The sequence below is a fragment of the Camelus bactrianus genome, chromosome 18, assembly GCF_048773025.1.
Source record: "Camelus bactrianus isolate YW-2024 breed Bactrian camel chromosome 18, ASM4877302v1, whole genome shotgun sequence".
NCBI classification, from domain to species: Eukaryota; Metazoa; Chordata; class Mammalia; order Artiodactyla; family Camelidae; genus Camelus; species Camelus bactrianus.
The window spans coordinates 27,501,218-27,636,030 of record NC_133556.1 but is presented as its reverse complement, the minus strand read 5'-3'; the positions used below and the strand labels follow the sequence as shown (position 1 = coordinate 27,636,030).

Genomic DNA, 134,813 nt, shown 5'->3' with positions numbered 1-134,813 from the left:
GGGAAAGAAATGAAGTTGAAACTGGAGTTTTGTTTTTAGAAACATAGGGCTGCCCAGAGCTAAAAAAGCAGCATCTGGTTTAAAAGGACTGTGGTCCACCTTCTATTTACCTTCCAGCCATCACAGACACACGGCCCTCAGGTTTTTCTGAACCCCAGGAGCCAACAGTGTCACCTTTTGAGCCGATACTCTTATGGATGATATTAATCACAGTCCCCAGCACACCATGAGTTGTGCTTGTTACCACATTTGGCATGCTAGGAAACAGGACCTCACAGCTCTTAAATGCTGAGAGCAGGTTCCAGTGAGGTCCCGCTGACACCTCTGTGCAGCAGTCCCTCTGGTGGCCCCCTCTATGCTCTGGCCCCTCTGGCCCCACTGGCCCCACTCCGCATCTACTTTCCTGGGCTCCACTGACTCAAGCTTGGGAATCACTGGTCCAGATGAAAGTTCCTGTCCCCACACTCTGAAGTGGGCCATGGGAGACACTAAAGGCTCCACAAGGTGCAGAGGACCCAGCTTGAACATCTGCCCTGGCTCTTATCAGCCATGCGATCCTGGACAAATCACTTTACCTGTTGGAGTCTGTTTCCCCATTATCCCCAGGATAAGAACAATGTCACCCTCATGGTTTTTGCAGAGGATTCCATGAGCAAAGGCACATAGACATTTTTAGCACAACACTTGGGTATAGTAGTTGCTCACTAAATGGTACACGTCGTCCACAGTTACTAAATACCGTAGGTATTAAGGGAGGGGTCTTGAAGACCTCCACCCAGAGATGGACCCTGTGCTTCAGGAGAACGCAGGGACACACCCGACGGCGTTGGCGTTCACGCTGGGCTAGAAAATCTCAGGCCTCTGTGGGGAGGGGGCCATCTCAGGGCCCTGAGCGCCTCCTGCCACCCTCCCCCGGCCCATAGGTGTTCTCCATCGCCGTCTTCGGGCCCATAATCAACGAGGGCTACGTGAACGCCGACAGCGGCCCGGAGCTGCGCTGTGTCTTCAACGGGAACGCGGGAGCCTGCCGCTTCGGCGTCGTGCTAGGCCTGGGGGCCTTCCTCGCCTGCGCCGCCTTCCTGCTGCTGGACCTGCGTTTCCAGCAGATCAGCAGCGTCCGCGACCGTCGCCGCGCAGTGCTGCTCGACCTGGGCTTCTCAGGTGGGCGGGACCGGACCAGGAGGGGCGGGCCTGGGGGGCGGGGTGGGGCCACAGGGAGGGTGTTGTGTTCTCAGCCCAGTGTGGCTGGGACCCGTCCGGTCCCGGCGGGGCGGGGCCTCCGTTCGGCGGATACTTCTTTCCCGCGTAGCTGGGCGGGGTCCTTCTTGAGCCCCCCCCCCCCCCCCGTGACCCTCTGGTTCCTCCGCAGGGCTCTGGTCCTTCCTGTGGTTCGTGGGCTTCTGTTTCCTCACCAACCAGTGGCAGCACACGGCGTCCGGGCCGGGCACGACGCAGGCAGGAGACGCGGCGCGGGCCGCCATCGCCTTCAGCTTCTTCTCCATCCTCAGCTGGGTGAGTGTGGTCGGCGGGCCGCAGGCGGCGGGGCCTGGGGCCGGGGCAGGGTCGGCTCTAGCTGACCCTGGACTCCCCTTTAGGTGGCGCTTACTGTGAAGGCCCTGCAGCGGTTCCGCCTGGGCACCGACATGTCGCTCTTTGCCACCGAACAGCTGAGCACTGGGGCAGGCCAGGCGTACCCAGGCTACCCGGTTGGCAGCGGCGTAGAGGGCACTGAGACCTACCAGAGCCCGCCTTTCACCGAGACCCTGGACACCAGCCCCAAAGGGTACCAGGTGCCTGCCTACTAGTGGTGGGCAGGCCCAGACCAAGGCGCAAAGGCAGCCCCACCAGCTCAGAGCCCAAGGCCTCCTGGACCTCTCTCGGGTCCTCCTAGCCCAGCAGCAGGGTGTGGCCAGTGTGAGCCATCTGGGGCCAAGAGAGGGTAGCCTCCAGGGTGCTTAGGCTATCCCCTACAAGCTCCTCCCATCCCCTTAGTCCACAGTCCAGGGCCTGACGTCCTGAGGAGGGCATAGCACAGCCCTAGGCACAGCCTCCAGTGGACCAGCCTAGGCAGGGGGCCATGCCTTTCAGGAGCCAGCCAGCCTGGGGCTTACCTGTCCACCCTGGGCTCAGGGGTGCAGCTGCCCTCCATAGCCAGGTGCAGGGGCTGCCCCAGACTGAGGGTGACTAGAGGAAGGGACACTGCCCCCACTCCGTGGCCTGGTAAGCATGGCCACTGTTCCCCGTCCCGTGTCCCTGTGGTTAATGATGGTCCTTGCTCTCTCCTGGTGGGTCACCCTGGAGGGCCACGTGCTCTGTCTGGAGCCTCCCTCCATTTCCTCTCACACAGGCGCACTAGACTATGCTGGCCTTGTTGATGTCGTGGTTGTGGTTAAGTCTTCAGGTTTCACCTTGTAGTTCCCCACAAGCAGCCCCTCTGTCTGTGGCCCCTGCTCCAGCCCTTACCTGCCTTGGCCCAGGCCCCTACTGGGGTGTGGGCAGCCCTACCCAGGAAAGCACAACATGGCTGTAGGCCTGGGCACCAGCCCTCTCCCAGCCCTTTGATAAGACCTTGCCCGTGGGAGGCTTAAGACACTTGGGTGCCTGGCAAGACACACCCCTCATGAGGAGAGAGGCCAAGAGGCTCCACCTGCCTACCACGCCCTGGAGACGGCCATTCCGTGCAAACCCCTGTACCTTGGCTTCCTGGACTAGTCCCTCAACTCCCCACTCTGCACCCCATTTTAAGGCCCAGCCTGAGGTTGCAGGTCCCTCTGCATAGCTGAGTACTCATGCATTGCTCAAAGCTGGCTTTTCACATTAAGTCAATACCAAATGCGGTTGCCACATTTCATTCTTTACAGACAGACGCCTCCCTCTGGAGTTGCAGTTGAGTGACAACCCTGTACATTGTAGCATAGACCAATTATGTGTGGATATTTAAGTGAACATGTTTACAATTTTTGTATATATGACACTTTTCCTCTCTCTTCTGAAAGAACAATCCGTGATTGTGTATTTTCAGTGTCCCATGTTCCAACTGCAACTTCTTTACAATAAAGACTGTAAATGAGTTTATCGTGGCCCAGACACTCTTGGAATCATTTCTACTCCGGCCCTTCCAGTGCCAGAGGTTGGAACCTGAGGGGCACCAGGGCCCAGAATCCAGAAGGGCAGGGAGGTGGCTAGGCTGACACTCATATTGGAGAGTGCTGGTAAAAGTGGTCATGATTTCTTCAAATGTCCCCTTCTCATTACTTTCTGCTCCTGGGACCGCCATCAGGTGTACCACACAGAGTCCAGAGCCACATTCCACGGTTAACTCCTTTTTGGAGATTACCCCAGCTTGGTCTTGTTTACTTTTGAACCATCTATTGGAATTTTTATCTTTTTCATTTCTAAAACTTACTGGTTAGCAACCTCCTGGATGAACGAAGCAGATAAGCACCATCTCTGGAGCTGGAATGCTGGTTTGGCGACATTCAAACTTGGTCTTTGGGGGCGAGTCTCTCAACTTGCCTGTGCCTCTGGTTTCTCTTCTGTAAAACAAAGATAACGGTAGTTCCTATCACACACGGTGGGGTGAGGGTTAGCATTAACACATGTAGAGCTCAGAGCAGTGCTTGTCACACAGCAAGCTTTACTTCCGTGTTGCCTGGTATTATGAATTGTGCTTCTTTAAGAACAGGTATTTTCAATATTGTTAATGAGAGAGCCTATTTTTCAGGTTACTCTTCTGAGAGCCTTCTTGTGTGTGGTGGGGAATGCAGGTGGCCATGGAGAGTGAAGATGGTGAAGGCTTTCCTCTCCTGGTGGGCCCTGGGCCTGGCCATCACCCAGGGACTCACTCCAGCCCAGCCATAGGCAGGCAGGTAGCATCATCCAGGTCCTTGACTTCAGACAGTGCCAATGCAGCCATGTGGCCCCTCTGCGGGCCACTGGCCAGGTCCCCTTCTTCACCATGGGCACTCCTTCTTCCTTTAAAAAAGAATTTAGATGGGGCTATGTTTAGACCTTTTCTTCCACTATTTACATGTATGGCAGAAAGGAGAGATTTCAGTGCGTGTCTGGTCCCCTTCCAAAATACTAGATCCAAATAATTAAGTACAAATTATTTTCTTTCAGTATTTCAGATATGCCCTGCACTGTTTCTAAATTGTTCTTGTTGGAGTTTATCTTTAGTAGCCCTTTCACTGGTCTATGGCTGTATCCTTGAGTCTGTGACTCTCACGTTCTGAATGGGTGGTTTTACTGGGTATACAGTATAGGTCGAGCAGGGCTGTGTCATCTCCTGGAAGGCTTGGGCAGTGCTGGACCTCCAGGACCCCAGCCCACAGTTGGCTGCTGCTTCCTGTGAGTAAAGCCTGGCTGCCCAGCTCACCCCACATCTTCCCTGCCCCCGCGCTCACTGGTGACCACCTGAGCTGTGGCATCTGATGACTCTGAGTCCCCCTGGCTGTGGGGTGACCCCGGGAGGCAGAGAAGCTCAGAACACTAGCTCTGCATTATTGCAAAATAAATTTATTTGAAGATAAATTGTCTTATAAAAGGTCAGAGGCAATTTGAGATCCCAGATTCAGCTCGTCTCGTAAAAAGATTCAACTTCAAGTAGCACGATTTCGTGTCTGCTTTTAATCCTGAACATTCTTGAATCATGAAACATTCAACTGTTTACACAACACACTCAACATCTGACTCCACCACCAGTGGACCCACAGCTTCTGGCTCAGGGACCATGATGCTACAGCCCTCAGGCTCAGGAGGTCCCAAATCAGGCCACCGTGGCCACTCACTCTGACACCACAGACAGGTCCCGGCGTCCTGGCCCTTCCCAAAGCATGAGAATAACCCAGACCGGCCTGCTGCTAAGGCAGGGGCCTTCCCCAGTTCCCAGGAGAAAACCAGATGGACTCCTGCGTGATGGTGTGCTGACAGGGTGGGGTAGGCCTTCCTGGTGACCCCTGGGGGGCTGGTCAGCTGCGGGACCTGAACAGGTGGCCTCACCTGGCTGCTTGGCAGCCCAGGGGGAGAAGGAAGGAGAAAGGAGGCTCATGAGTATGGCAACTTCTGCCCACACTGGCGGGAGCTACGTGAGGATCCTGGCAATGGCTTGCAGGGAGGGGAAGTCATCATCCCGGGCGGCGTGCAGCGCCTGGTGGCTCCTGACATCACCGTGCGCGAGCACCTGCTGGCAGGTGGGGCACACGCAGCAGTCCAGGCCCGTCTGCCGGGTGCTGGCCTGCCACGCATTCTTCTTGTTCTTCTTGGCCTTGGTGCCGGGAGGCCTCTCTTGGCCTCGGAAGTCCGTGTGCGCAGACAGCAGCTCCTGCTGCTTGGCCGTGTCGGGCAGGAGCACCAGCAGCTCATTGAAGATCTTCTGGAAGTTCTCCCCGAGCAGGTCCCGGCAGCTCTTGTAATACTGGGCTGCGGAAATCACACCCTGCCACCCAGAGCAGACCAGTCACACCTGGCCCAGGCCTGGGCCCCAGGTGGCTGGGCTGGCCCCCCACAACCCCGCCTGCCTAACCTGTCTAAATTCCCCAGAGTGGCTCTTGAATTTGTTGAAGCGGGCCTCATCGCTCTGCAGGAAGTCCTTGATAGACTGGATGAGCTGCAGGTTCCTCTCCCGGAAGTTCTCAGGGACCAGGTAGGCCCGTGGCATGGATGTCAGCCTAGGTCTGGGGTCAGGAGATGGGGAGGAGGTGGAGGCTTCAGCCTTTGGGGTGGCCCAAGGTGAAAGCACTCCCCTAGGGGCACCAGGCCAGGCGGCCCACCCTCACTCACGCTTTTGTGGTGGTGGTAGTGCTGGGGACGCAGGCTGGGTGGGGGCTGGGCAGAAGGCCGGAGAAGCCAGGGGGCGGCTTGCTGATGGGGGGCACGAGACCTGGCGGAGGCGGGGGTGGAGTGCCCTTCAGAAGCACCACAGTGTTGAAGCCTATGGCAGGGTGAGCACAGGAAGATCCCAGGATGTGACTCTCACCAGCCAGGCACAGCCAGGCCTTGGCACATAAACTGTGCTCCCTCATGGCAAATCCTGTCTAAGTTAACTCACTTAAACCCATCTCAAGAGGATGCTAAGATTGCCCTGATTTATGGGGAGGAAAAGGATGCAGAGAAGTCAAGTGGTGAACCGAGATCACATCACTTACAGACGCGGAGCCTGGCTTCTAAGGCAGCTGGAAACTACTGCAGAAGCTTACCTCTTCCTTCCTGCACCTGCACCTGCACCACAGAACCTCTAGCTGTGCTCCTCGTGGGCCTGGAGGGCTCCAGCCTGACTCTGCTACTCTGACCTCTTCCCAGATGCCGAAAAGCAAGCCTGAGGCAGGTACACATACCTGGGGGCGGGGGCATCCTGGGCGGGCAGGGGCCGCCGAGCGCTGGGAAGTCTTCCTGGGGTGTGGGGCAAGGGAGGGGCCCCTGGGGCCTTGGAAGCCCAGGGGGTTCCTTGGGAGTGCTCCGAGCTGGGACCGGCCCCTCTGTGTGTCCATTGACGACGACACCAACTGGCCCCTCAGCCCTGCCAGTGGGGGCTGTGGGGGCCTGCTCAGCCCCAGGGGACCCGTCTTTGTCAGAGGGCAGCGGCGGGGGGGATGCGGCACCTGGCTTCTCAGAGCCCACTTTCTTCTTTTTGCCAACCTTGGTGAAGGTCTGGGTGGAGGCCAGTGCCAGCAGGGAGGAGACGGTGACTGTTGTGGGCACGCTCCGCAGCTCCTGGGCAGTGAGGCCAGTGCGGCCATCCTCCTCCTCCTCCACCGGGGGCGGCCCACCCTTTTTGCCACCCTTGCCCCCCTTCCCAGCCTTCCTGGAGGGCTGGCTGCTCCCACCAGCAGACTGGGCCCCAGTGGTGGGATGTGCCACTTTCTTGCTGCCACTGCTGTTCCAGGCAGAGATGAGGCTGGTGGGGGCAGCGGTGGGCTTGGAAGCAGAGGACACCAGGGCAGGGAAGTCGTCCTCCTGGAAGGTGCTCCTACCCCTGCTGGGAACCGCATACGCCAGCGGCAGCCCCACGGGGCCCAGGGCTGCTGCAGTGGAGGAGGAGGAGGAAGCAGAGGCACAGAGACTGGGAAAGTCTTCATCCTTGAGCTTCGAAGTTGGGGGTGGGAGAGTGCTGAGCCGAGGAACGGGAGAAGGTTCAGTGGCTTGCTGGTCCCTGGCCTGCCCCACACTCACCCTCTATAGGAGTCCGGCACCCTCACCCCGGTTTGTGCACACGTGTACCTTGGAAGTGCGGTCCCTGCAGCCAAGCCGGTTGCTGGGAAGGCCTCTTGGCTCACAGGACCGTTTGTCGAGGATTCTTTGGGGCCTGCGAGACACAAAAGAACCCTATGTCAGACGGATCAATGTTGAAGGCAAGATCAGGCCCCGCAGAGTGACCAGAGAGCATGTGGGTTCTTGTCCACTTTCTGGGTGGGGACCCTGCCAGTCTGGGCACCACGCTCGGCAAGAGGCTGCCTCAGGCCTCTCAGGCCAGAGCAGAGACACCTGCAAGGAAGGCCCACTCACCTGGGCCTTCGCCCTGAGTCCGGGGCGGACGCCGGGGGCCCCGGGGCTCCTCAGGCCCCCGCACCACTGCCTCCTCCTTTCTGGGCCTGGTGCCCTCCACCTGGTCCTCGCTCCTGCGTGTCTCCTGCTGCTGCTGCTGCTGCTGCTGCTGCTGCTGCTGCTGCTGCTGCTGCTGCTGCTGCTGCTGCTGTGCAGCCACTGAGGCTCGGATGGCAGCTGCCACTTCTCGGTCCTCTTCTTCCCTGGGATGGAGAGATCTTCAGGCTGGGCAAGGCCCAGGACTATAGCAGTGTGCAGGGGGAGGGACTGGGGAGGGGCCGGAGGCCAGGGTAACGGGGCTGGCCCACCTACGCCGGCCAGGAGAGGGCGCTGGGGAGGCAGCAGAACATGTGCCTGCCAGCCTGAGGCTCCAGCTCCCCAGACAGCACCTGGACCCAGTTCTCTGGGGCAGCATCTGGAGTCCACAGATGCCCTGATCCAGCCTGGCCAACCCCAGCCTGAGTGTGCTTGTGTGCCCGGGCTTCAAGGCATAACTGCCCTGAACCCCCAAGTTGAGAGCCCCACCCCACAGGTTCCTCGTGTCTCTGGCTGAAAGTAGGAAAAAGAGGAGGAAATGTGCTCACTGAGGACACTGAGCAGGCCCTGTTGCCATGCTGGGGACACCAGAGACCAAAAGGCTGAAGTCCCCTGACCCCAGTGCCTGTTCCCAGCCCAGATGCCGGCTGCTGCCACCGCCTCAGGGGTGGTGCCAGGAGAACTTCAGTGGCACGTGAATCCTCCCACCTCTTGTACCTCCAGCTTCCTCGACGACTCTGCTGGGCTCCACGGCCGCTGGCCCGGCCTGCGCGACCCTGGCGGTTGTACCTGTCCAACTCCTCGTAGTCCTCGCCACTGACGACCCCTGCAACCAGCACACAGCCTGTCATGGGCCCGGGCAAGACCACAGCCAGTGCTCCAGCTTGGACAGCAGAAGCCTTCCCGCCCCCTACAGCACATGAGCCCTGGGGGATGGGCTCAGACACCTCTTGGGGTCCACAACAGCCCCAGACCTCTATGGCCTGGGCACCAGGTCAGAGCAAGAATGGTGCTGCGAGAAGGGCCTGGCCCTACCAACCCCACACTCCCAGGAGGAATGCCCACACAGCAGGTGCTCAATAATCCTGACCCAGGGACGAGTCCCAGGGACCCCAGAGCAGCAGATCCAAGACACCGCGGGAGCCAGCTGGAGTGAAGAGCTCCCTGTCCCAATGTGCTCAGGTGTTCAGAGCTCCTCAATGGGCTAGCAGATGCAGGTTCAACAGGTGTGTCCCTTGTCCCCGTCGATATGTGAGGGGTCGGATCAGGACCTGGGTCTGAGGCCTCCAGAGCAGGGCTCCGCAAGGTGAGCACTGCCTCAGGGGCCAGGTGGGAGCTGTGGGAGCTCCACTCGGCAGAGGAGAGGTCTGCTCACCCTCATTCCGGCGTGAGTGCCGCGGCGCGTAGCTGAACTGCAGGTCGATCTGGCGGTTCTGGCGGGCCTCAGCACGGCTCCGGCTGTGGCAGGCTGTCCTGTGGGCCTTAAGGTCGATCTCGGTGCGGAACGCGTGGGTGAACTGCTCGGTGCTGCAACGGCCCTCTTCACACAGGAAGTGCTTCTCTCGGAAATGCTCGCGCAGATATGCGTAGTCACTGCCGGGGATGGGCTGTCAGTCGGGGCCAGGCACCGTGGCCAACGGCCTGCGCCCAGCCTGCCCAAGTGTCCAGGGCCTTGTGCTACCGCACCCACCTGTAGTAGTCCTGGGCCCCATCAGAGTCACAGAAGTGGCAGAAGTAGTGGTCGCGCCGCAGGTGCTTGAGCAGCTCATCATTGTCCAGGTAGCGCTCGTCACAGAACTTACAGAGCGGGTGGCCGCGGTGCGACGTGTCATCAGGGTCCCCTTGCATGCGGTGCCGAGCCAGGTCCTTGCGCGAGTACCACTTGCGCTCATAGGTAAAGATCTGCAGGGAGTGGGGAAGGGCTGGGGATGGGGTGGGGGCTCCCCAGCCCCCTACCTCTCCCCACAGCCCAACACCACCAAAGGATCCTGGTGGCATCAGCTCTGTCACAGGGCCCACAACACCAGCAGCCTGGAGGCCCCACGTAGTTACTAGGAGGCTGCCCTGCCTGGGCTGTGCAGCCTGATTGCTCACCACCCCAGGGCTCTGTGAGGCAGGAGAGCTGGGTGGGTGCTGCGAAGCCCTGGGGATCTGGCCTGGCCAGGGCCAGGGGCAGCAACAAGCCCCTCACAGCTGTTTGCTGAGCACCCCTACGCCAGCCTCTGCAGGGCCTGGACACCATCCATCTCAGCCAGGGACTCCCTAAATGTCCCAAAGCCCCAGGCAGCTGCTGTGGAGGCAGGGTGGGGCTCACCTTGAGGTGTTTGAGGCACAGCTTGCAGCAAAACAGCTCGTGCTGCTTCCGCATGTGCTGCTCCAGGTCCCCAAAGAGGCCAAAAGGTGGCAGCTCAGGGCATCGCGGGCACTCGTGCTGCAACAGCTGCCTAGGGAGACACCAAGAGCCACCAGGACCCGAGGGCACTCAGCAATGTTATCCAGAGTGAGCACTAGACCCTCCCCATGGTCCACTGCTCCAAGGCCCTGGAGACACTCTCGGAGTGGGAGCCAGAAGACAGGCACTCGGCTCCCCATGCACCTTGGAGCTCTGACCACTGAGTCAGATGGGGCTTGGGCCAGTGCCTGAGCTGAACAAGGCCATGTGATGGGGGTGGGACCATGATGCAGGAGACTGACCTCTGTGTCAGATGAACATTATAACTGAGCCCACACAGGAGCCTGGGGTCAAAAGCCCAGGTTCTAGCTGAGCCAGGGGGCTGCCCTCTCACCTGGAAGATGAGGACCGGCCCCAAGACAACTGTACCACTTTACGGGGTTTTCCCACCATAGGCTAAGAGCCTGACTTGCAAGAGCTCTTGTGCACCTCCAAGAGCCCTCAGGAAGCAGGTGCTGGGTGCTACACCAGGAGGGCTTTCCCTGAATTCACCCCTTGCCCCTCATCTCTACCACCACCCCGGGAGGGGGGCGTGAGCACCCCCAGTTACAGGATAGGAGACCAATGATGGGAATTTAGCTACCTGACCCTGATGTCTGTGCCACAGAAAGTGCCCCCACCCACCTGAGTGTTGTGAGGAGCACAGGAGGTGATGGGGATGTGCCCGTCCCCACCACAAAGCGCCCTGCAGACTCTCGGAATCCCAGGCCGAGGGTTCCTCTCTCACCTGTATAAGGCAAACACTTTCCCGTCAGCAAAGTAGATGTCATACTTCTTCTCATGCTGCAGCTGGTGGATGGGGATTGTAGCAAAGGCAGGAAGCTTCCTCCCAAAGACCACCTGGAACCGAAAGTACAAGGGCATGGTGAGCGGGGCCCGGGATGTCCACTGGAGGGCGCCATCAAGCAGAAAAGAACGGGAGGCGGACACGCCCCCTCTGCTCACCCGCAGCCCAGCCACCTAGGGTTGCCAAGACAGAGAAGCAATGCCTGGCCTCGCCGCCAGGGGGCAGCCGACTCCCCACTCATCCACAACAAAACTGGCACCTGCCAGAAAGAGGCTGCCCCAGGGGCAGTGACAGGGACCAGACAGCGGGGCAAACCAAACCTTAATCACATGGGTGTCAAGCACAGGATGACTTGCACTGGAAGAAAGGAGAGACACAATCCAGGAAGCAGCTAAGGAAACAATGCTGCCAGGCCAGGACCCATCAGTTGCCCATGCCTGGCCACCCTCCATCCACTCACGATACTTCCATAACACCACAGGAGAGGAACTCTCCCGCAGCACTCGGTCATGGCCCCTGGCCATTCTGGGCGGGCTGCCTGCCTGTTAACTTGGCTGTCTGGGGGCGCCAAAGGGATGAACTGGTGAGCTGAATGCAGAAACGTCCACACCCTGGTTGCTTCTCTGGGGTCTCCAGCCCTCTCAGGTAAAGCCTGCTCTGCGCCTCCAGAGACTGTGGCAATGGACGAGGACTAGACCCCTGTCCCAGAGACCCCAGCCTGGCCCCCAGGCCTTTTTATAGGCTCAGGCCTCCCCTCTGAGCCAACAAGGGCACTGCTCCCTCCAGGACTCCCTCATCCTCCAGCACCCCCTTTCTCTCTGTCCCACACTCCCTCACTTGGATCAAGACGACAGTCCTGTCTCCTCTCCGTGCCCCTTTCGGATCCACCACTGTCCCCCCAGCCTAAAGCAGGGCACTCATCTCAGCTCAGAGTCCTCACCAGCACACCCAGGGGACATCCTCACCTTGGCAAAGGCCACATCAAGGACACCCCTGTTATGTTTAGGCCCAGCCAAGGAGGCTGTCTGGGACTACAACTGGCCGTGAACTTGGGAAAGCGTAAGACTGGCTGGAGAGAGTGGGTAGTCACACTGTCTCCAGCAGCAGGGTGGTTAAAACTGGCTCCCTGGGGGCCTGGGGGAGGAGACGGGGAGCTCAGCTTCCACTTCTGAGGACATGCTGTGGGGGATGGTGGTAGAAAACAGGCTGACCACCAAGCCTTCCCCAGATTCTGCCCCCAAAGGAGCCCAAGGGAAGTGTCATGGTCCAGCCACACCCATTCTGGGGGCCACAGTGAGGTAGGGGTGGAGGAATGAACCCCCAACAGGCCTTTCTTCCCCTTGTCGCCATGCCTGGTAAAGCCAGGCAGCATAAACATGGCCACCGACCCCTGCCCCCTGCCCCACACTGAGCACACCTCATCCCAGCTGCACTCCTGTGACCTGTCTTCAAAGGGGAGTCTTGGCTCTGCCTCCAAAGGGTCAGCCTCCACACACTCTGCCCTGGCTTTCTCTGCAGGCCCTGAATGAACATGGGGAGGGTCCCTGGGCCTCGCACTGGCCTCTTGTCATGGGATCTGCCCTCCAAGAGCAAGCCTACACCCAGCCCTGCCTTCTGACCACTCCTAAGGGGGCTTTTCCAGCAGAAACCCCAGTTCCTGTCCAGAGATAGGTGCCTGCAGGTGCAGGGCCATGAACCACTCAGGATGCTGCTGGAGGAGCACAGAGCATAAGGAACTAAGCACTGAGACTCAGACTAACAGCCCTAGAGGGAACCCATAAAGCTGCCAAAAAGCATCCCAGCCCAACAGACTCAGCAAAGGAACAACTTCCCCAGAGGAAACCCATGCCAGAAGGCTCCCCCCACCCCCATCACCACCTCCCCTGCTCCCCAGCTCTGGCACCCTCCTTTCAGGGGTCAGCTCTGATCCACCACAGGCAGTGTCTCCCTGGGCTGTGGGTACCCTCGCCGTGGACTGAGCGACAATCAGCTTGGGCAGGGCGTCTGTCCCTCCTGAGCGGTCTAGTGGGACAGCCCTGGCTAGGCACACCTGAGACAGGTCAGAAAGGGGAAACTGGATTGGCTTGGGAAAGGGCTGGAACCACAGAAGAGGCTTGGGAAAGGAAAGAAGCCGTGGGCATGCAAGCTCAAAGCTGTGTGTGTTTTAGAAGGAGGGTGAGCAGGTTAGGAGCCAGGGGGCACGGAATGGGGAAATGCCAACTGCACCCACCCCTGGACAGGCTCTGGGACCAGGACTGGACCCCTCAGGCCTGCACCAGAGGCCAGGTCCAGCAACTAGCAGACGATGGATGGTACTGCAGCCTGGTGTGGCCAGTGTCCCCTGCCCCTAGCAGAGAGTGAGGTGAGTGGCAAGACTGAGTGGCTGGACAAGAATGAGGGCGTGGTGGCCTGGCCAGGGATGGGCAGGAACCCACCAGTGATCCAACCAGTGTGGCTTGAGACCCACCCACCCTGGTGATCATCCTGACGGGAGGAGATCATAGGTCCAAGGACAGAGGTACAGACCAGGCCTAGATACTTGGGCAGTCTGGGTGGACCCCAAGATGGCCAGGCCGTGAGGCCACCCCAAGAGCCCCCTCAGACTCCCCCTGCCTAGGGGTTTCTGCCTGGGGCCCTGCTGCTCCCCATTCCCAGTATGCAGTGAGCACTCAGTGAGAATGAGTGGATGAGAGGACAGGGGTGTTAGCAATGACCAGTGCTGAGAGTGAGCTGGATGGTGAGGGTGGGCCTGGGGGAGAGGAGGGAATACAGAGTGAGCCCCCAGAGACAGCACTACCTAGAACACAGGTACAAGAAGAGCCAGAGGGGGATGAAGCAGGGGTAATCTTAGAGGAAGAGGGCCAGGACCAGGGTGGTGGGGAGGGAGCACGGACAATAGAAAAGCATGACCTGAGTCAGCAGGTCCCGCCTCCTGACCTGCCTTCAGCCTCCTTTCCTACTTTCTATGAAACAGGGCACTGGGGCTGCACTAGGTGGCCTGCAGTTCCCCTCCTAAGACAGACACATCCCACTTTGTATAGCAGCCCCATCAAGCCTCTTTGGCATCACCAGGGGTCCAGACAAGGTGGAATGCTTTCAGAGGAAAGTGGCCTGTGTAAAAGGTACAACCAGGGAAGAGAGGACAGGAACCTGGGACTTGACATCAGTTTCAACCAAAGTGCCCTCAAGACCAATGCTACCACTGCCCATCAGGTGGGAGCCGCCTTGGCCTCTGCCTTGAGCACATGCCGAGCAATTTAACTGATCTGGCTCCTCGCCTGACCAGCAGTTGCAAGGCTGCCCCCCGGGCCGGCATAGGGAGGCACTAGATCAAGATGTAGGAATTAACCAGCAGACGAAGCTGGCCTGTCCCTGGCATCCTGGCATACTTTCCTTCCAATTTTCACAAAGACTTAGTCCCATAAAGGAGGCAGAGCAGAGGCAGGCTTCAGGGGCCAGGGGTCACTGTGGGATTCCCAAGGGGGCATGGGACACAGGACGTATTCAGAGGACAGTGCAGGGCTCAACAAGGGAACAAGAGGGACAGGGGGTGCTGCAAGTTCAAGAGTGGGAGGGAAGCAGGATGAATGGGGAGGAGCATCATCTCCGCAAACTTCCCAGTACACCCTCCTGCTGTCTAGCAATTCAGGGCAGGCCCAAGAGGAAGGTCAGGCTCGGCCAGGGCACCTGATGCCAAACCACATCCCAGCTGGAGCCAGCTGACAGTTCATGTCAACACCCCCTTGCCACAGAGCACTTGGAGGGTGTGGGACCCACAAGGAATGAGAGAGGCCAGATGCTAGCTAGAGGAGCCATATATAGATGTCTGCTCACTTCCTGAGTGAGACCTGCAGCACCCAGGGCCAGGGACTCCACAGCGCCTGCCTGCCTGTCTGCCTTCCTGTAAGGAAACTACAGGTATGCTGGGAAACCTGGCTGTTCATTACATCATGTCATGAAAGACTAGCTGACAAGGCAGGCTCTGGCAAAGCTGGGAGGTGCCTTCTGACTAAATCACAGATCCAAGGTTTCCCCGACTGCTCCGGCACCTCTGCTCTCTCCCAGATCCGCATCCCTCTCTGTACTCCCCATGATAGACTGACAGCATCTCCAAGTGTCTTTCCAATAGTGAACAGAATAGGTAACCACAGAGTAGTCATGGGATTACAGCATTTCCTAGGCTCTTTTAACATAAATCTGTAACAACAACAAAAGTGAAGAAACAAAGTCGTTTCTGCATCACTTCTAGGAAGAAACTCAAGATTCCCTGGTAGATGTAACCAGCTCAAGCTTTCCATTAACAAACCAGGGGAATTTCACAACTCTAGAAGCAAACAGATCTCAAAGCACAGCAAACCAAGGAAGCTCCAGCTAGGCGTTCCCAGCCAGCAGCTGGCATTGCGGGGAGTGAGGAAAAGCTCCCTGTTGCCCTCTGACCTCACTAGGGCTCATAGGAGTCTGGAGAGTCAGACACTGCCCCCATCCCCCAACTCTGGAGTTAAGCCCCCAGCTGGGACTGGCAAGGAAAACTTCGTAACACTTTTATCCCCACCCACCAAGCAACCAGAGGAGACCTCAGTGGTTCTGCCTTCCCTTCTGGTGGGCAGGTCAGAGTGCCACCATCACTTAATAGATGAAAAGGGCAATCTCAGAAGGAGTTTGCTCAGCGTAACCCAGGGAGGTCCAGAAATAACAGCTGGGCTGGAAAAGCTCGCTTGACCCTCTAATTCCAAGACAGACCGCGTCTGAGGGTGCCCACTTGCCCCGTTGCCTCCACCGGAATGAAGACCCCTGAGGAATAAACTCCCAAAGACGAGCAGGTCGAGGGGTTCCTGCTCTGATCGTACCCCTTCTGTGGCCCAGCAGGAATTCCCGGGGAGCAGGAGGAAAGTCCGCGGGCTCTGTCCCCAAAGGGATCGCTACCTCTTCAAATTAGATCGGCCATCTCATGCCTCCTGGCCCCAGACGCCCCAGAGTCGGCCCTGCGGTCGGGACCCCGCCCCAAGTGGTCCCGCCATGCCTCTCTTTTGGAAGCCGGCGCCACCAGGCCTGCGGCCGGACACCAGGAAGGTAAAGTCCCCTTCCGGCCGCTGGGTTCCCTGCCGCCCCGACTGGTCGCGCCCGCGCCCCGGCGCCCCGATGCGCGGCCCCGCCGGCGAGGCTCACCTGGCGCAGCTCCTCGCGGCACACCGCGCAGTAGCGTTGCTCACAGAGCACCCGCATCTTGGTGGAGCAGCGGCAGCACACTGGGTGGTCGCAGCGGCCCAGCGCCGTGGCCTCCAGGTCCCCGCAGCACAGCACGCAGCTCCCGCCGCCCCTCTCCGGCACCGCCGCCGCCGCCTCCTGGACCACGCGCCGCCCCTCGGGGCCCGCCGTCGCCACCGCCGCCATGGTGCCGGCTCCGGCCCCTTCCTGGCCGGCGCGGCGCGGCGCGGCGCGGCGCGGCCTGGCTCCCGGCGGGCCCGCCCCTTCCGGGTGACGTCACTGCCCCGCCCAGCAACGGCCCCGCCCGGCGGAAGTGCGCGTGCGACTTCCGCCCCAGTGAGGAGCCGGCTAGAGCGGCGCCACAGGCACTGGGCGCTCTAGCCAGAGCGGAATGCTTGGAGAGCTGCTGCTGGCCGGCCGCTAGGCGGTGTGTGTCGGGTTCCCATTTTCTCGGTCCTTTGTCTCCTGCCAGCCTACCCTCCCATAACAGCGAATGTTTTAGTGTAAGTATTGCCCTAGTACTCCATAAGTGTGCTCCGTGAGTACTGTGGCGTACGTACACTATATACTTACAGTATGGAGGTTCCTTAAGAAACTACAAATAGACTTAACCATATGATCCAGCAGTCCCTTTCCTGGGTATATATCCAGAGGGAACTCTGATTCGAAAAGATACATGCACCCCAATGTTCATAGCAGCACTATTTACAATAGCCAAGACATGGAAACCTGAATGTCCTTCGACAGACGAGCGGATAAAGCAGTTGTGGTATCTATCTGTTCAGCCATAAAAAAGAATAAAATAATGCCATTTGCAGCAACATGGGTGGACCTGGAGATCATCATTCTAAGTGAAATAAGCCAGAAAGAGAAAGAAAAATACCATATGATATCACTTATATGTGGAATATTTGAAAAAACACGAACTCACTCAGAAAACAGAAACAGACAGACATAAAAAACAAACTTATGGTTACCAGGAAGGAAAGAAGGTGGGAAGGGATAAACTGGGAGTTCAAGATTTGCAGATACAAACTACTATATATAAAGTAGATAAACTACAAGTTTATACTGTATAGCACAGGCAATTATTATCTTGTAGTAACCTAAAATGTAAAAATATGAAAAGGAATATGTGTATGTATACATACGACTGAAACATTATGCTGTACACCAGAAATTGACACAACATTGTAAACTAACTATACTTCAATAAAACAAGTAAAAACAACAACAAAAAAGAATCCTTAGAAATTAAAAACATAACAAAAGTTCAAGAGCAAAATGGAAGACAAAGTTGAAGAAAACTCTCAGCAGGCAGAACAAAAAGACAAGGTAGAAAACAGAGACAATAAGGGGGAAGGGTATAGCTCAAGTGTTAGAGCGCATGCTCAGCATGTAAGAGGTCCTGGGTCAAATCCCCAGTACCTCCTCCAAGCAGAAACAAATGAATAAACCTAATTAAAAAAACAAAACAAAAAACAGAGAAAATAAGAAGATGGAAGTTGGGATCCAGAAGGCACAATATCTAATTAATATAAATTTCAGAGAGAACAGAGGAAATGGAGAGGTGCAAGTTGTCAGAGCCAATAAGGCAATATATGCCAGATCTGAAGGACATGAGTCTCCATATTGAAAGGGCCCAATCAAGGGAAAGAGACAGCATCAGTGAGAGAGATCATCATGGAGTACCTGTGTATTGCAGATAAAACAAAGGGCCTGAAATCTTCAGGGGAAGGGAGTAAGGAGGGAGAAGAACCTGTAAGAAGGACTGAAAATCAGACTTACAATCCTAGAACACTGGAAGCTAGAAGTTCTCTCAACTTTCTGGGGGAATATGATTTCCATCACAAATTCTATACCCAGAAAAACTTTCCATCCAGCATAAAGTCAGCAACATAAAAAGGACAAATTATTTAGCTTATGTGTTCCCATTCAAATGATGCTTGTGCAGAGGCTTGGAGAGTGGATGTCCTAGAAAATGGATGTCCAGATTGGAGCAAGAGGCCACTGGCTTCCAGAGGGAGATCTCCAGGGTAAATATAGAACTGATTGTGGGTGATCTCCTTGTGTGCTTAAGAACCAGGAAAAGTTATTGCAAGGAGCTTGGAAAATTTAGGGTAAAATAACAAAACAAGAATATAGAAAAACAAGCAAAGAAAAATAATAAGACAGCTATCAATGAGAAAGGAAATGTAATCATAGTACACTACTTGGCTCAGCAGAGGACACTACATGGTCATAATAATAGAAACACTTGTGAAGGAAAAGCCCAGCTGGGCTAACGAGCTAAGTCACAAATCTAAGTGTGATAAGTGTCGGTTTACTGATCTAAGTTCTGCTGGGCTAACTCATAAATCTGAAGTTTAGTGTCAGTTTACTGGGCTAACAAGCTAACTCGTAAATCCAAGCTCAACAAGTGTCAGTAACGTGATCTGTTCCAAATTGATAAGCTCCAGTATACTGATTCCTTGCTTTTTGTTGTTTGAACCTTATTGGCTAATAGCCCCATACTTGTAATTAACCCTATAAAACCTCATGTGCACGTCTTGGAGGTGCTCAGAGCTTCGGAGCAGAAGCCCCTCTGAGCCCGCCGGCGTAATAAATCTGAGTACTCCAACCCTCCGAGTGGTACTTGTTTCTTGGCTGGCCTGTCATTTCCGTAACACGCTGACCAGTGACTTAACCAAAAATTATGATAAATTCATATTAGGAGGATGGAGAGATGAGAAATGAGGTGACTGGGTTGGGGGAGAGCCAAAGCTTCATCTAAATTAGGAGGAAGCTGTTTGATGGTGTCTTAAAAAACATAAATTTAGGGGGGAGGATATAGCTCAAGTGGTAGAGTGCATGCCTAACAAGCAAGAGGTCCTGGGTTCAATCCTCAGTATCTCTTCTAAAAATAAATCAGCAAATGAACCTAATTCCCCCCTCCCCAATTTTTTTTAAAAGATAAATTTTAGAATGGTGTTTTATAATCTGAGTCAGCAGTTCTCAATGGGGGGTGATTTTGCCCCCAAGGAGACGTGTGGTAAAGTCTTGAGATGTTTTTGGTTGGTTGTTACAGTTGGGTGGGAGTGTTAATGGCATTTACTGGTGCATTAGTTTCCTATTGCTGCTGTAAAAAATTACCACAAACACAGTGGCTTCAAGCAACATACATTTATTATCTCACAGTTCTGGAATTCAGAAGTTCAAGATGGGTCTCAGTGGGATAAAATCAGTGTGCAGGTGGGCTGCGTTCCTCCTGGAGGCTCTAGAGGAGAATCCATTTCCTAGGCTTTTCCATCTTCTAGAGGTGCCTGTGTTCCATGGCTCACCACCATTCCTCCCATCTACAAAGTGCGTCACTCCACCCTCTGTTTCCATTGTCACCTCTCCTTCTCTGATTCTGCCTCCCTCCTCCATGCTTAAGAACCCTTGAGATTACATTAGGTCCACCTGGATAATTCAGGATGATTTGCTTATGTTAAATTCAGCCAACTAGCATTCTTCATTTCCTCTGCAACTGTAATTCCCCCTTACTATGTAAAGTAAATATTCACAGGTTCCAGGGATTAGAATGTAGATATCTTTGGGGAGGGGCTATTTTTCTGCCCACACAAATGACTAGAGGCCAAGCATGCTGCTCAATACCCTACAGTGCCCAGGACAGCCTCACAAATGCCAACCGTACTTAGGTTGAGAAACGCTGATCTAAGGTCATACATGAGTTATGCTGGGGGCTTCTGGTTAGGAGGGGGCAAAGGGAGCCCCCTGGGGAGCTGCAATGTTTTCTATCTTGATCTGGGCTGTGGGAACGTAGGCGGATGCATATGTAACGAATTGTTAAGAAAAGCACATTTACTCAAAGTGTGTGATACCTCCTTAAAAAGACCACCAAATTTTATAGTAGTAGTTAAGTTTATTATTTCAAAATAGGGAGGCAAATACTAGGAGAAATATCTGAAGGAGTTGGAAGCAGTTGCCCCTGGAGGGCAGAATGTGAAAGGCTGGAACAGAGATAGCTTTATTTTTTCCCTTATACTAGCATTTGATTTATAATGTCTATGACCTTGATTAAAAAAATAATTTTAAAATGACAAAATGGGGAGATTTTCTCAATCACTGTGTCATTTGGATGAGGTTCCTGTTGATGACCAGGCTCTGTACCTGGGGTGGGGGCTGTGAGTATGAAGCTGAGGTGGTTCTGATCCCTGGAGGTCTTGGTCCAGTGTCACCAAGAATGGTGTACAGATAGTCAGAGCCATGATTCCTAGGAGGGGCTGTGTGTAGATGAAAGGAGAGGTGAGTCCCAGAAAGAAGAATCACCTCTCATGGACTGTTAGGGTCACTGCCTCTGCTGGCAGTGGACCTTTGACTCCAGACTACTGGTTAGTGGATACTTTTGTCCCTGTGCTCAGGGCTGGGTGGGGCACAGAGCCCCTTTTCCTCCGCACTCCAAATGGGAGGCCCCAGGGACCATCAAGCTATTCTGTGCTTTGCTCCCTTCCCCAGTCCTGGGCCCCCTCCCCACATGCCTTCTGCACACCAGACAGGCAACCACCCTCCTCTGTCCCAATGTGGCCTTCATCCTTCACCTGCACCCTGACAGTTTCACTCCCTCTGGTCCATAGTCATAAACAAGCTGGAGGGATCACTGGTATTTCAACTTCAGATACTGAACATGTCCTTATGCAGAGCACTTTTTTCTCTGCTTAACACTGTATTTTCAGATTTGTTCACGCTGCTAATGGTAGTTCTTTTCAATTTTCTAACTGCCACAGAAATCTCCATTATACCATAGACCACAATTGATCAGTTTTTGTATCAATGACGTTCTCCCTGCAGAAGCTCCACGCCCAGGCTAGCAGTCCCCTGCCTCCTCTTAGCAGGGAGGGGGTGGCAGCACCAGGGGAACCCTGGCAGCCTGCATCGTGCCGAACCACCCACCCACCACACACTCCAGGAGGTTCTCAAAGCCAAGGGGCCCCAGAGGAGCATGGTAGGGGGAGGCGGGGGGGGGGGTCAGCTTTCAGCACAGCCTGCTGGTCCCGAGGGTTCTCCAGGCCCCTCCAGGTGCGCAGGCGGCTTCCCTCCACTCTGCTGGGTCCCTGCACCATCACTCCTCCATCAAAGGGTTTTCACTGACAGCTAGGAGACTAGGCAGCCACTGGAACAGCAACAGCCATAGATGGTAGCTACACCATTACTGAGCACTTACTGTGTGCCAGGCACAGTGTCAAGATCCAGCCTGGATTTTTTTAATGCTCATACTGGGCTCCAGAGCACATTTCTCATTGGTTCTGCAAGGCTGTGGAGAGGGCTGCTGCTGCTTCCAAGCCTCCCCCGGGGAGTGGGGTTCACCAGACCCTATTATGCCCCTCATGCCTCAGAAGCAGGTGCCATCCTCTGCACCCCACAGCCCCTCTGCACCTCTCCTGACATGGACATGTAAGAGGAAGCACAGGCCCAGACTGTGTTCCCCATTCCCCCAGAATCACCCCTCTTTTTTGACAAAGAAATGGGCAGAGGGGAAGGGGAGGTTTTCATTGAGAACTACAGCTGGGGTCCCCAAACTGGAACTCTCAGGCTGGGGGTGGGGAGGCTAGGTGGGACTCCAGTCATCCCACTGCTTAACCCAAAAGGTGATCTGGAACAAATTAGTTTCCCCCATGCCTTAGTTCGCTCATTGGTAGATGGAATCAATAATTCTCCCACCTTGTGGCAGTGTTTGGAGGTCAAAATAAGATATTTCAGGATCCTTGGTGTCTGAGATCTACAAGCTGCCCCACAAATTATATGGTTGCTGGGGGGTGGGGTTAGGTCAGCTTATTTTGAGGGCTGCATCCTCCCTGGTCTGGGGTCCAAGCAAGAATGGGTCAGGCCCTGCTCTTTGGGATGGGGCTATTAAGCCCAGGCAGGCCCAGAGGGATACTCTGGGGGACTATTCAGACAAGGGCCATTTAAGTAGGATTCTGAAGGATGAGTAGGAGTTTGCCAAGTGGAGAAGGAAGGGAAGTACATTCTGTGTCCCAGGCACAGAAGCTGAGAGGTGGGCAAACTCCTGGGTCATTGGGTACAGCAAATGAATTGAGAGTGGCCCTAGAAAGTGGTTTTCAGGGGACCATGACCAGAGAGGAGGCTGGAGGTCTGCAGGGCCTTATTCTGCCCAGGCTAGGGCTGGGGGCATGAGGGGCTGACTCTATTCTGGAAGCCTTCGGGAACCACTAACTGTCTCAAGGAGGGTTTGATGTGGCCAAACTTGCAGTTGCTAGCATCCATCTAGCTGCAGCTGGGGAATGGATTGGTAGGGAGAAGCTAGGCCTGTGGGGAAGATTTGAGTGCTGTGTTAGGTGAGGAAGAGGAACAGCCCTCAGGGGAGGAGATACACAGAGGGGTCTTAAATTGTGTGGGAGTTGGGGTGGGGGCACCAGTGAGCTCTCCTGTCTTTCGGCCCTATGGTTCTGCCAGCCTCCCTGTCTTTGCTCTGCTTGGGGCCCACTTCAAGAGCCTAGCTAAGGGGGCATCCTGTCCCTCCATCCCTGTGCCTGGCAGTTCCTTCCTCTCCTCCTTGAAGGGAGGAGGCAGAGGAGGGCTGAGAGAGGGGAGCAAGGGAGCTCCCAGTAGAGCATCAAGATGAGTTCTAGCTAAAGGCCCACTCAGCGAGGATGCTGGGCTCCTCTTCTCCCTCCATCTCTACCACCCTTGGGGAGCCCCGCGGGTATTGCGGGGGCGAGGAGGGGCGGGGCCACCGAGCATTTAATAGTTGGACCCGCCGGGACCAACACCTAGCCTGCAGCCTCCAGCGCTCTGGCCTCCCGACGCTGAGCGCCTGGATCCCGCCAAGCCAGTTCCAGGTCCGCCCCACCGGGCGGCTCTCGACGTGAGCACCCTGGCGCGGGGAACGGGGGTGCGGGGCCCGGGGCGGGGGGCCACTGCGAGCCTCTTGCTACTCGCATTGCTGTTGCTGCTGCTGCTTCCGCTGCCCGTGGGCGCCTGGTACAAGCACGTGGCGAGTCCCCGCTACCACACCGTGGGCCGCGCTGCGGGCCTGCTCATGGGGCTGCGCCGCTCGCCCTACATGTGGCGGCGCGCGCTGCGGCCCGCTGCCGGACCCCTTGCCTGGGACACTTTAGGCCCGGGCGTGTCCCCCCAGGGGCCATCTGCCAGAAACACCCTCTCCCCGGGGCCCGCCGCCCGCGATGCTCTGCTGCTTCCCTCCGGGGTTCAGAAACTGTGGGAGGTGCGTCGCAGAAGCTCCGGCGCTGGGCTCCCGGTCAGTGCCCCTCGCCGTTCGCAAGCCCCGGCGTCTGCACCCCAACGGGAGCCGTGGCTGGGCTCCTATTTCTGGACCTCCGCAGAGCAGGCCAGGTACGCGGGGAGAGGAAAGGGGCGGGGATAGCAGCGAGCGAAGGGATCTTGAAAGATCTGAGCCCAGGACGCATGTCCCCGTTCCCACAGGGCACCCTGCGAACTTTCCATCCCTGACTTCAAGCCGAGGAAGGCTTTCCTGACGCAGTCTCTACTCTTCCAGTGTGGGGGGTCGGGAGGCGGGAGCGTAGTGGAAGGCGCACAACCCTCTCCCCACGGTCCTGCTCTATTCTTTCTAGAGCTCTCGGAGAGTCTCCCGATCAGCCACAGTCTGCGCAGGGAACTGCCTTCGCCGGCCCCCGCCTCACCCCAGGGCCGTCCTGATCTCAGCCCCTGCCCGCGCCCACGTGCCTGACCCAGGCAGAGTCTCTTCGGCCTCCAGTCCCGCCGTCTGGTCAATAAAACCCGCCTGGTTCTCGCTCCCCCGCGTGTGACCCTTTTCCTCCGCGATGTGTACTTTGTCATCTAGCTTCCGGGAGCAAACAGCCGCGCCCACGTCCTAGCAAATGTCAGGAGCCCTATGGCTGGCCAGAAGCGCTCCCCCCAACCCAGCCGAGATCTGTATGTCCTCGCCGGACAGAAGGGGAGACAGAGGTAGAGACACTGCTTGGGCCTGTGTCCCCTCTCCCTTTTCTGCCAGTGCTGCACCTCCTATTAGGGGGTGGGATCATCAGTCTAGGTCCCAGGGTCCGACAGGAGGAGAGGGGTATTCCACGGAGAGGGGAGGGCAAGTCACACCCTGGGTCCGGCTGCCATTCACCAAGGTGTGCAGGAAGAGGAAAGCAGGAGCTCATACCCTACTAGTGGGGCTGGAACTCCCACCCAGCCTCCCAGGAGTCCTACAGGGTGCCCCTCACTACGCCCCCTGGCCAGCCTGGGGAGAATGTCCTCCCCAAGGAGGGGAACCGCAAGAGCTGGCAGCCCATCCAGCCTTTCTCCCATCTCCCAGCACTCATTTCAAACCTGGATCTCCTTGGAATTCCTCCCTCCCCTCAGCCAAAGCCTTCCTGAGAAAGTGGGACCCATCTAGTCCCCTTCTTCACTGCCATGCTCCCTTCCTAGTGAGGAAGGGGCCCCTCCACCTGATACGCTCTTGCCTCCTGAGGGACCCCTCCACCACTTATTCCCTTCTGCATTTCCAGTTATTGTCTCCAGTCCCCCATGTCAATGTGCTATGTCATCTTGAATAGCAAGGATCTCCCTCCACCTGGGACCCCTTCCTGCCCCGCCCCACTTCACCTTTCTGCTCCCCCTTCAACCCTCTTCAGTATGGGCTTGGACTCCCACAACTGTCCTCAATGTCCAAGTGCCTGGTCACTGTGCCCTGATGCTGTTTGCCCTTGGAGTCTTTCCTTGGCCATGTGGCAAGACTGCCCTTGGGGCACCCAGCAAGGACAGGAAAAGGGGTGGCCCCAGGTCTGTCTAGCTCCTGGCTTTGGGATGCCCTTGTGGAACCAGCTCCCACAGGACCTCCCTTGGCCTCTGGAAACACCCTCTGGAGGCCTCTCCCCACTGGCAATTTCCTCTCATCTCCTGGGTGCACCTTTCTCCCCACATGGTCCCCTAATGTGGGCAGTCTTTTTGATGTCACCATTCCAATTCTTAGGTATCCTAGAATTAATTTACCCTCCAGGACCTGCACTGGGTCAACCACTCTTTCCCCCACTTCTCCGATGCTCCTGCCCCTGCTCCTCACCAAACCTGGCCTTTCAAAACACGATGTCCTGACCTTGTCACCCCCCAGTGCACAACACCTGAAGGGCTCCCATCTCCCATGCAATGAAATCCATGCTCTAGGGCTGGGCCTCTGTTCCCCAGCCTCATTGCTCCCTCACCTTCCCCACACAGCCTGGAGAAACTCTGGGCAGATTCCAGAACAGCCCCATGGTCCACCCTGCCTGAGGACTCCAGCCCCAGGCTGGGTTAAATGCATCTCCTGGGGGCTGCCCCAGCTCTGGACCTCCCTTTGCCAGGGTATCAGATCCCTGTTTCTGTGGGTCTCGCCGATATTTCTCCATTGCTCGCCAGGCTGGCGGCAAGTGGCCTGCCAATGTTTGGTCACAAGTGATGGAATACTTGGTGAGAGGCTAGATTTCATATTGCCTGAAGATATCCCAGTGCAGAGGTTGGTGGCAGATCCAAGGTGAGACAGCTGAGCCGATTCGGGGCTCGGGAGAGACCTGGCTTCTCTGCCTACCACCCCTATGGCACCCCTATGCTTCTGCATCTCTAGCAGCCGGAGGGCGCGGACCTCGACCCAATCCCCCATCCCGCAGGGCTGGACAAGTCAGAGCCAGAAGGGCGGGGCGTGGGGCCACTCCCCGGGCAATGGAATCCCACTAAGAGCCGGCAGGTGGCGCTACAAGCCGCTCTCCCAGGCTACACTCGCACCCTGCGCCTCCGGCGATGGGAGGGGCTGGGGCGGACAGTGGGCGTGGCCATCTCGGGGTGGGCGGGGCAGGCCTCCAGTGAGTTCTCCCTTCGCGGGTGTCCTGCGCTTCCGTAACTGTTTCGTCCTCGCCAATTCTCTCTCCCTCTTGTCTCTCGTCTCGTTTTCCCCTCTCTTCCCATCGTGCTGGTCCCGTCTGCTCCAATCTGGGGCTCTGACAGACAAGAGAAAGTCTGAAGGAAGGGGTCGTGAGCGAGGCCTGGTCATCTCGCGGGGCCCTTAATGCCCATTAGGGAGGCGGCGCCGGCCCAGGAAGCTCTAGGCCACTACCCGAGCGTCAGATTAATGGCATCACAACCCCCCCCCAGATGGGCCCCCAGCCCTCCCTCTGGTAGTGACAAGACCTCTGCCCACAGCTACACCCCAGGCGCAGGCTCTGCCCCACCGCTGGGGGCACTGCTGCAGGGAGGTAGGTTCAAAGGAAAGCCCCTTCCCTGAAACCCGAGCACAGGGCAACCCTACTCCAGGTGAACCCAGGGTGGAGAAGGACTGGGAGGTCTGACATACCTACTCTGCTTCTGTCAGGTGTAGCAAGATGGCAGGAGTAGGGTGAGAAAGTGAGCATGAGGGAGTCACCCAGACCTCTGATCCCCTAAGACCTGAGAGCCTTCCCGCCTGCTGCTGGCCTCACCACACCTCCCCTAGTCCACTCCCCAGCGACCCGAACAGTTTACAACCCAAACACCTTTCAGCACACACTTCCAGGCCATTGCCCATGCTGCTCCTTTCACTTTGCTGCCTTACCTGTCTCCTCTCACACCTCCATCACAGTGGGGCTGAAGGAAGAGGCCTGGGAGACTGCCCATAGGGCTGCTCGGTCACCTTTCCTAATCCGTTACTCTCTCACTCATTCCTTCTCCCCCTTTGGAATTGTTACCTGCAGGTCTCACTCACCCCTGAACTGCTGCCTTTATACTGTAGCTGCTACTCACTTCCTTTGCTGTTCATCCCCTTTGTTATTCAGATGTTGTCTTTGTTACTTTCTTACCTTTCTTGGGACTTCCTCGGCTCCTCTTTTGCTTGGGGGCCTACTTTGTTATTCTGGGATGCCATGTTTCTGGCCCCTGGCTGCGACCACATCTCTTGGTTATTACCCCCCCCCCCATGTTCTGTTCCCATCCATTTTCATTCTTAGGGTGAGTCCTGGGCTGCAGAATGCTGATCTGAGAGCACTTGTTTTACAGAAGGAGGAGGTCTCAGAGCCTCCTGACCAAGGAACCAGGGATCCCTACCTTTCCTACCCCTTGGTCTCCCATCCAGCCACCTCCCTTGACTCTGATATGGCCTTAAAGCTATAGCCTGGCAGGTCCTAGGTGGTCCTGGTGACCCCTAAGCCCCACCTGGGGTGGTATATGGTGGACCCCACTGTCCACATCCATCCTCATAGCCTCCCGGGGCAGCAGTACCAGGTTTGGTCCAGTAAGGGCAGTCATAGGGCAGAGAGTCAAGCCTCTGGACAGACAAATGGAGGTGGCTAGCCAGGCAGGAGCTTATGGCAGCATCAGCCAGGAACTCAGAGGTAGGGTAGGGGAGCAGCCATGCAGCCTCAGCCTAAGTGGATTTTAGGGGGAGAAGTTGGGGTGTGGATACCCAAGGGGCTGCGGCCCAGGAGGCTGCCTAGAGGCAGGTCCTGTGCTTGGGCGGGGCTAGGAGCCCAGGCAAGGGCACTGGAGAGGAGAGAAGGAGCAGTAAGAACTGAGCTGAGCGTGCTTCTCCCCTCATGGGGAACTGTCTGGTCTGGCTGTGCCTGACCCCTGGGAACCAGGTATGTGCAGGGGGTTGAGCAGGGTTGGGGAGGGGCAGGCTGAAGGTGAGCCTGCAGCTCAGCCAGCTTCCTGTATGTGTAACTGAAAAAGCTGAAGAGTGTGGACTTGGAATCTCACCACCTTGGGTCCAAGTGGAACTGGGGAATCTTGTATGGCTTTCTTTCCTCTCCAGATCTCAGTCTCCTGATCTGTAAAATGGCCCGAGACCCCTAGGGTTATTCCAGGTCAAATGTCCTCAGAGAGGCACACAAAGCATACATTCTATTGGTTGGGGGGAAGGGGCACATACACTGGTGGAGGTAGACATAGGGCTGGGGCAGAGGAGGGGAGACTCAAAGGGGCCTGCTCAAGGGAACAGTTCCTGTGAATGCTGACCACGGGCCAGTGCTCAGAGGCCCAAGTTGTTAGCACTTCTCACCCCAGGTCAGGAGGAGGGTAGAAAGACCCCTTCCAGCCAGACAAGCTCCCCCAACCCTCTGCAGTAACCCATGAGGCTGGGATGGACAGGGACAGGAGTAAGGGTCCCTGGCAAAAGGGAGGGGATGGTAGTTGGAAATGTTCAATGGACACACGCAGCACAGATAGACATAAACACTTCTGGGGAGGGCCAGGAATTCACTTAGTCGCCAGCCTACAGGATATAGGGCGGGGCTTCTGCCTTATCAATTTCAAACTCCTCTTTTTGCCTCCTGGACCATCCTGGGACTCTGTGCTGAATCAGGGCAGCTCTGGGTGCAGGAGGGATCCTGACACGGAAATGGGGAATGGGAGGGTGGGGGAGGAGAGGGGCTTCTCATGGAGCTTGGGCAGAGCTGTGGCCCTTGTTCTTACCCTCTCGCCTCCATATGGGGGTCCCTCAGCTAACTCTCCCACCCCTTCCCACCTCAAGAGCCTACCTTAGTAGAGGTGTGGAGCATACTGTAGGTGATCAATAAATGTTCCTGGCATAGGAAGCAAGGTTCTGGCGCTAAGGAGGTTGCCCAGCACAGCCATAGGAGGCTGTGGGGGCGAGACAGAGGGGTCTTGGTGATTCGGGGGTCTCCTGGCCCTGGAGTCTCCCTGCTGGCCTCTCTGGATTGGCGGAGCGCCTTTGCAGGGGCATGGCCAGGGTGGCTTGGACCCGAGGCGGGGGTGGCAGGGAGGAGGGGGCGGGGAAGGGGCGGGCGCGGGGGCGGCGCCGCAGCCCTAGCCGTAGCTGGAGCCGGAGCCCGAGCCCGAGGCGACGGGAGCCGAGCCGGAGCCGCCGAGACTGCCGCCGGGTGCCCAGCGCCACCGCTAAGTCTGCGCCGCCCCCGCGCCCCTGCCTGCCGGCGGCGGGCGTGATCGCCGTGGCCAGCCCGTGGCCGGCCGGTGGGCAGCCGGCGCCATGGCCGCACCGGAGCCGCTGCGGCCGCGCCTGTGCCGCCTGGTGCGCGGCGAGCAGGGGTACGGCTTCCACCTGCATGGCGAGAAGGGCCGCCGCGGGCAGTTCATCCGGCGCGTGGAGCCCGGGTCCCCGGCCGAGGCGGCCGCACTGCGCGCCGGAGACCGGCTGGTCGAGGTCAACGGCGTCAACGTGGAGGGCGAGACGCACCACCAGGTGGGTGCCTGCGCTCCGCCCTCGCCCCGCTGCCCCGCCGCCCCGCCGCGTCCCCCACCCCATCTCCGGAGCGCGTCCCTGCCCGTAGCGCGCCGAAGGTGCCAGTGACCACCTGGGGCTCCGTGCTGTCTGTGCCCAGGCCTCAGCTCCCTTCTCGGGGCCAGGAGGGGATCGCACAAGGGCCTGCGTGGGCTGCCGTGGAGAGGTGGGAGACGTGGCCACGGAGGCACCGGCAGCCGACCTCCTTCCTAGCCTTCCCCACCCGGGTGGGTCCTGCAGCGCGGATGGGGAAAGAGATCCTGGCAAGGAGGGGCCCGCACTGCGGCTCTTCTGGGTTCTCGGCCCTAGCTCTTTAGTCTTGTTCCGACCTCAGTGCATTGTGTGGAGGAGTTGGCACCTCGGGGGTCTCCATTTGTGTGGGAACCCCGGGTGCTTTTCTGTCAGTGTGTACACTTGTGGATGTGTGCACAACTGGGTATATGTGTGAATATGCAGGTCCCTCTGAGGGTCATGCATGTGTGTACCTGAGGGGGGGTGTCACAGTAAGGGCACACCTGTGTGTGCCTGCATCAATTGAGTGAGCATGTGTGTGTACTGGACTGTGTGCACGTGAGTTTACAGATCTGCACCCCTAGATGTATGTGTGGGGACAGGTCTGTGTGCCTGGAAGTGTGTGTGAGCTGGGCTGTGTGTGTGTGTGTGTGTACATACCCTCCTTGTTGTGGCTGCGTGTATATGTGGCCAGGCCTGTGTGTCTGCCTACCTGGTTATGGGTAGTTGCCAGTGTGTCTGCAGGCCGATATACTAGTGTGTGTCCTGTCTGATGGTGTCTGTGTCCTGGGGGACGTTGCCGCTGGTGGCAGCATGATCCTCTCCTGGGAGGCTGCTGGGCAGCCTGGCAGGGGTCACTGGCCACAGCCCATTGGCCTCCTGCAGCTGTAGATAAAGACTAGGGGGAGGTTCTCTGCAGGTTCTGACCCCTGACCCCCTGACGGGGGTATCCATCTCCTACTGAGACTCACCTGGCTCAGGTCCAGTCTTCCTCCACCTATTCGGCTCACGGTCTTCTGTGTTCCCCCAGCACCTGAGAGTGTGTGGCTAGTCCTGGGACCTAGGGATTAGTAAATCGGTTCTTGGCTGGGCTGGGAGCTGAACTCCTCTTCTACCCCTAGAGCTTTTGTATATCCATCTGTCTAGCATCCTTTCTTTTACTCAGTGTCAGCTGGGTAAGGCAGTTTGCTGAAGGATGGTGGATGTCAGGGCCAGAGAGTTTGGCTTGATAGGCCGTGGGGAGGGCCTGGCAGACCTAGTACCTGGCCTCTGTGTAGCAGCCAGTGCCATCATTAACCCAAGGGTGATGCTTACCCCAGGCCTCCTGGAGTGCTAATCTCTAAGAACTTAAGACACGGGACCATGTGACACCTTCCCACTATCCTGGGAGAGAGGAGGTTCAGTTACAGCTCCCATTTTACAGATGAGGAAACTGAAGCTTGGAGATACCAAATGACTCATCTAGGTCTCACAGTCAGGAAGCATCAGGGCGCTGGGGTCCTCCTGTGACTCTATGGGTCATGGGGAGAAGGAGGTACAGAGGAGGGCTGGGGCAAACATGGGTCTGGTTCAAACTCTCCTATTTGTTGACAACATCTACTGAGAAACTGGTGGGGGTCCTGTCTGCCCTCCCCCAGGGCTCCGGTAGGGGTTGAGGTATTGCCCTTCCTACTGCAATGCCCAGTGGGCACTGCTCCTTCCCCTGCGGGCACACACTGGCATGTATGCTCCATGGCCACACACATGCTCTTGATACTTCACAGACACCTGCAAACCACACCTCTCCCTCAGGTGGATCTGCCCCTCCCTACCTCTGCCTGCTGGGTCTCGATTCGGCTTATTGGGTGTTTTGTGGGTACCTGAGTAGGTGTTTTGCCTCAGGAACCCAGATGTTCTCTCTGCAGGTCCAGCAACAATAGGTCCAAGATCATGGTCTGAAAGAGAGCAGAAGGCCTAGAGGCAGAGATTTAGATTTCCACGTTTCACCACCAGAAAAGACAGAAGTAGGCACAGACACACTGCGACTGGGACTCAGGGAGACACCTCTCTCCCTCAAACCCAGATGGAGACAGACCTTGATACAGAAAGATGCACACAGCAGACACTGTCTTTGTCACTTCCCACCCCTCCTGGAGAAGACCCTGGGCTGAGCCGAGGCCCTGCAAGTCCCTGGCAGCCCTTGCAGCCTGAGCCCTGGTGTCAGGAGCCCCAGGAGAAGAGGGAGGGAGCTGCCAGAGCCTGGGGGTGGGGGGTGGAGCCGGCGGGCCTCTCGGTCCAGCCGCCCACCCCTGTCCCTGCCTGCCACCCTGGGCCAGCCCTGGGTGGTACCACTGTGATGTGCTGCCCGGAGTGCTGGCTGTGACCTGCTCCCACCACCTACCTGTCCCAGGTGGTGCAGAGGATCAAGGCTGTGGAGGGGCAGACTCGGCTGCTGGTGGTGGACAAGGAGACAGATGAGGAGCTCCGCCGGCGGCAGCTGACCTGCACTGAGGAGATGGCTCAGCGAGGGTTGCCGCCTGCTCATGACCCCTGGGAGCCAAAGCTGGACTGGCCCCGTGCAGGCAGCCTCAGCTCTGAGGTTGGCCAGAAGGTATGGCGGGCTCTGCCCACAGGGACCACCCTGGCCTCTCCTAGAACCACCTTCCCTGCCTCTTGATGGCATTCTCCGCCTCTGGTCCCTTCCGGAAGTATCTGTCTCCAACTCTTCTGCGTCTCTGGGCCCCTTCTCTGCCCCTGGTTACTACCCTCTTGGCCACTTGGAGCCACTCTTTCTGCCCTCAGCCTGTGTTCTAAACCAGGTGGGGTCAGGGCAGCCTTGCTCTGGTCCCTGGCCCCCAACTCCAGCCGTCTTCCCCAGAATGCTCATCAGAGCCACTTGTCCAAGGAGGGGTCACTCTGACAAGCCTCCCGCTCCCTGGCCTAGGGGCTGAGGAACCCAGGGAGGGGCTGCTGGGAGGTCCTGGGACTGAGTGTGCTCAGCTCAGTGCCTGTGTTGGGCGTCTGTCTGCTTGTGGCTCCATCCCTGTCTGTTTGTCTGAGGAGCCTGCTTGTGCTGTGAAGACCTCAGAGGGTGATGGCCCTCCTCCATGGGGGCAGCTGAGGAGACTCTCTAAGCTGGGTACTCAGCTCGGGGTCTGTAAGGACTGGGGCGCCTCCCCCTTCTCGCTACCCCACCCTCCCCTCTTCCCCTTCCAGTCAGGAAGAGCTAGGAAAGAAGGACAGGATGGGGAGCCTTGCCCTACCTCTTTCTAAATAGCAGGGCCTCGGGGGGGTGCCCCTCCCTGGGCAGCACCTGGAGGCCAGGCACAGGAGCCTGGGGCTTTTTGTTCTGCTGTCCTGGAAGCCCCTTGTTACTGTCTCTCATGCTCCCTCTACCCTTTTTTTTTCCCCTAAAGAGAAAAATCTGTTAAAAGGGGATTCAAGAGCAGGGGTTCCCAGATCCCACTTTGAGAACCAGTGGCCTAGGGCTGGTGGAGGTGTGAGATCTGAAGTTTCTGGATGTGCAGGGGACCCTGACATCTGCCTTGTGCCTTTCTTAAATGTCACCTTTGCGCTAGCTGGTTGTGCCTGTGACCCGGATGCTGCAGGGCCTGGGGCTTTTCCTAGGGGAGACCGCCTTCCCAGTGGGAAGGCAGCCCCAGGCACAGGCCTGAGCGTGAACCCCTGCAACCCTTTTTGTTCCCTGTGGCTTGAGGGCAGGTGTAGGGGTGGTGAGGGCCACAGTGCCAAGTCCCGGAGGCTGGAATTTGTCCCAGGAGCCACTGACAGCCAGAGTAGGGGGTGTTCGGGTCAGATCTGTGTTCTCAGGGGAGCCCTGGGACCGTGTGCTGGTTGACTGCTGTCGCCAACCTGAGGGCTGGGGCTCCCCTCCTTCCCAGGGCATCTCATCCCCAGGAGGAAGTGCCCCCTCCCCCTCGGCATTTGTCCATTGATTTAGACACAAATGGCTGAGTTCACCTTCCTGTGGAAAAATCTGCCCTTGGGCCTTATCTGGAGGGTGGGGAGGCACCTTGTCCTTGGGTGGGACCTTCCCCCTCCACTATTTCAGGCTCTGGGGACTGCAGGAAGCCCTAGGAGGGGTCTTCCTCTGGGTGTATTTTTAGAGGAACAAAGTGAGACCTGTCCGGTCCCTCTGTGGTTGGGGCTGGCCTGGGGACAGGGACCCCAGAAGGTCAGGGGAGTCTCTGAGGACAGGGTCTCTCTCTTCCCTCCAGGCCAGAGACCCAGTATTTAATTGGTTGAGCTCAGAGCACTGGAAGGACAAATGGGCCTCTGCTGACCTCTACAAACCAAGCTTAACTTTCACCCACCATGGGCTGCCAGGGAGCCTGGGAGGATGATGCTTAAATGCAGGGCTGTGCCCTTATGGGCCTCCAAGGCAGCAGGACTGGAGAACTGAGGTGGGGTGTGTGTGGTTTGCTTTGGTGTAGGATGAAGGGGACCACCCTTGGTGCCCTAGGGGAGGGACAGGCTAAGGTGGGAGTCGGCCCTATGGGCCCCCTTTCAGCCTAAGTTTCCTCTGTCCTGGGCAGGGATAGGGGAGGTGGCACAGAGAAGGACACTGATATCGCTGGGCCCTCCCTTCGGGGGGCTGGTCAGGGCCTCGTCAGTGGTGACTCAGCCCCGGGCCAGACTGGGCTGGGGTGGCTGCAGCTGCAGTGCAGCTGATCCTGACAGTGATGATAGGGGACCACCCCCAAACGGAGACAGGGCAGCTAGCGGTGCCAGGGCTGTGGGGGTATGATAGGTGCTGAGCCCTCCTGTCCCTCATGCCCAGCCCGTCCCTCCACCTACAGTTCTGGAGGCCTTCGGGGGCAGAGAGATAGTGAGGTGCCAGAGTCCTGCAGAGGGTGGCTGCCTACTATAGGTTCCTATGTCTGCAAGAGGGCTTTGGGGCTCCCTGGTTCCTGCTCCCCGTCCCCCCATGAACTGCACCAGGACTGTCTTATGTTTCAGGGCTAGAGTCACCTCCTTGTCTCCCCAGCCCTGGGTCCTGGGAGTAGGGCAGGGCCTCCCAGCAGTTTCCTTCCTTACTTTCTTGGGACGGAAACCCAGCTGGTGGGGGGTGCCTGGCTGGAGCCTGAGCAGGGAGGGGGGCTCCCCAAAGTGACTCAGCCCCGTGCCCCCACCCATCCCTGGGGAACCTGTGCCACAGTTGGAGGCAGATAAATGGGGTGGCAGCCTGAGCAGGCCATTGAGCTCAGGCCACTCCAGCTGGACGCTCACTGCCTGCCACTGCTGTCCCGCCTCCCATGGCCCGCTCTGGGAAGGCTACACCACCCACCCTGGCCTCAGGAGGCCCTCCACGGAGCCCATCCCGGGGGCTTGTGCAGGTCAGGTGGGGTGAGGATGGGGTGGGACGTGAGGACCCCAGCAGCCAGCTTAGCCTGTGTCCCCCAGGGTTGGGAGAAGGGACTCTGGGGACCCTGGTGACCATGGTATGAGCAGGCTGGACCCTGAGCAACAATGGGGGCCTTTCTCTGCCAGGGCTGGTGAGTCACCATCTGGGGGGGCACAGCCCGGCTTGGGGGTACTCTCATGCTAGCCTCTTTGTCTGATCACAGGCATGGCTGGGAGATTCAGGCTTGTCTAGCTCTGGGACCGCCAGGATGGGAACTGGGGCTTGGGAGCCTGTGGGAGCCCGAGGGCCCAGCTGGGAGGCGGCAGGAAGTGCTCTGAGCTAGGGCAGGAGCCAGGAATGTGAGCAATGCGGGGCCAAGCCTGCGCCCCCTCCTGATCCACTGCTCTCTCCGCCTCCCCACTGGTCCTCCCTGCTGGGTCTCCACGCAGCCAGGCTCCCCCAATTCCCATTGCAGCCCCTCAACCTGAGGGTCTAGGGCCTAGTTTGGCACTCCTTGGACCCTGACCGTAAGAGAGGGATTTAGGCCAGATATTAGGAGAAACCTCTTGGCCATGCTGGATTGAGGCAGGGAGACGGCCACTATGGTCTCAAACCGGATGTGATTTCATTCAGCCTGGCCTCATGGCCCCGGATGCCCCCCCAGTCCTGCTTCCCGTTTGGGGGCCTTGAGAGACCCCTCCCTGGAACCATTGTGGAGGGCGTGGGAAGAGGCCACGGGGCCCGCCGCAGAGGGACGTCCTTTCATGCAATAGGTCACTGTGCACGTCTGTTTGCAAGCGTATGTTTGGATGTCTGGTCTCTGCGACCCTGTGATTTGCCTCTGCCACTTGGGCCCATGGCCACATGCGAGGTGTGGTCCTGTAGCACCTCCACGTTCCATGCATGGCCCTAGCCCTGGCTCTGCTCCATCTGGCCCAGCTTGGGACCTGTGCTCTGACAGCCCAAACCTGAGAGGCACCTCCTGGGGAGGTGTGGGCCCACCACAGAGCTGCATACCTGTACTTCCAGGTATGTCTCAGGGAGGGGATGAGTCTGTAAGTGAGGTCCTGGAGAACTTGGGGGTCTCACAACCCCCAGTTCAGCCCACATTGCCTGGCCACGCCGCTGGGGGCTGGAGGAGCAGCAGCCTGGTCCCCAGAGTTCCTGTGGTTTCAGGGCAGATGGTGGCCTGCAGTGGGGGTCCGACGGGGCAGGCTTTGAGGGTCAGGGAAGGAGTCCTGGAGAAGGGACACAGGCTAAACCAGAAGGTGTTCCCCATAGGTAGGAAGGCCCAGAGACCAGGGCAAGTTACCACCCTGTGAAGAAAGACATGCTTAGTTCCGCAGCCAGGCGGCCTCAGTCGGATTTGGGATTTGGAAGGAGCTCAGAGGCCTGGAAGCTGGCCCTCCCTCAGTACCACCCCCGGTCTGGCCCAGGGTCTGTCCATCACCACACACAGGGAGGTGGAAGGAAAGGAAGGGGCCCTGGTGAGCACCCCCACCTCGCTTAGTCTCACCTACATGCGCACTTGAGCCCCGAGTGTCCAGGAAACCTGAGCTGCTGGCCACCCGCTCACTCCGGCCACCGCCATGTTGAGTTGAGCACCAGCGGCTGCTGGCCACTCAGCACTGTGGTCACTGCCTCAGGCCCCAGCTGGGTGGGGGTACTGGGGTCTGGCCCCTGCCTGCACGGCTCCCCACACCCCACAGCCCAGAGCCCTACTGCAGGATGCCAGAGGTAAGGGAGGCAGGGGCTTGGGGTGTGGATGGGGGCACCCTCAGGGCACCCTGGGCCTGCTGGGTGGGCAGAGAAGGTGGGAGGGCAGGCCCCATCCTCGGCCCTCTCACTCTCTCCCTCCCTGGGCTCCAGCTCAGGCATCTCTGGGCTCTGTGGTGGTGAGGGCAGCTCCAGTTTGCTCTGGAATGTGAAAGCAAACACAAACACGGCTAGCCACACTGCCACCAGCCCTATGGAGACCTCTGGGAGAGAAAACAAAACTGCCAGGTCCAACCCGGCCAGTCCCACGCTGTGAGGGGGGGTCGGCGGGGAGCAGGTGGGGCCCAAGGGGACAGCCGTCCTGGAACACTAGCTCATCTCACCTGGTCTCTCCTAGGACCCTGGTCTGTGCTCACCCCTATCCTTGAGCCCACTGATTCTCCCAGCACCCCCATAAGGCCCTTGATCCCATTGCTAGTGATTTTGGGGTTTGGAAACTGAGACTTTGTCCAAGATCCTGAAGCTGGATCGGTCACAGGCAGCCTCAGGGGTCCCCTGGGGCATGGGTGTGCAGCAGCAGTGTTGATCTCTGCCATCTGGGGTTGCTGAGGGGGTGGGTGAGGGCATGATGCCAAGTGTGGGGTTGGGGCTCCCTCCTGCCACCTTTGTGGCTGTGTCCACACACTGGACAGGAGGCCTCAGGGGTGGGGTCAGTGCCTCTAAGGGTGGGAGGTCAGGGCTGGAGCCTCACCCGCATCCCCTGTGCCTGCAGGATGTCAATGGGCCCCTGAGGGAGCTGCGCCCGAGACTCTGCCACCTGCGAAAAGGTCCCCAGGGCTACGGGTTTAACTTGCACAGTGACAAGTCCCGGCCTGGACAGTACATCCGCTCTGTGGACCCAGGTTCACCTGCCGCTCACTCTGGCCTCCGTGCCCAGGACCGACTCATCGAGGTACCTGCTGCCGGGACTTGGGGTGCCGGGTACCCCATGTGTGAGTGTCTGTGTCTGTGTCCTTTCTGTATGTGTCTTCACCCATGCCCTTCCGTGTGTGTGTGTGTGTGTGTGTGTCTGGGCCCTGGGTCCTCACTGGGTGGGGGAGATGCCGGGAACCTGAGCTGTCGCTCCTCTTGCTGCTGTAGCTGGTGACAGTATTGATGAATATTTGATGCCTCCCCTGGCTGGGTGGCTTGGGGGGCTGGCTGGAGCCTGCCCTCAGGCAGCACTGACCCTATGCTGGTGGCGGCAGGTGAATGGGCAGAATGTGGAGGGGCTGCGCCATGCAGAGGTGGTGGCCATCATCAAGGCACGGGAGGACGAGGCCCGGCTGTTGGTGGTGGACCCCGAATCGGATGAGTACTTCAAGAGGCTGCGGGTCACACCCACCGAGGAACATGTAGAAGGTGGGCTGCTGCCCTAGGGGCCAGGGCTGGGGTGCAGCATTGGGGGGCTGGGTGGCCACTGACACACTGTCCCCACAGGTCCATTGCCATCACCAGTCACCAACGGGACCAGCTCCTCCCAGGTGAGAGGGTGGGAGTGGACAGGGTGGACCCAGGTGGGCCCCTCTGGGGGATCCCCAGGCTTGACAGAGTCCCTCCCAAGATCTCTGTCCTTGTGTAGGTACAGTGGCCCTGTCACTCCCAGCTTTAGTGCCCCGTGCATCCTGGGTCCTGGGTTAGCTACACCCCAGCCCCGTAGGACAATATAGTGGAGGCTCAGTGGCCACTGCCAAACCAAGGAGGAAATGCAGCTCTGGTGTATGCATGTGTGTATGTGTGCATGCGTGTGTGCGTGTAAGCCTGTGTGTGCACCAGCAGCTCCTAGGCGGGGCCCCTAAAGCCATGCCTTACCGTTGGTTTCCCAGCTCAATGGTGGCTCAGCATGCTCGTCCCGAAGCGATCTGCCTGGCTTAGACAAGGACACTGAGGTAGCGGGTGCCTGTCCACCTCCACTGCTATGTTCACACATTGGGGGGCCTGAGGCCCTGGGAGCGGGTGTCTGGAACTGACAGCCTGTGAGGCCACCAACTCTAGGAAGCCCTCCTGGGCCTGCTGCCCCAGCCCTACCAGGTGGCCTCTGGTGTGAGCTCTCTGGGAAGGGTCACCTGTCCAAGGGCTTGGGTCCAGGGCTCACTCTGGCCACCTGCCTACCGTGTCCGCCCCTAGGACAGCAGCACCTGGAAACACGACCCTTTTCAGGAGAGTGGCCTCCACCTGAGCCCCACGGCGGCTGAGGCCAAGGAGAAGGCGAGAGCCACTAGGGTCAACAAGCGGGCACCGCAGATGGACTGGAACCGGAAGCGAGAGATCTTTAGCAACTTCTGAGCCCCTCCCTGCCTGTCCCCCGGCTGGGCCTCCTCCCTGCACGGACCTTGGGCCTTGCCCCTTGGGCCCCGTCCACAGCTCCCCAAGCCTCAGTGGACAGGAGGGGGGCATCCTCACCCCCTAAGCTATGGTGGTCCCACCACCACCCAGGAACCCGTGCCCTAGCGAGCCCTGATCCTGCCTCCTCCCTGCTGGGTGCTGGGGGAGCATGGCAGCAAGATGAGGACAGGGAGCCCCTAAGATGTGAGAGACACCCAGAGAGAAAGTGATTAGAGAAGAGAGAGGGAGAGGCAGTGGTGATCGTGGGGCCGGGCCCTTGCTGTTCTGCCTGGGCCTGCTGACTTAAAGGAATTTGTGTTACTGCTTTTTTTCCAAAAAGAGCTCTAGCTCCACACATGTTTCCACTTATACCAGAGCCCCCGCCTCCACCACCCTCAGGACATGCTCTCTAAATAACTGCAATAAAACAAACCTTTCTCTGCAAACCGTTTCCTCCCCACCCCCTCAGCAGCAGCCATCGCAAGTGGAAGTCAGTCCCAGGGACTTCCAGGGACAGAGCTGGGGGGCTCCCAGGCTGTGTTCATGCCGGCTTTGGGTGAGGCTGGGGTTGCCAGTTCATGTGGCTGTAGGAACTGCCCCTCTGCTCCATCCCTGCCCTCCCTGGGGTGGGGATGTCTGGGGTTCAGGGCCTGGGCTCTTTGACGGGCCTGAGGATGGAGGCCCTGTGCCCCTGAAGAGGGCAGCCTCTGGACAGGCCCTTTGTCCCTGAACAGCAGCCTCAGGTCTTCGAGGTGTGACTCTGAGGGCCTGTCCCCAGGAAGGACCTCAGGCTCTGGGCTTGGCCCCCGCTGGGAGCCCTCCTTGAGGAAACCCCACCAACTCTGCCTTCCCCCCTGCCCAGAACCTGACCAACTGACCGACATCGCTGTCTGCCCTGTAAGCCATAGCGCATGCGCGCCCTAGGAATAAAGTCTTTCCTTGGAGCCTTGGCTGTCTCTGTCCTTGCTGAACCTTCAGTTTGCGCGGAGATAAGAGTGTCATGGTCCAAGCAGGGGCGTGCAGCCGAGCAGCTCCCCAAGTCTCAGCTGCTGGAAACTGAGTCCCATTCCTAAGCCTCCCCTCCCCAAATCCGTCTGCCTGGCAGCCAAGCCCAGGCCCCTCTTAGTTCCTGCTCCTTTTTTATCCCCCTCTCCTCCCCAGCCTACTTGGGATCCCCATGCCTAAGAAACCTTACCCCCTCTCACCCGCATCTCCCTGTGAAGCCTTCTGGGCCCCTGACACCCACAGCAGGTACACACAGGTCGCGCCTTCGGCCCTGTGGTGCCCTGCCTAGGCCTGCTAGTGTTCCTTTGAGGCCAGGTGGCTCTGTAAACACTGGGGGTGGGGCCTCCTGGCAGAGGCTGGGCTCTCAGGGTGCACAAGTTCAGGAGGGGGCTGTGTTTCCAGGTCCCCAGCCAGATGCTGAGGGAGGCAGCCCAGGCTTCCAGTATCCCCAGCGGCTTCTGACAGCTGGCTGCAGCTGGCTCCCACGATCCAGCCCCCCAGCCCTCCCAGGCTCCTGCTCCCCCGCCTCCCCTCGAGCTCACAGCACAGATTGTCACGTCTCCATCCCGGCCTCCCAGGCGGCCCCATTCCAGACACACGTAAGCACAGGCACACAGCTCATGCATGTGCTTCCCAGCCTGCCCCCATCCCCTAGGGGTAGAAGTCAGCCAGACCTTAACTGCAAACAACCCCCAAGCTTTATTATAAACAGGCTGTGGCTCCCCAGCAAAGGCACAGAACAGATAGTAGCCAAAGTGGCGCCCAGGCAGAGGCCCCATGGCCCTCAGAGTCCCTGTGCAGCCGGGCACAGGGCCCGGTTGAGGCAGGCCTGGCAGCGCGGGTGGATGGGCAGGCAAGTCTGCTGGCCGAAGCCCACCAGCAATCCGTTGATCTCACTCCACAGCTCCCTGTAGGGGTTGAAGCAGTTAGTGCAGAGGAGAAGCTGGGAGGGAGGAGAGCTGGTCCTGCCCCCACCCCACCCCACCCCACCCCACCCAACCTGGGCAGCCACTCCTCCAGTGCAGTACGGGTCGCCTCTGGGGACTTCGTTGCCTTCTTGGTCCACTTGAGGCGGTTGGCGATTCTGTGCACATGTGTGTCCACTGCTGCTAAGAGACAGGGCAGGGTGACCACGGGGCAGGCTTACCAGCCCAGGCTGCCCCATCCCTTCTCCTGGCTCTGAGGGCAGGTTGGTGTGGGGCTGAGGCTGGGGCCTGAGTCTCCCTGGCTTCCTTCCCCTCCCCACCCAAGACTTGGGACTTCTACCTGGGGTGCAGGCAGCAGTGCCTCCTGGCCCCTAAGAGGCACTGGCCGTCAGTGCCAGGCTGGATAGCAACAGCTTGGCCCAGTGGGCTGGCAGGAAGTCACTGCCCGCAGAGGCAGCATCTGCCACTGCACCATCAAGGACAAAGCGGGGAGCGAGGCCAGGCCAGCTGTAGCTGTTGTCCACCTGGGCCACAACCTCTTTTCCCCTTAGCCGGCCACCCCAGGGCTTGGCCTGGGCACTGCCCACCGAGGCCTCCTTCCCCCAGCCAGATGCAGTCCCTGCCTCCTCCTCCTATCGTGTTTGCTAGCGGCCCAGGAAAAGGCTCAGGCTCTCCCCAGAGAGTGACGACAGGCACCCTAGGGGCACAGGGAGAACGTGTACATGGAGGTCACACCTTTGGGTCACCAAGCCTCAGTTTCTTTCTCTGTAACATGGAGATGACTATACTCCTTAAGTTACCCAGAGGCCCAGGCGAGGGCCACACCACACTGTGTGAGCCTCCTGTGGGCCGGGCCTGGTGGGCTCTGCACACCGTGCAGCAACTGAGCAACTGCTTCCCCTGCTTTTTGGTCCAGCTCGGAGAGGGCAAGTGTCTTGCCTAGGGTCACCCAGCTGGGAGGGCAGCGCTGGGATCGGCTGTGTACCCTTGGCACTGGCTTTCTAATCAAGGGGGCTTCTCTCAGCAAAGCCCCTGGGATGTGGGGCCCACCCTCCTTAGGATATCCCTGTGGGTGACCTGGCCTTTAGACAACCAGAAAGGGCAACATTCTGACACTCTTGCCTGCTGTGTCCAGTCATGGACAGGGGGCCCTTCCCCCACAGACCTGCCAGACCACTCCTGGTCACGGGCACCCGAGGACAGCCACCCAGATAAGCTCAAGTATCTCCTGAGAGGCAGCAAGAGCCCAGTGTGGGAGGCTCTACTCTGGCCCCGCCTAGCCAGGCTCCTGCAATTCAGAGCTTCTGGACTGCAATCTCACCTGGTGGCTAAAGCCCTCCTCTTCCCATGGGTGGTGCTGGGAAGGGGTCCCCAGTGGGCAGGCTTCACAAGCCATGGAAGCACTAGGGGGACTCCCACTACCTCTCCTGGCTCCTCTGCACAAGTGCCTAAAAAGCACCAGGCTGGGGGGCACACAGCTGGGCCTGTGGCTGTGTAGCCTCAGAAGCCCCGACTCTCTGGGCAAAGACCTGAGGAAGCAGTCCCATTCTGACCTAGGGGTCTCTTTCTGCTCGTAGGACCTCAAATGCCAACATGTGACACCCAAACCCAGGAAAGGGATTCTAGAAAAGGCCTCCCTCCAGTGCCTTACTCTTTCTCCCTGGGTCCCCCTGTCTTCACTGAACCTCCCCAATCTGCCCATGCTCATTCCAGAGCCTTGTGCTCTGACCCTGTCTCCCACCTCATGGCTTTGCAAATGTTGCTCCTTCTGCCTGGAATGCACTTCCTCCTCTTAGCCTGGTTAGCCTTGTCTCACTTTTCAGCTCTTGGCTGAATTATCATTCATCTCCTTAAGAAGTCTTTCCAGATGCCCCAGACCAGGCTGGCTCCCATGGTGCCCTGCACACCCTGGTCAGTGTTTCTACCCCATGGTAAAGAGTTATTGGATGTCTCCCTCGTGCAGCACAGATCTGACTCTGTCTAGGGCCTCTTACAGAGCCCAGCATGCAGTAGGTGCTCAGCAAACAGGAGCTCCTCCTGTTAGCACCCATCTCTAGGCAGGTCAGGCCTCGCTCCAGGCAGGGAACACCTTTCTGACCCTTTGGGCTGAGTTGTAAATGAGACCTGAGTTGGGGTCACAGGTCACAAGGGTGCAGAGAACCTTGACAGCAGCCAACAAGCCTGGAGCCAGCCACTCCCTCTTCGTAGGTGCACGCCACTCACCAATGCCTGACACGGTGCCCCAGGCCACAGCCATGGCCAAGTGTGCCATCTTGGGCCCGACGCCTGGCAGTGCCACCAGCTCTGCCACGGAGGCTGGGATGTCCCCGCCATAACGCTGCTGCAGAATAGCACTGGTCTGCTTGATGTACTTCACTTTGTTCTGAAAGATTGGGGTGGGGGTATAGTCTGACCTGGGAGGACGAGGCCCGAAAAAGACCCACAGGTGCCCAGAGCTGCCTGTCACCTGTTCAGGACACACTCAGAGGCACCTGCTTGCCCCGTCCCCCCAGTAGGCTGGAGAAAGCCAAAGGCAGCAGGGAGCCCAAGGGAGGCCCAGTGCAGGCCTAGAACCCTGCCTCCCACCAGCCCCAGCCAGGCCAGTGACATGTGTGTGGTGTCTGGCTTGGGCCTCCCTGCCCCATCATTCCCCCCAGAGTCTGGACAGGCTAAGCAGGAACAGTCACACCAGAAGCTGGGCTCAACAGCACCTGGGCTTTCAGGAAGGAAGGCTGGAGCCTGGGGCTCCCCCACCAGCTGCCAGGCCAGCCGGGCGGTTCCCATCCTGTGCCTGAGTGGACAGAGCTATTTAAAACCCATCTGACAAACTGCAGCCCACGCCAGTGCCAAGGGGAAGCAGCCCCACCCACCCAGCAGCCTTCAACAGACCCGCCCACTCACCACCCTGTACTCTGTGGCCTGCTGGGGCTCCAGAGGGAAGGGGGTGTGCACTCTAGGGAGGCTCAGAGTAAACAGAAGGGTAGGCGGGTAGGCAGCCTTAGCAAGGAAGGGAAGGGCCAGGCGGCTGGGCAGGGAGGTGAAGGAAGGAAGGGATGGGCTGCAAACAGGAAAGGCTAAGGAGCCCTGGGGCCTGGACTTAAGGCCCCATGGCCCAGCCCCCTGTGGGCTGGTCAGAGCTGTGGGACAGGAAAGGGGTAGGGGAGGTGGGGCAGGGCTCCAGTAGGCACTCACATCCAGGCTCCCATGGCCAGAGATACCCAACCAGGGCTCCCACCCACACAGCTCACTCAGCCTCCTGACATTTTTCTCAGGCCAGTGGCACCCGTAGCCCCGCTCACCCTCCAGAAGCCCACAGGATAGATGAGCGTGCCCAGTGTGCTATCATCTGTCTGCAGGATGCTGTCCACCGTCAGGCCCTGGGCCCGCAGCCGCTGCATGGCGCCCGCTGTCACCTGGTCTTTAGTCTGGCTGGAGAGCATCAGTGAGAGCAGCACCTGGTACCTCTGCACCTGCTTGCACAGTGACAGGCACAGGGGTGGAGGCGGGTCCTGGGTGCTTACTGTGGGCCAAGCCCCAGCCAAGCCCTTTACTCATCTCCACTTGTTCCACCTTGGGGAACATATAGGACATCAGCCCTCTACCCACCCCGGCCAGTGAGGTGTGTGTGGGGTCTGGCTTGGGCCTGTTTTTCCACTTAAACACAGGAGAAATAACAGCCCCTGCCTCGAAAGATCACTATGAGGCTTAAAGAATTATGGTGCTTAGAATCATACCTGGCAGGATGTCAGTTCTCAGCAGCCATTGGCTGCTATCATTATCCTTATCATTTCGGGAAGGATGCTCCTGGCCACTTTACAGACAAGCAAACTGAGACCCTAGTCATTGGTAGTAGAGTTGGGATTAGAATTAGGTCGGTCTAAGGACCAGGGTCTGCACCAGTGAAGTGTAAGGAACCCTCCTCTCTCTCAGCAAACATTACTGAACACCCCTGATGCACCAGCACTGCTGGCAGAAGGCAGGGCACAAGGCCCCATGTCACAAGTATCCCTGAGCTGCTGAGTGGCCACAGTGAAGCAGGTGATGCTGCTCAGGGCTCCACACCCCAGCTGTGAGTCCTCTCAGGGTGCTGTCTGCAGAGGAAGGTGCCAGTCAAGAGCTGCCAGGTGTCAGCCTGTCCCCTGCTAGAGGCCTGAGAGGAAGCAAGTGTCTTGTGCAGAAGGGGGTCGCCCGACAGATGGGTCCCTGCCTACCTTTGGGGGTGCGCTAAGGTCATAGCAGTGCTCAGCCCCCAGCTGGTCCACAGGTGCGTCCTTCCCACTCCTCATGGTTCGGATGTTCTCCAGCTGCTGCTGCCAGTCCCGAGGCTCCCAGCCTGGTGCCTGGAGATGCTCGGCCCCCTCTCCTGTCTCACCTTCTGAGGCCTCGTAGGCCACGTTCAGTCTTTGTGTCTTCCGCTGACGTTTCACAGAGCTGTGGCTTTTCCTTCCTTCTGCAAAAAGTGCCACTCAGTCCCTTCAGTGGGGGCTACAGGTGAGGATAAGGTGTGGGTGCTGCCCTGCCTGCTATCTCAACCTCCATCATTCATTCAACAACCATGCATTATCTACTACAGCCGGGGGTGCTCTGTGATCTGTAGCATGCACCTGGTCCAGGTCAGCCTTCTTTTGCCACTGCCTGTCTGACCAATCTGATTTGGCACCTGAGGACTCTAGTATCAGCCTCCGCCACGGTGTCCCCAATCTAGTCTCCACACTGTGTCAGAGAGAATGTTTTAAAACCTGAATTGGATTTTGTCACTGCCTTAAGATTTCTCATTGGTTCTTCTGTACTCACGATGAACTCCAAACTCTGTGCTGGCATCAAAGCTCCTGTCTACCTGGCTGGCATCATCATGTGCCTGTACCCCAACCCTAGTTCCTCCTGCCCTATATCTGTTCCAGTGTGTCTTATTGGGACTACCTCTGGGATCCTTGGGTGTCTGTGGGAATCTTCCTTTGGCCAATCTTGCAGACATCCAGGCAGGACAAGCAGCAGGGGCTCTGTCATTCTGCCCACCACTAAGTGCCATGATTGGTACAAGGTGGGGTCTTAAGGAGGACACATGTAAGTCCGGAACAAGGATATAAACACAATGAAAGCCATGCCCTTTTCCGTTTTCTCTCAGAGGCACCCTCTAGCAGGTGGAGAAAACTTCTGGCTGGGGGTGTTCTCGGCACTGGGCCGCGGAGCTAGAACGAGCTATGAGGACAGGGCCGGTTTGCCTCGCAGCCAGCCTGGCACAAGTGCAGGGCATGCTACTGGGAAGGGGAGAACTTTCTTGAAATGGACGAGGGTGGGGGAGATGGGAACGCTCGGAACCCAGTCCCTGCGAACAGGGCGCACGGTGGGAACTCATGGCCCCACGTGGGGTCTGGGAACTCGCCCGCGGCTGCCAGGTGCCAGCCAGCACGGCATGGAGCCCTCTGGGAAGGCCCGGGACCCCAGCCCCAAGTCCCTTGCAGGCCTCCTCCCCCTTCTCTCCTCCGGGGCCCTGGCCCAGGCGCGGCGCTACCTGCAGCCGCCTCTACGCTCCGGAGGGGCGCGCCCTCTTCCCCACCCCGCCGCAGTCCAGCTCCGGGTCCCCGGCTACGGCTGCGGGTCACCATCCTCGCGCCCACGGCGTTCATCCCGGACTCCTGAGGACTACACATCCCGGCGACGCCCGCGGCCCCGTCACGTTACTCGACATCCGCCCAGCCTTTCCGCGGGAGATCCACCCAGAACTACGACTCCCAGCAAGCCCTACGCCAGCCCCCGGCGCCCTCCCGCTGCCGGAAGCGTGGGGGCGCGCTTCCGGCGGCGGCTTGGGGCCGGGGGTGTGCTCGGTTCTCCGCTCCGGGACGGCCCGGCGCGTGGCAGGCGCGGTCAGTGGTGAGTGGCTCGCGGTGTTCCGACCGCTGGCGCCTGCTCCGACCGCGGGGTGGCCGGCCCCGACAGGGCCGCAGGGGAGGCGGCCTCTCCGGGCCTGCTTCGCGCTAAGGCGGCGGGGGCGGACCCCGCAGTGTCCGCGCCCACTGCAGCCTAACCCTGGAGCTCCAAGCTTTCTTTGATTTTAAGTCATGTCTGGTGCGAGGGAGTCCCTGCTTCCGGCATCCCCTGATAGTCCTCCACAGGGGGAGATGGCAAACGTCAGGGCTCCTTGGACCCCACGGCGGCCGCCCCCGTCCCCAGTTCCCCTCCCTCACTCCATGCATTGAGTCAGGCGGTGCGGGTGTGCGGCCTGGCATTTCCCAAGTTTATTTCTGGGCGAGACCTCCGGGTTGCGGTTAAGTTCTCCCAGGGGCTGTGGGAGGAAAGTACGTGCCCACTAGAGACCTAGGGTTCCCTGACTGTTGTGGGTCTGCACCGGGGCAGGTGGGTGGAGCTGTTCCTGAGATCTCTATGCCTGATTCTCGGCACAGAGGAGTCCTCTGGTGTGTCCCTGCCCAGCATGGCCAAGCCAACAAGCAAAGATTCAGGCTTCAAGGAGAAATTCAGGATTCTGTTGGGACTGGGAACTCCAAGGCCAAATCCCAGGTCTGCAGAGGGCAAGCAGACGGAGTTTATCATCACTGCGGAAATCCTGAGAGTGAGTGAGCAATCTGTCTTCTCTGTCAGTTTAGTAGGAGGTGCAAGGACGGCTGAGTTTCGTCTGTCACCAGGTTCTGTGAGAGAGGGTTGCTGGTGACCATCTGTGGAGCTGCTGTCCCTGGTACAATGGTGACGTACATCTGTTTCTGCTGGAGATTCAGGAAGTCAGGATCTTGGTGACTTGGTCCAGCATGCTTGAGTTAGTATTCAGATATTGATGCAAGAAAATCTGTTTTACTAGATGTGACCTGAACGCCATGGTCTCCACAGGTGATTAGGGTTATGGCCAGATGTTTACTGGTAATTTACGAGTTCCTAGGAGAAGTAAGTCTTCACTTTTTTTGTCTCTGTTGGAATCCCCCTACCACATGCCTGCTCAATGCTTTGCCCATAAATGATGTTGAATTTTTGCACCTGTATAGTTTCCCATTCAGAAATGACCAAAATGTTCATCAGCTGAAGTTATAAATACAATGTGATACATCCCTATGATGGAGTATTTTTTGGCAAAAGAAGGAATGAAATATTGATACATGGAATAGAATGGATGGACCTTGAAAACATTGTGCTAAGTGAAAGAAGCCAATCACAGAGGCCCACATAACATATGACTCCATTTATACGAAATGTCTAGAATAAGCAAATCCATAGAGATAGAGTACGTTAGCATTTCCCAGGGCCTACGGGGGAGGAGGGCATGGGGGAGTGACTGCTAATGGGTATGGAACTTCCTTTTGAGGTGATGAAAATGTTCTGAAATTAATGAACCTGGTTGCAAACACTATGAATATACTAAAAACTGGATTATACAGTTTAAAGTTGTTAAAATGGTGAATTTTATGTTAATGTGAATTATATATCAATTTTTTAAAATGCAGTAATGAAAAAAGAGTCCCCTGTTCTCAATCCACTATGGTGGAGTAGTAAATTCTGGTGATTCCTGATTTCAGAATGCTGTGCTGTGGGTCTCCAGTGTGGGAAATGCAGGAGAGTTCTTAGAGTGCTCTGTGGTTGGCAGGTGAGATCTGTTGCCTGAGCACTGGCTCCTTTTCCTTTTTCCATCTCTCTCCAGGAACTGAGTGTTGAATGTGGCCTCAGCAATCGCATCCGGGTGATAGGGCAGATCTGTGAAGTTGCCAAAACGAAGAAATTTGAAGAGGTAGGTCTGTCTCAGTTGGGTGACTGGGGAGAGTCATAGGAGCTGTTTTAAAGCCTGATTTGGCTCTTTCTAGGAGCAGGGTTGACAGCTAACTTTGCTAATGAACTGATACACACCATTTCAGGGAAATTTAATTATCATCTGAGTGACAGGGAAGCTTCCGGAAATACCCTGAGGACAACCCTGTGTGTGTGTGTGGGGGGCAATCGCATGTGGAGGTGGAGAGCAGAGGGATTAGGCTCTTCTAGCAGATCCAGAAAAAATTTCGTAGTCGCTTACAGAAAGTCTCACTCGTCCTCTCACGTTACAGATTCACAGGGAGGGAAAATAGAGGAATATCAGGAAAGAGTGTGGTTTCACAGAGAAAATTCAAAGCACACCAGTCTCTGTCTTTTTGGAAGGGATGTTTGGTTGTGGTATTAAGCAGCCTCACAGACTTTGGTATGTTTATTTTTGCCAGAGACTTCCAGGCCCTCTCCTGATGTCCTATGGACAGAGGAGGAAGTAGCCTTAGAGTTACTCAAGGACTCTGCTCCAGCCTTGCCCCATTTTTTTTGTGTGAGTGATGCTGGAGGAGATAGGGACCTCACACCCAGCAGATACACATCTGCTGAGGGGGAGAGTGACCACTGCATCCTCCGCAGGTCATCTGAAACATGCAGGCTGCACATTACCAAGGATAAATGTAAGAACAGGCATTTACGTTGGTAAAGTCTGTATAAGTACGGAAAGGGGAGCTGTGGCTGAGCTGCTGTCATGTGAATAAACAGGTTTAAAAGGCTGGGAGAGTCCACGGCCTCAGTGTCTCTGTGTTATTGTGGCTTAGGTTGCATCAGTAGGAGTATGGTGGATGGGAGGGACAAAGGAGGTGAAGTTTCAGTGTGTCCTGAGTTGGTCAGAATATTGGTCAAACAACATCTAAAAGACAGTTTAGTCCCCTTCTTAAGAGGAGTGAGCCCAGGAAAGGGTGAGTGGTCAGAAAACCCTGGCTGAAGGGATTTAGGGATGGTTAACATGGAGAATAAAGTGACGCAAGAGAGAGTGATTCTGGGTAGCTGTGGGGAACAGGACCCAACTTCTCCATGGGCTGCGTGGGCTTAGTTAGGAGGCAGATTCCAGAAGCCAGCACAGAGTTCTTAGCAGGCCAAGCCAGACAGCAGAGTAGGGGTGTGGTACTGAGTGGCCCAAGGCTGGTTTGTTGACCCAGAGGGGAACCAGAGCATAGGACTTCTTGGTCAGGCTTCAGGCCCAGAGACTGCTGTGGCTCTTCTGGTTCTGAGACTCTTCCCATGGGGTCTGAGCAAGCCCTAACAGGGGCTCCCTGTTGGTTCTCTGAAGGCAGCCAGGACAGCCTTACTGGCCTACTGTTCTCCTTCCTCCCTTCAACCTATGCCCTGCTGAAGGTTAAAGGGATCTGTGAGGGTTTGAAGTCACTTGGTGCTGTTCCCCTTGTCAGGCTCATGGTCACTGTGGGCTGTGACAGGTATATGAAATGTGGGCTTTAGAGGAGCAAATTCTAGGTCAAATGACCACGTTGTTCTGCTCTATCCTTTGCCCGTGGTACTGTCTCTTGGGTTGAGGGGCCAGCAAACCAGTCACTGTCCCCTTTTTGCCGGGCAGCATGCAGTGGAAGCACTCTGGAAGGCCGTCTCGGACTTGCTGCAGCCAGAGCGGCCGCCAGAGGCCCGGCACGCGGTGCTGGCTCTGCTGAAGGCCATCGTGCAGGGGCAGGTAAGGGGCGGCGGGTTTGTTCAGGTGGAGCTGGGGTGGGTGTGTGGGATGGTATCGGGCTCTTGTGAGCCATGCTTGGACTTTCGTCTTTGATGAGAGCACCAGGCACAGGTGTGCTGGTTCCCAGGCACTCTGCAACCGGACTGCCTGAGTGGGCACCCTGGTGTCACCTCTGGTATCAGCGTGACCCTGGGCAAGTCACCGGAGCTGCTTGAGCCTCCACCTCCTCTCCTGTAAAGTGGGGATGCTTTTCGTTCCATTTTGTCTTGGATATTTTGGGGAATAAATGAGGCAATTCGTGCAAAACAAATTGCACCTGGCACAAATGAGCCATTGTTATCTTGCTCTCACTGATCTCCTACCCCCTGCCCCAGCTTCTGCCCCTTGCTCACCGTGTTCCTGTCACACTGGTCTCTGCTGTTCCAGGAACACTCAGGCCACCTCTCACCATTCCTGCCTCCAAGGTTCCCTCCCCCCTTGCCCATTTACTCTACTCCTTCACTCCCCAGCTTCTCAGAGAAGCCCAGTTAGGTATTGCCGTCCATGAGCACCTGGGAAGGTGGGACTGTGCTGTCCCCTGCTGTGTGCACACCACCATCCACAGACTTGGGCTTATAGGAGGTGCTCCACACACACTGTCAACTGATGACCAGTGCGTCTGATCCCCTACCCAATTTATCCCTCACAGCCTCTTCCTGTGGGAAGGAGACAGGGCCCCAGGGTTGGGAGTCTTGGAGCCCAGGGCACTTTTTGGACTTCTTAAAGCTGCTCAGGGAACCCAGGTAGCCAGGGGATCCTGGCGAGACTGCTGACCCGATGGTTTTGTTTTCAGGGGGACCGCTTGGGTGTGCTCAGGGCCCTCTTCTTCAAGGTCATCAAGGATTACCCCTCTAACGAAGACCTCCACGAAAGACTGGAAGTTTTCAAGGCCCTCACGGACAATGGGAGACACATCACCTACTTGGAAGAAGAACTGGGTGGGTGCCACATTGGGTGTGAGGTTTCTCTGGCCTTGGTGATCAAATTTAATCTGGGATTCGGTTGGTCCTCGGGCCCCAAAGGTGTGCTGCAGTTCACAGGGATGGCCTGAAGAGGGCGCTGCACCACACAGCTATGCTTATCTGTGCAAAACCCAAATCAGCTGCTTCAATCTCCCATGTAGCCTGTTAAAAATGCAGACTCCTGCCTGGGCTTCACTCCAGACCTGCTCTCTGAACACCTGGGGAGTGGGGCCTGGATGCGCCTTTTAGGTGGGCAGGAGGTAATCTGAGTTCTGTTGTTGGAAGAGCGTGCCCCTGACCCAGATGTCAGGCTGGGTCTTATCCAGAGGGCCTGCAGGTGTCTGGGGGGCTGGGTCTGCCTCACTGTGTCTTCCTCATAGCGCTTTGCATGCCGGGGTCTGACCTAGCCCTCCCCGTTGCTGGCCGACCTCTTTGTAGTCCTGATGGTGTGAGGTTTCCATGAGTCTTTAGACTTCATGTTGGAGCTGTGGGGAGAAGAAGAAGGAGGAGGAAGTAAATCTGACTTGGGCCTTGCTGTTCTGTTGCTTAGAAGTGGGCCTCAGCTGTTGGTCCACTTCCAGGATGGGTGCTGACAGTGGGGCCATGGTCAGATTTTCTGTCTTAAGTTTATTCAGCAGGCAACTAAGTGTTGCTTGTGTCTCCTCTGAGAGATTCTCTGTGGGATGGGGTTCTCCTAGGCTCTAGGAGTCTGCCTTCTAGACACTCTCCCTAGTGCTTGTACCCCCAGCATCGAGGGTCAGGGCTCTGAGCATCCAATGCACAAATGCTGCTCCGGCCTCAGCCCAGACCCCCTTCATGCATCCTGGGAGCTGGTGAATCCAGAGTTCATGGTGATCTGCTTGGGCTCCAGCCACACCATGCCTCCGTCGGCCCTATGCTGACCTGCCTGTTATCCTGTGGGGACGGATGAGATGGTTTCCAGCAGTGAAAGGGACTGGGGTGCATTTTCCTGGGGAGGATGTGAATAGGAAGTACTTGTTCTGCTCCTCTTCTCCCCCAGCTGAGTTTGTCCTGCAGTGGATGGACATGGGCCTGTCGTCAGAATTCCTTCTGGTGCTTGTGAACTTGGTCAAATTCAACAGCTGTTACCTTGATGAATACATCGCATCCATGGTCCAGTAAGAAAAGCATTCCAGTGACGTTATTCTGATAATAGTCTTGCTGTCTTGTGTCTGCAGTTCAGCTGTGCAGGGTGAATAAAATTTTGAAGTCATCATACAAATGGAGATGTTGGAAGTGGCCAGAGCCACCTTCCACTTAAGTTGGTATTTCGATACTGGCCTAGTATTTATTTGTAACAGAAATACGATGTCGCCTGATGTTCTGTTTGTTGTTATCTGTTGTCACTTCTTGGTCTTGTTGATGCCACACATCCAGCACTGAGCAATGGTTGGGTGAAGGGAGCCCTAAGGGAGGACGAGCCACTTTTTTAACTGACTTTGTAGAGTAACCATAAAGTAAAACGGAGCCACACAGCCTCTGGGAAATGTCCTGTCAGCTGACTTTGTGCTTCCTCCCACAGCATGATCTGCCTGCTGTGCGTCCAGACTGTGTCCTCTGTGGACATAGAGGTCAGTAACTGTCCTGCTCCAGGGACGGTGCCTTCCAGGCAGGTGGGTGTCATAGCAACTGTGACCCCAGGCCCTAGGGTTGAGCCATGTGCTGCCCCTCATTGGCTATGTGGCCCCGGGCAAGCTGCTTGGCCTCTCTGAGCCTCAGGACTCTCTCCTGTAAGTAAGGGCAGTTGGATGACATCTGATGTGTGGTCATAGTTCAGAATGGGATGACCCACAGCGACTGGCACGTAGAAGGGCTTCCCAGATGCTTGCTCACTCTCGTGGTTCTGAGGAAGGCTGCTTTGGCGGAGGGGAGGCGTGCTAGTCACTGATCAGAGGAGGGTGGGAAGGAGGCTGGGGTGTCACCTCCCTGCAGGTGGGAGTCGGGGCGGGGCCGGCATGACCCGTCTCTCTGCCCACCAGGTTTCTCTGCAGGTGCTGGATGCTGTGGTCTGCTACAACTGCCTGCCAGCCGAGAGCCTCCCTCTGTTCATTGTCACCCTGTGCCGCACCATTAACGTCAAGGAGCTCTGTGAGCCTTGCTGGAAGGTGGGGCTGAGCTGTCATCCTGCAGAGTTCTCCCCCCAGGGTGCAATGATAAGTCAGACCCATGGACAGGACAAGGGCTGTCTTGTTTTCAGTGAATGGCCCGCTGATTCTCAGAGCGGCTGGACAATGGCCTGTTGAGGGGAATCCAGTGGCATTTTCCCAGGCAGTTGAGCTGAGGGCAAGATTTTGGTGGCATTTTGAGAGCTCTGCTGCCCCTGTTTGGGAGGAGATGGTGGAGAGCTGCTGGACGTGGAGGGCTTCAGAGCAGTGCTGTGCGAGGCTGGCACCCAATGCCTGGGGTTTGGGGCCCTGGGGCTTGTATGGGGCTTGTATCCGCCAACCTCTAACGATGGTGCGTCTTGCTTCCCAGCTGATGCGTAATCTCCTGGGTACCCACCTGGGCCACAGCGCCATTTACAACATGTGCCGCATTATGGAGGACAGGCAAGTGCAGTGGGCCCGGCGGGTGGTGAGGCGAGGGGGCCTGCACTGGCTGCTGCTGGGCCTTCCCGAGGAGGCTTACCGTGTTTGCTATTGCCCGGCACAGGCTAACTGGGAGCTTCCTGTTCCCGCGGAGTGGCTGTTCCGGAGGCCTGCCCTAAAGCTAGAGCGTACATCTTATGTCCTTGATCTATCTGTCTATCTGTTTATTTAAATTTTGGGGGGTGGGGGAATTAGGTTTATTTACTTACTTACTGGAGGTGCTGGGGATTGAACCTAGGACCTCATGCATGTTAAGCATGCTCTCTACCAGTGAACTGTACCCTCCCCATTTCTGCTCCAGATCTCCTGCCATCTTCTGCCCTCTCCTGCTTCTGCCAGTAATCTCAGAATATTCCAAACCAAGCTCTGAACCTCCCTTCCACTCTTGGACCTCCTCCCATGGTGCTGCCTCACCTTTCATCCTGTCACCAGGCCCTCCTCTCCCCTCCCATAGCCAAACTGTCACCGGTCATACTGCTTCTGCCCCTGGGACGGCTCATCTATCTGCTCCCAGGACTTCCACCCCACCCTTCTGCTCTCACTTCCTCACTGCTCTCTTGCACCCACTCTTGGCCTCCTGAAGTCCATTCCTTCACACAGCAGCCGCACCTGCTTTTTCCAGCACAGATTTGACTTTATTACTTTTTACGTGAAGCTGCAGTGGCTCCCAGTGCCCCAAGGATAGAAACCAAATGGCAGGGCCTGGGTGGTCCAGCCTTTCAGCCTGTGAGCCTATTGTTCTCTTCATCCTGCCATTCTGCCACCCACCCAGGGCCTTTGCACATACCTTTCATCTTGCTAGAATGTTCTTCTGCTTGGGTCGTTTCTCTGGGTGTTCCTTGACTGCTTAGTGTGGTGGTTAGAGTCTCTGACTGCCCTGAGCAGGTTTGCTCTCATACCCCTTGGCTTTCCTTCTCAGCTGTATCTGAGGTCGAACCTTGGCATCAATTAACGTGCTGCCTTTGGCTTGTATCTGTCTCCTAGGCTGTAAGCACCACAGGGCTGAGGGCCTTCTCTTTTTGGCCTTCGTGCCCTGGCATCTAGTGTGGCTCCTTGGTCAGCAGTGACGACTACTGAGTGAATGCATGAATGAATCAAAATAGTTGCTTCTGGGCCCTGTATTCCCTGCCCAGCCCCTTCCCCAGCATTGTTTCTGTCCCATAAGTGCAGGGACCTTTGGGGAGGCTACCAGGAGCTTGGGAAGATGCTCGGCCAGGCTCTGCTCACATTCTTTCTTTTTGGGGAACACTTTCAGAGCCTACATGGAAGACGCCCCACTGCTGAGAGGAGCTGTGTTCTTTGTTGGCATGGCTCTCTGGGGAGCCCACCGGCTCTATTCTCTCAAGAACTCTCCGACTTCTGTGTTGCCGTCTTTTTATGAGGTAACTCAGTTCCTGGACTGCAGTGAGCTGGAGCCTGATGCCTCGGCTGGAAAAGGCCCATTAGTCCAGGGGTCTGCTTCAGGGGCTAAGGTGGCACATCCAGTCACTTGCTTTACAGGTAGAGATGAGATATATTGGGTTATTTGAAGGTTTTATCCCCAAGCGAGCATTATGTCTTATAAATTTCACGTTCTGCAAATTAGTATCAGAACTGCTTGAGATTCACCCCCTCCTCACTTACCCCCTTGCCCAGGATAGCGACACACTTACTTTTGTCAAGCGGTAACCTTGCTCTTGTTCTAGAATGAGGCCAGTGATAATAGCTTCTGTTTCCATGGTGCCTGGCTGAGTTGGGAGCACTTTCTTTGCATGTTTTTGCATAGTCATCATGGCACCCTGGTGAGCCAGAGCAGTCATACCATCCTCATCTTACCAGGTGAGCTGTGTCATGTCCAGACTCACATGCAGCATCCTGATCGGGTCCTTCCCGCTGCCCCCCACCTCCTGGGTGGTGGAGGGCATGCTCTCTGCGCATTCCTTGCGTCGGGGTAGCTTTCAGGTTCCACTTGACCAGTAAGCCAGCGGCCCAGGATTTGAAGTGAACAGTCTGGCTACCTCAGGCCCTTTGGAGCCAGTGTAGAAAGTGTGCTTCTGTGCTCCTAAGGTACTGCTTCTGTGGCCCATGAGACATTTGTGGGAGTGAGGCATCTGATGCTAGGTTCTGGGGGTGAAGTGATGGGGCTTCCTATGTACGAGGGAGAAGTGGCTGACTGCTGCGGGCCCCGGGGGCTCCACTTTCCAGGCCATGACCTGTCCAAATGAGGTGGTGTCCTATGAGATCGTACTCTCCATAACCAGACTCATCAAGAAGTACAGGAGGGAGCTGCAGGCTGTGACGTGGGACATTCTGCTGAGTATTATCGAACGCCTGCTTCAGCAGCTCCAGGTGAGGTGGGCCAGAAGGCTGTGGGCAAAGGGAGGACCAAGACCACAGATTGGGAGGCCAGAGGGCCCCAGGGAAGGACCTGTAGGGGCAGCTCTTTGCCCTTATGGGACCTCCCTCAGAGCCTAGGCCGTGTTCTCTGATGGATCTCAGTAGTGTCAACCAGCCATCCATGGAGGATGGCAATTTCTTCCACACCTGCTCCATCAGTTGGAGCAGGAGTAGGTAGTAGATGATCAAGGAGGGCTGGGGGTGGGTGTTGGTCAGGATCAACAGAGTGACACATCAAGTCACTTCCACGGCCTGCAAGTGACCCTGAAGGCAGTTTCCAAAGTGTGTAGAATGCTGTCTGTGGCTTTGGTGTCACTTTGGATAAAGCCACTGGCCGTAGCAGGAAGGACAAGAGGCAGAGGCAGGGGCTGTAGAAGAGATGAGGCTGAGTTTAGCACAGGCTCAGGGCTGGGCCTCCTGGGAAACTGGGATGGGTGGTGCGCAGGCCAGGCCCGTAGTGAGAAGGACTGGAACTCAGCGGGGCCTGGACTCTCATCCCTCAAGGGCAGCTGCTGGGCTAGACTGTTGTTACTGACCGGCTGATCAGGCAGTGCTTCATCTTGGGGTGGTGGGCTGGGAGGCCACGGCCCTGGGCCCTCCATGAGATGCTTTGAGTCTGGGGGAGGTATGAATGTTCTTGTAACGGAGGCCTGCTGCAAGGGTATAGCCAGGACTCCTTGGGACCCACCATTCTCCAGTGGGCAGGAGCAGCCTGGCTCGCACATCCCAGCACAGTGGGAGTGATGCCCCCTGCCCAGCAGGAGGGCCTGAGGGGGCGTCTAGATACAGCCCATCTGAGCTGAGGACTCTGATGCCAAGTCCTTGAGAGGAGCCAAAACCCCTGCCGTGTAACTGCACCTTGGTGTTGCAGAGCCTGGATAGCCCGGAACTCAGAGCCATTGTCCATGACCTGCTGACCACGGTGGAAGAGCTGTGTGATCAAAACGAGTTCCACGGCTCACAGGAGAGATATTTTGAGCTCGTTGAGAGATGTGCGGACCAGAGGCCCGTAAGACCACCTCTCTCTCCCACATGGTGGGGCCTTTGGTGCTTGGGCAGGAGGGTGGTTTAGGTCAGGCTGCTGGGGAAGGGTCAGGTCTGGGAGGCCTGGCTCTGTGAATTTGGGGCTAAATTTTCATTGAGTTTGAAGTAAAGGCCAGGAAGGCTTCTGCTCCCCACTGGATTTGTGTTCCAGTGGGGAGGTCTGCCGGGGTGTCAACAAGCTGACGTGTGGGTCTGCGACAGCACAGCCCAGCCATCCATTTCCTCCCACCTGCCTGGGGGGAGGTGTGGGTCAGCTCCGTGCTCAGCACATCTCACCGAGCCGCAGGCTGTCCTGATACCAGAGCCACTCAGTCCGATGCAAGGCTTCTACATGGGTTTTTTAATGAACCTTCCCCACTACCAGCAGAGCCTTTGTTGTATGGCTCCCCACCTGGGCAAACTTCTGGAAGGGTAAAGCAGCTGATTAACCCCGGGTCTTTCTTCTCTTGACAGGAGTCCTCCCTCTTAAACTTAATAACCTACAGGGCTCAGTCAATCCATCCAGCCAAAGACGGCTGGATTCACAACCTGCAGTTGTTGATGGAGAGATTCTTCAGGTAGGGAGGTCTTCCTGATCCTGTGTCTGCCCTCTGGGCCCAGGACACTGAGAGTTAGTGCTTTCCCCTCTGATTCTTGAAAGTAGGGTTCTCACTGAGTAGGAAAAGTTTTGTTTTCCGGTAGGACAGAGTCCTCTGAGGACTCTGCACTTACTGCTTCCTGTGGAGTGGTTGTCTAGAAAGATGCTGTCTCTGAGGCCAAGTTCTCTGCCAGTTCTTGGTCTGGATGTTGCTAAGCTGGGCTCCACTCCAGAAGAATCCAGAGTCAGTCTTGCTTGCCACCAAGGTGGCTGGGTCTGGGGGCTGGGTCCCAAGGGGAGCCCTTGGGGCTCAGGCTGCCAGGTGAGCCAGGGCCTGGCAGAGGGTGAGGCTGGCAGTTGGTGCTCCCGCCTGGCCCCAGCAGGTGTGCCCCTGCCCCCAGGAACGAATCCCGCAGCGCTGTGCGTATCAAGGTGCTGGACGTCCTGTCCTTCGTGCTGCTCATCAACAGGCAGTTCTATGAGGTACGTGTCCCTGGGCCCTGGGGCAGTGGGTGCAGGGCCATGCTTGCCTCAGAGGCAGCCAGTAGCCCTTGCTGGGTTGGCCTGGAACTTGGGGTCTGATGGCACCCCTCTGTGGCAGGCTTTTTCAGCAGGCTTCATTTCCTTCTTTCATTCACCCACCCACCCACCCACCTACCTGTCCAGCCCTTGGTTCCCTCTCCCAGGCCTGTGGTCTCTGTCCTTAGGAAAATAGTCTTGCGTGGGAATGTTTTCTTTTTCTTTTTTTCTTTTTTTTTTGTAAACACGCTCATCTTCTGGACCCTGGCCTGATCACCAGCTGCCAGGGTAGTGCCAGGCCCTGCCTGTCTCTCTCTACTGCCAGTTTCTTCATCTCCAGTCCATCCTTCTCTAAGTTTCTGGCCAGAGCCTGTCCATCTTTCAGAAATGGTGGCGTGCCCCTGCCCACTGTGCTGTCTCCTCCAAGAGATGTGCTTCAGGCCCGTGTCTCTCCCCTTGCTCTCCAGCCCACTTCTTCACGGTGGCCTCACTGGAATTCCTGGTGTTCCAGTCCTACCTTCCCCCTCCTGCCTTGTCAGCCTTCCCTTTTCCCTGAATCTCTCTCCTTTGGAATTCACCCTCCTTCAGAGACCAGCTCAGTGTTGCCTCTTTCAGGAAGCCCTTCTGGGTTCTTGGGTCCCTCATGACAGGGTCGCTCTCATGCTGCTTTCTGTTCTTGTGGTGCTTTGTATCTGTCTTTGTGAAAGTGGTTGTTCTGTCACAGTGGATTCCGTGATGTCGGGGACAGGGTCTCCCTACCCCCAGTGTGCATCCACATAGAGCCCTCCACATAGGATCCTTCTTATTGTGACAGTGAATGACAAAGCACAAGCGGGGACATTCACAGCTGTGTCACGTCTGGGCCCGGGTGCCTGGGCTGGGCCGCCGCATAACTGTCATCGTTCTCTTGGGCCGAGGGGCCGTGCAGAGCACCCTTGAAGGGGCCCAAGGCCCTCAGGCACTGACACAGCCCTGCCTGGGTTGTCCCAGGTCTTGGATGACATGTTAGTTGCATTTCAGCCTTTGTCGCCCATGGCTCACCTCACTCCACTTGTCCTCGGTGCAGGAGGAGCTGATCAACTCAGTGGTCATCTCACAGCTCTCCCACATCCCAGAGGATAAAGATCACCAAGTCCGAAAGCTGGCTACGCAGTTGCTGGTGGACCTGGCTGAAGGCTGCCACACCCACCACTTTAATAGCCTGCTGGACATCATCGAGAAGGTGAGACCTGCTCGAGCCTGGGGCTTGGGGTGCCTGTGCAGTCAGTGGGCCCTCTCTTGGTGGCAGAGCTCAGCGGGCAGCAACATTCTTTGGACCCACTGCCTCTGTTCTCTGCAGAGTGACAGCCTGGGTCTCTCAGAGACAGGGCTTCCCTCCCAGCAGAGGTGGGTGGTGTTGGGGTGATGTGAATCTGGCCTGGCAGGCTGCTGCTGGACTTGTGTCCTGCTGCCCGGAGGCCCTGGAACATGGCTGTGCTGCTGCCAGGGGAGACTGGCTTGGGTGGGGCTTGGCTGGTTGTCCTGCAAAGCTGGCATCTTTTTCTTTGAATTTCAAAGTACATAGCAGTTTCTGGATCATGCCTTGGATGGGTTGAGTGGATCTTTCCTTTTGAGAAATAAAGGAGAAAGTACTCACTGGTGGAAAGTATTGAATCTGATGGCTGCTGGGGACTTAGAGACCTTTCCCCCTGCAGGTGATTTCTCGCCCCCTCTCGCCACCCCATGAGTTGGAGGAGAGGGACATGGAGGCCTATTCGGCCTCCTTGGAGGATGTGAAGACTGCGGTCTTGGGACTCCTGGTCATCCTTCAGGTGGGCCTCTGCTCTCTGGGAGGGGGTGATGACCAGCTGTATCTTGGTGGAGGGCTGTTTTTTAGGGACACATCTCCAGGGAGACCTGGATACTCCCTGGAGTTGCAGAGGGCATTTGCATGTGGAGGGACCAGGTCAGAGCCCTCAGGGAAGGGCGGACGAGGCCCAGCCAGAGCTGGTCCGTGCCGAAATGGTCCTGTGTCAGTGCCAGAACCACCCCCTTGGTTCTAACCACATCCGCAGTGTGTGGTCTTTTTTTCCTTTGATGAGGGGTGGTAATTAGGTTATTTATTTATTTATGTATTTATTTAACAGAGGGACTGGGGATTGAACTCAGGACCTTGTGCATGCTAAGCAGGCACTCTACCACTGAGCTATACCCTCCCCCACCGTTTGGTCTTTTTTGATAGCTTTATTAAGATGTAACTCTTACACCATACAGTCTATCTGTGTAAAGCATATGATTCAGCACATTTCAGTATATTCACTGAGTTGTGCAGTTGTCACTACAGATGATTTTAGAACATCTTCATCACCCCAGAGAAACTCCGTACCTATCAGCCCTCACTCCTCCTTCTCCCTTCATCACCCCCGGCCCTTGGCAATCACTCATCTGCTTTCTGTCTGTGAATTTGCTTGTTCTGGGCACTTCATAGAAGCAGAATCTTGCAATATGTGCCCTCTTGTGTCTGGCATCTTTTATTGAGGATAATGTCTTCAAGGATCATCCAGGATGTAATGTGTATTAATGCTCCATGCCTTTCTATGGCTGAGTGATGTTTTATTACATGGACAGACCATATTTTGCTTATCCATTCATCAGTTGATGGACACCTGGGTCATTTGCACTTTTTGGCTGTTGTGAATCACACTACAGTGAACATTGATATACAAGTTTCTGTCTGTACAGAACATATCTTTTCATTTCTCTTGGGTGCACACTGAGGAGTAGAATTGCTGGGACAGATGATAACTCTGTTTAATCGTTTGAGGAACCGTTGGACTGTTTTCTACAGAACCTGCTCCGTTTGACATTCCATGGGGGTTCCAGTTTCTCCATCTTCACCAACACCTTATTTTCTGTCTTTTTTTTTTTTTTTTTTTTTTTTTTTTTTGATTATAGCCATCCTAACAGGCATGATCTGAAATCTCATTGTGGTTTTGATTTGCATTTTCCTTATGACTAATGACAACGAGTATCTTCTCATGTGCTGATTGGTCACTTGTGTATCTTCTGTTGTATCTTCTGAATGTCTGTTCAGATCCTTTGCCCATTTTTAAATTGTGTCATTTGTCTTTGTATTGAGTTGTAAGGGTTCTTCATATATTTTGGGTGCTAGTCCTTTGTCAGATGATTTGCATGTGTTCTCTGTCCCAGTCAGTCTCAAAGCGTCGTGCTCGGTCTCCTGGGTGGTGGTTGTCCTCACTCCCAGGCACCGTCTGGCTCCTGGGTTGCTGGTCTGTGGCCTCATTGCTTCACATCCCCAGGCATCCTCTGCCTCAGCAGGGCAGTGATCAGCCTCTTCTGCTGGCCACCACGGCTCGATCTCTGACATTCAAAGAATCACAGTGTTGCTTAAGTTTACTTGGCAGTATCAGTATTGTGTAATGTGTAATATTTGAACGAGCTGGTTCATAAACTTCTAGTTTGTAAAATGTTGGGTGGTAGAACAGTTTCCTGTAATACGTATGTGTGGTGGGTTTTTATTTTCTGGTGTGGAGGTTTAAAGCGTGTTTTGAGGAGAGGTGGGAGAGCACATGCTTAGCATGCATGAAATCCTGGGTTTAATCCCCAGTACCTCCATTAAAGAAACAACAACAGAAATATGTTTGATAAAAACTGGACAGTACCTTGGTATCTTGTCCCTAGGAGCCCTGTGCTCCGTATTGCCCTCACTTGAGGGGTTGTGGTGGGCCCTGTGGCCTGGACAAACCCAGAACCCTACTATGGAGAAGGAAAAATAGATGGTCTGTTGTCCTTACTTGGAAATCCAGCCCTGGAGACCCGGGGCCACAGAACCGAGCTATTTCCTACTTCTACTTTCTCTTTTTTTGTAATTAGAAAGTAATACATGCATCCAGTTAAAACACACAAACAGCATGAACATAGCAAAACATTAGATTCCCTCCCTCCTTTCCAGCAAAATGGGTAGGTAGAGTAGCAGTTGTGCGAGTCCTGGGGTGTCTTTACTGAAACACCTGTGTGTTGTGTCCAGCTCCCTCCCCTCTACATTATTTTTTATTTTTTGGTGGAAGGCAGGGATGATGCTTTTATTATTATTTTTTTATTGAAGTATAGTTGATTTAGGGATAATGGTTTCATATTGTTCTTCGAACCAAGGAGGGACAGCTTTGTTAATCATTTCTTTTCTTTAAAAAGAGTAACAGTGATATGTTTTTTAAGCACCCACCACTCTCCTCCAAGCTTGAGAGTACCACGAAGGGGGTCCCTTGGCTGTGGCTGGGTCCCTCGGGTCCCTTCTGCCTCAGGTACCATCCTGCAACCCCGCCCCCAAAAGCCAAGATTGCTGGCAGCTCTGAGGGCTCTCACCCCTGTCTTCCCTTGGCCTCGCCTGAGGTAGGCTGGGAGGGGGCTCGCAGTGCGGATGACAGGCCCAGCAGCCAGGGACGTCCCTCATGGAGCACACCTTGTGCCTTGCTCTGCCCCCAATTTGTCCCACTCTGCCCTGTGGCCTTGAGAAGGTCTCTTTCAGTGTGCATGGATCGCGTCTCCCATGTTGCTGCACGGTGCACCATCGGGCGGAGTCCTTGGTTTATTAACCGATTCCCTGTTGGTGACGTGGGCACGTGGTTGTTTCTGACCTTTTGTCATTCCCAAGGGTGGATACGGGTGGGTGTACCGTGGGCTGAAGCCCTGGAGTGGAGTCGAGGGCTTGAGGGGTTTGTACACTGTAAGGAATGTGGGTGCTGCCTGGTTACCTCCAAAGAGCTTATCCTGGCTCCTCTCCCTCTGAGCGCCAGGGTGCCAACTCCCTGGCTGCATTTCGGTCTCCTGTCCTCCTGGTGACCAGCAGGCTCTCTCTGCAGACCAAGCTGTATGCCCTGCCTGCCAGCCACGCCACACGTGTGTATGAGATGCTCGTCAACCACATCCAGCTCCACTACAAGCACAGCTACACGCTGCCCATTGCCAGCAGCATCCGGCTGCAGGTATGACGGGACCGGGCAGGTGGTCAGTGGCGTGGCTGCCCCTCAGGGTTGGCCGGGGGTGTGTTCCCTGGTGGCACCCAGCAGCTGCCTCAATCTTAGTGAATATAGTGACTGCAGGCTAGAGGTGGCAGGTGGCCCCAGGAGGGGTCTTCACACTGTTCCCTCCTGAGCACCAGCTGTGGCTGCATCCTCTCCGGGACCTGCTGCCTTTGTCTGTGGTCCGCATGCCTCTCAGTCACATGCCAGTCTGGGATGGGGGCAGAGAAAAGGGATTGCTCTGACTTCTAGGGGGCACGTGGCTCCTTCTCCTGGTGCTGCTGTTTGTGGTGACCAGCAGAGGGGCTGGGCAAGGCGGGGCCAACTGATTTGAGCTTCCACTGTGGGTGCTGGCACCAGGTGGAGCAGAGGTCACTGGGAGAGAAGCCTTGGTTCCTTGCAGATCATCTGTCCAATGGGACAGTCTTCTGTCCTTTGGGGAGCCCAGTTCAATGACCCGTCGTTAGTCGGGGAAGTGATGGTGTCCTGAGCAGAGCTCTGCTCTCCATACTTGGGGCCGTGTGGTGCTGCGGGTCATCCATTCCCTCTGCCCTGTGCCTAACCACCTGGTCCCACTGTCTGTGCAGTGAAGCTGGGGTGTGTTTGCTGTTAGCTCGGGCAGCCTTTTCTGAGGGCCACGTAGGTCTGCATGGACGGGCCCGGTGTTGTTCTGGTCTGTTAGAAGGCACCTTCTACTCTCTGCAGGCCTTTGACTTTCTGCTGCTGCTGCGGGCCGACTCGCTGCACCGCCTCGGCCTGCCCAACAAGGACGGGGTTGTGAGGTTCAGCCCCTACTGTGTCTGTGACTACATGTACGTGTGGGGCCGCTCCTGTCCTCACTGCCACCGTCAGCCCTGTTCCTGGGTTCCAGGCATTAGGTTCTTGGGGCGGGTGGGAGGGGCTGGCTGCTCTCCACCTTGGGATGGTCCTGTGTCTGAGGGAAGGTCCTAGAGGGATTTCTGTGGCAGCCCGGGGTTGCGTCTTGGGGCCTGGGTCTGTTCTTAACCTGGTGGAGTGGGGCTTCAGCCTTGGTGCTTTTCCTACTTGCTCCCACAGGGAGCCGGAGAGAGGCTCTGAGAAGAAGCCCAGTGGCCCCCTGTCGCCTCCCACCGGGCCGCCTGCCCCAGCGCCCGCAGGCCCTGCCGTGCGGCTCGGCTCTCTGCCCTACTCCCTGCTCTTCCGTGTCCTGCTGCAGTGTTTGAAGCAGGTGAGATGGCCAGCCCCTCCAGCTGCCTTAGGTCGGACTAAGCAGTGATTGGTGCTGCCCAGCGGGCACAGTTCCTTACCCTGCGTTAGGGACCTTGGGCGGTTCACTGCTTGTTTCCAGGCTGTCTGTTTGCCCCAAGGTTCCACAGCGGTTCTATAACTGCGCAGTGAGCACCTGTGTGAGGTGCATCGCTTGAACTAGGTGTGGAGCCAAGGACATTCCTGCCTCTGGGAGATGGTTTTGGTACAAGAGTGAGGTGTATAGGCAAATAACTGGAATTGTAGGACAGGGCGTGCCTCAGGAGGGGGCACTGGCAGGATGTGAGGTTGCCATCACATTCAGTTGGGGGCATGAGTCAGGGCAGGTGAGGTCAGTCTTGAAAGGCAGGGAAGATTCCAGTGGCAGGAGTAAGCAAACACAGAAAGTAGGGTAGGTAAGCTCCATATGGCGGGAGATGTAGCTGGGGCTGAGGCACGGAGGCGGAAGAGCTTAGGCCTGTTCCCTGATGGGGCAGCAAGAGAGAAGGGCTGTTTAATGTTGTGCTGCAATTGGAGCTGGGCAGGCTGGAATGGGCCAGGGGAGCTCCCTGGGGCCATGGGTGGGGAAGGAGGGCTGGACAGAGAGGCTGGGCCAGGTTTCCTGGGGACTAAAGGGGACCGTCTCATGGGGGAGATTTCCTGTGAGTCTCAAGTCCTCCATGTCGCAGGTGGGATCTGGGGAAAGGATTTCAGGACTTTTGGCCATTGGTGTAGTTTATGGGCTGTCGTTGCCTAGTGGAGTTTGGGAGGGCTCACCAGGGAGGGTCTGGTTGGGGCCACGACCCTGTCCGCGTTACTATGGCCCTGTGTTGACTTTGGTCCTGTGGCAGGTATCTGGGCTCGTGGATTATTGAGGAATACTGCTTTTTCCTTTAAGCTAGTATAATAGCTCCTTTCTTGATCCATCTTCATTGTTCTTTGGGCAGGCATCAGTCAGGGCCCTTGGGTCATCACTGGGCAGATAGGGAGGGTGGAGCTAGGTGTGCAGAAGTTCCAGGTCCTACTAAGAGGAGAAAGGTGGTGTCGGCTCTGCTCTGGGCCTCCTGCTCAGCCTGGCGTTTGGAGAGCAGCGACCGCCATCCAGGACTGACTATTGTGAGCAGCGTCTCCTCCTGTGAGTTGCAAGTTCTCGTGAGGAAAGCAGGAGGGGGTCAGGGGGCCTTGCTGCTATCTGGACAGAGCTTCAAAGTCTGAAATTCCGTCTTCCCTCTTCAGGGTCCAGACCCCTGGCCCCCCTGACTGAGCCTCTTCCTGCAGGAGGCCGACTGGAAAGTGCTGAAGCTCGTGCTCAGCAAGCTGCCCGAGTCGCTGCGCTACAAGGTCCTCATCTTCACCTCTCCCTGCAGCGTCGACCAGCTGTCCGCCGCCCTCTGCTCCATGGTAACGCCTTCTGCTCCTGGCCCACTCAAGGTCACAGCAAGAAGAGGGGCCTAGATTCAGACCCCTTCCTGCATTGGTCACGGGTCCACGGGCCTATGTGATGGGCAGGACTGTAGCATAGTTCCTCGGCTCCAAAAGACAGTGAGGCCCGGGAGACAAACTGTTTTATCAGACTCTGTCCCCATCTGGAGTGAAGGCAGTTCCTCCAGGACCCCTGTCATCCCATCCCGGCTCCCAAGGTAGGAGACCAGAGGTCCTCAGTGAAGAGCTTGAGTTCACCGTACTGAGTGTGATGTCTTGACTCGTCCCCCTGCTCGTCCTCCTTTGGGCTTCCCGGACGAGCAAGTCACATCTTCTGTCTCTCCCCAGCCATCAAGGAGATTGATCTGAAAAGGCAGACCACTGACCCCTCCTCCCGCTGGGCCTATGTTCCCAAGGGCCTCCCTGCACCCTGCCACCCTCCCCTGCCGGCTACCCAGATGATTGACCTGCTTTCGGGCCGGGCTTCACATCTGGGACTTGGTTGTTAGCTTTCAGGTCCCAAGACACTTGAACGGCTCCGAGGCACCCCAGAAGGGTTCTCTAGGACTGACTTGCATCTCGCTGTGGTTCCCGTGCTGACGGCGTTAATCTCTTACCATCACTACTTGGACAAAACCAGACAGGTACTAGATGGGAGAGGGCAGTTGGGCTTTCAGAGCCTGGTCCCCAGGATGCCCCAGGATATTTGCTTCAGCCAAATGGGCCCAACATTCTCCAATAACCTGGGTGGCTGTTAGGGCGAGGGCGGCTGGTTTTGCTTCCCTGTGTGGCCGCTGCACCCCTGCCTTCTGGCCCAGCCTGGGACCATAGGCATTTGAACTCACTGGTGCTCCTGAGTTCTCTTTTGAAGGGTGTGGGCTTAATAGAGCACTTGAATGTCCCCTCCTCCACAAACATGCAGCATTGTTTTCTTTGTGAGGAGCATTGCCCGGCTTGTCCTTGCTACAGCTGTAGGATAGGTACTATGCCACTTGGCAGAGCTGGGCCTGTTTTGAGAGGCAGGGTGGCTGGGCCGAGGACCCCCAACTTCCATCTACCTCCACATCCATCATCAGGTGCAAAATGCATGCCCAGTAACGCTTGTTTCCTTTATTCTGTACTGCTGGGTGTGAGGCCTGCAGTGAGCCATCACCATTAGTCTCTTGTTCAAATTTCCGGCACTTTTTTTTGTCATTCCGCCTTCATTGATGCGGGAACAGAAGTCTTAGGGAGGTCAGGTAGCTCACTCAAGGCCGCAGCAAGGAGAGGGGCCTAGATTCAGACTCAGGCCTGCCCAGCCCCTGAGTCTGTGCTCCTGATCATAGCACTGCCAGGAACTCATGCTCGACAGCCCCTCCCTGTCCACCTAACTCCCCACCCCAACTCCTGGGGTGAGTGTGAGCTCCAGTTCCTCCTGTGTGGCCTGGCCTCGTTCTCACTGGCTGTGCTCTATGTGGGTAGCTGGCCATACTGGGCTGAAGGTTCCCCAAGAACCCTCGAGGCCCAAAGTATTTCTGAGGGGTGGGACTGGCTGCAGAAAGTCAGAATCGTCCGAGGGACTGTAAGCTACTGGGTGGTTTGCCCTGAGGCTGTGGCCCGAGCTGGCACATGTCTCCTGCTGTGCTGTCTTCATGGAGGACTCTGCCCAGCATTGCTGTGGACCTGGTGGCTTTGCCATGTCAGCCAGAGCCTCCGCTTGCAATAAGGCCAGTCATTTGGGGATCCCAGAACCAAGAGGATGATGGACCCAGCATGTCCTGGCTCCAGGGTGGCTGGGCAGCTGGGACCCTCCCTGTGTTGGCCTTTGGGGAGGTGTCAGGCAGCACCTGATGGGAGCAGCCCTGCTGCCCAGTCAGTTCAGGTGGGGTCAGCTGCTGGTGGTGGTGCTGCTTCGGCACTCAGGGACCTGGTATAAGGCACCTAGCTTTCTGAAATCTGGGCCGCCTCCTCTGTAGAACATTCTAGAGTGGGGTTAGGGGAGACAAAGCCCTGGCTCACCAGAATGGCTCTCCATGGGCAGGGGCAAGGGCACAGAGGGCTGGCCTGTGGTGGGCCTGATCCAAGGCATATGTGCTGTACCACAGCGGGAGATGGTGTACTGCCTGGAGCAAGGCCTCATCTACCGCTGCGCCAGCCAGTGTGTGGTGGCCCTGGCCATCTGCAGCGTGGAAATGCCGGACATCATCATCAAGGCGCTGCCTGTCTTGGTTGTGAAGCTCACACACATCTCAGCCACGGCCAGCATGGCCATCCCACTCCTCGAGTTCCTGTCGAGTAAGAAGACTTCAGATGTGTGTATCTGTGTGGGCATGTGTGTGTATGTATGTATGTGTGCGTGAGTGGGATGGACCCTTGAGTCTGGGGTCATGCCTTACCTGAAACAACCCGTGCTGACTTCTCAGACCTCATTTTGCGACCTCTCTTTGGCTGCAGGTAAGCACACTATGCCACATGGGGCACCTAGGACACACCACCCTCTGCTGCCTCAGGGCTTTTCTACCTCCTGCCCCTGTGCTTTGAGTGCTTTCCTTCCTGGCCTTTGAGTCGCTGGCTGGCTTCTCTCTTCCTCTCAGTGTCAGTTGAAACAGCACAGAAACCTCCTGTGCCCCCTGTCCTTTTGCTCTGCCTGGCTCTCAGAGCCCCTTCTGCATCCCCCTCAGCACACACCACAACCTGGAGGGGTTTTGCTCACCTCTCAAACTGTGACTTCCGGGAGCTCAGGGTACCTCACTTGCCCCTTCCTTCCCAGAATCCTAACGTGTGTCTGGTCCTCAGCAGGCCCTCAGGCCTGTGGACAGCAGGAGCAGGGCAGGGCTGGCACTCTGTAAAGGGCCAGATATGGCCTTAGCTCCATATTCTTTTTGTTTACAGCCTTTTAAAAATGTGGAAACCATTCTTAGCTTGTGGGTCATAAAATGAGGCCACTGGCCGGATTTGGCGTGGAGACCCTAGTCAGCCCACCCTGGGAATGGAGAGCCAAGGTCCAGGGGCAGGGGTGGGCTGCGACCTTCACTTCTTTGACACCCTTGTGGGTCAGAGTGGCTGTGCTGGCTTTTAGAAACACAGCATGGGACCCCGGTGACTCCAGCCCCCGCCATGGCCATGGGCCTGTCTTCACCAGGCCAGCTGGATTCGGATCCTTACTGGCTGTCCCTTGTGTCGCAGCTCTGGCCAGGCTGCCTCACCTCTACAGGAACTTTGCAGCAGAGCAGTATGCGAGCGTGTTTGCCATCTCCCTGCCGTATACCAACCCCTCCAAGTAAGTGCTGGCTGTGCATCCCTGTGAGGCCCTGCCCCTCCTGATTGTGGTTGTAGTCCAGGCCAGCTTGAGGCCTCTGCTTGCCAGAGGCTAGGCCTCTTGGGGTAGAAAGCCACGCAGGCCTCCATGCCCTAGAACCAGCTTGTGGCCTTAGAACCTGTGATCTGAGCTCCCAGATCCTGTCGCGTCCCCTTTGGGTGCCAAGCCAGACCTTCAGCACTTCCCTTTTCTTCTCATCGCAGGTTCAACCAGTACATCGTGTGCCTGGCCCATCATGTCATAGCTATGTGGTTCATTAGGTGCCGCCTGCCCTTCCGGAAGGATTTTGTCCCTTATATCACCAAGGTGAGCCATTGGAGGCCACATCCCTTGTTCAGACCAGGACCTGCTTTGCTGTTGGCTGTCCATGGCTGGAGCAGAGTGATGGGTAGGGGCGAGAGGTGGGGGAACCCCACGGGGACACAACTCACTGCCACCTTTGTCCTGGGCCTGCAGCCCGTCGCAGGCTCACAGCGGACCTTGGCGGGATTGGCAGGTGCAGGGGAAAGAAGCCCTCAGGAACCTTGAGGGCCAGTGCCTCCCTGGCTGAGGTCTGCTCTACTCCATTAGGGTCTGCGCTCCAATGTCCTCCTGTCTTTTGATGACACCCCTGAGAAGGACAGCTTTAGAGCACGGAGCACCAGTCTCAACGAGAGGCCCAAGAGGTGCGGGGGCCAGTGTGGGCGGGTCTGGAGTGGGGCGGGACAGGCCTGCTAGCTGTGACCTATGATCAGCATGGTGCATACAGGCCTGGGGCTGACTGGCTGCCCCAGGCCAGGGAGTGGAAATGGTCATGGCTGAGGGCGTTCCTGTGCAGACCCAGCAGGGCTCCAAGGCCCCCTGGGGTTGTGAGGTAGGACAGGGCCTGTGAAGGCTGCAAACGCCCAGCTCATGACTGCAGAAGCCAGCGCTGCTCCTCACCAAGCCAAGGCTGTGGCCTGCTTTGTTGTGTCCTGGAGCCTGCGGGCGGGGTTGCTGTCAGTCCTGCCTGCTTGGGCAGCAGGCAAGTACAGATTCACTGAGCTGGGGATTTAGGTGCTAGTTCTAGGGCATCTGGGTTTGGGACCGTCCACTAAACAAGCCCAAGGTTGCATCAGGGCAGCTGTGACTCCTGACACACCAGACACCTGGGCTGGAAGGGGAGGAGCCCAGGCCCACTGACCCCCTGCCCCGTGGCCCTGGAGTCAGCCCAGTCTCAGGCAGGGTTGCCTCTTCCTGCAGAGCCCTCCCCACCCCCTGCTAGTGGGGGACACGCTCTTCTTTCCCATCACAGCTGCTTTTGCCAAATCTGGAAAGAGCCGTGCTAGGCCTTGTGTTCTTGTTTGCATTTCATTTGAACGGCTGCCCCCTTTCCTGTCCCCCACCTTCCCGTTCAAGCTTTTTTGGCTTTCCTTAGGTGGGAATGCGGCATTTTCCAGAATGACCAGGTCAGTGTGATCTAAAGTCAGAAGCTGTTCTCTCAAGGTCCTGGTGGCTGGGGTCCCCGGGGCCTTGAGCTGAGAACTGGCCTCTTTTCGACCTCTGCCCTCCGGGCCTCAGCACCTGGCCTCGAGCTGGGCGGTGCTGGCCTTCCTCAGGGTGGGCGGGATGCCTGGTCAGCACAGCCTGGAATCTGCCGTGTGGTGCGATCCACACATGTTTAATTTGCACTAATGTTCTTTGTTTTGGTATCATGCGTGAAACCTTACTTTTTCTCAGTCATGTTTACAAGATGTATTTTCATGCATTTTTGTTTTCTGTTTCTTCCCCCTGCTAACTGGCCTCTGGCATGGTTTTTTGTTCATCTCACCCGCGGGCTCTCCATCCTGACCCTGTGGCCTGTGACCTTTCCTCTTCATCCCTCCAATGGCTTGCTCTCCCCTGCCGGGAGCTGGGCTCTCTGGGGCTTGGGCCTTCCTTCCTCACCTGGTAGTTTGAGGATAGCCAGACCCCCCAAACAAGGCTTGAATAATTCTCCACCCGTGAAAGAATTCAAAGAAAGTTCTGCAGCCGATGCCTTCCGGTGCCGCAGCATCAGTGTGTCTGAACATGTGGTCCGCAGGTAGTGGGCTTTGTCGGGCGGGGGGCTCAGACCCTGGAGCTTGGCCCGTGAAGTGGCGCTGCCAGGCGGGAGCACCCGGGTGGCGGTGCATGGGGCTGCTTGCATGACCTCGTCGCCTGCCCATGCCCTCCCTGGCCAGTGCTGGAGGAGAGCCCGAGTGGCAGCCCTTGGGCCACAGGGGCCTGTGCTGCTGGGCCTAGCCCTCGGGCCATGGGAGCCTGGTGGAGAGGGGTGGAAAGGTTGCATTCTGTCACCAAGCCTCGTGCAACCTCTGCACGGCATCCACAGGGGCCAACCTGGGAGCCTGAAGCAGGGTGGCCACTGTGACATAGCTGGGTGTCCAGGGGCCATGCCTGGAGGCCAGGTGCCGTTGCAAATCAAAGCAGTGGCCACACATGTCAGAGGGGAATACACCCTGCAGGGTTTGACTTTTCTTCCATATTCTCTTAGTAGACTTTCTTCTTGAGCTTTTTTCCTAGAAAAGATCTGTTTTCTGTTGTAGCTGAAAGGGAATGGGGGCTTTTGTGTAGGGCAGTGGGCTGGGGGCCAGCCTGTGAGGGGCTGGGCAGAGGAGGCCTGGCCTCTCCGGGGACTCACTCAGCCTCATCACTTCTCCCTGTGTCTGGGTGCAGGTGTGGGCTCTTTGGGGTGGGCGTTGCGGGGGGGGTGTCCCTGCTTTGTGCTGACAGGCCAGGCTGCACTGTCTCCTCACCTGGAAGCCCCTTCAGGCCCTCAGTGTTCGGCAACTGGGAGACCCACCTCCTCACTGACACTTGGCTTGGGCTCCAGCCTCTGGGTGGCTTCTGCCAAGTGGGATTTGACTTGGAGAGGAGCCCGGGGTTGGATGGGAGTGTTCAGTGAGACTCCCCTCTCAATTCTTTTCCAACAGATTCCTTGTCGTGAACAAGACAGGCTAAAAGGGGCGTGGAATTTTTATCAGAATTAAACCTGCACGGGCCTCTCTTCTGGTCATTGGGTTGGGGCTGGGGTGGCCCTAGTGTGAGGGTAAAGAGCCTCACATGAAGCCCAGACTCTCCCTGTCCTCGCTGGGAGGTGGCCCTGTGGGCAGAATGCAATCTTTGTCTATGTGTCCTGTGGTCTCTGTGTCTCTGCATGACTACGCTGTTCTGCCACAAAGCCGTCACTTGACTCTCCTGTGCTTCGGTGAGGGGACGGCGTGTCTCTCCATCTCCCAAGCCTCTCCTTCGACAAGTGGGCCTGGGTCTCTCCCACGAGCCCCTGTCCTCACCCCACCCCCAAGGATGATGTGTCCACTCGGTTTGCCAAGCTGTGGCTCAGCTGGCCATGCGCCCTGGCGAGTCTTTCTGAGCGCAGCCCTCTCAGCACATGCATGCCTTGAGCTTTGGCCTTGGTGGTAGATGACTTGGCCCCTGACCGGCACCCTGACCTCACTGCCTCCTCCCTCCAGCAGGATCCAGACATCTCTCACAAGCGCCAGCTTAGGGTCTGCAGATGAGAACTCCATGGCGCAGGCTGACGACAACTTGAAAAATCTCCACCTGGAACTCACAGAAACATGTCTGGACATGATGGCCAGATATGTGTTCTCGAACTTCACAGCGGTCCCTAAGAGGTGTGAGTCGGGCTCCAGGGCTAGGGCAGGGCAGGAGGACAGGGCCTAGCTTTTCTTCTGGAACTGTACTTGGTCAAAACAGTGGCAGCAGGAGTGGCACATGGGGCTCCTTCCTGCGGGCCAGGCCAGGCAGCTCAGCACATCTGAGACTCCTGCTCCTCTGGGGACATGGGCCCACTGCATGCTGTGGTCATTGGTCCTGCAGAAGTCAAGATGCCCGTCCAAAGCCCCCACCAGGCCCAGTATTGACTGACACTCCTGTGCTTTCAGGTCTCCCGTGGGAGAGTTCCTCCTGGCCGGTGGCAGGACCAAAACCTGGCTGGTTGGGAACAAGCTTGTCACTGTGACAACAAGCGTGGGGACTGGGACCCGGTCGCTGCTGGGCCTGGACTCAGGAGAGCTGCAGGGTGGCCCAGAGTTGAGGTGATTGCACCTTTCCACCCCCTGCCTGCCTGACCACAATGGTGGCTGTCCTGAGCCCAGGCCTGCATGGGACAGCACTGGCCTGTAACCCACAGAGTACCTCGGTCCCGCTCTGTGGGACCCTTTTGTCCTCAGCTCTGACCCCAACGTGCATGTGAGACAGACGAAGGAGGCGCCAGCCAAGCTGGAGTCTCAGGCTGGGCAGCAGGTGTGCCGTGGAGCCCGGGACCGGGTCCGCTCCATGTCCGGTGAGCCTCTGCCCAACCCTGTCTCCCCTCAGCTGCCTCTGTGAGTCCCAGTACTCAGGGAGGCCCCTGGGAACCCAAGGACAAGGTAGTTGGCTTTAGGTCAAGCCCAGTTCCTGAGTAACTGGACTGCTGTCTCTGAGCCCTCATCACGGTGGGGGGCAGCATGTACCTTCTGCACAGCTGTGCACATGGCCCGCTTTGCTGCTGGGGGCTTGTTCTCATGGCCAGTGTTTCTTATGAGCCGTCAGCAGTCCTAGTCCTCAGCCCAGCTCACCCTGGAGCTTTTCTCTGCCGCAGCTGAAATGAGCCATGGTCTGACTGAGGGCCAGGTGCTGGGACCCTGTCCTGCTGCCCTGGGTCCACCGAGGCTGACCACATGAGAGGGCCATGTCCAGGGAGGCCAAGCTGCCTTTGGGCACTGGCTTGGAGCTTGGCCAGCTCAGGCCCCAGGTGGAGCAACCAGGGCTGTGGTGGTGGCTTTTGCACTGGGTGAGTGGTGGTCACCAGCCCTCCTGCTGTTCTGCTCAGGGGGCCATGGCCTTCGTGTTGGTGCCTTGGACACTCCAGCCTCCCACTTCCCAGGCAGCCCCACTTCCCCAGGCTCCCAGACTACACCAGCCAGCAAGCCTGAGAAGGCCTCAGCCAGCACCCAGCTCCCGGCACAGAAGGAGAAGACTAACCTGGCAGCTTATGTACCCCTGCTGACCCAAGGCTGGGCGGAGATCTTGGTTCGGAGGCCTACAGGTACCTAGGGGATGGCCCTGCCCTCAGCCAGCCTGGGCCACTGTTAGTACATAGTGAGTGTGGGACAGCTACATAAAGGCTTTAGCCACACAGGAGTGAGTGGCAGGCAGACTGGGCCCCGGGAGCATTCAGAGGTGACTTTTGAGCCAAGTGAACGTGGGAGGGGAGACCCCGGTGGCTGAGTGGTGAGGGGGCCTGTGCTAGTCTGCTCGGGCCGCCAAACAAAGCACCTTAAACAATAGAAATGTGTTTCTTCCTGGTCCTGGAGCCTGGAAGTCCAGAATGAGGGTGTCAGCAGGGCTGGTTCCTCCTGAGGCCTCTCTCCTCGGCTTTTATATGGGTGTCTTCTCACTGTGTCCTCACATGGTTGTCCTGTGTCTTAATCCTCTTATAAGGACACCAGTCAGAGTGGATCAGGGCCCATCCCTGTGGCCTTATTTTACCTTAATCATCACTTTAAAGAATTATCTCCGAATACAGTCACATTCTGAGGTCCCTGAGGTTAGGACTCAACATGTGAATTTTGAGGGACACAGCCCATAACAGGGTGGATTTCAGGCAAAAGGGAGGACTTAAGCCAACGCCCAGAGCCTGGGAGGCCTCTTGGGTGCAATGTGGGGCAGGTGGTGGCCGAGTGGTGAGGAGAGGGATGGGATGCTGGGCCCAGTGGAGGCCTCAAGTGCCAGATTGTTGGGGAAAGGGAAGGAGAGGGCCCTGGTGTGTCAGGGAGTGGGCAAGGGGGAGGCAGGAGACTAGGGGAGAAGGCCTGGGGGCGGTGGGGAGGTGGATTGGGGCTAAGAGAGATGCTTGGGATGCAAGGATGCTCAGTGAGAAAGGTTAAGGCAACATGTGGTACCCTGGGCCTTGGGAGGAAGGGTGGACAGAGCCCAGAAGCCTCCCTGGGCCTTGCCCAGGCCCGTCTTTGGGGAGGAGTCTGCAGCTTTGAGTTACCTTCATTGCTGCTCCACTGCCTCTGAGCCTGGCCAATTCTGGCCTGAGTGTGGGAGCTGACCTGGGGCAGCAGACACTGTGAGCTGAGGTCCACTTGGCACTGAGGTGGGTGCTGCTGGTGCTGCCCCAACCTCAGGGTGTGGAGGGCCTGGAGGTGGGACCATCAGGGCAAAGCCAGGGGCCTACCTTGCCTGGTTCCCCCATTGTTTCTCCCTGGTTGAGCACAAGGTTCCCTGTAGGCCCCGGGAGGCATCCTGTAGGCCCTGGGCGTGTGCCTTAGAGGACGGTGCAGCAGGGGCTGCTGGGTGGGCCGGGAGGGGGTGGCTGTTTGGTGGCGGTAGGCCTGAGCCCTGAGGAGTGCTGGCTGCCCCTCCCCAGGGAACACCAGCTGGCTCATGAGCCTAGAGAACCCACTCAGCCCTTTCTCCTCGGACATCAACAACATGCCCCTGCAGGAGCTGTCCAACGCCCTCATGGCCGCTGAGCGCTTCAAGGAGCGCCGTGACACGGCCCTGTACAAGTCGCTGTCGGTTCCCGCAGCTGGCTCAGCCAAGCCTCCCCCACCCCCACGTTCTAACACAGGTGAGCGCTGGCCCCGCTCCCACTTGGCGCCCACCTGTCTGATGGTGGATGTGCCCAGTGTGGGGTCTCTGAGCCTGCCTTGGTGGTACCAGCCTCGGGTGTGGGGAGGAAGCTGGCCATGGAGGAACGCCGGCGCACCAGACCCTGACACTTGAGAGCAGGGCCTGCTCCTGCGAGAAGTGGAGGGCTCTTTCCTTCAGACCCAGTTCGGTGAAGCAGCAGACTCAAAGCTCCTCTCAGCTGACCCCACTCCCAGGGTGGGCATGGGCCCACCTTGGCGAGGGCCCTCTGGGAAGCGGCCACACTTCCGCTTGGGTTTGGGTTTGGATGCGCCGAGCACCCCTGAGCCTGCCTGCGCACTCGGGCCCCTGCCCGGCTGGGCTGATGCTGTCCTTCCAGGCTCCCCTTGCCCCTTGGTCTTCCTTATGGCCCCAGATGTCACTTAGAGGCCAAGGACCTCTGTTTGTGAGGAGGGATGTACTCCTTTCCCCAAACATCCACTCAGGCAGCTTGTAGAGCCGGGATCCTGTGTGTGCCACGCCTGCTCCGCTGGCCGGTCGCTGGCCTTCCCCTCTCTCTCTCCAGGCTCGGTCTGTGCAGGACTAGTGGTGCCTGTCCTCTCTGCTCGACCTGTGCATAGTCCCTCCTTCTGCTGATTGGCCGCTCATGGTTTCCCTTGCAGTGGCCTCTTTCTCCTCCCTGTACCAGTCCAGTTGCCAAGGAAAGCTGCACAGGAGCATTTCCTGGGCAGGTATTCGTGCATCTCTTTAAGGAAAGCGGTGTTTGCTGCAGGGCGCCGCTCTGCCTCGTAGATGCTGTTTCATCGTCCCTCATCCGATCATCCCTCCATGGTCCCGTCTGAGCCTGTCATCGCCCTCTGGGAGTAGGGCCCCGACTCGCATGAGGACGTCTGTGCAGAATGCCTTTGCTTTGCCAGCGGGAACCCCCTCTGCCTTGCGCCCTGTGGCTGAGCTCTGTTCCAGGCCACATGGGCCCTCGCAGCCACTTCTTCAGACAATCAGGCAGCTGAACCGCAGAGGCCAGCAGAGGGTAGCTTTTTGGGGCAAGCCTGGCCCTGGGGCTCAGCCAAGCTCACTCTGCCCTCGCCCCTGGTGGTCTGATCGGCTTTTATCAACCCACAGTTGGGTTGTGTCTGCTTTCATCACCGGCTGGCCGAGGGCCCTGCTGACCAGCTTCCAGCCTATTAACACCAGGGCCCGGGCCAGCAGCGTGTGGCCTGCGTGGCACTGCAGCCTACCGGGGCCTCTTGCGGCAGGAGCCAGTTAGGAACGAGCAGCCTGCAGAGGGGTTCTCTTGGCATCTAACAGACTGTGTGTGTGCGGGGCTGTGTGCGATGACCGTGGGCTGTGCTAACCCTCGGTTGCGTTCTGTCACCCTGGCCCTTGCCCTGGCGCTGACACAGGAAACGCTGCTTTGGGGCATCATGCCCTCTCCTTAGCGCACCCAGCTCCATGTCGGCTTGGACTGGGAAGTGAACCTCCGCTCCCCAGGTGGGCTCCTGGGCCCATGTTGCACACAGGGCTTCTGCTGCAGTCCTTTCCTTGGAGCCAGTCAGGGAGAAGCTCTGGCTTTTCCCCAGTTCTTGAGGGCTGGTCTAGGCGTGACTCTGCTCCTGAGCTGAGGCCCTGTCTCTGGTGGGGGTCCCTTCAGCACGGGGGGTCTGGCCTGCCCTTGCCCCTCTGCCTTGCTGGAGGAGCGGAGGCAGCTTCTGTGGGCACTGGGATGGGCAGCCAGATGTCCCCCTCGTCCTGGCTCCTGGGAGCCCATGTAGGAGACACCCTATGTCTGGGCTCACACCAGGCCCCTCAGCTGGCTTGATGGGAGTGGGCGGTTCAGAGCCACAGACAAGGAGAGCCTAGATGAGGCCCCGCTGGGGGCCACAGTGCCCTCTTGGGGAAAGCTGCTACCCTTGAGGCCACATGAGTTCCTGGGGGCCAGGTTGGCGCCCAGTAGCACTGTCTGTCCTTCCAGACTCTGCGGTAGTTCTGGAGGAGGGAAGTCCAGGTGAGGCTAATTTGCCAGTGGAGCCCCCCGAGTTGGAAGACTTCGAGTCCGCAATAGGCACAGATGGGCGCTATCACCGCGCTGAAGCTTTCAGCAGGGTGAGTGCAGCTGAGGGCCAGAGACAGCCTGAGGGTCCCTGTGGGTGCTCACCGTGCAGACCTCCAGGGCCATGCTGGGCTCTGGATTTCCACTCCAGCTCCTGGGAGGGGAGGAGGGGTGAGGGCAGGGTTTAGGGTCTCCACTCCAGGCTTTGTGGCACATCACTGATTTGTTCTGATCTTCAGAAAGTCTTTTGCCACGATAACCCCCACAGACCTCCCCAAAAATGAGTGGGTATGCTTCCAAGTCCATCTTGTTTATGTGATCTCCTAGTGGTCCATCAGGGGTATAACTCCTCATTGCTAGTATCCTTTGGTTTGTGGGGGTCTTGGCTTTTCTGCTTAGTGTAGGGCGCAGACAGGTGCTTTAGAAGGACAGGCCAGGGGAGACCATCAGCTTGGTGCTAGGCGGCTCTGTGGCCCTGGGATGGAGGACAGGTGGGGTCCCATTGGCTCCAGATAAACCTCAGGTGGGCTCAGTGCGCCTCTTGATGAAGGTTTACTTTGGGTATGTTTTTTTCAGTCGTCTTCCACCTCTAGCCAGGAGGAGAAGTCTTTCCACGCAGAGGAGTTGGCTGCTGGGGGGATCCCCATCGAGCGGGCTGTCTCTTCTGAGGGGTCCCGGCCTTCTGTGGACCTTGCTTTCCAGCCCTCGCAGCCCCTGAGCAAGTCTAGCTCATCACCTGAACTGCAGACCTTACAGGACATTCTTGGGGACCCTGGGGACAAGGCTGATGTTGGCCGGCTGAGCCCTGAGGCCAAGGCCCGGTCACAGTCAGGGATCTTGGATGGGGAAGGTGCTTCCTGGTCGGCCCAGGGCGAAGAGAGCCAGAGCCGGGGCCCCGCCCAGCCCGAGGGTCCCTTGCCTTCCAGCTGTCCTCGCTCCCCCAGTGGCCTGCGGCCTCGAGGCTACACCATCTCTGATTCGGCGCCGTCACGCAGGGGCAAGAGAGTGGAGAGGGACGCCTTCAAGAGCAGAGCTGGGACCTCCAACACTGAGAAGGTGCCTGGCATCAACCCCAGGTGAGCCTCGCCCTCCTAGGCAGGAGTGCTGGGATGTTCCCTGTGGGGATGTGGTGCTTGAGGGTCCCGGGCGGAGCAGGCTGGGGTACAGGTCCCTGTGTTCTCTGCCCCATGGCTGGTTGGAGCCACAGGAGAGGGTAGTTGCTTTGGTGATGGGGCTCAGGCCTTGCTGCTCTTCACATGGGCTGTGACTATACTGGCTGTGACCTTGACCCAGGCCTGTAGCCCCAAACCCAACCCGCACCATCTCTCTTCTCTTGCAGCTTTGTGTTTCTGCAGCTCTACCATTCACCGTTCTTTGGTGATGAGTCCAACAAGCCAATCCTTTTGCCCAATGAGGTAGGCAGGCCTTCCCTCCCCAACAGGGTCCCCCTGGAACCTGGGTGGGGCTGCACAATGGGGTGTCCTGGTGCTGGGCAGTGGTGACCATGGCTGAGGCTTGCAGAGGGCTGCAGCCTCAGGTCCCTGCGGCAGCCTGTACTATCTGCCTGGGTGAGGAGAGACCTCCCCTGGACAGCATCTGGCTGGGCGGGGCTGGTGGCAGGAGACCACCTCTGCTGTGGACTCAGGCAGGGCTCTGTGGATACAGTCTTTCGAGCGGTCAGTGCAGCTCCTTGACCAGATCCCATCATACGACACACACAAGATCGCCGTCCTGTATGTGGGAGAAGGCCAGGTGAGGCTGCTGGGCTGGTAGGGGCCGGTCTGGGTGCCAGGGCAGAGCTGGGTGGCTTCCCTGCCTCGGTAGGGGGTGGGGGTCTGGGCCCTCATTCCCCCCACCCCAGTCACCACATGAACCACTAGAGCATCAGGTGCCCGTTGAGCTCCATGCCGGGGACCCAGGAGTGAGAATGACAGGTCAGTGTGCAAGCACAAGGTGCACAGGGTGCTGAGGATGCAGAGGAGGAGGTGGCAGGTCTCAGGAGCCTGTGCAGGTGTGAGCAGCATGCTGTTTGTGTTGCTGATTCAAAGGAGGTGACACTGAGCAGAGATGTGGGGGAAGTGAGGGAGGTGAGTGTGGGCACAGGTGTGGGGGAGCATCGTTTGCAGGCAGAGGAGCAGAAGCCCCAGGGTGGGTGCCTCTTGTGTGTTCCGGGGCCAGTGCAGAGGGAGGACTGGGCAGAGGATGGGAGGTGGGGGTGGGAAGTAATGATGGGGGAGCTTTCGTGGGCAGCCTTGTGGATCCTTGATGGTTCCCAGTGAAGTGGGAGGGCCTCGGGTGGTTCTGAGCGAAAGGTTTGAGTGGGCTTTACCTAAGTATCAAAAGGATGCAGGCTGCTGTGCGGAAAGCTGGTGGAGGCTGAGCGGTGGTCCAAGTGAGTAGGCAGGCTGGAGGAGTAGGGGTGTGGGGGTGCTGAGGGTTTTGGGTGTGTTTTGATGATTGCACTGGACCAGTTTAGTGGCATACTGGTTACAAGAGAACAGGGAAGCCGGTGTGACACACCTGGGCAACGGCTGGAATGAAGCTGCCTTGCACAGGATCAGGTCAACGGCAGAAGCAGGGCTCTCTGCTGAGCCACACGAGTCACCCCCACCCCCTGGCACCCCAGCAGCAACAAGCCTGCGGGCCCTGAGAATGCCGCCAGGGAGGGGCAGGGTGTGTGGATGGGGGCAGCCCAGGAGCAGGTGCCACCCACTGTGCTCCTGTTTCCCTGCAGAATAACAGTGAGCTCGCCATCCTGTCCAACGAGCATGGCTCCTACAGGTACACGGAGTTCCTGACGGGTCTGGGCAAGCTCATCGAGCTCAAGGACTGCCAGCCGGATAAGGTGTACCTGGGTGGCCTGGACGTGTGCGGCGAGGACGGCCAGTTCACCTACTGCTGGCATGACGACATCATGCAAGGTGTGTGCCCTCCCCACTCCTCCTGTGGGCCCAGCTCAGGGGGCAGCCAGAGGTCACCAACCTGGGCATTGAGGCAGTGATCGATCGGGCTGGCAGCTCTGCTTCTGAGAGCCCTGCCCTTGGTGGGAGGAGCCAAGTGCCGCTGGCTGGGCACCTGAGGAAGCGGTTCCCATTGGCCCTCAGTCACCTCTGGAGAAACCTAGGCACCCCTGGCGAGCGGCACAGAGGGCCCTGCCCACCCCAGCCTGAGAAGCCCTTGCCAGTGCCCTGTCTGGGTCTCACTCAGCCCAGCCCTGTCCCATCCCCAGCTGTCTTCCACATCGCCACCCTGATGCCCACCAAGGATGTGGACAAGCACCGCTGTGACAAGAAGCGCCACTTAGGCAATGACTTCGTGTCCATTGTCTACAATGACTCTGGCGAGGACTTCAAGCTGGGCACCATCAAAGTGAGCGAGGGGCCCTCAGGGCGGGCAGGCGTCTATCCTGGCTCTTGAGCACCCTGGCTGGGTCTGCATCTCCATGGGGAAGTGCCTATCGGGGCCTGTTGAGTGGAGGCAGTGAGCTCCACTGGGTTAGCGTTGGTGACACGTGGGCGCACAGCTCGCTCCAGTGGACCCACTGCCAGTGGGTTCCCCCCAGCCTGTGTCCTTCTCTGTAATGAGGACAACGGCAGCCCTGTGGGTTTCTTTAAGGAGCCTGTGTGCCTGCTGCTGCGGGTCTTGTGAGGAGGAACTGAATTAATGTGCATGTGTATCTAGCAGGGTCTGTGGCACGTGGTGGGTGCTCAACATCTGAGCACCACATTCTGAGCCCTGCTCCCCTGTGGCTTCCCTGTGTCCTCGCACAGAGGTTGGGGTAGGCTCGGTATCACCCCATCCTCCAGGAAGACGCTGGGGCTCAAGATCCCATGGGGAGGAGGCAGACTCAAGTCCAGGTGGCTTGTCACAGGGCGAGTGGCCATGGGAAAGCCATAAGGCTGAACAAGTGTTGTCTGGTGCAGCCCAGGCCCTGAGATTCTGCCCTCAGAGGCCTTTGGGTTTATTTTAAATGTAACAGGCAGCCTTAAAGGAAGTCATTGAACACAGACTCCTGGCGCTTGGGGCAGAGAATTGGGGAGAGGGCAGGAGCGCCTGTGGGGCGGCCGGCATGGGTCTCCGTGCTGCAGAGCTGGAGGTGGTGTGTGGCTGGTAGGAAACCCAGGAGGGGCCTGAGGCATGGGTGCTGATGGCACCCTGGGGGGTGGTGCTCGGGCATGGGGGTTCCTGAGCTGAGGGCTGGATATCCCAGGAGCTCTGGGCAGCATGGAGGGGTTGGGGGGTGCTGTGTGCCTGTTTGGCACATTCAGGGATTGGGATCAGGTATGGAATACGCTGGGTCACAGGTGAGGCAGGAGGGGGGTGATAGGGTGGCAGGCTTGGTCCCGAGGCTGGTTTAGGAGGGAGTGTGGGTGTACGGCTTGGTGGCTACACGTGCAAGGCTGGGCCACTTGCTGAGTTAGCAAGTGTCTAACCAGTGAGCCCACTGTCCTCTTGGGCTAAGTATGGGGGTAGCAGAAAGTGGCCATGGGTGCCAGGGTGACCCCTGTTCTTGTCCCAACAGGGCCAGTTCAACTTTGTCCACGTGATTATCACTCCCCTGGACTATGAGTGTAACCTGGTGTCACTGCAGTGCCGGAAAGGTGAGGCCCGGGGCTGGGTGGGGAAGCACCCGGGGCCCTGAGCCCCACGTGAGCACTGTGTCTCCCTAGACATGGAGGGCCTTGTGGACACCAGTGTGGCCAAGATTGTGTCTGATAGAAATCTGCCTTTCGTGGCCCGCCAGATGGCCCTGCACGCAAATGTGAGCAGACTTGGCACCTGGGGGTGGGTGGGTTGGGCCCACAGGTGCCACCCGTGCATGACTCACTGCCCCACCCTCCCCACCCCAGATGGCCTCACAGGTGCACCACAGCCGCTCCAACCCCACCGACATCTACCCCTCCAAGTGGATTGCCAGGCTTCGCCACATCAAGCGGCTCCGCCACCGGGTAGGGAGGCTTGGCTGAGGGCATGATGTGCACCGGATGGGGGGGGGGGGGCGCCCCGGCAGAGACATGATGGCTGAACAGATGCCGGTGGGTGTGCATGCAACCCCTCCTGGGCTTGCTGCCAAAGCTCCCTATCCCTCAGATCCGTGAGGAAGCTCACTACTCCAACGCCAGCCTGCCCCTGATCCAGATGCACCCTCAGGGTCACACCAAGGCCCCGGCTCAGGCCCCGGCTGAGCCCACACCCACCTATGAGACAGGCCAGCGGAAGCGCCTCATCTCCTCTGTGGACGACTTCACTGAGTTTGTGTGAGGCTGTGCGTGAGCAGCTGCCCAGCCCCACTGGGGTCTCCCAGATGCTGAGTATGTGCCCAGGCTCCTGTCACCTGAGCAGCCGTGCTGCTGGACCCTCTCTGCTCCCAGGAGGCGCTGGGAGGTATTTATTTGCGCAAATAAAGTGCCACTGTTCCTAGGCCTGTGCGCTTGGACAGACAGACGGGAGCGGTCAAGTCAGCCAACTCATTTATTTGACTTCGTCTATTGGGGGACAGGGCGGGATTAAGGCTTTAGCTTTGGCCATGCCCACTGGACAAGGGCAGTGGCCTATCTGGCTGCTGGTGGGGCCTCACCCTCAGGAAAGCCTCACGTGTCACCATGTGGGTTCTCACACATGCACTGTCACACTCACCTCTCCTGGCCCGAGAGCCAGCTCCCGGGGGGAGGTCTTTCCCCCTACCTACCCTGGGGTCCTGTGCCATGCACGGGCCCTGCCCCTCCCCCAGACCTGACACCAGCAGGCCTAGGCCTTCCTTCTCCCTGCCCCACCTTGGGCAGGGCAGGAAAATAAGGCCACAGTGGTGATGGTGCCCATCCAACAGCCCCACCTGCCCAAGGCCAGACTTGGTTCCAAGAAGCAGCTGTTGCTTCCCCAGCCATAAAGGCAGGTGTCTGGGGAAGAAGGCCAGCTCTGCAGTCCCAGCTCCCCCTCGCTGTGGGTGACAGTGGGTGCAGGTTGGTTCAGCCACCAAGCCCCTTGACCCTACTGAAAAAAAGCGACGTACAAAAATATATACATTTTAACCCCACATAAATTACTGACAATAGACACACAGCGGTGGCTGGAAGTGAGTGCACTCAGCAAGGGGGCAGGAGGTAATAATTTAGGGGGAGGATAACAGGAAGTGCAGATTCCCTCCCCACAGCCTGGATCCTTAGCAAGGGGAGATAGATGTCTGCCCAGAAGGTGGGGCCGGGCACAGCCCGCTGTACCTGAGGACTTGGGAAATAAATTAGCATCTCAGAGGCTGGGCACTCAGTCCAATACTGCTGTGTCCTCCCACAGGGAACTGAGGAGGGGACCCTGGGTCCTGGCTGGCCACGTGGCCTCTTTAAAGTGCTGAAGCCCACAGAGAGACAGACAAGTGCTGTCCATTCTCTGAGGGACCTGTGTGCAGCTGTTCTGCCTGGCCCGAAACCTGGAGGGTGGCAGAAGATAATAATACTAAGCGGTGTCTGCTCTGGCTCTGAGGGGCCGGAGTAAAGTCACAGGCCCACCCCAGGGAAGAGGCATGAGCCCAGATGCCCAGAGGCTAAGTGCTGCTGGGGTGGATCTTGTTCTTTGCCCGCAGGGACACCCTGCTGGGGCCTGTAGTCAGGCCAACCCCTCGACTGGCCCGGGCCAGGCGGCTGGGCAGGGCTGGCCGCAGGCCTGGGAGGGGGCAGGTGGGAGTGGAAGCTGGGGGCCCACTGTTCCTGAGGCCACGCAGGCTCTGTAGCCGCTGTTCCAGCTGGTAGACGTCCTCCGTGGCCTGGTTGAGTCGGTCGAACTGGGCCAGCAAGGCCTCAAACACAGCTTGGAGGCGGGAGGGCTCAGGCTCTGGCTCCCCTCGGGGCCCTGGCCGGCCCAGGCCCGTGATCACGCTCAGCCCGTCCAGCTGGCTGGAGGAGGTGGAGGGGCGAGAAGCATCGGAGCCCCCACTGTGTGGGGGCATGTCCGGAGAAGACTTGGAGCCCCTAGATGAGCGGGAGGGTAATGGCTCCATCCCTTCAAAGCGGACTTTGTGGCGGAACTGGGGGCGGCACAGGGGCTCGGTCAGTCCGGCTGCGCCCTGGGCTCAGCTGGGCCCAGGGTGCATCCCTCTCCCCCCCACTGGGCCGTACCCACCTCCTTAACCTTGCTGAAGCCCATCCAGAGGCGCAGCCTGCGCAGGAACAGTTCCACCATCTCATAGTCCTGCGGCTCCCAGGCTGGGCGGTAGAGCTCCCCCCGCAGAGTGTGGTACCGCCACCGCAGAAGGACTGCCCCCAGCCTCAGGGCACCCCACAGCCGCAGGGCCCAGAGCCCGGTGCACAACACGGGGGACAGGCGCCAGGACTCGGCAGGGCACAGGGCGGGACTCCCAGCACCTGGGCACAGCACCAAGAGGGCCCGAGCTGCGCTCCGAAGGGAGTCCACACAGGAGGAGACCAACTGCAGGAAGACGGCAAGAGTGAGGGGCTGGCACAGGCTAAGCCACCCTCTCCCACAGCCCCACAGAACACCTACCAGAACAGCCAACTGGGCGTAGGCCACGGCAAGCACCACCAGGCCCAAGGCTGCCCCCGCGAGCTCTGGCAGGGCGCGGCACAGTGTCTTGCCAAAAACCGACCACTGGCGCACAAAGCGCAGCTGCTGGGCGGCCTGTAGACAAGTGGCATCAGCTGACCAACCTGCTAACGCCAGCTGCCCTGCCCCGCCCCACCAAACCAGCCCTCACCTTGACTAAAAGCAGGAAGAGCAGCGAGGCCGCCAGGCCGCGGGCCACGGCGCTCAGCTGTGCCACCTGTTCGAAGCTGGTGAAGCGGCGAGGGCGGCGGCGCAGGAAGCGGGTCCACTGGCGGTCGGCGGCGCCCAACTGGGCCAGGCGCACCAGCGCAGCGGCTGCCGTCAGCGCCACCAGCAGCCACCGTGCCCAGGTCCCAGGCCGCGCCGCACGCCCGCGCCCCTCCCGGCGCCAGGCACGTACCTCGGCCCCCGAGAAATACACCGCGAACAGCAGCAGGCTCACCTGCACGGCGGGGTGGGGAGCGGGTCAGGGCCAGGCTGGGTGGGCGTGGCCAGTGCCGGGCTGAGTGGGCAGGCGGGGCCAGTACCGCGGGGGCGGGGCCTACCGAGGTGAGCAGTGGCAGCGAGAGGCCGGCGCTAAGGCGCCGCAGGGCGAACGGGCGGACGCTGAGGGCCGCCACGGCATGTCCGGCGGCGGGGAACTCAAGGCGCAGCGTGATTGAGGCGTGCAGCCCCACGGCCGGGCTGTAGCGCGTGAGCTCCACGAACACGGCGCGGCTCCTGCGCGGAGAAATGGGGCGGAAGAGGGGCTGGAGTCGGAGTGTGTGGAATGGAAGGGCTGGCGCCATCGCAGAGTAAGGGGTTTGGACGGCAGGTGTTGGGGAAGGGTGGGGCATGCCCTGGAGAGGACGTGGGGCTGCAGTGGGGCTCGTTGGGCCACTCTGGGGAATGATCAAGAGCAGCAAACCTGGGGTGTGGGAGTGGACTGGACCACTGCTGCATGGTGCCTGCAAAGGGCAGGGGGATGCAGCTGTGGCCGGTGTGCCGAGAGGGTGGGGGCGGGGAGGGACCAAGAGCCCACCTGTTGTCTATCCAGTTGTGCAGCTGCAGGAAGCCCAGCTGCGCGCGGCTCTCCTCTAGGCTGGGCCCCAGCTCCTGCACGTAGCCCCCGCTGTCATACACAGCACAGGAGCCCCAGTACCAGACGCTGCAGGTGAGGGGGCAGTGTCAGAGCAGTGCCCTGCCCTGTGGGAACCCGAAGCACGCTGGGGCCAGGGGCTGCTCTGGAGACCTCCTCCCTCCTCCCTCCCCCGCACCCTGGCCTGCCCTCCCTGCTCACCCTAGCAGGTCCGGTGCCGAGTAGGCCCATGTCTCAGAGCCGTTATGGGCAGCACTCCCCCAGCCAATGCCATAGTCACCGGTGCTGAAGCTCCCTGAGGCTGCCGAGCATGTGAGCGCCCCTGAGCCAGGAGGGTCTGGGCAAAGAGCTGGTCAGACAACCAGGGAATGAGCATGGCTGACCCAGGAACACTTACTGTCTACCAGCTTCCTGGGCTGAGCTCTGCATGATCTCACCAAACCCTCCCAACTATGCAGAAGATAAATGTCATAGTCTCATTTAAGATCAGGAAACAAAGGCAGGAGGAGGTCAGCCAGCTAAGGGAGCTGGAACCAGCCCCCAGCCAAAGGCTTCTCTTTGGAAAAAAGCAAGGTTAAGTGCCAGAGTACCCTTCCCCCACTCACCTTCCTGCAGCCGCACCTGCCGTAGTCGTGGGGGCCCCAGCTCTGGTCTAGATTGGTTCCCGTGGATGTAGGGGAGCAGTACATGGGACATCCATGGCCAGAACTCATCAGACCTGCCCACACCAGACAGAGTCACATGCTCCATCCCTCAGCCCCCTGTGGCCACCACACCCACAGGGGTCAGAGGCCCAGAGAGCTCAGCTATGAAGCCCCTGCCCAGCTCACAGGCAGCTGCCAGTGCTGGTTCCTCAACCTCGGCTTCCTGACACATGGGGGCAGAAACGCTGCTGTGGGGCTATACTTGGGCACGTAGGGTGCTGAGCAGAATCTGTGGTCTCTATCCATTGCCAGCAGCACCCACTCCAGTTCTGATAACCAAAAATGTATTGAGATGCTTCCCACTACCCCAGGGGTTGGACTGGACAAGGGCAGGACCAAAGTGACCCTGGTTGGCAAGAGCACCACCCTGGCCAGCAGACAGACATGCGTGCAGAGAGGTGCGTGCATCATACCGGGTGATGGCCAGGAAGGCCCGGCTGTCCAGCTCCTGCTTGATGGCACTCTGCAGGTGGTAGGCATGGCTGTGGCATGAGGTGTCCCCATAGTTGGCCAGCAGCGTCACCAGCAGGAAGAACATGTACACCAGAAGGCCCTGGGGGGCAGGGGTAGCCCTGGGGTCAGCCAATCCCAGCCTGGCCCCCCATAACAGAGCAGACTTCTGGACAATGGGCAGCAAAGTGCCCATAGCCAGGGGGCCTAGTGCTGAGAGAGCCAGGCCTAGGGACAGACAGGGTCAGTGAAGGCCGAGGAGCCACACCAGGGCCCCTGAGGCCAGGCAGGAGCATGCATCTGAGTTGGGCACGAGGAGCCAAACAAGGACTAGGGGCAGAGGGTCCAGAGTGATGAGAGGGAGTGGGCACAGAGGCTACAGTGCCCCAGAACCCCTGCTGAGGGGCCTTCAGTGGTCAGGAGAAGGGCACATATGAGGTTTTTGAGAAAGGCAGACCTCCTGGAAGATGCTGCCCTGGCCAGCAGGCCAGAGAGGGAGGGCCCGAGCTCACCCTCAACATCCCATGCAGTCTCTTGACCTTTCGGGCTTCCTCCTTTGCCAGGAAGAGTGCAAAGCCATGGGGTGGCCGCACTCGGGGCACACGCTCGCTCACAGGCGTCACAGCCGGGCTCTCCACCAGGGTGTCATCCTCATCGGGGTGCAGCCGCTTGGCCACCAGTGAGAAGTATAGGGCTTCCAGCAGGACCTGGGCCGGGAGTGGCATCAGAAGGGCCCTCGGGTGCCGGCAGGCAGCAGCGTGGCCCCTCGCATCCCACTTACCTTGAGCGGTTCCCAGCAGAGGAATGAGGCCAGGAAGCTGGAGCTGCTTGAGAGGAGCCACATGACGGACACACTGGGGGGGAAGCTGGCACCCACCCACCCCGACACCCCCACGGCCACGGCCACCAGGAGCAGGCTGAGCCCATGAGCCAGGGGAGCACACCAAGCAGGCAGCAGTCGCTTCCGCAGACCCTCCACCAGCCCTGGGGAGGCAGACAAAGACAGGTTACTGGCAGCCCAGAGGAAGGGACAGGGAGGGTCATCTGGGGGATACAGGAGCACACCTGTCCTGGAAAGCTTGACTGACTGGGGCTGCTCCCATGTCAGGCCCGGACTGGGCGGCCCCCTCTCCCCCAGTTTCTGCAGCACCAGCGTCTGAGTCCTGTCCCCGGGAGTGCTGGACCTGAGGCACAGGAAGAGGGACCAGCCCATGCTCACCTGGCAGCCTGCACACTGCCCCAGGATGCAACCAACCCACTTCCTCGGCACCAGAGGTCCCTTGAGCCTCTCTGGGTCTCTGTGTTTCCCTTCCTCTTGCCCATGGAGAGAAAGGACAGTGCCCCAAACCAGAGTGGACATGGCGCATGGTGCTGGGGCTCAGAACACCACTGGTCACTCTGGGGAGGGGCCCACATCCACCCTGCTCCTCAGGCCAGGAAATGCCATCAGCTTCTGTCCATCTCCCACTCACTTCCAGCTTAGTCCACCACCAAGTCCTGGCCTCGCACCTCTGGGACTTGTTGCACCCCATCCTGCTGCCACCCCAGCAGCCATCGCCTCAGAGCATGACCATCCAGCCACCGGCCTCGTCTCCCTGCCTGCTCTTCGTGCTAGTGAATCATAACTGGGTTCTCAACCTTCCAACAAGTGCCACAGACACCAGAGAGCTACCTGCCCCACGGAGCCACCCTGACCTGCCCAGAGCCAGGGCCACTACAGATGGGAGGCAGGGAGCTACAGGAACGGGAGAAAGTATGGAAGAGAAAGGAAAGAGGGAAGCAAAACCATGAGAGGCACTTCTAGGAATAAAGTGCACACACTGAGCAGTGGTTCTGCACAGCTGTGCCCTGAATGTGTAAGAGGAAGAAGAGGGTGGGCCCCCCCGAGCTCTGGCATGTGCCTGCCAATGAGCTGCAGCAAAGGTTTCTGGTTTTATGCGTCTCCTAGAGAATAAAAGGCACTGTGTTTTCTGAAGGTAGGAAGTCATGGGACACAATTCCTTCATGAAATGGACTTTTCTGATGAAAAGTAGCATAAACTGTAGAAAGTAGGATGACAACCGAGAACAGACATCTAACAGCATTTCTGTCATGCAGGGAACAGCAGTGTTAGTTTTTTTCTGTCCCTTTTCTGTATGTGTGTTTATATTTCACACATGGATATAAACATGGCATATGAGGATCATATAGTGGATCTAGCATAGAATTTGCAGAACTTTATGTTAGACTCTGAGCTGCATGACAGCTGACTATGTGTGTTACTGGATTAATATTCATTGATCCCTTTAGTCACAACAAGTACGTTATCCCCTAACTGAATGCCAAGCACCATTCCCAGCACTGAGTGACAAGAACACAGTCTGTGCACATATTGCGTGCACGTGCTGGTGGGGGAAGCAGACAGTCACACGAGTGAAGCAGGGAGGACACGGAGACAGAGGCTCGTGCCTGACGGTATTTACATGAGACAGAAAGGCAGACTCTGACCAGGCAGCATCTGAAGGAGGACCTGGAGGAAGCAGAACACGCAGCTCTGGTCTTGGTGGGGAACTCAAGGCAGAGCGAGCAGCAGACGTGAAAGGTGAAGACAGGAGCGAGGGACGGAGGGTGGCAGGAGACAGCAGGGGAGGTGGTGGGGCTGGCCGGTCAGGTGTGGTTGGTGGAGTGCCATGTTTTGAGGACGTTCAAGCAACCTAGCAGTGAGGTCCAGAGCGGGAGGAGCTGGGAACTCCCATGACAGCCTGCCAGCCACGTTGCTGCAAGTGAGCATTTGGGGCTGACCTATTAAGCGGCAGTAGATACCAGTGCCCCAGGGGTAGAGTGACGGGGCCTGCTGCAGGGAGCAGGCTCTCTCTGGCACAGAGTGAGGATGAGCTGCAGAGGATGAGCAGAATGGTCCAGGTAGAGGATGATGTTTGGGCAGATGGAGAGAAGAGGCAGATTCTGGACCTGCAAAGTAGCTGACAGAATCTCAAGTGAGGAAATACTCAAGAGAGTCAAAAATGAATCCAGAGTTTGGTCTGGGACTTTGGGCTTTGGGACTAGAGGTACTGGGGTGGTCACTGCTAATTACTACTACTTTGAGAAGCTTGTGTTCTGGGACAGTTCATGTATCTCAGTAATTTTTGGTTGCTTAAAAACTAGAAGAGTTAAAATGAATGGAAATATAGGTATTAAAATAGACACGGGGGAGAGGTAGAACTCGGTGGTAGAGCGCATGCTCAGCATGCATGGAGGTCCTGGGTTCAATCCCCAGTAACTCCATTAAAATCAATCAATCAGTCAATCAAGTTACCCACCCCACCTCCAACAAAAAAATGGTCCATCCATACAGTGGAATATTATTCCGCCTTAAAAAAGGAAATTCAGGAGGAGGGTAGAGCTCAGAGATAGAGCGCGTACTCAGCAAGCATGAGGTCCTGGGTTCAATCCCTAGTACCTCCTCCATTTAAATAAACAAGTAAACCTAATTACCCCCCTCCAAGTCCCCCCCAAATTACATACAGATGAGCAAAGATGTTAAGAGGTAATTCTATATGAATGTTTGTTACTAAATTGGAAACCAGCCAAGAAATTGAGAAATTCTTAAAAACATAAAATCGAAATACTTTCAGAAGAAAAAAACTAGGTATTTAAAAGTCTGTCAATGATTGCTCCTCACAACCAAGCCCTGCCTGCCCCACATCAGTGGCCTTTTGTTACTCAAACATCCTTCACTCCTGCTGCCCTAAAGGGGACACTGACAGGGCCTAGGTAGCCCCAAGAGGTCCTTTCAACAAATGAGGGGCTCAGAGGCCCAACAACTTCACCCCAACCCTGCACTGGACAGACAGCACAAGGATGGCCCCAGACCGGGAGCAGGCCCCTGCCCTGGGCTCCCCACTGCCCCCATCCCAAGGAGCCAGGCACTCACAGGCCAGTGCGCAGGTCCGTTTCTCCCAGAGTGTCCTGGGTAGGGACCAGGCTACTGACCCCTTCAGCCAGGATCTGCCGGATCAGGTCTTCATCTAGAGGGAGCAGAACATGTCATGGCGCCTTCCTGGGGAGACTGGAGGACACCACCCTCCCCACCTCTGCTCACCTGAAGCTGAGAAGTATTTGGCAGGGGAGGAGGGACTGACCAGGGAGACACTGTCCTCCTCTGGGCCCAGTGTGCAGCCCATCTGGCCCCGGGCCAGACGCTGCAGGGTGCTGCCCATGACAGATGGGTCACTCAGCAAGTCTGGCCAACTGAGCGTGCCTTCGCTGGATGGCCAGCACACCAGGCTGCAGGTGACAGGTCAGAGAGGGGAGCCCAAGGGACCTGTGTGCGCAGACACCCAACCCAAGTCTAGGCCCAGATGGACATGCAAGGCTGCTAAATGCACACACTCCCGGGCCAGGTACACAACACACGGCCAGCAACACTGGATGAGGACACACGACAGGGCACATGTGTGGTGCAGCTAACCTACGTGAGAAACATTTTCCCTAGGGACCCCCACCTTTTAGAATCCTCCAGAAATAAGTCCTGTTTCACTTGTCCAGCAAAGGCCTGTTGAGAAGCACAGAGACAGTCTGACACTGGGCTGCCCAGAAAGCAGCCCCTACCCAGGCGGACCCTGGTGGAGCCCTCACCTCTGCACGGAGTCCTGGGAACGCAAGGACGGAGCTGTCCAGCACAGACGAGTCCAGGCAACTGTCCACATCCAGTGCCTGTGGCCCCATGGGGGTGGGGCTCGGACCCCCAGCCACCTGTGGGGAGAGGCAGGCGGGAGGCAGCTTAGGCCTCTGCACAGGAGGCATGCTCCCTCCTGAGCGGGCAGTCTGGAGCACTGCTGTCCTGGGGAAGGTTCTAGAATAAGGCACACATTCTACATCTACACTGTCCAGCACAGTGACCACTAGCCACGTGCTGCTGCAGAGCACCGGAAATGTGGCTGGCGTAACAAAGAGACTGAAGTTTTAATTTAATCTCATTTTAATTAACTTAAATGTAAATAGCCACGTGTAGCTAAAGATGACTGTACTGGGTTCCTGGGGAAAATGCCACTTGGTCGTGGTGCGAGATCCTTTCTCACGAGGGTGGACTTGATTTGTTGCTATCTTGTTGAGGATTTTTGCCTGTAGGTCCCTAAGGGATGGTAATCTGCAGTTTCTTTTTCTTGTCACATCTTTGTCTGCTTTTGGCATCATGGGATGTTTTAGGAAATGCTCCCTCTTGGGTTTTTTTGAGTTTGTGAAGAATCTGTGTTGATTCTTCCATAACTGCTTAGTACAATCACCAGTGAGGCCATATGGTTTTTTCTTTGTGGGAGGTTTTAAATTACTGATTCAACTTCTTTACTTGCTACAGGTCTGCTCAGATTTCCTATTTCTTCACGTGTAGGTTTTCGTAGTTTGTCTTTCTAGGAACTTGTCTGTGTCTCCTAAGTCACCTTACCTGGCCAAGCCTGTCTGTGAGGTCAGCAGGGATATCCCCCGTTCATTCCTGATTTCGACTCTCTGCATCTCTCTTTTCCTGGTTCAATATAGCCAGTCTGTGTGGTTGACCTCAGTGACCATCCCTCTCTGGCTGCCGTACTGGACAGCACAGCCCTTGGCAGGGGCAGCGGTGCCCATGCTCCACGAGCTCCGTGGCCCCAGCCCCACCTACCTTGCTCCGGGACATCCGGAAGAGGAACAGGATGGCCAGGTAGACGGGGTAGACAACCACGCTGGACACCAGGCCAACAGCGACTGTATCGAAGCTCAGTGGGATCAGATTGGACACAGGCCCCAGGCTGTAGCCAGAGAGGAGAGAGAGCAGGCTGGGAGACGCGGGGAGGGGCAGGAAGGGTTGCGCAGAGGGAAGCTGTCCTGACCCCCACAGGCACCCACCTGTAGGCAGCATCTCCCACAACGCCATACCACACAGCATTGGCACCCAGAAAGAGGCAGATGAGGAGGACACAGCATGTAGCCCTCTGGACACGAGTGAAGCGGCTCCGAGGCGGCCGGTCCCATATTGAAAGCCAAATGTGCTTGTCAAAGAAGCCGCGCTGCAGCTCAGCCACAAGGAGCCGCCTGAATCTCCGCAGGGTCGCGTCGCCTGGGAAAGGGCATAGGACAGCTGCAGGAGGCCCAAGGGCAAGGCTACCCTCCGCTGCCTAGTCAGGATGAGGCCTTACTTGCTGCCAGCACCTCCTTCTCCACCAGGCCCCCGTTGGCCTCAGTCTCCACCGACAGCCAGTCGTTGACCAGGAAGAAGGTGCTGCGGGCATTCTGCAGGTCCCTGACAATGACGTGCTGCAGGAACCAGGCGGGGCTGAGTCCTGCAGAGGGGCCAGAGCTGGGTCAGTGGGTGGAGCCGGTGAGGGGGTGGGGCCGGGCCAGGGCGCCAGGGCCAGTGGCCTGAGGAGCAGCGGCTGGCGCTGCACAGACCTTTGTTGTCATGCCACACACGGATCTTCCACACACTGCCCAGGCTGTGCGGGGTGGCAATCTGGAAGATGTCCAGGCTGTTGCGGTGGAAGGCTCTGTCCCCGTCCAGGTGCCGGTGGCCACTCCGACTATCTGCCCCGTACAGCATGATGCCCACATGCGCTGTGGTACCTGGAGGATGGAAGGAGAGCAGGCAGGTCTCTGGGTGCACTGCCCAGCAGATACGTGACCCCGCAAGCCTGCTGTCAGCATCCTTCACAAGCACAAGAAGTCCTATACAGAACCGTATCAGTTGCCTCAGACTGTTGTAACAACAGCTCCCAATGGCATGATTCAAATGCCAGTTATTATGATTCATTAACTGTGAGTAACTGCCTGAAACATCAACCCAGCTGCCAACCCTTCGGTCTGCTAAGTAAATAAGAGATGCACATCCTAAGTGGTGACCAATGCTGTCACCCCTTCAAAAGTCTGCTGGTGACCAGTCGCCATGGAACTATCAGTCCCCACACAGACCATCAAGCATGCAGGGGTATAGCCTCCTTGTCTCCAGTGATAAACCAACATTTTACAAAAACGTGTCATCACCAAGAGAGGGGGTTGGGAGACCAACAGGAAAGCAGAGAAATGAAAAACAGTAATGCTGTGTGGACTACCAAGCCCCAACCTTACACAGCCGTGGGAAACCTGGTGCCCTCCATCTGTGAGAGTCCCTGTTAGGAAGGTGGCTCCCCTCACCTGAGCCCCGGCCCCAACCAGTCTTGACCAGGATCTCATACTTGAAGCGGCCCCCCTTCCCACAGAAAGGGATGACGCGGACCCGGCGGACGTCTAGCTGGTCCAGCTTACGCAGAATCCCAGCCATGACTGCGTAGGTTACCAGGCATACTATACATGTCAGCAGAACAATGTAATTCATGCCAGAGGCCGGCTCCTGGGGAGACAAAGTCATCAGGGAGGCCCAGGAGGCACAGGCCACCCCTCACCTGCTCAGGGCAGAGCCAGGGTTTCCCACCACTCACAGGGAAGATAAAGTGGACGTGGCTGGGGGGCACAAAGAGGCTGGCGCCAAAGGCGGTGAGGTGGCGGGTGAGGCAGACAGCCTGGCTGGGTGAGGTCTCCTCCAGGGGCAGCAGCCCTTCTGTCCGCCACGCCATCTCCTCCTCACTGAAGTACTGGCAGAGGGATGTATACAGACTCACAGACACCTCCAGTGCTGACCAACGGAAGTGGCTGGTCAGGTTCAGGTAGTAGCTCCTGCCCAGGTCTCCTGTCCTGGAAGAGGGGAGGGGTGTTACGGCCAGACCTGGCCAGGTCTGCCCCCACGGTGAGGCCACCGGCCTGGACACATAGGGATCTGATCACATCCACCCCCTTAGAGACCAGCCCCACCAGGTCCTCTAGGGATGCCCCCCAGGGCAGGGACGCACTCACCCGGGGGCAATGAAGAGGGTGTAGGGCCTGTGGTCGTCCCCGGCCAGGGCCTCTGGGCTGATCCTCCTGCTGGCTGAGCAGTTGTGCTCATTGGGATGGGGCACTGAGTGCAGGTAGACGGCCAGGAAGGGCTCGGGCTCCTCGGGCAGGTAGAGCTCTGTGAGGGGCACGTGCAGAGTTGGACCCCCCAACCCTGGGCAGCTCACACAGCCCGGGAGAAACCTGAGAGCCTTCCGAGCCTCACCCTGCACAGGCTGGGGGGCTGGGAGAGCCTCCCTGGTTCCCCCACTGCCTTCCAGCCAGGCCCCCAGGACCCTGTTAAGGAGGAGACTGACTTTCCCCAAGTCCCAGAAGAAATGTTGTTCACCCAGGCCATCCCTCACCACCCCCACACAGGCAGGGCCAGGGGTAGGGGGAGGAGGTGGCCCACTGAGTGCCCCGCCCACAACACCCACCGTTGAGCACCGTGTAGGTGAGCTGCAGGTGCAGCCCGGCCTCCGGGTTGCTGTTCTCAGGGGTGACCACAACGCTGACCGAGGCCTGGGGCTGGATGACGGCAGAGCCGGCAGGGAGGCGGTGGCCGTGGGCAGCCTGGTCTGAGTTGTTGGGCACCTTTACTGTGATGGCACGCTCTGAGGCTAGCTGCCTGATAGGGATCTGGGCACCAGCCTGTGTCTGGAAGGCCATGGACGCCACCTTGGTGGAGACGGTGTAGTTGCTGATGTAGCCAAAGGGAAAGGGATTGGAGTCGACAAGGAAGATGAGCTGCACCACATCACTGAGGTTGGACAGGGCCCCACTGAAGGCCGTGGGGATGGAAAAGTGGCAGCCAGGGCCCGAGGCGTTGCCCTGACACAGCAGGCTCAGCGGGTCCGAGCGCTTGCCCTGCGCCACAATCTCCTCACCCGCCAGGGTCAGGGGCTCCTCGTTGAGCACACGGGAGCGCATGAGGATGCACATGAGGGCTGACGAGAGGTGGTAGGCCCTGGATGCCACCATCAGTGATGGCAGCTCAGCCCCCAGCTCTGATGGCTGCGGGCCCTGTATGTCTGAGCTGGCCAGGTGGATGAGGTCGCCTGTGGATGTGGAGAGATTGAGGGGAGAGATGGGGGGAAGAGATCGGGGTGGGGGAAGAGATCGGGGTGGGGGAAGAGATCGGGGTGGGGGAAGAGATCGGGTTAGGGGGAGAGGTCGGGGGGCAGTTGGAGAGAAGAGGGAAAGGCTGAGGGGAGAGGTCCAGTGGGAGAGATCAGGGGTGGGGAAGAGGTGGGAGGAGGGGTTGGGAGGAAAAGATCTGCAGGGAGAGGTGGGAGGGAGGTCGGGGAGGGGAAGAGAAGGGAGGGAGAGGTCTGGGAGAGGTTGGGGGAAGGTCTGAGGGAAAGAGGCAGGGGGAGACGGGAAGCGGGGAATCTGGGGAGCACTATTCGTCCACACCTGTGATGTTGAGGATGCTGTCGGCAATGGCAGTGGGCGTCCCGGTGCCCGCGGCAGTCTCCGCCTGAAGGATGCGCATCATGCCCTCCAGCTTATGCAACGTCTTCTTCAGGCACGAGCGGCACAGCAGCCCCCTGCTGGACACCTGCAGAGCGCCCAGCGCCACGTCCAGCCCCTCCCCAGCCAGCTGCCCAGGGCTGGGCAGGGGGCCACTCAGGGGCAGTTCTGCCTGCATCTGCCCCTCGACCCAGCTCGGCTCCACCACACTTACCATGATTCTGGGGCAGCCTCTGTAACAGTGGCCTTCCCCCTCCGCTGGGCCTCCCTAAACCACCCTTCAAGTTGCAGTTAGAGAAACCGCACCAAATGTGGCTCTACCCTGCTTGGAGGCCATCCGTGGCTCTTCCCCACATGTGGGCAGAGTCTGAGGTAATGTGGCCCCACTGGCCAACCCCGGACATGCACACAGCCTCGGGAGCCATGTGGCAGACAGGGCAACCCCCACCCAGAAGGTTCTCCACTCCCTTCTCTTTCACTGAGGCCTTGGCAGCAATCCCCTGCCACCCTGGACACAGTGCCCGCCATCAAGACCAAGCCCAGCCCAGTGCCTGAGTCCCTGGTGAGGGTGGCGGGTGGCCTCTCAGGGCTGGATAGGCCCGAGGGGGAAGGCACAGAATGGCCCCTTCATATCAGCCTTCCCTACACCCAGGCTGCTCCTTGTGCCCGGGATCCCTGCAGGCTCGTGGCTCAAGCTGGGAGGGCTGAGGACAAGCTCGTGGCCAGGAGACTCGGCTGTAAAGGAGCTCTGGGAGCAACAGGGTGGGTTGGCCCAGGGCTGCCACGGGGCCTGGGGCCTGGGGCCTGTCCTACCGTGCACTGGGCCAGCGCAGCTGCGACCTGCTGAATGTCATCCACGGTGTTGACCCGCAGGGAGACCAGTGTCTCTGTGATATTCTTGCGTATCTGGGCACGCAGCTGCTGCTTGAGGTCCGGCTCTGCCACCATGGCCAGAGTATGTTCGTACTGTGGGCATAAGGAGCTGTCAGCGGGAGACAGGCAGCCCCACCAGCAGCACAGGTAGCCACAGGGCAGGCATTCTCAGCTGCTGCATCACACCAGCAGCAACTCGAGCCTTGTTTGGAGGGCAAAAGGGGGCTTTCCCAGGACCCCCTGCAGGGGCTAGGGGCACAGGAGAGGAGAGGCGGGGAGAGCCCAGTGCTGGGGAGGGCCCAGAGGGGAGGGCCCTGAGAGTCGGTGCCGCTGAGAGCAGGAGTAGTTTCAAGGAGCCAAGAGACAAGTCCTTTCCAAGGACCTGGTCAGGAGTGCTGGTCTGGGCCCCTGACACTGAGGGCAGGCTCCAGGAGGGGCTCCTCAGCCCGCACTGACCTCGTTGAGCACGGTGATGAGGGCCAGTGAGTACTCGATGACGTGCTGGGGGTCGGCCTGTCTCAGCAGCCCAGGCAGCATGCTCTCTGTGAGGCTGTACAGCCAGAGTGTGAGGTCCCGGGGGCTGTCGGCAGGGTCTCTGGGGGGCTCTGGCAGAGTGATGGCCAGAGAGCTATGGGCAGAGGCCATGTGTGAATAGGTGGCAGTCCCTTCTCCCAGCCCCAGCCAGGCCCTGCTCCCACCGGCCAGGCTTACTTGTTGAGTGCAACCACAGCTGCACCCAGCTGGTCCTGCACAACCACAGCCAGGCCTACCACAAAGCGAGGCGCAAAGCCAGGCGGCAGCACAGCCCCGTAGGTGGAGAGGCTGCCCTTGTAGACACAGAACTCTTCGCAGTGGCCTTGGCGACAACGCCGCAGCAGCAGGGCATACACCAGGGGAGCACCTGCGTCTTCCGCGTCCTGCCAACCTGTGGGCCCCCAGAGCGTCACCAGGGTCTCCATGTGTCCCCATATCACCGGCGCCCTGCAGCCATACTCACCTACACACTCAAAGTGCACCTTGGTGGTGAGAGCATGCACGGCCTCGAGGGGGAAGAGGCGGCAGGAGCCCCCCAGTGGAGGGCGGTTGGCGGAGAGGCTGATGGAGGCGCAGCCCTGCTCCTCGCCGGAGTGGCCCAGCACCGTGAGCGTGAACGTGTAGCCCTCACCATCCCGGAGCACGCCGCGCCGCACCACTAGCCGCATGCCCGCGCTGCCCGTGGATGTGGTCGTTTCATCCAGCACCAGCGTCTCGTTGCTAAAGGTGCGTGCCGCCCAGCGCTGAGGGGGCACATGGACCACAGGTGCTCAGGGGTGGGTCCTCCCCAGGCCCCCCACCTTTGGTCCCCCAACCTGGGCCCCGCCCGCTCACCCCTCGCGTGGAGCCCCCGCTGCAGCTGTCACAGCGACCCTCCAGGTACACGTAGGAGCTGCGGCTCACAGCATAGACGGCCTGCGCCTTGCAGGACACGCACTCCAAGGACACAATGGGCACCCGACCACTCCGGATCAGCACCTGAGGATCAGGTGGGATTAAAGGGAAGCCATGCCCACCACGGCCAGGACCCCCACACAGGGATTCTGCTCCTGAGGCCGACCATTGAGTCTGCTAGTGCAGTGGGGAGGCAGTGGGACCCATGGAAGAGTGGGGTCTCTGCTCTCCACATATGCTGCTTCCACAACTGCGAAAGCTCCTCGAAGGCCCGGCCAACTCCTAAACCAGCCCGCAGCCCAGGTTCCCAAGGACCATGCGCTCAACCTTCACCCAGTATATTTGTGTGGTTTTATGTCTCCCATTCTTGGGGGGAGGGTCATTTAAAGGAGCAGAGACCACAAAGGGCTCATTTTCTGCAGCATCCAGGGCCCAGCTTGGGCCTGGTACACAGGAGGCACCCAACAGGTGCTCACCTATGCCTGGAGAGATGAATGACCATGGCTCTGGGAACACGGACACTGTGCTCTACACAGCTCTGTCCGAGGTTACTGCTGCTCTGCACTGGGGTAGGGCTCATGTCAGGCAGCCCCCGACGGCTCCTCTGAGCAGGACCCTCCCTGGGTAAGCCAGCTGGGAGACGCCTGGTGCTTGGGACAGACACCCCATTCCGAGCACCAGCAGGGCCTGGCACACCCGCTCCCATCACAGCAGCAGGAGTGGTGCCATGGGGTCAAGTGCACGAGGTCCTGAACTGCCAGGCCAGTCAGGGGAGGGAGTGAGAGTGTACACCCACACAGGGTTCAGAGAAAGGACACCGTGCTCTGGGGAGGGGACTTGTCTCCTCACTGTCAGCCTTCAGTGTTGTGCGGACAGGGTATTTCTCACAAACCGCTAGAACCTGTACTGTGCTTCTTGGCTCGAGTGCAGCTGTGGTCCTTTCAGAAGCAATGCCAGAGAAGCATCTTGTTAAGTAGACTTTGTGTCAAAAGTAGTAATAATTTAAAGTGAGTAACACCTGGAAGCACTAAAACATAGAAAACCTTAAAAATGGGTACTCATTGCCATATGTAGGCAGGGGCCCTGTGCACTCAGAACTCTGGGGCAGCGCCCCTACCCCAGAAGGCCTGAGGCTCTGCCAAGGGCTTGGCTGGGGCAGCACCCACCGTCTGGTTGGTGGCCTCCTCCTTCCGGCCGGCTTTCCACACAGTCAGGTTGAAGGTGTATTCCACGCCAGCCTGCAGGCGCTCCCGCGGGATGGTGACCACGCTGCTCCCACGGGGCCCGAAGTTCAGTACACACCCGCCAGTTTCACTCTGCAGCCCATAATGGGGGTGGGGGGTGAGACTCTAGCCCAGCCTCCCAGTGGAGCCTGGCCCAGGGGAAAGCTGGGAAGACCCTCCCCCTTGCTGGGATCAAGCCGACCACTAAGACGTCAAGCAGACCCAAGAGACTGCCAAGCTCATTCACACAAATGACTGGAAGGCGGACCAGGAGGGCAGCCAGCCTTGGCCCACCATGTGACTGACCTGTGTCGAGGCCACGCAGGCCCAGTGGAAGCTGAGCGGCGTCTGGTCACCATCCTCCAGGTTGGGGTCATAGGACTTACTGCCATTCAGCACCAGGTCTTGAGTGTCTGACCACACTCGGTAGGAGCCACCCTCAACAATGGGCACCAGGCGCTCAGGGGCCATGGTCACGTTGGCCTGGATGCTCCGTGCAAGGGGTGTGTCCCCAAATGACACCATAAACACGAAACAGTAGTGGCCCACGGGAAGTGCCAGCCGTGGTACCACCAGCTGAGGCCGGCTCACGTCCACACCAGGCAGAGTCACATGGGTCATGCGCCCAGATCGCTGGCAGCTAGTGGCACGGTACACCTCCCAGCGGTACTCAGTCTGGTAGGTGACACAGTTACGCAGGTCGACATGGGCTTCCAGGTAGTTGCGCTGGGAACGTCGCATCAGCACCTGCGGGGGCAGGGCCACGTCCACCTCGGGCTCCCTGCAGGCCAACACGTGGACAGTGACTGTGGCCTGTGCCACGAAGAAGCTCACCAGGTTGGAGGCATTCACCTCTACTTGGTAGTCCCCAGGCTGCAGGTAGGAGTGGGCAGCCCAAGGTACCTCTGTGTCCTCAACCAGGGTCCCGTCGCCGAAATCCCAGCGGTAGGCCACGCGCCGGGGGCTGGGGCTGGTGGCAGCCTCGAAGCGGGCCGAGCGGTTGGTGAAGCAGCGGCTGCTGCGCAGCACCACATGCTGGATGACATCCTGGATCTCAACCATGAGTGTGCGGTTTACGCCGCCCAGCTCGTTGAAAGCTCGCACGTGAATCTCCAGCAGCCCTGCAGCCACTGGGGTGTAGGTGACATCACGGCCCGACAGGATGACCAGTGAGTCCCCTTGGACCTTCTGTAAGGAGAAGTACCACGCATAGGCAACGCGGGTCCCCCGCTGCACCCGGGCCGTGAAGTTCCTCTCAGCGCCCGTGGCGATGGCCAGCTCACAGCAGTCGGGCACCTGGAGCCCAGCCACGGCCTCTAGCACCGAGATGCGCACCTGCGCCTGCGCCCGGCTCACGTGGTTCTTGGCCTGGACACTCACTGTGTATTCCCCGACGTGGGGGAAACTTCGGGAGAAGTGGGGCCCAGGAAGTGCCTCGAGGCCAGCCACGCCCACCTGCAGGTGGAAGCTGACAGCCGAGCCGGTGGCCAGCAGGATCTGAAAGTGGATCAGCTGCCCAGGCTCTACCACCTTACTGCTGGCCCACAGCACCAGGCCCGTGACTGGCTCCTCCACCGTGAGGTTGTGTGTGGCTATGATCCAACTGACCGTGTTGGAGGCATTGAGCTGAATGGAGAAGGTGCCAGCGTCAGGGAAGATCATGGTGACGTGCTGGCCATGCCTGTCGCCACCCGGCATGGCCCAGCACCAGTTCACATCGGTGCCCAAGGCCAGCTGCCCTGAGAAGGGCACGGTGGAGCCGGTTACCACAAAGCTGCAGTCCAGTTCACCGGCCCTGATGCTAAGGCCACTCACAGGAACCTGCACGGCCACTTCAATGGTGGCATTGGCTGAGCCCAGCTGGTTCTTGGCCATGACTGTGACCAGGTGCAGACCGGGGCTGGGAAAGGCAAGGGTGGTGGATGGCTCTGGGGTCTCCCAGCTCAGCCCTTCCCCCAGAGACCAGGTGTAAGTGACACCACTGCCACCAGCCAGCTCAGCACGGAGGGCGACACTTGTGTTGACAGCAGCTGGGTTTGGGGAGGCAGCTGCAGCCAGCCACCCAACAGGTTCCACAAAGTCCACAGTGCGGTTGGCCAAGGCACTGCCCAGCATATTGGTGGCCCGCAGCTGGATGTGGTAGGTGCCAGCCTCAAGCACAGTGAGTGAGAAGGCTTTGCCGCTGCCAGTGAGGGTTGGGCCACCATCCGCCTGGGCAGTCCAGCTGTAGGAGATGTTGGTGCCATCCCAGACCGCAGCCTGCAGCTGCAGCGTGCGGTTGGTGGGGAAGCAGCAGCTATTGCCGCCACCCACCACCTGCAGCCCCTCGATGTGCTGCAGGACATAGATGAAGATGCTGTCCTGGGCAGTGCCCACCTCGTTCTCAGCCGTGACAATGATGTTGAAGGTGCCAATGGAGCGAAAGGTGTAGGAGATGGTGGGGCCCCCGGGGATGGGTGTACAGCGGTCACAGAGGACCCAGGAGTAGTGCACGTTGCTGCCTGCCTCCAGCACAGTGCTGAAGCTCACGCTGCTGTTCAGGGGCACCACTGTGCGGCTGGCATTGACACTGAGCCCCCGCACGCGCTGCTGTACCGTGACATTCAGCCAGGCCTCCCCCCGGCTCACCTCATTCCAACCGGCCACCCTGACAGTGAAGTAGCCCGTGCAGTTGTAGGCGTGGGTGACTGTGGGGCCCTTGAGCTGCCCGCCGTCCCCCAGCTCCCAAAGGTAGGTGGCGGGGTGTCCGCGGCCCTCAGCAGAGAACAGGTAGGGCTGCTGCAGCTCCAGCACATGGGAGCCGTTGACCCTGATGCCTGCGAGCTCCACGGGCTCCTGCACCTCCACGAGCGCCGAGTCATTGGCGGCCGAGATGTTATTAGACACAGTGACTGTCACCAGGTAGGAACCCGAGTCCCGGTACATAAATGTGGCCTCAGGGCCCCCAACACGGGTGGCAGCATCCTTAGTGCCGAAGTCCCAGGTGTACCGGTAGGGGAATGGGGGCCAGGCACGGGCCACCAGCCCAGCCTCATCCCCGAGCTGCACGAACTGCCTCTCGGGCCACAGGGTGACGTTGCCCACCTCGGGCTCCACACAGACACTGCTGAAGTAATGCGCCTTGTTCACGTGGCTTGATAGGACCAGCGCCAGGGGGAATGTGCCACTGCGCGTGAAGTTGTGAGTCACTGTCGGGTCCCCCTGGACGGTCGTGTTGGATGAGCCGTCCCCAAAGGTCCAGTCAAAGACGTAGTGAGCAGGGTCCCCAGTGACATGGGCCATGAGCTGGGCGTGGGGCTGGGTGGGGATGCAGAATGCAGGGTCGATCCACAGCACCTCCAGGACAAAGACCTGCACAGGCAGGCTCTGGGCCAGGCGGCCGGCGGGGCTGGACGCACCCACGGTCACCGTGCAGTTCTGAGCCCGCAGGTACACGTGCTCCACCACGGCCTCAGGGCCCGTGAGCACTGTGCCATCCCCCATGTCGAAAGTCCATGTGACGTTGTCGCCCGAATCCAGGGTCGCATTGACCACAACAGGTGCACCCTGCTCCACAGCTGGGCTCAGGTTCACAGTCAAGCCACGGAGCTCCTCAAAGACGCGGACACTGACACCTGCCACTGTGCTGCTGACAGTGTTGTTGACCTCCAGGCGAATGTGGTACATGCCTCTCGAGGCATACGTGTGGTTGACCTCTGGCTGGGGCTGTGTCACAGCTGGGGAACCGTCCCCGAAGTCCCATGTATACAGGACGCCCTCAGGGGAGGGCAGTGGGTGTGGGAAGAAGGTAACAGGCTGGCCAGCCACCAGGACATGACTACCCATGGCCACGGCCAAGGCAGGCAGGGTGGCACGCACACTCACAAGCACCTTCTGCGTCAGGTTCTCGAAGGCATTAGACACAAGCAGGGTCAGGTTGTATTCACCTGGGGGACAGGCCCAGAGTGGGGATGGGGCCGGAGCCACCGTCACCGCTGCCACCACCACCTACTCAGCAGAATCCCCACCTAACCCCGTGTTGTGGGCAGGGGCCTCCTGAGTGGGCAGAGCAGGGCCCCAGCCAAAATGTGAACAGAGAATGCCCTTGGACGCTGCCCAGGTGGTCCTCGCAACAGGTGCACACAGGGTGCCATCAGCAGGGCAAGACGCAGGGCTGAGGCAGAACAAGATGAAGAGCGACCACCTCCAGGTGCGAACGCACTTGGGGTAACAGGACAAGCACAGGCACAGGGCTGAGATTATGGGGGCACCAGTTTACTCCGCATCTGTGTGTGTGTGGCTTCTAGAGTTCTAAAAATGACTACAAAGAACCTCCCCTTCTCTCACAAAAAGGCTCAGGGGAGGAGACAGGAAGGTCCAGTTTCTGGCCAGCAGACTTGAATCATGGGTCTCAGAGGCCCTATCCACCCCTGGATACCCACTCTTCACCCTAGTAAGGGCCCTGACCATCAGCCCAGGCTGGACTGGGGGGAGGCAGGACAGAGGGGCTGTCCCCCAGGGAAAGGCTGACCCCAGGGCAGAGCTTGCCCAAGCTAGACGCTGGCAGGGTAGGCCTGCCCCTCACCTGGGACGGTGTAGGTGTGTGTTGCATTGTGCTCCACCAGCACCTGGGCCACTGTAGGGTCTGGGACCTGGAAGGACTCGTTGTATGGAGGCTTGAACTGGCCAATCACCTGCTCCCCATCCCCGAAGGTCCACCTGCCAGGGCAGAGAGCAGATGGTGAGCAGGCTGGGGGATGGGTGGGAGGGGCTGGCCACTCCCATGGGAGTGGGAGGTGCACAGTGGCTTGGCCACGGCTGCTGTCACTTCCCTTACACTTCCTTTCAGGGCACCACCCAGCATCCCCTGGCCCCTTCCCAAGGTCTGAGGCACCTAACGCTCCTGACAGATGAGGAGGTGGAGGCTGGGGGAGAACCTGGTGCCAGCCTCACCCAGGCTCAGTCAGCCCCTGCTCCCCACCGGGCCCAACACACTCACAGGAAGGCCACCTCCACAGCCGAGTCCACCAGCACGTGGGCCGCCAGTGCCAGCGTGCCATTGGGGGGCAGCACAAGTGGCAGCACAGATACCCGCAGGCCCCGCATCCTGTGCATCCGCTCCACAGTGACGTTGTAGTTCACAGTGACATTGCTCACATGGTTAGAGGCTGTCAGCTGTGGAAACAGGTGGTGGTGAGCAGGCCGCCAGCATCCCACAAGGCAGCATGGACAGCACCCCACCCTGCACTCACCCATTGCCACCACAGGGTCCTCGAGAGCAAAGCAGAACAGAAGGCACAGGTGAGCAGTGGACACCCTAGCCCGCCCTGCCCCTGTGCCCTTGCCCCCTGCGCCCCTGCCCTGCACCTGTGCCCCCGCCCACCGAGAGCTTGAAGATGGCGGCGCTCTGGTAGATGACATTGAAGACCACGTTGTGAAAGGTCAGGGACTGCTTGTCATCAATGGTCCAGCGGAAGACCACGTCTGAGCCAGCCTCCACCACGGGGCTGTACCTCTGTGGGAAGGGCAGTGTCAGCTGGTCTTGACCCTGGCCCCAGCCCAGGAACTTTGGAGGATCAACTCTGCCCTCAGCCCATGTCCACCTGCCTGGACACAGCTCTTTGTGGGGCTTCCAGGACAGGACCTCAAGACATCCTACAGCAGGGAGAGGGGGAGGGCAGACAGTGGGTGGGCAAGGAGCCCCAGGGCCCCTCCTGGCCAGAGGGGCCACACGGAATGGGGCTGAGCTTGGTCTTGGTTATACCTTGACCTCTCTGTACCAGTTTCCCCATCTGTCAAGCAGTCCTAGTGCCAGTGACAAAAAGCCCACCCATCTCAGTCTCTGTACCTCTCCCCTAGGCTCCTGCTTGGGCCCCTTAGCTGGACAGCACAGTGTTATCTGGGAAGGCATGTTCATCTCAATGGGCCCCATGATTCTTGATGTTTACCTGCATCACCTGATAGAACAGGTGTGACCACAGGAAGCCACGGGACACAAATTGTACAATGGCCCCTGTGCAAAGGCTGCATAACTGGTGGCTGCCTTGTGCAGGTGGGCACCCAAAGTGGCACCAACAGTGGCCAGATGGCATCAGACCCTCCCCTCAAAAAGTGCTCACCGGCCACATGGGGATATAGCAGGGGCTCTGAAAACATACCCGGGATCAGTGAGGTCAGAGCTGGATGAGAAGCTCAATGATTTGTTCAGAAAATGTGAGAGCAGAAGGAAGCATTTTCAGAGCAACTGTTTTAGAGGTGACTTTCCAGTAACATACGAATTAATGAACAGCCTGAGAAGCCACCTGACAGGACTTTCCCAGAAACTGACACGGAGCCCACTGTCCCTGGCGACCAAGCGCTTTCTTCACTGGGGAGGGGCTGCCCTCTGCAAAAGCAACTTGTCTCAGTAGGGGTTGGGTCGACCCCCCAGCCACTCACCACCAAGACACCCTGCAGCACGCGGGCCTCAGGGCTGGGCATGGCGCGGAGGCCACGGATGGGCTCCTCAGCCTTCACCTGCAGGCTGAGGTCGGCTCGGCCAGCACCGTTCTCCACCACAATGTCCACCTCATGTTCACCCTCACTGAGCCTGGGCAACTCCAGCACCGAGAATAGGGTGGCGTTGGCCTCGTGGGTACAGCCAGGCACCAGGGCAGCCACCGTGGTAGGGCAAGTGGCCTCAAAGGGTGCGCTGACATTGCCCCCTGGCCAGCGTACTGTAGCCGTGGCATTGGCACCGGAGTCCACCTGGAGCACCATGAGCGAGCCATTGGTGGGCACGAAGATGCGGCTGTCGTCGGGGGTCGGGTAGATGACCCGAAGCCCAGCCACTGGGGAAAGCACATCAAAGCTGCAGGACAGGTTCTGCCTGGACACGTGGTTGCCCACTGTGGCCCTGACCTCATAGTGCCCGGGCTGCTGCAGCCCTGGGTTGGGGCTCAGGCCTAGCAGAGGGGTGAGCTGCTCTGTGGCAGCAAGCAGCCGCAGGGCACAAGCAGGGCCAGTCGGGGCCACCTCTAGCTGGGCAGGCAGGTGGGCCAGCCAGGCTGAGACGTTGGTGAAGAAGTATGGGACCTCGGGGCCAGGGTGGCCGAGTGCCGGGGGGCAGTGCAGGAAGGTGCCTGGTCCAGCATCATGCTGCAAGCTGATGAGGTCACCAGGGAGCAGGGGGCTGTCTTGGCCATGGAAGGTGACCTACAGGAGAGGGAGGTGGGGCCATGTCAGGTCCTCACAGTGGGCCACCACTGATAGGGGCCTATAGGGGAACACTGGCCTGGGGTTCCAGTAGGCAAGCAAGATCCCCCTGGGGGTAATCCAGAGTCACCCCCCTACAGGGGTCTTAACACTCGTCAGTCACTCATACGCCACCAGGCTTTGCAGGAACCCCCTTGACACTCAAGGCAGGGACAGATGGAACACACATGGCAAAGTATGTAAGCAGAGTTGGGGCTTCTCTGGACAGGGACACTTGTGGCCAAGACTTCAGTGATGGGAAGGAGCAAACCACACCCAGAAAGGGGGAGAGTCCTCATTAAAAGGCAAGTGCAAAGGCCCAAGGGGCAGGAGCGTCCTATGTCAGGAGATGAAGGCAGCCACTGCCACATGGGAGGGGGACAAGGGACCTGGTGGGCTGTGCGGAAGAATTTGCATTTTGTCTGTGTTTAATGAGGAGACCTGGATCTCAGGCAGCTAAAGGAAAGGCAGAAAGCACCCAGGCCAGTGACACACACCGAGTACTGGGTGGGGGGACCTGCAGGCACGGAGAAGAGGAACTCTTTCCACAGTGCATAGGAGACATCAGGGAGCCCCAGCCCTGATGTGGACCCATTGACACAGGCCTGGAGGTGGCAGGGGGCATCCAGTGGCAGACAGATGTTGGATCTGGGGCACTGGTGTCCTTCCGGTGTACATGAGGGGGCTGGCTCAGTCCTGTTCTCCAGGGACCTACTCTGGGGATCACTGATGTTTTCTGGGGCCCCTACAAGGAAAGGAAGTGAGGTCAGGCATCCCACTAGGACACAAGGTTTTGCCAGGCAGTACCCCTAGCCCCCACCATCACTCCTCTAACCCTCCTGACACCAGGTCAGCTGACTGACCTTGGTGAGTCCTTCACCCAGGCAGGCCCACCCAATCTGTCCTTGGGATCCCCAAGATAAGGTGGCTTCTCTGTGGACCCCACTCTATCCACCTTGAGGCTGGAGACCAGTCCAGTGGGTGAGGGGTAAGCAGATACAACACTGCCGAGAGTCGTGTGAGTCCCCCAATTCCCACTGCCAGGATGGAGTCCCACCTGCTCCTTCCACGGGCCGGTACACCTGCAGCCGCAGCTGGGCGGGCTGGCTGAGATCCTGGGTCCCAAACTCAGCAGAAGTGAGGAAGGCTTCACGGCTCAGGCTCAGGCCAGGGAACACCATCACCTAGCGGGGCAGGGGGGCCGCTCAGCTCCACAGACCCTGGCCCTCAGCCTGGCCCTACCCCGAGGCCCAAACACGCACCAGGTCAGAGGGGAGAAGCCACCAGATGGGCCTTCAAGAGGCCCCCCATGAGCCTTGTTTCACACAGTGGGAAACAATGTCACTCGGGAGAAAAAATCAGTTCAAAACCATCTGTGAGTAATAGGAACCCCACCTTCATTTTCAGAAAGTCCCCAAGCACCAAGACAAAAGGCTCAGGAGTGTTCAGGGTTCTCCCAGACACCAGGACAGGGGCCTTCTACTCTCTGCACTGTGCTGGGGTTTCTAAACTCTCTACTGGATACAGGACCATAACAAGGCTTCTGGTTTCTCAAAGACAGACAGCAGTCAGGGTGAGGCACAGTCTCTAGACTGCATCCTGGAGGGCCAGGGGGCCAGCCTACCTCGACGGGCTCCCGGGGGGCTGAGAGGGCCTCCTGCTGTGCCAGGGGGCTCAGGGGCCCCTGCAGGTCCCCCCTGAGTGCTCCCACGAGGAAGTTCTCTGCATCCCGCACGGGGCCTGGAGTGCAAGTGTGCAATGAGGTGCTGGTCCCCAGCGGAAGAATAGAGTGTTGGGGGACCAGGGTGGGGCCAGACCTGGGACTGAGCCACCTGGCAACAGCCCCTGGCTCCCTTCACCTGTTTCATCTGGTCCAGGACAGAAGGCACTCAGCAAACACCTAACCAACACTGAACAGCTAAGGAATGAACCTGTGGTGCCAGGTGGCAGCTGTCCTGGCCGGGACTGGGGGGCTCCCATTGTGGCCAGGAGACCCCGTGTGCTTTAAGGGGGAAGGGGCGTCTTGAGCCAGCGCAGCAGGTGCTCCCCAGCCCCCAGGGGCCCCAGCGAACCTCCAGGCTGCAGCTCACAGACATAGCTGTGCGGCACCGAGCACAGGTCCGTGTTGCACTGCCCAGCAGGCCCAAGCCTCACACAGCGCTCAGCCGTGGCGGGGTGTGGCTCCCCCGGCAGCCAGTTCTGGCAGCTTTCCAGGCTGAAGGCCTCGCCCTGCGGTGCTGGGCCCACCTCGGCTCCCTCCACAGCAGAGAAGCCGATCCACACGTCCAGGCTCCTGCAGGCAGACAGTGGGAAGGGCAGGCACTCAGGGGCTCCCCGGAGACAAGCATCTCCCATCTTCCCTCTTTCTGAGGGCACCCCCTCAAAGCAGTTGATCAGGTGGGCCCATCTGTCTCTACCTTCCAAATGGGGAAACTGAGGCTCAGAGATATGATGTGGCAAGCAGGGCCCACAGCAGTGCCTACCCAACCACCCATCCCAAAGGGCCAGGGGCCCAGCTGAGATCCCCACAGGGCTCCATCGCCATCTGGACAAGGGCCCTGCAGATCTGACCCATGTGCTGAGGGGAGGCTCCAGGTGCAGTATTTGGGGACCAAGACATCCACATATCAGCCCCCACAGCTCTTTCAAGGCAAAGACCCTCCTGGAGGCAAGGTTTGTAGATACAAGGACAGGGATATACACATGGACAGAGACAGGCAGAGAGACAGAGGGACAGGGACAGGCACAGGAAGGGGAGTGAAGTGCTGTGGCCAGAGCTGGGCCCTGTTAACCACGTGACCCTGGGCAGGGGCTCTGACCGCTCGGGCCTTGGTTTCCCGCTCCGGACACTGAGGACGTTCAGGGTGATGCACAGTCTCTTCAGCCCATTCCCAAGAAGGGACCCCAGGAGAGAAGGGGGTTCAGCCTCCACCCCTCCTGCCACCAGCCATGGCAGGTGCTGAGGGCCAAGCTGAGACCCGGTGGGGCTACCCACGGTGACTATACTACCAAGCATGCTTCCTCACAGGCCTGGGCAGTGAGTGTGTTTAAGAGGCCCTGTGTGTGGGCAGCGTGTGGCAGCACTGAGCACCCAGCAGGGGGTAGTGTGAGGAGCAGAAAGCAGGGAAGCCTCCTCAGTCACACCAGAATCTTGCCTGCCCCTGCCAAGAGGGGCCTGGCATGGGACAGATGGGAGACAGGGTCTAGGGTGCACCTCCCACAGCTGGCACATCCTCCACCTCTGTGTCCACATCTGTGTCAGGAGAGCCAACAGGCCAGCTGGCTGGCCCCTCCAGATGCCCCGATCTGCTCAGGCTCCATCCCCATCCCGCATTCTAGGGACCCCTCTACCTCCCAGCCTCTCTGAGGACCAGAAGCACTTGGACAGGCACCTGGTGACACGGGAGACCAGGAAGTGCTGGACAGCAGGACTGTCCACCATGGCCAGGGCAGCCCCAGCCCAGGCCCGGCACCGCTCCTGCGCCTGCAGCCAGGCTGCCTTCTCTGCCACCAGGCGGTAGCAGTGACCATTACCAGGGAAGATCTCAGTGTCCGAGGGGCAGAGCGGATGCACCACTGGCGGGGAGGAGCAGAGGGCAGAAAGACATTAACATGTGCCCCACGGAGGCTGCCCCTCCCTGACTTGGGCCCACTGGCGGGGTGGCTCCACCTTGGGCTGGCTCCTCTCCCAGGGCTACGATGCTGTAGGCAGCCTGGAGGCTGGAGCCGCCTCGGTTTCGGACCCCGAGCTGCAGGGTCTCGTCACTGCGCACCGAGGCCAGACAGATGAGCTCCAGGGCTGCGGGAGCGGCCTCCACCTGTACCTCTGCCCCCAACCGAGCAGAGCCATCCCCCAGGGCCAGCACAGCTGTCACGTGATAGTGCCCAGGCAGCATGTAGCAGTGAGTAGCCTCCTGGCCAGCAACATCCACCTCAGGGGAGCCATCGCCAAAGTCCCAGTGGGTGGAGCTAACAGGCAGTGGGGCAGACACATGGAAGGCTGCTGGCTGACCAGAGGCCAGGGGTCCTCGGGGCCCCACCAGGGCAGCCCCTGGGGAGGCAGGGAAGATGTTCTGGAGAAGGGTGGGGCCCCCACAGATGGGGGTGGGGGGCAGCAGGGGGCTGGAGCAGAAGGGCAGGCAGGCAGAAGAGACATTGGGGGGCTGGGCCGCCCCGCACAGGCACCGGCCCTGCTCGGAGAGGGCTGCGAGGTCCTGGCCAGCCACGAAGCAGAAGGCGCTGCAGGCCTCAGTTGCCAGCGGGCCCTCATGGGCAGCTGAGAAGGCCAGCAGCACCACGGCGCCCGAGCTGTCGTCAGGGACACAGGCGATGTACTCCTCACCTAGAAGGGGAAGGCAGGTGGGTCCCACAGGCGCACCCCACCCCTGCTGCCTCTCTGTCCCCATTCCAAGTCCCAGATCACATCACTCCCGACCCTCCAACGGCTGCATGGCACTCACCCCCACCTCCAGGCTGGTCTCCCCACCTCCCACTCACACCATCCCCTGGTCCAGAGGGCCTTGCTGACTTCTCACCAGGTCAGTCTGTCTCAGCCCTGCAATTGTTCCTCAGGTGCATCTGCTCCTGGATCCCTGTCTGCCACCCCTAGGCTGGTGACCCCTGAAAACCTGCAGGGCTCCCACTTGGCCCAGCTGCCGGGCAGGGAGGGGCTGAGTCTACCCCGCCCACCCGCACTCACCACAGCCACTGTCCAGCAGAGGGACGCTGAGGAGGGGCCGGCCAGCCAGGGGGCCAGGCCCAGCGCACGTGGCCGCCTCAGGCCGCACCACGCGAACCTGCTGCTCCTCCGCCCAGCGCGGCAGCCAGGCCAGACCACAGTCACACTCCAGTGGGTTACCGCTCAGGTTTCTGGGGGCAGGGGGCAAGGCAGGCGTCCAACAGGCAGTGAGGCAGGTGTCGGGGGCCATGGCCCAGCCACCAACCACCACCAAAAACAACAAAACTTACATTTCACTTAAATTAAATAAATTAGCAAATATTCCTTCTTCTAATGTAGAAATCTTGTTGTCGCTTATGTCCCTGGAAGAAAGGGGAGGTTCAACATGGTTGGATGAGGGCCCCAACAACCGCACTGGGGACAAGCAGCTGCCACCTGCCCACTTAGAATCCCACAGCCGCCCTGGAGGGGACACTCACAGCTCTGTCAGCGCTGAGAGGTTCGCCAGGAACCCGCTGTCCAGTGCCTGGAGCAGGTTGTGGGAGATGTCTCTGGGGAGCAAAGCAGTGTAGGTCAAGGTTGGAGTCCAGGGCTGGGTACAAAGCTGACCCCAGGCCACCCTAGAAGCCCTCCAGCTGTAGCCTCCCACCCTCCGGGCCTTATTGCCAGGGCCAGGGAAAGAAGATCTGAATGAACTCTCATCTGGGAACCCGAGAGCTAGATCCTCCACACTCCTCTCCTGCCCCCTGCCCCCTGGCCCAGAAGGGTGGAAATGCACCATGGAGGGCCGACTTTACCCCTCCACACAGGGTTCAGAACATACAAGGCAGTCTAGTGGTCTCCAGGGTGGGGGCCCAGCTGCTGCCAGCTATGGGAGCGTGGGGGGTGGGAGGGATGGTACTGAGACACAGTGGGGTACAAAGATGAGATAAACAATGAGGGAGTTCTGGTGGATGAACTCATGTCAGAGCAACAGTGACGGCCCACGTTAAGCCCTGGGGTCCAGGCATCAGAGCCAGAGCCATATCTCGATAACACTAGGGACTCAAAGTCAATGTAAGCACATCAGAGAACTGAACACAGAGCAAGAACACAGGAGAGTCACAGGTTTTCAAAGTATGAAATTGTGAACCTAAAGAAAACATCAAAACCCAAAAGCTCCAACTGCATTTAAAAACACAACTTCCACACAAAATATCATAAAATCAGAAAACAAATTACAAGCTAGGGAAAGCACTAGCAATTTAAATGGCCACCTGGACTTCTGGAGGGCACCACTGGCCCGCAGGTGATTGATGGGGGGGAGCCAGGCCCAGAGTGGGTGAGGGAAGGGGGACTGTGGATGCAGTCAGCTAATCTCTGGGAGCCTGGTCCCCCCTCCACATAGTGGGGCAGCCACTGGGAAACTTGGCGCCAAGCGACAGCACGTGGACATGACACGTTCAGCTGATGCTGGCTTCCTAAGGCCTCAGTCAGAAGGGCACAGGCAGTAGGTGGGCAAGACCACAGTCCTCCACTGAGCCGAGGCTTCCTCAACAGGGGCTGTGAGTAGAACCTCAGGCACAGTGGGAAGGGCAGCACAACAGGGGGCAGGGTCCTCCTGGTAGTGGGACCTCTGAGACACTGGACAGGGGTCCCACAGGGCAGGGGTGGGGCTGGAGCTCCTGCTGGGACCCAATAGGAGTGGAGGCTTCAGCCTGGAGGACCTGCAGCCCCACCACTGCTCTGACGGGTGTCCCGACTGTGCAGGCCTGGGTGGGGATGGGGGCAATGCCTGACTTGGCAGAGGCTCTGTCCCAGCGACAAGCTCAAAAACGGGAGCACTTCACCTGAGCTAGGTACCCCAGACAATGTCACTGAGCTTCTCGGTCTCCTATCTAGAGAGAGAGTGTGCATGCACGCGAATAGAAGTCCCCTCCCCAAAGGGCGGTGAACAGGGCACCCATGCCCAGGCATGGGTTCCAGGAACTCCAGGAGCAGAGGCTTTTGGGGACGAGGGAACACGGGGACAGGACCTTCTGGCAGGGTCACCTCTGTGCCCCACCATGGAGCCTAGCTTCCTTCATCCCCTCTCACATACGGGGAGGAAAGTCGTCCCCTTCCATCTGGCAGTGCCATTGGGTAAGCTGAGCTGGGCACTTGCGAGCAAGTCCCAGAGCAGTAGAGGACACAGCAGCCCATTTTTTTCCAGGGGGTACTGTGGGCGGCCCCACCCCAGCCAGCCCAACCACTGGGACACAAGCTGGTCATGTTAGGTATGGAACCCAAGGGGCATGGTGGTTGAAGGTCCTTAGGGAGCCCATGCGTCCCTCATAGTGTTAAGTTTGCTCAAAGCCCTCAGTCTGTCGTTGAGCAGCGAGCTTACTGGTTGACAAAGATTTCACATACAAATTCTTTGAGTTTATTCTCCCTGATCCATGCCACAAAGCCTCCAGAAGGAATCCTGACACCCAGCGGATCACAAACCGAGGATGCAGGATTGACAGCCATAAGGCCACGAGAGCTGAGTGGCAGGGAGGGCAGGTCCCAGCACAGCGCTGCTAGTTCTCGCCAACAGCCTAGGGAAGGCTCAATGCTCTCTAGCTCCACTGATACCACTCATGTAGCAGTGTCTGTAAAACTCTTACTTGATAAAACAATTTAGGACAGTCACATCTGCTTTAGGAAAAAAAAAAAAGGGACACACAGTCTCTTCCAGCACAAGCTGAGGCCTCTCACCATGGCATATGAGAATGTGTGCCCACAGCTAGACTGGTGGGGTATCTACACCATGGGGAGGGTGTGAGACAGGCCAGGAGACCAAGGAAAGGCACCCAGATTCCATCTAATGTCCAGTACCACACCCTGGAGTAGGGACGGCTGTGCCACAAGGAACTTCAGTTAGACCCCAGCAGGGACTTCCTAGTGGCTGAAGCAAGGACAGCTGTGGAATCTGAGCCTCTGAGAAACTGGGTGGTAGGAGCCTGAGAAGCAACAGCCCTAGGCAGTAAGATGACCTGGGGAGGAGGCCTGGGGGACAGTGAGACACCAGGGTAAGTACAGGCATGTAACACCCGCCAGGGGCACCAGGGACAGCTTCTCAGCCAGGGCCTCTAGCAGAAGGGGAAAAAAGGAAAATCCCTAAAATGTTTTTCCACATCCCATTTTCTGGAAAATCCATCATGAGTGGCAGCTGCTGGGAGCCATCTGTGGTGCCAGAAAAACCAGGACAGGAGGTAGAGGCCAGGTCAACCTCAGTGTCCCAGCCACTCAGCCAGCACCCACCCTGGCAGGACACCACCATCCCTGGCCTCATTGGCCCATGGCTCCAGGCCATCCTTGGCCCAGCTCTGCACCACGGAGGCTCCCCTAGAGCAACAGAAGACAGCCTCACCCTGTCACGGGCTCTGGCCACGTGCTCTGGCCACGTGCTCCATGCTACAGGCCCCAATGGGCCCCTTCTCCCCAGGATTCACCTGGGCCTGGCCATGGCCCACAGTGCAGAGAAAACAGGAGCTTTGCCTGGGGACCCTGCCCCGCAAAGCTCCTGCGGCCTGAGGGCAGAACCAGGACATGCACCACAGGCCCGGCCGGCCCAGGGCTGTGAGAATGTCTGCATGGCGCACACCATGGGTAAAACCCATGTCCACTGGGAGGGATAGGGAGCAGGGAGGACACTGGAAGAAGGGCTCTGGAGGGGACACTGGAGGCGAATACCAATGGAGTCCTCACCCAGCCCCATGGACCTAACAGCCAGTTTTCCACATCCCCATCTGCTTTTGCTGTCACTGTTCTGGGGGAACGCCAAGGTGGCCGTCAGCCAGCCCACCCCCTCCCCAGCCCCTCGGGTTTCCTCTGCACCCCCTAGGTGACATCATCACAGTCTGACGCCCTGCCCCCACACTTGAGTTCTCCATGTCCTACAAAGCGGGGGAGGGGGGCCTAGGGAGCCACCTAAAGGAGCTCAAGGAGCCCAGCAGAGCCGGCAGAAGCAGGAGAGATTGGCCAAGCACCATGGCAGCCAGCCCCCACTGGGAGGAGAGCCAGTGGCCTGGCTAGACAACACCCGAGAGGTCCCGGGTCAAGCAGGGTCCACCCTCTGGGCCATCTGGACCCTCCCAGGTCCCTCCAAGGCCCAAGTCAACAACTCCCAGGGACCCCAAGGCTGAAGGGGTCATACCAGCTCAGGGGGAGTGGTGACCTGGGGACCACACACACCACCTGGGAACAGGCACACACTACGACAGCACCAGACATGTGTCACCATCCCGGTCACCAGGGACAGGCTGGGAAACTGGCCCCCAACTGCCCTCAGCACTGGACTGAGACAGCACATTCCATACCTGGCATGTCCCCTCCTCTGTTCCCTCTCCTGCTCTGAGACAGGTATAATTGTGTTGGGAGAGGAGTGAAGAGCCCTGTTCCGCCCCATATACCTGGGACTTCCTTCCCTTCCCCGACAGTGCCCCAGTAGTCGCTGGGGAGCCCAGTCTGCCCCCCACACTGGGGCTATCCCAATTCCCCCTGCCTTCCAGATCAGACATCCTCACAGGTAGGAGCACCAGCCTCCTAGGGAAGTGTTTCATTCAGGCTCTGATCTTTCTTGCTCTGAGCAGGAGCTGGGGTGGGGGGAATCCCTGCTTCCACCACCAAACTGGAAGTGTTCAGCTGAAGGTGCTGAGGGCTTCCCATCCGATGGACAATGGTAGTGCCCCCCTGCCCTCCCCACACAAGGCTTAGCCCCTGCATCATGGCCCGGTGCACATCCCAGGTCTTGCAGAGGGAAGGGGAGTGGAGTGGGGGGGCACCTTAGGGCCCAGTGGGGAGAGATGGGAAGGGGGCTATTTAGGTCAGGTGAGTAGGGCGAGGTATGCAGAGGCGGAGGCCAAGGAGAGGGTTGTTCCTGAGCCCAGGGTGGTTCTGAGGGCAAGTTCCTTCTAGAGCTGAGGAAACGCTGGCCCCAGACAAGCCAGGACACTGCCCTGAAGCACAGAGCAGCCTCAGTTTCCTTCTCTGCCAAGGGGGGAGTGGCCTGGGTACCCGCTCCCAAGTCCAGATGCCAGGTGGGGTCTGGGGGCTAGCCGGAGCCCCCAAGGAAACATCTGCACATTCCAGACGCATGTGGTCAGCAGTGGAGGCGAGCGCCAGGCTCCAGCCCAGCACCCCACCCGGCGCTGGCCGCCACGCTGGAAACAGAGCTTGGGGGGAACGGGCTCCAGAAGGGCCGCCTGCAGATGTTACGTAACCGCTCCTCCCGAGCCAGCAGCTGCCTCCTCCCCTGGCAGGACAGGACAGAGCTGCAGAGGGACAAGGCCCCCCACTCCCAGCCTGAGGCCCAGGGCTCTGAGCTCCTCCCTGCTTCCCGCTCTCAGTGGGCTCCCCAAACGCAGCCTCAGCTGCCCCATCCTCTCCATGGAGGCCTCGGGACTCCTGGGAAACAGGTTCCCTTCAGCCCAGTAAGAAGGACCCCCAACAAGTCCCCCAGGAGCCAGTCCAAGCAGAAGGGGCCAGAGGCCACATGCTGGTCCTGGGCCCCTAGGGGCCCAGGCTCTCCAGACCCCACTCCAGGCATCACCACTCGACGCCTCAGTAATGGCTCCTTTCAGCACAGGACCACGGTCGGGTCAGTTTGAGTCTAATAACCTCATTCTGTCTTCATTCCCTTCTATTTATGGTGAGTAAGGCTGGCTTCCAGGGCCGGAAATGATGTTTAAATTAATGAATTCAAGTTTTGGAGAGTTGATCTGAAGAAAAACACTTGGAGAGGGTGAGCTGCGGGGGTAGGCAGGGGGCAGGCTCCTGGGGAGAAGGGGTACGGAGGGCCTGGCTGCACCCACCCTCCCCCACTTGGTTCCAAACCAGGGCCCAGAGAATGGGGGAGACGGGGGGTCTGGGCCTGGAAGGGAGAGAATGGCCTGCAAGAGAGCCCCTCTGAGCCTTGTCCAGGGAGTCAGAATAGGAGGCGGCCTGCGTTTCCCAGGGCATGTTTCGGGTTCCCTCACTGGGGTGTGTCCATCCCACAACTGAACTGTCACCAGGAAGAGACACAGGCGTCTGGTGCGGTGACACTGCCTGCCCAGAAATCCCCTGAAACGACAGGCCAGGACAGGGAGGGGAGCCCTCCCACAGGAAGGAGTATGGGGCATCTCCCACCCTGGGATGGAGACACAGCTCAGCCTACCCAGAGGCAGCCACTGTGAGGGCAGTAACAGGACCAGGGTGGGGCGAGGAGCCAGGAAAGAGGGAGTGGGGGCCCTCCCAAAAGAGTTCAGCATGCCCCTCCACCAGCAGCTGGAGATTTGGGGCCACCCTTCAGGGCAAGAGGAAGAAAAGGACCAGTACTTGGGGACGCCAGTGCCCATGTGCTGCATTCAGCTGGATGTCCCTCTGCACTCTGGCCCATTTCAGCCAGCCAGGGCAGGGGCTACGCCATCCCCTTCTACAGACAGGAATGCCGAGGCTCAGGGAGGCTGCCCTCCTCACCCCACAGTCACCTACCCAGAGTCTGAAAAGTGAAGGAAAAAGGCAGCGGGGCTCTCCCCATCCTGGCTAGAGAACACAGCCTCCAGCATTCATGGGTAGAAGCACTGGCCCAGTCTGGCTGGCAATTCCATCACCCAGTCGGTTGTGTGGCAGAGCCAATGGGTTACATAGCACAGTTTAGAGGGGTAGAATCTGGAGGCTCCCTTCTCACCTGGAGCGCTGGCCCTCATTCCCTGTCTCAGCCAAAAGGAAAAGCTGGCTTCTGCCCTGCCTCAGGACAGAAGCCTTTCCAGGGTGGCCCCACCAGGATCCCAGAGTGGGCTCCAAGCCTTCAGGGGATAGGGACTGATAAAACTGGGGACACACTTTGCCAGGCCTGGGCTCACGGGCGCTTCAGGGAGAGAAAGAGCCCTGCCCACCTTGGCTCTCAAATGCAGCCACCTCCCTGGCATGGACGGCTGGGCACCACTGGGCCCCTTGGCGGAGAGGCTGCCAAGCCATAAAGAACGAGGTGTTCCGGGAAGAAAGGATGTGAGCCGCATTTTCCAGCTGCGTTCATTCGGCAGTGAGACGGCAGGCAGGCGGCCCGGCCAGGCCAGCGCGCAGGACCAGGCACAGAGGCAGCAGCAGAAGCAGGATGTTTTCATACCAGCGGGTTGGGCCCGTCTGGGTCCCCGCTGCGGGCGCTGGCCACCGCAGTGCTCCGGAAAGTGTGCATCTCCACCCAACACGGCTTCCTCACTTGAAACCAAACCCCAGCCAGGGACTCCCTCAGGAGGCTAGGGTGGCTGCACGTGGCACAGGCACTGTGGGTGGGGGTCGAAGGCACCGCCATCCGGCCGGTTGTCGCAAAGATGGCGGGGCAGAGGGAGGGGAGGCTCTGATGGGAAGCCTAATCCACAAGGGGAGCCGCAGGACAGTCCACGGAGCACAGGGAAGGGGAAACCAAGTCTCCTGTATGCTGAACACATCTTCTGAGAAAGCACTGGTGTCAGTCAGCTCCTTGAGGGACATCACAAGGGCAGCCGGAGGTTGGCAGCAGGGCTGTGGCGGGGGTGCCAAGTGGCCCGTGTGTTCATGGATTCCAACGGCACCACATCACCTCAGGTCACAGAACAAGGTGAACACGAGAGCTCACGGTGCTCTGTTTACGCCTCATAACTTCACTGTGCGTACTTGAATGCATCAAAACCACAAACACATAAGTCTTAGGGGCGCAACTCCTGGTGGCCAGTGCCAGGGAGAAGGGAATGGGCTCTAGGAAGATGGAGGATGGACTGAGGGGCCACTTTGGCAGCGGTTATGATTAATGTGGCCACCATCAACTAAGCCTTGTGGGTACACACACCTTCACCTCTGAGGCCCCACAACCACTCATGGTGTCCATTTTGTCCAGGTGAGGCAATTAAAGCCCAAAGAGGCTGAGTGACCCAGCCAAGGTCACACAGGAAGCAGAGCTGCTGGGATCCAGGTCTGACCCAGAGCCTGAGCCCCCTTCTCCTGTGCTCCATGTCTCCCTCCTAGAACCAAACAAGAAGTCAGTGGGAAGGACAGTCAAGGGAATTTCCAGGAGGGAGCTAGTGGGAAGGGTTGGGTAGAGCAGGGGCAAATAAGAAGCTGGGGCCTGAGTCCAGGTCCCACCTGGTACCATTCAAACACACCCAAGGACCACTCAGGGATGTCCTGGTACCATTCAAACACACCCAAGGACCACTCAGGGATGTCCCCATTGCCACCTCTGTCTGCTTACGAAGCAGGTCGCTGGTGCTGTATCCCAGGCCTCCACGTGCAGTTCCAGGGCCAAGCCCCAGAGCGTGCTGATGAAGTCACCTCTCTGACACAACTTACCAGCCATGTGACCTTAGAAGTGACTCAACCTCTGGGAGCCTCAGTTTCCTCGTAAAACAGGACCAAGTGTGGTTCCAACACCATTGCATCATGGCGGCACACCATGAGATAAAGGCCTTAGCACAGAGTCCAGCATGTGGCAATGGTGGAGGGAGAAGACATGGTGGGGAACAGGACGCACTCCTCTGAGTATTTTTTTCAGAGATTTGGTTTTTAATTCAAATATAATTCACGTATTATAAAGTCTACCCTTCTAAATACAGTTCAGTAGTTTTTAGTATTTTTTCAAGGTTGTGCAGCCACCACCATTACCTAGTTCCAGAACATTTTCATCACCCCGAACAGAAACCCCACAATCTTTGGCCATCATCCCCCAGCCCCATCCCCCACCCCAGCTGTAGACAACACTCGCCTACTTCTTCCTCTGTGGCTTTGCATGTTATGGACATTTCCTCTCAGTGCAATCATTTAATATGTGTCAGGCTTCTCTTACTGAATGTGTTTTCAGGCTCATCTACATTGCAGTGTGTATCACTACTTCACTTTTCACGACTAACAGTCCACAGGATGGATGGACCACATTCTGTTTATCCATTCATCTCTTGATGGACACTTGATCTGTTTCCACCATTTAACTGTCAATAATGCTGCTATGAACCTTTGTACATAGATTTTTGTGTGGATGTAGGTTTCACTTCCCTTGGGTATACACCCAGGAGTAGAATGGCTGGGCCCCATGGTAACTCTATGTTTAATCTTCTGAGGAACCACCAGACTGTTTTCCAAAGCGCTACCCCACTCTACATCCCCACCAGTGGGTGAGGATTCCAATTTCTCCACATCCTCACCGACACTCACTATTGTCTTTTTGGTGACAGCCATCCCAGTGGGTATGAAATGGTATCTCACTGTAATTTTGATCTGCATTCCTCTGAAAGCTCGACATTGAGCATCTTTTCACGTACTTACTGGGCATCTGTATATCTTCTTTGGAGATCTGTCTGTTCAGATCCTTTGCTTACTTTTTAGCATTTAAGGAATTTTGTGCATCCTAGCTACAAGTCCTTCATCAGATAGATGATTTGCATGTTTTCTCCTCCCTGCAGTCATTCTGCAGGTGTGTTCACCCTCCTGGATGGTGGCTATCCTCACTACTCCCACGTACTGCCTAGCTCCTGAGGGTTGCTGGCACTGAGAATGCTCTGGTGTTGGTCCCTCTGTGTCCACAGGTGTTGCAGGTGTAGCTGAAGCCTCCCCACTCACCTCTCTGCCCTGCCAGGTGACCACATACAGAAGGCAGAGTGTGCCTGCTTGTCCACAGTTCTGACAAATTTGCATCTCATGACCTACCAGGAAACTAACATTACACATGCATCTATAGCCTGAATTTCTAGGTGCCAGCCATCATGTGCAGCTCAGGGAATGTGAGGGTGAGACCAGCTGGGCACGCATGATGTCCAGGGCCACCCAATACCATCTCCACACAGCAGCTAGTGTTCTTTCAGGAAGATGTCAATCAGGACACTACCCTACTAGGTCCTTTTATGCTGCCCCTACTTGATCTCTCGATGGAAGGCCCACCTCCCACCTCCCATCACTTGGAGCCTCTAAGAAGCTCTGCCAGGCTGTCCTCTCTATCTGGGACGCTCTCTCCCAGCCCCTGGATGACTCCTGTGAAAGCACTGAATCTTGGCTTCAAAGTCACCCTGCACTGGGGGTCCTCCCAGGCAGCCCCTCCAAAGCGGCCCCCTCCCCATCATCTGCGTCTTTGGTTTAACACTGGCTCCCCCTTGATGACAGTCCCAGAGTAGTGAGCCCTGGAGATCCCTGGCACAGGGCCAGGCACACAGCAGCTAGGACCACCCTCTGGTAAGGGCCCAGGAATGGGACCCTCTCCTGCCCCGCCGGCCCTCAAGGAAGCAATGCACATGGCTTCTGCAGTCTAATACATTACACACACACCAGGCCCACACCGGCCTCAGGGGTCTACTCCCTGATGCCCACCTTCCCTCACGCCCACCTCCTGTGCAGACACCAGAGACTTGCAGGGTCCCTCAGACCCCCCCACACTCTCCTATTATTTAGCGACACAGGTCCTGGGTGCTCCTGGCCAACAGAAGACCCTAAAAGCCCAATATTTTAGTCAGCAAAACAAATCCCTACTGAGCCCCTGTTCTGAGCCGAGTCCTAGACCAGAACATTCAGCAGACAGTATGAGGCCCACTACCGGCACCTGGTCAAAATTAGCAACACACATCACCTGAGAAGGGGTCAGCCAAAAGCAACCACACCTGAAAATGACCAACAGACCACACCTGGAGCAATGCCATCACATCTAGAACTCTACAGTGACGAACATTCCATCTCTATGCTGTCCTGTCCAACACACTAGCCACTGGCCCTATGGCCCCTGAACACCTGAAACGTGGCTCATCACACAACACAGCTCTGGACCTAACAATCAGTTTACGGGGAAAACACAGGGCAGGGGATGACACAGGGCACACATCGGATGACATCATGAAGGTGACACACAGAGACGCAATACAAAACCCAGGAGCTACTGGAGCAGGTTTCCTTGACAACTGACACAAGCGGAAACAGAGATGGAGGGAAAATCTATGCATCCAGAGATGCAGAGGACGTTAACTAAAGGCACTGTGTGGATCTTATCCAGATCCTAATTCAAACTACTAAAAAGAGAGACAACCAAAGATTGGAACTGGACATGTAACAGGATCAGGGAAATATATGCTGTTTTAGGTGTGATCATGGTGTCACCACACATTCCAAAATGCTTACAGATCAAAGAATAGGATGGCTGGAATTTGCTTCAAAAATGGGTGGGGGTGGGGAGGGACAGGGCCCACACTATTCTGCCTACTTTTTTGCACGTTTAAACTCTCCATGATAAAACTTTAAAAATACGGGAGTAGCAAAATTTTACTGAGTAACGTCATCTTTTTCAGGCTGCCACCTCCCAGCAGCACTGTTTAACCCAAAAAGAGCCAGGGTCTCAGAACCCCAGGCCACCCTGAATGTTGAGGCCTGGGGGGCCCAGATCCCCCATGGCAAGCCACTATCCTCCCCGTCAAGTCTGGAGACAGCTGTCCTGTCACACCTTAGGCTGGCGAAGGAGTCTCAAATGAAGGGGTGGCTGCAAGACACTGATGGCAGAGGTGTCTATAGGACACTGCTGGTGATGCCTAGAAGGCAGGGCTTCTGGGGCCCCTGGACATGCACACCCTCACCAAGGAGGCTCCCGGCATCTTCGAGCTCAGCCCTGTTCCCCTAAAGAAGAGAAGACTCACCCATCTCCCTCTACCCAAGGAGGGGGTTTGCAGGGATGACAGGCAGATGGTGGCCTGGGGGACTGGGATGGAGGACCTTAACATCTGCACCCAAGGGCCCAGTTTCCCATGGGTTCCCAGCCCCCAGCCCTGTGGAAATCTCCCAGAGACATCTTCAGAGTGTCAACAAGAGCCTGGAATCTCTTCTACACCCCATCCACTTGCCTCCCCAGGTTCCATCATCACATGCTGTGGGGCCAGACACACTGGGAGTCCCGCCAACTCAGGCCAGGCCACCAACTCCAAAACCCAGGACCGGAGCCTAAGGTGACACGTGCAACACAGTAGGCTCAGATTCCACTGCTGTGCCCAAGAACCTGCACCCTGCTGCAGGCCCCCTGCCAACCTACAGTATCGTTTATTTCCTGGACAGCTCCTGGAGGCCAGCATGACACTGGGTGATGGGGAAGTGGAAATAACCAGCAGGAGCTAGGGCCTGACCACCTTGCAGTGACCAGTCCACCAGAGATGGAAGTAATCTCACTCACAGCATTGAGAAACAGGGGTTGGGTGGGTCCAATGTAATTATGTGTGCACGGGCAGCAGGCAGGAAGCCCCTCTCCACAGGGACAGCTGTGATGGAAAACACTTCGGCGATCAGGGACCAAGATAACAGGCCCAGTGCGGCCCCATGGCTCCCAGTCACCACTGGAGAACCTGCTCTGCCCCCACCCAACACCCCGAACAACCATCAAAGCCTCAAGGATGAACCCCCTCCTCCAAGAGAAGCACCTATCCTGGCTCCACCCCTACAACATCCAAACTCATCTGAACACTGACCACAAAGATCTCCCTAATAAAAGGTGGTCTCACACTGGAATCATCCAGGGAACATTACAAAACCAAATCCCAGGTTTGGTAAGTCTGATGTTAAATGGTCCTCCAAGGGCTTCCAGCATGCAGCCAGGGAGAGGTGGAATCCTGGCTTTGGTGCCTGCAAGTACCCAAACAGGGTCATGCGGATGTGGATCAGCAGGCCCCGAGCCTGCTCCCAGCTCTGGGGACAACTGTCTACAAATCTCAATTCCCTACACCCTTTTCAATCCGATCCTGAATTCACAGTCAAACCCTGCCTCTGCCATGTACTGGCTGTCACTTGTTCCTTGTGCTTGGACAAGTCACGTCACCATCACCTCTGGTCTGTTTTCTCATCTATAAAATGGGCATCTTCACTGTACCTCTACCTCAGAGGGTGAGGGTTAAGTGTGACAATTCACAACCAGGGCCTGGCACAGTCCCGGGCTGGAGGCAAGCTCTCTATAAAGGCTGCCTGTTATTATTCCTTCCAAATGCAAATCTGAAAAGAACAAACAAACAAAAAGGTAGAGGGAGGGTATAGCTCAGTGGTAGAGTGGATGTCTAGCACGCACCAGATCCTGGGTTCAATCTCCAGTATCTCTATTAAAAATACATAAACAAACCTAATTACTCCCCCAAAAAAAACCAAAATGCAAATCTGACAACAGCTTTTCAGCATTTTAAACCCCTCCGTGTCAATCCTGCCCACCCACTGTCCCCAGAATAACATCAGAGCCCTAGACAGGACAAATGACCCTAGTCCACACACCCCCATCCTGTCCCCACTTCCTCACACCTCCCCCGGAATTGCCACACTGGGGATGCACCCTACACCCACACTCGACCAAGTCCAGCCTCCAGGGCTTTGCACATACGGTTCCCTCCTCCCTTCCCCTAAACCCACCTTCCTGCCTCTCCTTAAGTACCAGGCCAATTCTTACACACTCATTAAATTCTTGTCCACCTCTTTCCGAGAGCCTTCCTTGTCATCCCAGACAGAGCTCTCCGCCTCCTAGCTTCCTCCTGGGCTCCCAAGTGCTGGGTATCCCCCCAGGCCAAGCCGCATTCTATTGGTCGCTAATTAGCGTTTGTTTGTCGCTCTACTGGGAGACCTCCCCGCCCCGCCCCGCCCCGCCCCCGCACAACGCCACAGGCTCCCAGTCAGCTCGTGTTAGCGGAGCCCCGCCGGGTGCGATGTTTCTGCTTGCAAAGAATCCGGGATTTTTCTATTTCCCTTTGGCCCAGGCCAGGCGGGCTGAGAGCCGACCACGGTCTCAGGTTTTCCTTATTTAGTCGGGCCGACCTCACTGCGCTGGAGCCTCGCCCTGGGAGAGGCCTGGCCCCGCGCTCCGTTTCCCCTTCAAGAGGCCGAGGACGCGCCCACGCCCTGCGAGGCCCGCCAGGCCGGCAGCCTGCCCAGCCGGCCTCTCCCGGGAGGGTGCAGGCGCCTCGCGCCCCGGCAGGCCCGGGCTGCTGCAAGTCCTCGCGGCCGCCCGGCGCCATGGCAACCGCCCGGCCCGCGTCGCGTAGCGGCGGGTTACTCACAGCACGGTGGCGTCCGCGGGGATGCGCAGCGCGGGCCCGAGAGTCCGCAGTCCGCGGCCGGAGCAGTTGACGCGGCAGGCGGCGCCATGCGCCGGGCCGCAGAGGCATGGGGGTGCGCACGGTCCGCAGCCGCGCCCGGGGACCCCCGCCAGCGCCCCGAGCCACAGGCCCAGGCCCAGGGCGAGCGCCAGGCGGGCGGGCGCGGCGGGCGGCATCGTCAGGGCAGCGCAAGCATGGCCCCGGCCCGGCCCAGAGCCCGCCCGGCCCCGGTGGCCGTGGCTCAGGCAGGGCCCGCGGACGGCATGGCTGGGCGCAGGGCGGGATCCGGCGGCGGCGGCGGCCTGTCTCCCTGCGCGACGCCCGGTCAGCGCTCGGGCCCGGTTCTGAGTCCTCAGCCGCCCGCTCGCGCGCTGGCGCTGCAGTGCGGGCCTGCCGCCCGCTCCTCCTCCTCCCGGCGCGGCGCGGGGCGGGACGGGACGACCTTAGGCCCCGCCCTCTGCGCCACAGTTTCGGGCGCGGCGCGGGGCGGGCACCAGGGGCGGGGCGTCGTGAGGCTCCGCCCTTCCCTCTGCAGTGTGGCCGCTCGCATGAGGGGGTGGGGCAAGATGGGCGGGGCATCGGTAGCTAGGCTCCTCCCACCGGGCTCTAAACCTGGTAGCGAGGTCCGCTCACCTCAGTAGCGGTCGTCCTCGCTCTGCGCTCTTCTGTCTTCCCTCCGGGACCACTCCTCCCAGTCCTCAAAGCTAGAGCAGTCACACACTGCAAACAGCAGCGCTAACTACCCTGACCTCAGAGCACCCGCTACCCGCAGTAAGCCTCGTCTAGCACCTCTGTCCCTCTACACCACCGTAGTTTGCCGAGCACCTGGTTACACAGTAGGCACTCAGTAAACACTCATTGCATCCTCTCGTGAAGTTCCACCAGAGCGCCGGCGAGGTGTCCCCGCTGTCACAGAGGTGACAGGGTCCGAGGTGGGCCTCACCTGGGCAGGTGAAGGCTGCGCTCTGCGTCCTCCCGGTCTGGCCGCAGCTTGCCGGCTCTTTTCACCTAGCGAAGTACTCGGTGCTGTGACTCTACCCGGAGAACTTTTGTCCCTCTGTGTACACAGGATTTAATTGTGAAACTAACGCAAGTGGTGGGAAGACTGCAAGTCAAACAACATGCATGGACCCTGAAAAACATGCTAGAAGCCAGACACAAAGGATCACATACTATATGATTCCATTTATTTTAAAATGTCCAAAATAGGCAAATCCATAAAGACAGGAAGTAGATTAGTGGTTCCCGGGGCTGGGAGGAGGGGGAATGGGGAGTAACTGCCAATGGGTGTGGGGTTCCTTTTGGGGATGTTGAGAATGTTTTGGAATTAGATAGTGGTGATGGTTGTACACCTTATAAGTATACTAAAATCACTAAACTGTGCTCTTTGAAGAGTGAATTTTATGGTATGTGAATTATATCTCAACTTCTAAAATAATGAAGAAATAATAAAATTTTTCCACCATTGGGCCATGAGTGGATACCTGACCCATGCTGGCCAATTGAATTCCTCACCCAGAGCCTGGACAGAGGATGAGCAGTTACAGGAAGGGGGTCCCCAGACTCATGTAGGTAAAGCCCCTGTCGCACTGTCCAAGTGGGAAAGAGCCTCAGGACTGGCTGGAGGCGAAGTGGGAGAAGAAGGAGGCTCAGATGCTGCCCTGTCTGGGGGTTGGGTGCTAGAATGGGTGGAGAGGCTGTTTGCTGGGTGGAGGGATGCCCCAGGGGAGGAAGGAGGTGGAGGGAAAGGTGAGGAGTGGGTTCTGGACAGGTGGTGCCAAGGCCATTTAAGAAGGTGCCCAGAATACAGCTGGAGGCGAGGTGTAAAGCTGGAAGGGGGGATGAGCACACCTGGGGGAGGTGGAAGACTCCATAGGCAGGGGACCCCAACCTAGAGTTGGGGAGGAGAGAGATCTTGGGGGAGTCTAAGTGAGAGAGCCAGAGAAGTAGAAGGAAACAGGCACAGTGTGTGGAAGTTGAGGGAAGAGCTACAGGAGAGATGTCAGCAGGGGCTTGGACTACAGGAACAGAGCAAGGGCTGGGGATGATGCCCCTGTGAGTCCCTCCATGATGCCCCCACACACACTGCACAGGCCCACATGTACCTCCACTTGGGGCTTCCAGAACACTCTGCTGCCTCCCATTTCCTGGCCTTTCCCCATGTTATTCCCTTTGCTTCGAATGCTTTTCCATCCCACCCTCATGCAGACTCAGCTGTGGTGCCTCCTCCTCCAGGAAGCCTCCCCAGCCCCCATCTCATTCACATCACACAGACATTCAGGGGACGCGTATTTATGAGCTATCTACTGCAAGCCCCAGGCTTGTCCCCCAGGCTGTCAGTGCCCCTGCTGGACAGCAATCCTCAGGGTCATCCTGTGCCTCAGTCCTGCCATGTTGCTGCATGAAGCTGAAGACATAGTGTTCACCAGTGACCTTTACTGAGGACACCCTAAGTGGAGGAGTTGGTGGGAAGCCAGATGCCAGCGGATTGGTAGCAAATGAGGGGGTGTAAACATGACATGTTTCACTCTTTCTAGAAGCTTAGATATGAAAGGAAAGAGTCAAGAGACAAGAGAAGGGCACAGGGTGAAAGCAAAGGTTTTTTTCTTAATGTGGAAGAGACTTGAACCAGTTTCCAGGCTAAGGGAAGACTGACAACAGAGACAGAGAAGTGAACCACAGAGGATGAGAAAGAGAATGTGCACAGGGAGTGAAAAGATTAGTGGCGAGAGCTTCCTAAGAGACAGGAGGAAGGAAACCCACATCCTTCATTTGTCCACCCATTCATTCACTGTCTTATTCCATTGAGTCTCCCCGTGGAAGGTGGGTTCTATTATTATTTCCTTTGAGGTAATTAAGGCACAGAGAGGTTAAGAAATTTGACAGGTAAGAACAATAGGTAAGTGGCAGGACTGAGATTACCTTCCAAATCCAAGCTTTTGACTCCAGACAAGTGACAGACTGGTAAGATTCAAGGACTCAAGATGAAGGAAGACACACCCATAAGAAGCAGTGGTACAAAATGAGCAAAACAGATTAATCAAGTCTAAATGATGATTTGAAGGTGGTTGTGAAGTAAATGCAATTGTTTGGAAAGGATTTCTGGAATAGAAAAGACACATGGTTAAGGAAGAAAATTAATTATCTGGAAATGAAATTCTAGACTATTTCAACAAACTTCGTGGTGAGTCAGAGGAAATAAAATGTGCCAAAGATCTTGTTTGATTCAGGGAGGGGGACGTTGGAGAAATGTTTAGTTCTTGATAAGATGTAGATTTAAAGGTTTTTATCACTAGTTAATGATAACTATTAGTATAAAATAAAGGGGGAAACTAGAAATGGAGAGAAGAAAGAAGAAAACCTAATTGGCCCAGAAAAGAATTTAAAAAGGAAACAATAAATCAGTGTATTAATCAGAACACAAAATAAGACTAAGCACATGGGTCATCACAATAAATGTAAACAAGTTAAGTTCCCCTGTTAAAGAACAAGGACTCTCATAATCAGAAAACACATTAAATCTAGGTAAATGTTGTTTACAGGGACACAGCTAAGACAAATAGCCCAGAAGGCTGAGAGTAAAGAGACAGGAAAATGAAAACAAAAAGAGTGCTGGGTGGCAGGTTTTTTTTTTTTGTAACTAATCTCTTTTTCTATTAAAAATCTGGCATCACTCAAACACGAATCTGATTAATTCCAAGATGTTCCAGGGCACAAGGGAGCCAGTAGTGTCCAATCAGGAGGACGCCTAGTGGTGGCAGCAGACTGGATTCCCAAGGGCGGGCCCCTCCCCGCTCCTGGAGACCCGAGCTGTCTGCTGCTGTAATCCTGGACTTGCCAGGCTCAGGTATTAGCTTGGTTGACCGCTTTGGAGCAGAAGGTGTGGCATTATTAATACCGCAAAAATAGAACCTAAAACAAAAGGATAGTAAATGGGAAGAGTCCCAATTTCTTTTTACACTAATTAAAGTTATATTCTGTGTAGAACATATAATGTACCATTGTGTTCTCAAAAGTAAAACATCTGCACACACTGCTAAAAAGAAACAAAATTCTTGTGGAAGACTTTATTACACCTTTCCTTGAATTTTACAAATCAAGTAGACAATTTTTTTTTTAATTCAGTAAAGATACAGAGAATTTGAACAGTTCACAAGCTCTACTTTATGTAACAGTATTTTGGCAAGATCCGGGAAATGATTAGGCAATAAAGTGGTTTTAGGAAACACTGCCCCCTAGAGGTGCTCTGGGTCCTTTCACCGGCTAACCCAAGGCATCTTGAGTCCAGCCGACAGCTGAGGTTTCCCCAAATCCTCCCTAACCCAGGGATGTTCACCTGAATAGAAGCCTGAAGAGCCATTCCCAGAGGATCTTCAGACAAGGCTGAACATCCTGACAATCCATAAAATTGAAAGATAAATGTGGAAGTGAGGGATATCTTCATTATCTTGATTGCAGTGATGGTTTCATGGGGGTATATATATGTTAAAAATTATCAAATTGTACACTTTATTTTTTTTAATTCTTTTTATGATGGAGGTACTGGGGATTGAGCCCAGGACCCCGTGCATGCTAAGCACGTGCTGTACCGATGAGCTATACCCACTCCTCCCAAATTGTACTCTTTGAGTATGTGCAGTCATTGGACGTCAGTTAGACTATAATAAACTTGTTTCTTTAATATCTAATCATGCACAGTGACAAAAAGCAGGTCAGTGGTAGCCAAGAGCTAGGGACAGGGGAAGGAATTACTGCAAAGAGGCATGGGGAAATCTGGGGAGTGATAAAAATGTTTTATATCATAAGTATGGTGATGGTTAAATAACTATATTTGTCAAAACTGACCAAATTGTTTAGTTAAAACTGGTGAATATTATTGTACATAAATTATGCCCCCCAAAAGCTGATTTTAAAAAATCTAACTATGTAGAAATTAAAACACTTTATTTTAAATAACTTTTAACTTTAATTAAATTTTAATAATTTCAAGTAAAAATTAAAATCACATTATGCAGACATGACTAGTAATGAGCATACATTTTACCAAATCTGTGGGATGCAAAGTTATACATGGAGAGAAACTGATAACATCACTTTTTTTATTGTTGAGCGTGAAAAATCCAATCTAGTATAAAAGCTAAGCATTCATGTCAACATTCTAGAAAAACAGCTCTAAAATAAACCAAGCAAAGTTGAAGGAAGGAAGTTAGAAAGCTAAGAGTATAAATTACTTATTCTGAAAAGAAGAGTAGAATTGATTAATAAAATCAAGAGCTATTTTTAATATGCAAGGTTAAGATTTTTTTAAAAACCTGTAGTTGAAAGATTGATAAAAATAAAATACATTGTATTAAGATTAAGAGTGAAAGTTTATTCACAGAAATAAAGAGTCAAAAATTACAAGAGAAGATTATGTGCAATTTTTTGCCTAAAATTTTTGTCTAAAAGTGTTAGAATAATACAAACTATAAAAACTGACTCCAGAAGAAATAAAAAACCCAAATAGACCAACAATAAAGGAAGAAATTGAAAATATATCAGAGCCAGGCCAGAAAGATACTTAGTCCAGATCTTTTTATGAAAATATCCTATCAGATGTGGAAAGATCAGATAGTCCTGATTTTATTTATATTCTTAGAGAAAAAGGATCACATCTCAATGTAATTTATGCATGCATAGGTATACAATGTGTTTAGTAGCATAATATGAATATGTAAACCAACTTGGACAAAGACAAGATAGACAAAGAAATCTACAGTCCAGTGATTCTTAGGTCTGTCTCAGCCACAGAACCCTTGTTTCAAACAAAGTCCCCAAATGGAAAACTTAAATGGAGCTCTATCAGCTGAACAATGGATCCCACAGATATCCAGGTTCTAATTCCCAGAACCTGCGAATGTTACCTTATATGGCAAAAGGGGCCATGTAGAAGTGATTAAATTAAAGATCTTGACAGGGGAGGGTATAGCTCAGTAGTAGCATGCTTGCTTAGCACACATGAGGTACTGGGTTCAATCCCCAGTACTGCCATTAAAATAAATAAATAAATAAATGAACCCAATTACCTCCCCCTAAAACATTAAAAAAATAAATTTAAAAAATTAGTTAAAGATCTTGAGATGGGGGATGACCCTGGACTATCCAGGTGGACCCCAAGTGTACTCCCAAACGTTCTTAGAAGACGGCAATTTGATAGCAGAAGATGATCCTTAGAAGATGGAGATTTGATAGCAGAAGATGAGAAGGTCAGGTGTCCATAGAAATGGAAATTGGAGTGATGTAGCCATGATCCAAGGAAAGCTGGAGGCCACTAGAAGCTGAAGAGGCAAGGATTCTGCCCTGGAGCCCCGAGAAGGAACCAGTCTTGCTGACACTTTGTCTTTAGCCCCCTTTATGTCTCATCTCACATTTCTGGTCTCCCGAGTATAAGATGATAAATTTGAATTGTTTTGTGCTACTGTACTTGTGGAAATTTGTCACAGTAGCAATAGGAAACTCATTCAGAAGCCACTGCCAACCTATTAGTAGTTACCCTGCAGGACAGGATCTAGGAGAATGAAGACTTTTATTCTTGCCTTGCTCTTTTGTGTTGTTGACATGCCCACAAAACTGATATTATTTTTATAATTAAGGAAAAAAGAGGGAGGAGGATATAGCTCAGTGGCAGGGTATATGCCTAGCATGCGTGAGGTCCCGGGTTGAATCTCCAGTACCTCCATTAAATAAATAAATAAACCTAATTACCTCCCCCCAATAACAACAGCAAGATAAGAAAGGAAGGAAGGAAGGAAGGAAGGAAGGAAGGAAGAGAGAGAAAGGAAGGAAGGAAGAAGAGAGACAGTGCAAAGGAAGAACTTGGCCCACTCCAGGGGCAGCCAGTGCTCAGACTTCAGTGGTTGTCATGGTTACTCGAATGCCTCCCCCGCTAGAGGCCACATGTTGCACTCAGGAGATTTGAGGCAGCTGGGAGAGCTCTGTGCCACCTGAGCTTGCCCACATGAGGCCTCAGTATAGGGTCTGGATCACAGTGAGGCCTCCCTCTGACCCTCTCCTCTGCAGTTGGAGCATTTTGCGTCCTGAGACTGCTAAGAGTACTCAGGTGTGAGTACCAGAGCAGCTGTGGGAGGCAAGGACAGAGAGCAAACCTTGCATCCACACCTGAAAGGAAACAGCCCTCTGCTCCAGCCCTCCTACCAAATGGTCCTTTTCCCCTCAAGCAGGGATGGACACCCACCCCTTACTGCCTACTGGGCCTCAGTGTGACAAGGCAGAATGTGGGGCAGGTGGGTATGTCCTCTTGGGAGCAGGACACTCAATGTGGCGCCTGTGCACCCAGGCATCTGGAGGTGGTGAGGGGTGTTCTTTGACATGAGCCGTTTCCTCAGGTGACTTGGTTCTCCTCTTTCGGGTGGAAGTCACATTCAGCGCTGCTGCAGTTCCTCTCTGACATCTCCATGGCAACGTTCACGCAGATTTCATAGAACATAAGGTGTTTGAGCTGGAAGGGACCTTGGAGATCAGCTCCTCCCGCCCCCTCATTTCACAGAGAGGGGAGCAGGCTCAGAGAAGATATGCCACATGCACGGGGTCACCCAGCAAGCCAGGGACCCAGCCAGGGCCTCTGCTTTCTGGCACATTCCCAGCCAGTGTCCCTTTCCCTAAGATTGCATATAGCTGAATTCCTTAGGAGACTGTCTTCTTAGGAGGCACTCTGGGGGCACAAGTTTGGGGGCGTTGCCACTCCTCCATTGCTAAAGGACCCTGAAGTGCAGTGTAGCTCTGTCCTGCTCACAGTTCTCCATTCAGTGTTTGGTGAGGGCAGGAGCTGGCAGACTGGTACAGAGGCAGCGCAGTCCCCCAGGAACCACTGGAGAGCAAATGTGAGTCCACATGAGTGTTCATGGAGGAAGAGTAGGGGGTGGAAGGAGCCAGGGGGAAGGGAAGTGGGGAGGGGACTCCAAGCAGAGACTGAAAGGTCATCAAGAAGGACTCTCATTCCTGCCCAAGTTCTCCTGGCTTGAGGGTCATACCCTGTGGGTAAGTGGAATGTAAGTATGAAACTGAAGGGCTTAAAAATTCGGAGTCCAGAGGGACTTTCCCAGGCCATAGGTCCCAGAGGGTGCTTGTGTCTGGGGACTCATGGCACACACCACTCCAGGATGGGAGGGTCAGACACACAGAAGGGCAAATCAGAAGGCACTGTTCAGGAGCTGAGAGCCCTAGATGTGAGGGGACCAGGAATCCGGGCCATCAGAGGGTGCTGATGGGGTGAAGGTCCAGAAGTGAGGCTTGGGGTTGTTCCATCCCTTTGCTGGGACATGGAGCCATGTAGACCCTCCCCTGACCAGCAGAGCCAGCCCTATGCCAGAAGGGTTGAGGGCTGTGGTACCCTCCCCAGGGGGATACAGTCCTCAAGCCTCACCTCTACCTCAGCCCCAGGGCTCGCTTCAACTCCAAACCCTGCCTCAGGG

General features: G+C 57.5%; 7 protein-coding genes across 32 annotated transcripts in view; 4 read left to right on the top strand and 3 right to left on the bottom strand.

Moving 5' to 3' along the window:
- SYNGR3 (synaptogyrin 3) overlaps positions 1-3,080 on the top strand; it is a 4,271-nt gene extending 1,191 nt beyond the window's left edge. Inside the window, exons 2-4 of the mRNA XM_074346561.1 lie at positions 924-1,161; positions 1,370-1,512; positions 1,596-3,080. Coding sequence (XP_074202662.1) covers positions 924-1,161; positions 1,370-1,512; positions 1,596-1,805 — 591 coding nt within the window. The 3' untranslated portion in view covers positions 1,806-3,080. The remainder of the gene's footprint in view (positions 1-923; positions 1,162-1,369; positions 1,513-1,595) is intronic.
- A 1,418-nt stretch (positions 3,081-4,498) lies between these two features.
- ZNF598 (zinc finger protein 598, E3 ubiquitin ligase) lies at positions 4,499-16,287 on the bottom strand. 2 transcript variants are annotated; one of them, XM_074346552.1, is made up of 12 exons: positions 15,984-16,287; positions 10,758-10,870; positions 9,893-10,022; positions 9,269-9,480; positions 8,954-9,171; positions 8,287-8,404; positions 7,504-7,745; positions 7,219-7,303; positions 6,336-7,108; positions 5,782-5,932; positions 5,525-5,675; positions 4,499-5,437 (listed from the first exon to the last, which is right to left on the bottom strand). In XM_074346552.1, exons 1-12 carry the CDS (start codon positions 16,206-16,208, stop codon positions 5,084-5,086), a joined length of 2,772 nt encoding a protein of 923 aa, XP_074202653.1. In that variant the 5' UTR covers positions 16,209-16,287; the 3' UTR covers positions 4,499-5,083. The 2 variants fall into 2 exon arrangements, with proteins under 2 accessions (XP_074202653.1, XP_074202654.1); XM_074346553.1 differs by having other exon boundaries at positions 8,296-8,404.
- A 4,547-nt stretch (positions 16,288-20,834) lies between these two features.
- NPW (neuropeptide W) lies at positions 20,835-25,483 on the top strand. The gene is made up of 3 exons (XM_074346881.1): positions 20,835-20,867; positions 22,771-23,375; positions 23,615-25,483. Exons 1-3 carry the CDS (start codon positions 20,835-20,837, stop codon positions 23,697-23,699), a joined length of 723 nt encoding a protein of 240 aa, XP_074202982.1. The 3' UTR covers positions 23,700-25,483.
- Positions 25,484-28,798: 3,315 nt separating this feature from the next.
- NHERF2 (NHERF family PDZ scaffold protein 2) lies at positions 28,799-39,585 on the top strand. Of its 3 annotated transcripts, XM_010949886.3 has the most exons (7): positions 28,799-29,169; positions 31,610-31,810; positions 37,050-37,229; positions 37,525-37,678; positions 37,757-37,800; positions 38,143-38,205; positions 38,444-39,585. In XM_010949886.3, exons 1-7 carry the CDS (start codon positions 28,957-28,959, stop codon positions 38,600-38,602), a joined length of 1,014 nt encoding a protein of 337 aa, XP_010948188.3. In that variant the 5' UTR covers positions 28,799-28,956; the 3' UTR covers positions 38,603-39,585. The 3 variants fall into 3 exon arrangements, with proteins under 3 accessions (XP_010948188.3, XP_045368768.2, XP_074202646.1); XM_045512812.2 differs by lacking the exon at positions 38,143-38,205 and having other exon boundaries at positions 28,801-29,169; XM_074346545.1 differs by lacking the exons at positions 28,799-29,169; positions 31,610-31,810 and adding an exon at positions 34,042-34,553.
- Positions 39,586-40,326: 741 nt separating this feature from the next.
- NTHL1 (nth like DNA glycosylase 1) lies at positions 40,327-46,292 on the bottom strand. Of its 5 annotated transcripts, none has more exons than XM_074346549.1 (6): positions 46,085-46,292; positions 44,784-45,019; positions 43,872-44,045; positions 42,796-42,955; positions 40,647-40,752; positions 40,327-40,554 (listed from the first exon to the last, which is right to left on the bottom strand). In XM_074346549.1, the coding sequence occupies exons 1-6, from the start codon at positions 46,221-46,223 to the stop codon at positions 40,431-40,433; spliced, it is 939 nt and encodes a 312-aa protein (XP_074202650.1). In that variant the 5' UTR covers positions 46,224-46,292; the 3' UTR covers positions 40,327-40,430. The 5 variants fall into 5 exon arrangements, with proteins under 5 accessions (XP_074202650.1, XP_074202648.1, XP_074202649.1 ...); XM_074346547.1 differs by having other exon boundaries at positions 44,784-45,022; positions 46,085-46,289; XM_074346548.1 differs by having other exon boundaries at positions 43,872-44,042; positions 44,784-45,022; positions 46,085-46,286.
- An 8-nt stretch (positions 46,293-46,300) lies between these two features.
- Positions 46,301-83,244, top strand: TSC2 (TSC complex subunit 2). 16 transcript variants are annotated; one of them, XM_074346531.1, is made up of 42 exons: positions 46,302-46,443; positions 46,974-47,140; positions 48,215-48,301; positions 49,922-50,032; positions 50,865-51,009; positions 52,055-52,172; positions 52,577-52,625; positions 53,034-53,159; positions 53,530-53,603; positions 54,898-55,024; positions 55,827-55,970; positions 56,890-57,027; positions 57,516-57,619; positions 58,041-58,122; positions 59,225-59,380; positions 59,853-59,969; positions 63,018-63,140; positions 63,882-63,988; positions 64,233-64,383; positions 65,679-65,801; positions 66,332-66,466; positions 67,907-68,096; positions 68,988-69,081; positions 69,324-69,426; positions 69,691-69,785; positions 71,033-71,161; positions 72,594-72,755; positions 73,026-73,178; positions 73,314-73,426; positions 73,955-74,170; positions 75,500-75,703; positions 76,386-76,454; positions 77,696-77,826; positions 78,350-78,849; positions 79,113-79,188; positions 79,439-79,525; positions 80,508-80,694; positions 81,003-81,142; positions 82,296-82,374; positions 82,444-82,535; positions 82,624-82,722; positions 82,865-83,244. In XM_074346531.1, the coding sequence occupies exons 2-42, from the start codon at positions 47,003-47,005 to the stop codon at positions 83,033-83,035; spliced, it is 5,445 nt and encodes a 1,814-aa protein (XP_074202632.1). In that variant the 5' UTR covers positions 46,302-46,443; positions 46,974-47,002; the 3' UTR covers positions 83,036-83,244. The 16 variants fall into 16 exon arrangements, with proteins under 16 accessions (XP_074202634.1, XP_074202632.1, XP_074202631.1 ...); XM_074346530.1 differs by having other exon boundaries at positions 72,591-72,755; XM_074346529.1 differs by having other exon boundaries at positions 52,577-52,667.
- On the bottom strand, positions 83,228-126,748 carry PKD1 (polycystin 1, transient receptor potential channel interacting). Of its 4 annotated transcripts, none has more exons than XM_074346524.1 (47): positions 126,304-126,744; positions 112,780-112,851; positions 112,591-112,662; positions 112,322-112,491; positions 111,293-111,964; positions 111,015-111,198; positions 109,695-109,915; positions 109,247-109,362; positions 108,680-108,806; positions 108,120-108,367; positions 106,828-107,583; positions 105,773-105,904; positions 105,389-105,564; positions 104,975-105,108; positions 100,717-104,336; positions 100,354-100,503; positions 99,128-99,271; positions 98,757-99,036; positions 98,471-98,684; positions 98,216-98,387; positions 97,700-97,852; positions 96,830-96,974; positions 95,851-96,471; positions 95,396-95,552; positions 94,984-95,236; positions 94,700-94,895; positions 93,962-94,132; positions 93,709-93,852; positions 93,419-93,629; positions 93,195-93,321; positions 92,177-92,293; positions 92,044-92,093; positions 91,641-91,825; positions 91,473-91,566; positions 90,341-90,508; positions 88,625-88,743; positions 88,341-88,543; positions 88,072-88,266; positions 87,523-87,662; positions 87,011-87,123; positions 86,607-86,754; positions 86,349-86,474; positions 85,873-86,047; positions 85,479-85,769; positions 85,268-85,402; positions 84,887-85,192; positions 83,228-84,791 (listed from the first exon to the last, which is right to left on the bottom strand). In XM_074346524.1, the coding sequence occupies exons 1-47, from the start codon at positions 126,516-126,518 to the stop codon at positions 84,312-84,314; spliced, it is 13,098 nt and encodes a 4,365-aa protein (XP_074202625.1). In that variant the 5' UTR covers positions 126,519-126,744; the 3' UTR covers positions 83,228-84,311. The 4 variants fall into 4 exon arrangements, with proteins under 4 accessions (XP_074202625.1, XP_074202627.1, XP_074202626.1 ...); XM_074346526.1 differs by lacking the exon at positions 126,304-126,744 and adding an exon at positions 125,700-125,722; XM_074346525.1 differs by lacking the exon at positions 90,341-90,508.
- Between the last annotated feature and the right edge of the window lie 8,065 nt (positions 126,749-134,813).

What these genes read in the sequence shown, in the direction of transcription:
- NHERF2 (XM_010949886.3), top strand. Translation starts at nt 28,957, where the DNA reads ATGGCCGCACCGGAGCCGCTGCGGCCGCGCCTGTGCCGCCTGGTGCGC. An exon ending in CCCAGGACCGACTCATCGAG is followed by an intron (nt 37,230 to 37,524) that starts GTACCTGCTGCC and finishes TGGTGGCGGCAG; the next exon opens with GTGAATGGGCAGAATGTGGA. An exon ending in CACCGAGGAACATGTAGAAG is followed by an intron (nt 37,679 to 37,756) that starts GTGGGCTGCTGC and finishes CTGTCCCCACAG; the next exon opens with GTCCATTGCCATCACCAGTC.
- NPW (XM_074346881.1), top strand. Translation starts at nt 20,835, where the DNA reads ATGACGTTCTCCCTGCAGAAGCTCCACGCCCAG. An exon ending in TGCAGAAGCTCCACGCCCAG is followed by an intron (nt 20,868 to 22,770) that starts GCTAGCAGTCCC and finishes AGCATTTAATAG; the next exon opens with TTGGACCCGCCGGGACCAAC. An exon ending in ACCTCCGCAGAGCAGGCCAG is followed by an intron (nt 23,376 to 23,614) that starts GTACGCGGGGAG and finishes TATTCTTTCTAG; the next exon opens with AGCTCTCGGAGAGTCTCCCG.
- TSC2 (XM_074346528.1), top strand. Translation starts at nt 47,003, where the DNA reads ATGGCCAAGCCAACAAGCAAAGATTCAGGCTTCAAGGAGAAATTCAGG. An exon ending in TGCCGCATTATGGAGGACAG is followed by an intron (nt 53,604 to 54,897) that starts GCAAGTGCAGTG and finishes GAACACTTTCAG; the next exon opens with AGCCTACATGGAAGACGCCC. An exon ending in GTCACTGCAGTGCCGGAAAG is followed by an intron (nt 82,375 to 82,443) that starts GTGAGGCCCGGG and finishes GTGTCTCCCTAG; the next exon opens with ACATGGAGGGCCTTGTGGAC.
- PKD1 (XM_074346524.1), bottom strand. Translation starts at nt 126,518, where the DNA reads ATGCCGCCCGCCGCGCCCGCCCGCCTGGCGCTCGCCCTGGGCCTGGGC. An exon ending in GGTGCACTTTGAGTGTGTAG is followed by an intron (nt 98,685 to 98,756) that starts GTGAGTATGGCT and finishes GGGGGCCCACAG; the next exon opens with GTTGGCAGGACGCGGAAGAC. An exon ending in CAGCATCCTCAACATCACAG is followed by an intron (nt 96,472 to 96,829) that starts GTGTGGACGAAT and finishes CCACATCCACAG; the next exon opens with GCGACCTCATCCACCTGGCC.
- NTHL1 (XM_074346547.1), bottom strand. Translation starts at nt 46,223, where the DNA reads ATGTGTAGTCCTCAGGAGTCCGGGATGAACGCCGTGGGCGCGAGGATG. An exon ending in ACCTTAGCGCACCCCCAAAG is followed by an intron (nt 44,046 to 44,783) that starts GTAGGCAGGGAC and finishes TCACTGTGCAAG; the next exon opens with CAGGTGCAGAGGTACCAGGT. An exon ending in ATCCTGTGGGCTTCTGGAGG is followed by an intron (nt 42,956 to 43,871) that starts GTGAGCGGGGCT and finishes CCAATCTTTCAG; the next exon opens with AACAAAGTGAAGTACATCAA.
- ZNF598 (XM_074346552.1), bottom strand. Translation starts at nt 16,208, where the DNA reads ATGGCGGCGGTGGCGACGGCGGGCCCCGAGGGGCGGCGCGTGGTCCAG. An exon ending in GGGGCCCAGGACTACTACAG is followed by an intron (nt 9,172 to 9,268) that starts GTGGGTGCGGTA and finishes CATCCCCGGCAG; the next exon opens with TGACTACGCATATCTGCGCG. An exon ending in ACTACCACCACCACAAAAGC is followed by an intron (nt 5,676 to 5,781) that starts GTGAGTGAGGGT and finishes TCCTGACCCCAG; the next exon opens with ACCTAGGCTGACATCCATGC.